The sequence below is a fragment of the Anolis sagrei genome, chromosome 4 (assembly GCF_037176765.1).
Source record: "Anolis sagrei isolate rAnoSag1 chromosome 4, rAnoSag1.mat, whole genome shotgun sequence".
In the NCBI taxonomy this organism is placed as follows: Eukaryota; Metazoa; Chordata; class Lepidosauria; order Squamata; family Dactyloidae; genus Anolis; species Anolis sagrei.
This window is the reverse complement of record NC_090024.1, coordinates 202494037-202607333: the sequence shown is the minus strand read 5'-3', so window position 1 is coordinate 202607333 and position 113297 is coordinate 202494037. Positions and strand designations below refer to the sequence as shown.

Here is a 113297-nt window from a genome sequence, read left to right as displayed (position 1 = left end):
CATATCAAGACAGGCGCACAGAGATACCGAACGACGCCACAGGCACCGGACTAGGGAGTAAACAAGGACCATTGAGCGTAGTAGGCCAGCCTCAGTCGTGCCCCGAGCAGCAAAGGCCTGGAGTGCTTCTACGGGTCATGGCAGCCAAACTATTAATTTACCAATGTAGATCTTAGAAAAGATTCTAAGATCTACAGAAACTCTCAGCAAGCGAGAGTCCAAAAGTGGCAGGCTCAAACGCAGAACCTCAATCCATGGCTGATACCAAATGAGAGACTCCCTCCTGGGCACACAGAAGACTGGGCAACTTGGAAGGCGCTGGCACCACGAGATGCAGAGCCAACCTTAAGAAATGGGGCTACAAAGTGGAATCCGCGGCATGCGAGTGTGGAGAAGAGCAAACTACAGACCACCTGCTGCAATGCAACCTGAGCCCTGCTACATGCACAATGGAGGACCTTCTTGGGGTAACATCAGGGGCACTCCAAAGTGGCCAGCTACTAGTCAAAGGACATTTAATCAGCTACCAAGCTTGCAAACTTTGTGGTTTGTTTGTTTTGTTTAAAAAATGCAACGCAACTGTTTGGTCTGCCCCTGACACGATAGATAAATAAAACCTCCATGGCTTAACCCTCATCCTCCTTGACTTGAAAAGCAGGCAAGCAGAGGCTCAGGCGGCCTTTCCCCTTTCCTGCCCCGTTTCTCCCGGCGCGTTACTCACGTCTTTTCCACCTCAGCATGGCTTGATCCAAAGGGCTTCTCCCAAGCGGACGAAACTTCTCCAAACTCGGTTCTGTCTGGATGTGTCCAGAAAATAGGACTTCCTTCGGCCAAAGCCTAAAGGAATGGCTGCCTTTCACCCGTCGAAGGAGCCCAAGCGATGCCTTCTAGAATCCTTTCCCGCTCCAAACCGCCTGTGAGGTCTCTTCGGTGGTTCTTTTCCAACGGTTTTCGAAATAGCCCGGGTCTTCTTGAGACCCACGGTTGTGTCCCTTTTTGAAACAACAGCCCTGAAACCCCTCGGGCCCTTTCGGTCTGTCCTTTGAGGAGGGAGCATTCGTGCCCCGCTGCATCTTATTGTCATGTAAATATTTTAGCACCTTGGTGGGAAAGGTTTGGCCATTGGCAAGGACCTTTCCAATCAGTGGGGCTAAAGCAGGTATGGGCAAACTTGGGTCGTCCAGGTGTTTTGGATTTCAACTCCCACCATTCCAAACTGCCTCGGGCCCCAGAAGCAGCTGAGGACGGAAAGGAAGGGGCCTGAGGCTGTTGGGAATGGTGGGAGTTGAAGTCTAAAACACCTGGAGGGCCCAAGTTTGCCCATGCCTGGTTTATAGACAGCCAAAAACAAATAATAACATTTCCTTCGTTAACTTCAGAATCACCTTTTGGCATACTTTTTTCCAGGCATATTCTCTTCAAAGGGCTGAGAAACTTCACATTTCTAGTAATTACATGGCGCAAGTCTTCAGTAACTGAAAGTTGTGTTGCTTTGTTGTTGGGCTTCTGATTTAAGGCGACCATAAGGCACATAATACAATTTTAGTCTGAGGATGACTTGGGTTGAGACAGTGTGACTTGCCCAAGGGGTTTTTTCATTTCTGAGTCGGAATTCAAACTCTATAGGATGCATCTACACTGTGGCGCAATAGGTTAAACCCTTGTACCAGCTGGAGTGCTGATCAAAAGGTCGACACTTTGAATCCAGGAAGTGGAGTGAGCTCCCATCTGTCAGCTTCTCATGTGGGGATTTGATAGAAGCCTCCCACAGGATTGTAACACATCTGGGCATCCCCTGGGCAGCGTCCTTGCAGACAGCCAATATTCTCACATCAGAAGCGACTTGCAGTTTTTCATGTCGCTCCTAAAATTCTACACTGTAGAAATAATGTAGTTTGGCACCACTTTAACTGCCATGGCTCAATGCTATGAAATCCTGACAGTTGTAGTTTTACAAAATCTTGAATCTCCTCTGCCAAAAAAATGAGGGTACCTCAGAAAGATACAAAGTGCGTTGGTTTCTCACCAAACTGCGGATTCCACCTTTCCATAACATTGAGCCACAGCAGCTAAGTGATGTCAAACTGCATTAACTTTACAGTGTAGACGCACCACTAGTTTTCAGGTTGATTTTACATTTATTGACTGATTTCTGCCCCACCTTTCTCTGAACATGGGAACAGAGGGGTCCTACAACAGATTCAAACAAGATAAAACCTGGTGATAAAGCAGTTTATACACATAATTAATCATTACAATCTTGTTTGAATAAAAAAGGTCTTTGCCTACAGGCAGAGGAGGAGCAGATACTGGGCCAGTTTGGTGTAGGTTGGTAGTGTCTTCTGCTTTCTATTCTTTTGATTTTTTTTCTTTTGTGTAAAGCTTAGATATATCCCAGGGTTTCAAAGTAAGTTTATATCCACAAAATCTCATGCTAAAATACAAACTAGATAATGTTAAAAGAGCTGCAACGTTTCTCTCTCTCTACCACTATCTCTTTTCAAGTGGCTGAGAGACGAACCTCTCTAACAAGAACATACAACAAAATCCAGAAAACACCAATACCTTTATTTGGCAAATTAAAAAAGCAAAAAAATTGTCAGGCACAGGAACCACACCTCTGGCTGGTATGTGAGGGCTCCTAAATAACAAGAAACTGCCAGGAAGAAGCTTTTGAATGGTTTTGCATCTCCTTGCCAGGCATCATAAAACAGCACACTTGTAGTGTAGAGTTACAGTATTCTTCTCTTCTTAAGCTTTTATGGCCACCGTTTCAGAATAATATTGTAGGTCAAAGGCCCAGGACTTTGACTTAACTATGTATAATTCTGTTGGCTAGAATATAAATTCGGGAATTGTCAAGATCAGTCCGTACTAATGCAAACAATATGCCTTGAGAAGCAGGAGCCTGGCCTAATTCAAAATATAACTATATTATTTTTTTTTCAGGCTCTGAAAAAGAATTACACAAACCATAAAGATTGCAGCACTTGAAACTGGACCATTTTATCTCTAGAAAATCAGACATAGAGGAAAAGGACATTCTTCATCTTTGATTCCACGCATTTTATGGGGGTGGGGGGAATGAGCATCAAAGGGGCTTACAATAGTCAATAAACTCCATTGAGCCCGTGTGACAGATTTCTGGATAAATATGAAAGGGATTGCCCTCTTAAGTGTAAGCAAATCAAAATATTCCCTCCCCAGATCTGGAGAGCAGTTATTCTTAAATAATCAGGAATAGCAAGAAAGAAAGAAAGGAAATGTGGCAACAATTAATCAGCAATAGTTGCTGTTTTGTTTAGTACAATTGATCATTTCTAGAGGCAGTTGTGGTCCTCCAGATTTTTTGTAGACTACGGTTTTCAAAATCACTGGCTTTAACTGGAGTCCAACAATACCTGAAAGACCATAGTTTTCCCGCCCTTGTTGCACATCTTGCTTTTCTTCCATCATGGATTTTCCAGTCTTTCATTGAGGCACTGTCAATAGACAGACCTTAGCTTCAATACGGTGCCTGTATTATATGACACAGACCAGGAAGGAGAACCATAATGTTTGTCTCCCGATCCTATCTGTAGATATTGCTGGACTGCAAGCAGCCCAAGCCAGTAGAGCCAATGGTGAGGAATGCTGGGAGCTATAATCCAACATCTGGAAGCCATATAATTCTTACTCCTGGCCCAGAAATATAAGTGAGACTTATGAATTTTTCCTACTGTGTCAGAAAATAAACCAAATGTTAAATTAAAGTTACAATTAAGCCCAAAATCCATGGTAGTGGATTACCAGCATGTTGGAACTCCATTTTATTCCACCCTACACACTGAGCTGTCTAAAATGCTGGCTTCTTTCTGCTTCCTGGCCCTCTGGGTTAGGTTTTTTTTTTTTGTTTTGTTTTTTTGATGCACATAAATGTAAGATCCCCCTTGCTCCTGTTTCTGTACTGTTATGCTGTTCCACCAGTAGAAATCCAGTCTTCTATCTTTCCTTAAGTTCTATATAGTATTTTGTGTAAGTGCATAGCAGCTGTGCAACACCAAAAATCTGGAGTTGGCTATCAGACAAATTTGTAAAAAGAAGTAACTGCAAATCTGCATCCATCACTCAAAGAAATATGTTTGATGGAGCTTAGAATGAGTTTTATTAATGTCTGGTCTCAGGCTATGGAACTTCCCTCTTTTGCGAGATAGGCTTATGCTGGACCGACACTGTCATAATGCAGTTGAAAATCTTAGAATCATAGAGTTCATCATGTAGCATGTTCATCATGTAGCATGTTCATGCCATGTAGAGTTCATCATGTAGTGGGATAGAAATAGGATTTTTTAAATCTATATTCTGCTATCTCTACTTATTCACTCCTTTCTCTCCCATATCCTTCACCCCCTTTTTGCCATCCCTCTTCCGATTGCCCCTGTTTGCCACCTCTTTTCCCCCTTTCTTTACCTTCCTTTCTCCTTTTCCACCCCTTTCAACTTTACTTTATTTTAACGACTGTATAATATGAAAATTTCAATAAAGAATATTTTTTAAAAAAGAATCATAGAGTTGGAAGAGACCTAATGGGCCATCCAGTCCAACCGCCTGCCAAGAAGCAGGAATATTGCATTCAAAGCACCCCTGACAGATGGTCATCTAGCCTCTGTTAGTGTACACCCATATAATGCAGTTTAACTTAATTGAATTGAGCAGATTCAGGCTCAGTTGGCTTTAAATTAGTTTGCCGTTCTCAGATGAAGTGAAGGATCTTATGGTAGTTCACTCAGCTTGTGCAGATGGAACTGAAAGATCACCATCTTGGTCTTTGCTTCAGACAGCAAAATAGTATGGGCACTGGCCCTGTTAGTCTAGTGTTGACATTAGAGGAAATTATATTGCTGTGCTCTGTTTTCTAATGTCAATGAGCTTTCTATCTGTGTTTTTAATAAAGATGCTAAACGATAGTGTGTTACTTCCCTTAGCAATTGAAAACCACTACGGTGGAAAAAGTGCAGTTCCAGAAAGCAAAACTAACTTGTCTGAGCTATAATGTCGAGTAATGTTTCCTTTGTTAGAACAATGTGATTACTGTGGGATCTGTGTGATTACTAGCAGGGAGAGATGGGCATTCCACCCTCAGTCAGCAAGGACAACAGCAAATTCCTGTGTCTATAGAATTTCCCCTGCTTTGCTGTGTTTTTCCTTTCAGAGCAAAAAAACCCTCTCGGGATGTTTAGCAGAGACACCAAATGTGATTTGTGGCTCCCTTTGCCTTTATGCAACAACAGTAGTTGCTCAATGCCTTTAGAGCTCAGGAATTATAATTGTGCATAGGCTGTTTTGGACACTAGCCAGATCAGTGATGTAGTGGGCCAGCATTTTTAAAAAAATGTTTTATTTAATTTTTACTTTGTGCTACAGATTGGTACCATATTTATGCCATGTTAGTATTGTATTTGAATGATGTCCTCAAAACTCACTGCAGACCAGCAGCCAGTGGCTTACAGACCTCAGACCACCACTTTAGCTACGACTGAGTAATATTGAATGTGTAATCTGCTGGGATGTCTGTTAACCTTCTTACTGAAGTTGTTAATGTGATATCTCAAGTACTAATCCGTCTCAAATGTGTTTCCCAAATAGGCTGCATTCAGATACAGAACTTGGAACCATTACTTTACGGAATTATAGTACTTTATATCAGTAGCTGTAGTTCAAAAAAGTAATGTTCCTGTTCATGCAGTAGAAACCTGGCCTGACAGCTTGGGCAATTCCAATGTGAGCCATTCTGTATCAGGAGTAATTTGTTGCATAGATTTGCCACTATTTTCCCAGCAAGGTTTGTAGACATTTTAACAACTACAAATTAAAGCTGCATGATATTAATAGGGCTGCACCTTAATGCATTTGTTAAATGTATACTTTCCCAAAGAAGCTCAAGAATGTATACATTGTTCCTATATCCTTGCTATTTTATCCTCACAACAAATTAAAAGGGGTGACTGTCTCAAGTACATCCTGTTGTGGAAAATGGGCTGATTTTTAACTGCATCTCCATGGCATGTTTTGAGTTTGAAATCTGGTGAAGAAAATAATGCTGGGATGTATGGTTTGCCACACCAAATTGCATGTTTTGGACCTGTTCAGTGGAGAGCTTAAAGAGATGCAGAACTTACTTAGAAGCAGATCTAAAGCTTATGTAAAACATCACGGTCTGTTTCTACTTGAACTATTTTAAAGGACATGGTTTTAAATGCTGTTTTTCAGACTTTGGTTTTGGAAAATCAAAGAGAAGGAGGCTGCTTTTGCTGACATGCTTCACTATCACATAAGCAAGGTCAGAGCCAGTTGAAGAGAGTTTTCTGTTCTACCATAAGAGATTGGCCTGAAGGGTATGGGGATGTGATGCTTTGCCTCTATTATAACCTGTCATCTTCGGTCTGAAGTGATGCAGGACTGGTGCTCCAAAAACATTGTGTCACCACGCTGCAGCCACAATATGCAAATTTGAATTTTAAAATCAACCTTTACGTCACGTAAATCTCCAAAGAACACCCACTTTCCTTTGAAACAACTGAGAAACTACCTTGTCAGAAACTGAGCATGAAAGGAAAAAATTCATTCCTTTTCTTTTATCAGATGTTTACCCGTAACCATGGACTTTCTGAGCAAAGCCAATAGAGCAGTATCCTGAATCTGATATATTTGCAAGCTCAGGCAGATACAATAAACTCTGTAAGTAGAGACGTCATTGAGAAATAACATGAGGTTTGTGTCTTATCTGATAAAACAAAGAATCATACTGAAACTGTAAAGGTGGGGAAATTTCCATCCAAAAGTCCATCACCTCAATAAATAAACTACTTGTGGTTGTTTTCCTTTTAATGTAATGCTACAAACATCACAGGTATGATAACATGTCTTTGCCATGTACCTCAAGTTTGGAAGAATTTAATGTTAGTTTAGCAAGATTTTGTTGTGAAACTTCAAAAATGTACCCATATTTTTAGTAGCATGTTTCAATGGTAATTCCAAATAAATATGTTTGGAAATGAGAAGCTTTTACAGGCCTAAATCCAATTCTTGTTCCCAATTAGAGTAGATCCATTGAATTAATTAGGATTATTTAAATATTTGATTTACTATTTCTCATTTAGCTTAAACTAGATTTGTTTTAACTGGGACTAGCATGCATTTGCATCTTTGCTTTAAGGTCCATGTTTGAGAATTTATACAGTCCAGACTACAGTGAGGAATGCTACTGCTAGAGATCAGGAATTATTTCATTTAAAAACTATGTAAACTTTGCTTGTCAGTTATTGAATAAACCTGTTTCTCAGTAGTTGAAGAGGATTTTCTGCTTTGTCAGTTTGCTTCATTTGTATACATGGCTCTGAGAGTTTTCACACTCCAAAAGACATCTGACGTACTTTGCAACTGAATATGAGCCCAACCCTGGGATAAAATATGTAGGAAGTTCTGAAAACAGTTGCTCAAATCAGCTTCCTTTGCTGCAAGGTGGGGGAAGCATTGGTCTTCCTGTTACATAATGTTTATATCAGTAGCATGAAAAAATGAAGTTGTTTGACAGCAGAGAAAAGCATCCCTAAAACTTCACAAGCTCTGTATAATGTCAATAAGAGCCCCCATTTAATATTGACAAAGTGAGGAAAGATTGGTAGAACTGTATGTAGATTTATATTTCAGCTTGACAGTCTAGCCAAAGAGAACCAAATACTGTACTGTATGTTTAAATGTACGAGGCAGGGCAGTTAATATTTTTCATTTTGGCATTAACATTTTTTTAATCTAGTATATTTTTATTGTGAAATGTCCCCAAACATGTATTATTCCAGTGTGGACCTCCCATGGAAAATGGAGGGGGAAAGATTTTAGAATACAAAATGGGGATTTTGGAATGTTTTATTTTACAATTCTGAATAAAATATTTTAACACAATGGCTTAATATATTCAGATTTATTTTTATGAACTATATAAGTAGAAGATTTTTATGCAGAACAGTATACAGTAAATAATATTGTAATTCCTAGTCTCTCTATAATATATTTTCCTTCTTTTTATGTGAATTAATAATTTATGTCTGCTTGAGACCATGAAAGACTAGGGGAAACAGAACTGTTTTGTTAATATGATGTCTTCTATATATTTTGCTTGCTTCTAACACAGTTCCATTTGTGGCTCCATTTGTAATAAAAAGTTAAATAAAATTCAATTTGTAATCATTATGTGATGAAACTATACTTTTTCTATACTAAAAGCTGATGATATTATGCTAAGCAATATTGTATGCATACAATACATTTTATATTCTTAAATTAACAAAATGATTTTTAATCTGTAAAGGATACTAATATAACATGTTTCTGCCTTTTTCCAGGGAGAAAGGAGGAGAAAATTTTATTTTTACATTTCTATGTGGCTTAAAAGTTTCTGGAAATTTCTCATTTCTAACCATGACTCAAAAGAAAGAATGGATGACTGTAATAGAACATAACAGAACAAATTACACAGCAGACTTTTTGTGGGCAGAAAGGAAGTGCCATTTGCTCTGACACATGTACAAGAAAGATAGAACTTGCACCATACAGCTTTGTAGGTAAGGAAGACTTTGCTGTGTTGTTCCAAGGATGCAGAGTTAATGTTGTTGTTCATTCGTTCAGTCGTCTCCGACTCTTCGTGACCTCGTGGACCAGCCCACGCCAGAGCTCCCTGTCGGCCGTCACCACCCCCAGCTCCTTCAAGGTCAGTCCAGTCACTTCAAGGATGCCATCCATCCATCTTGCCCTAGGTCGGCCCCTCTTCCTTTTGCCTTCCACTTTCCCCAGCATAATTGTCTTCTCTAGGCTTTCCTGTCTCCTCATGATGTGGCCAAAGTACTTCAACTTTGTCTCTAGTATCCTTCCTTCCAGTGAGCAGCCGGGCTTTATTTCCTGGAGGATGGACTGGTTGGATCTTCTCGCAGTCCAAGGCACTCTCAGCACTTTCCTCCAGCACCACAGCTCAAAAGCATCGATCATCCTTCGCTCAGCCTTCCCTATGGTCCAGCTCTCACATCCGTAGGTTACTACAGGGAATACCATGGCTTGGACTAGGCGGATCTTTGTTGCCAGTCTGATGTCTCTACTCTTTACTATTTTATCGAGACTGGACATTGCTCTCCTCCCAAGAAGTAAGCGTCTTCTGATTTCCTGGCCACAGTCTGCATCTGCAGTAATCTTTGCACCTAGAAATACAAAGTCTGTCACGGCCTCCACATTTTCTCCCTCTATTTTCCAGTTGTCAATCATTCTTGTTGCCATAATCTTGGTTTTTTTGACGTTCAGCTGCAACCCGGCTTTTGCGCTTTCTTCTTTCACCTTGATTAGAAGGCTCCTCAGCTCCTCCTCGCTTTCGGCCATCAGAGTGGTGTCATCTGCATATCTGAGGTTGTTAATGTTTCTTCCAGCAATTTTCACCCCAGCTTTGCATTCATCAAGCCCCGCACATCGCATGATGTGTTCTGCATACAAGTTAAAAAGGTTGGGTGAGAGTATGCAGCCTTGCCGTACGCCTTTCCCAATCTTGAACCAGTCTGTTGTTCCGTGGTCAGTTCTGACTGTTGCTACTTGGTCCTTGTACAGATTCCTCAGGAGAGAGACAAGGTGGCTTGGTATGCCCATACCACCAAGAACTTGCCACAATTTATTATGATCCACACAGTCAAAGAGTTAATAGTGAGACTTTATATCACACTCCAACGTGCATGACCTTTTTTTCTTTCTGATCCTTCTCTTAAAGCCTTTTTAAAGCCAAGTTCTTTATATAAAGCTGCTAAAAGTGTCAGAGCCTAAATGGGAAGGGAATGGAGCTGGGAGACAAAAAGGAATCTCAGTAACATGCCTGAGCTAGCTTTTTCATGACTATTGCCTTGTAATTCACAGGCTTGGCTAGTTTACATTAGCATCTCATGCCCCCTCAAAGAAAGATAGCAGCATTCTTTTACATGTAAAAGACAGAGGAGGGGATCCACTTCAAGCATCCTGATATGGAAGTCTGTAGAAAGGCTAGTGGTATCCAGAGATTCATGAAAGAACCAAAGAAAATAAATATGCCGATCTCTGATGATTTGGGGGCAGATTGCTGTAAGCAGTCTTTTGTTTATTTTCTAAGGAAACATGCAAACACTGACCTTCACACAAACAAGGATTTTGTAAAATCACTCATATCTTAAACATGGGTAATGGCTTTACTGATGCAGCAGATAGGACAACTAAAGAGTGCTGCCTCTTATCTCTTTTTTTTGCTGTTTATTCAAGTACAGATAAAAACAATTGTGATGTTGATGATTATTATTTGTTATCCACTTCTCCTTATGGCTCGAGGCAGAGTACAACATGGTTAAACAGACAGACAAATACAACACCATTAAAATGCATATATCAAACTACACACGACAAAGATCTATTGCAAAAACAATTACAATAAATAGGCTTTCATGTTAAAAGACAATATCAGAAGTATTTATTATTTATTTATTTATTTACTTTGCTTATATACCGCTGTATCTCAAGCCTGAAGGCGACTCACAGCGGTTCACAAACAGTAAAAACAGTAGAAACAGCAGTGGTTCCATACAACATATAACAATTGACTTAACACATTATCCATAAATTACCAATAAGCAATTACAATGCACAATTATTACAAAAAACAACCGTACCCAATCTTCTCATCATCCAAGCGTAGTCCAGGTTCGTCGTCCATTGTTCCATTCCTATGTTCCATTACCAGATTGCACTAAATTACTCAAACGCCTGCACAAACATCCAGGTCTTCACCTTTTTGCGGAATACCATTAGAGATGGTGCTAGTCTAATGTCCGTAGGAAGGGCGTTCCACAGCCGAGGAGCCACCACCGAGAAGGCCCTATCTCTCGTCCCCGCCAGCCGAGCTTGAGAAGCAGGCGGGATCGAGAGCAGGGTCTCCTCGGAAGATCTCAAAGTCCTGGTGGGTTCATAGGCAGAGATGCGGTCAGATAGGTAGCTTGTAAAACAATTTGACAACATGAGTGGACAGAAAGTGTATTAACCCCCTCTAAAATACCTTTCCTCAAAAACCAGTACATATTCAAAAGCCTTCCAGAATAAAAAGGCCTTTGCTTGCCTTGGAAGGCAGTTTCACATGCTGGGAGCATCCTTTAGAAAGCCCTTTCTCATGTCCATATCAGATGCAATTTGTAATGGGTTTTGGCCTCTCTTGCTGGTGATAATCTGCACAATGAGATAAAAATTATTGGGTAATTTTTTAAAACTTTTTTTTATTTTGGTCTTGTTATTTACAGTTTAAAAGTTCTGATTGAACATAGCTGATTGCAGAGACTGGAATGTAAGATGCTGGTGGTGAAAAACAGATTCCTAGGCCCATCAAAGTAGCCTAACTGTGGTGTAAAGACATATTTCCAAGACAATATACGTACCAAACATTCTGTAGATAACAAAGAAATTGAAGACCTGCAAGCACATTTGTGAAAATAAATACCACAATCACAGAACAGCAGCTGCCATAGAAGGAACATATGGAATAGTAGAAAAGTAACCCATAAATTATAGGAGACAGAGAATGAGAGAGAGAGCAAAATAAACACACTGCGGTGGTATTATGTTACTACAAGACTGTCTGGAAGACAACATAAAACCCTAAGGTAATTAAGATGCTCACATTGATCAGTAGCAAAGGTCTCACATAACAGAAAAACCAAGTGGAAGTGAGGGATCATAGAAAGAAGACTTTGGGTGCTCAATTCCTACTGAAAAAATGACGTGGTGCTCAATTCCAGTTTGCAGGTACTACTCATCCAGACTATGTTTTTCTATTGATTTGACATCTTTTGGACAAGATACTGTCACTTTGGGGATCTGCTTTGGCTTTAAAGGTTGTCGACTCCTGAGTCTATTGCCAATATTTGCTGAACACTGTAAGGAAATTTATTGCTGAGTGACTGTCATATATTCAATTAACTGACAATTTGAACATGGGTGGAGAGGCGGGGGGCAAAGATGAGGAGACCAGACTTGCCACTATGAAATAGATGTAGGGACAATAAAACATTACAAATGAATAGAGGGTGGGTGTGGGAACATAGCCTACAGCTATTCTCTATGGAGTTCTAGAAGCCATGGGGCACCCACATGACGAGCTGTGGTATGTGGGGAACAGGGCACTAATGCTGTTCCCAGGCTTCAAAGGTTGTTGTTTTACATGTAAATTTCCTTAAGGTCGGCCCTGGATGGTAGAATATCAACAGGTACCAGGTGCTGTATGCTGCATCTCAGAGGAAGGAGCTAGCAAAACTAGTTGATTACTCCTTGCCTACATAAATTAATGGGGTCACTATAAGTTGACAGGTGACTTGAAAGTACAAATGCACATATGTGGCTCCCAGTCCTTGGAACTGTAAAAGTGATGTATGCTCATATAAGTGTATTATAACTTTATTTTCAGATTTTCCTAGAGTTTCTTAACACTTTGATACACTTACTGGAAATACTAGCTGGCTAGGGGATTGGATTGTATAGTCCTCGTGGTCTCTTCCAACACTATGATTCAAGTCATAGCCAATGTGGTACTACTGACAAATGTTAAGTGGTATGCCAGTTTTACCCAGGGAAACTTGAGGGAAGAGCAGTTTCCCTTTTAAATATGTCACCCTGCTGTTTCTCAAGTTTTCCAGGAGAATCGGTTCATCTTACATTGCCAGAAAAAAGGTGGGTAGTACAGGGAATCTGACCATTTGAGGATCATAAGTACAGCCATTGGAATTACAGCCAATACTTGAGAGGTAATTTCATGTTCTTTGTAAATGTTCCCAATTTATTGCTCTCCAGATAATTTGACTCCAGATAATTTAGCAATAAGCTAAACTGCACCACTTATCACTCAGAACCTTGAGGTACTGTTATTTAATTTCCTACATTGTGAAAAATGACACTTTACAACAGCCCTTGGTTTTTAATCAGTTTTTAGTCCATAACCAAAATGACAAATTGTGGGCTGAAAGTCAGAAGCCTTTTAAAAAGCCACAAATAAACGCATCTAACTATATGCATGTAAACATATTTAGGTAATTCTAAAAACTACATTATGTTAGCCGTCTTCCTTTTTTCTAGTAAGAATGATTTTAACAATGAATTAAAGTATCCAGCACTTGTGTTCTTTAAGAACTCTTGGATAAAGGCCACCAAAGCCTAGTGACTTAGTCATGTATAATTTTTCACTTAAAGAATTGTCATATTGCTTTGAAACATTTTCTCAACAGTTACTGCCCAAGAACAACTCAGATATGGGATCTCTGCAACGTCAGTAGTAAAAAAAAATGTTGTTGTTGCCTCTCAGTAGTTTTCCTGTCTGGTTTGAACCTTCCAATCATGGTACTCCACATTCAATTATCTGGTTCTTATGGGTAAAAAAGAATAAAATAGACATTATCTTGTATTCTTCCTAATCATTATTTTTCCAACTGTCCAATGCTTCCCCTCCATAGACACACATTTCCTTTTCATTTGCAGGAACTCTTTTATGGAGTGTCAAGCAAAGACCATTAGCATCAGACGATGGTTCTCCCACATCAACTTCACTGGACTGGCCACGTTGTCCGAACGCCCGATCACGGTCTCCCATAGCAGCTAATTTATTCTCAGCTCAAGAATGGAAAAAAAATGTCAGTGGACAACAAAAGAGATCTAAAGATGGGTTTAAAGTTAACCTTTAAAAATATGATATAGACACAGAGAACTGGGAAGCCCTGGCCCTCGAGCATTCTAACTGGCCGACACCTGGCTGTTACTAAGAGTGCTATGGATTTTGAAGGGGCACGGATAGAGGGAGAAACATGCATCAAGCAAATCCTTGTCATGGCCACCTTATACCTGAAAATCTATGTCCTCATTGTGAAATACCATGTGGATTTAGAATCACAGTTACTTACGGACCCACCGTCAACTCTTTATTTCTGGAGGGCAATCATACTCTGCCATGAATGAGCATCCATGATATTACAGTTGCCCACTTCACCATTTTCTGTTTGTTTCTTTGGTTTCATGTTCAGTTTAGAACATGTTCAATTCATGTCCCTTCATTTCCTTTTTCTCAAAATGAGCTGAAAACAGAGGGGAGCTAATGTGATAGTTTCCTTGCTATCACAAACATCACAGAGCAACCTGCTGATGCTTTATGGGAAATTTGGCACTGGAATAATGCTAGCAAGAGGTGGGAAATCTCCTCCTAACTCTCCCCAGGCTTTCAGAAATGCCACGCAGTGTAATTAGGCAGGGCCCACCTGGGCTGCAAAGAGAGGCTTTCATTTCAGAGCTGCCATCACCCTGAAAGCAGTGATTACTTTAATGCCATTGGTGATTATATAAGGCAGATCATACACAGGGTGTGGTGCACTGGGAAAGAACCACATGTGCTAGAAAAGCAAGCAGCCACAAGCACTGCCAGACACACGGCTATCTCCCAGCCACTTTTTGCTGATCATCTCATTCAAAAATCACATAGCTGGTTTTGTGAGCAAAGGGGAGAATGGTTTATGCCGACTGTTTTGTCTTGCTCTTCTAGGGACACAGCCTGGAAACTTGTGAGTCTGCCAAATGGATTCTGGCCAAAAGCTATTTTACAGCTTTTGTGGTAACAAACACTGAGAAATGTTCTTTTCAGACCTGTGGAAGAGACTGGGCATGTCACCAGAAGATGGGCCATTCCTGAGAGGAAGCAGATAATTAACACATCGAACTATCTGCCTCAACAGGCCACCCCATAATAGCTATCTCCTGGGAAGTGTTCGATCTGCTAATGAGCAATCATGGCTGTTTTCCATTTGGCTAAAGCCTGTAATAGTAATATTGCAACACAGCATTACAGTAGCTATAACCCAGTTATCTTTAACATAGTGGCGGAACATTGCTGCAACGGAACTCAGTTCAAGTTCCAAATCAACTGAGTACAATTGCTACATTATCTGATCTCCTTCGGCACTTACTTACTTACTTAGGCGATCCTTCGTTGGACGAGTAAGATGGTCTTCCGTTATGGATTTCTCTGTGGGTCCGTATGTGGCTGTGGAGCCCTATTCTTGCTCTGCATCTTCTTCCGCAGTGAGGGCATTGGTTTCCAGGTGGAAGGCGGTCCCGGTCGGGGTAGGCTTGACGCGCCTTCCTCCTGGCACGTTTCTCTCTTTCACCCTCCACTCGTGCCTCCTCAAATTCTGCAGCACTGCTGGTCACAGCTGTCCTCCAGCTGGAGCGCTCAAGGGCCAGGGCTTCCCAGTTCTCAGTGTCTATGCCAGAGTTTTTAAGGTTGGCTTTGAGCCCATCTTTAAATCTCTTTTCCTGGCCACCAACGTTTCGTTTTCCGTTCTTAAGTTCGGAGTAGAGCAACTGCTTTGGGAGACGGTTGTCAGGCATCCGGACAACGTGGCCGGCCCAGCGGAGTTGATGTTGGAGGACCATCGCTTCAATGCTGGTGGTCTTTGCTTCTTCCAGCACACTGACATTTGTCCGCTTGTCCTCCCAGGAGATTTGCAGGATTTTCCGGAGGCAGCGCTGATGGAATCGTTCCAGGAGTTGCATGTGACGTCTGTAGACAGTCCACGTCTCACAGGCATAGAGCAGGGTTGGGAGGACAATAGCTTTATAGACCAGCACCTTGGTCTCCCTACGGATGTCCCAGTCCTCAAACACTCTCTGCTTCATTCTGGAAAATGCTGCACTTGCAGAGCTCAGGCGGTGTTGTATTTCGGCGTCGATGTTGACTTTGGTGGAGAGGTGGCTGCCAAGGTAGCGGAAATGGTCCACATTTTCTAATGTTACACCATTAAGCTGTATTACTGGCATTGGAGAGGGATTGGCTGGTGACTGCTGGAACAGCACCTTGGTTTTCTCAATGTTCAGTGACAGGCCGAGCTTCTCGTATGCTTCTGCGAAGGTGTTTAGAGTGGCTTGTAGATCTTCTTCTGAATGCGCACAGACGACATTGTCATCAGCATACTGGAGTTCTATAACAGATGTTGTTGTAACCTTGGTTTTGGCTTTCAGTCTGCTGAGGTTGAATAGCTTGCCATCTGTCCGATAGATTATTTCCACTCCGGTGGGAAGCTTCCCATCAACAAGGTGAAGTATCATAGCGATGAAGATGGAGAATAGAGTTGGGGCAATAACACATCCCTGTTTGACACCCGATTCCACCTTAAATGGGTCACTTTGGCAGCCACTGCTGTCCAAGACTGTTGCCATCATGTCATCATGGAGGAGCCGCAGGATGTTCACAAATTTGTTAGGGCACCCGATTTTGTGGAGGATGGTCCAGAGAGCACTGCGATTCACTGTGTCGAATGCCTTTGCAAGGTCGATGAATGCCATGTACAAAGGTTGGTTTTGTTCCCTGCATTTTTCTTGGAGCTGTTGTGCAGTGAAGATCATGTCCACGGTTCCTCTGGACATGATCGGAAGCCATTCTGGGATTCTGGGAGGGTGTCTTCTGAGAGGGGCAGAAGGCGGTTTGCAAGGATTCTTGCGAGGATTTTCCCAGCGGAGGTTAGAAGGGAGATACCTCGATAGTTTCCGCAGTCTGTTCTTTCCCCTTTTTTGAAGAGGGTGATGATGGTGGCGTCCTTGAAATCTGCTGGGATTTTCTCGGTCACCCACACTTTTTCTATGAGCTGGTGGAGTTGGTGTGTCAGCTCAGGTCCTCCCTCTTTAAAGATTTCAGCAGAGATCCCATCTGGTCCACTGGCTTTGTTATTCTTCTGTTGGCTGATGGCATTGCTGACTTCTTCCAAACTAGGCAGTGCTGCAAGCTCATCCCTGGTTGGTTGTTGTGGGATTTGTGAGAGGACCTCTTCGGCCACGTTGGAGCTGCGGTTCAGGAGGCTTTGGTAGTGTTCTTTCCAACGTAGTGCAATTGCGTTTTCGTCCTTCAGGAGTTTGGTTCCATCTCCTTCGGCAGGCATAATAATGACCCCCAACATGGAAATTGATAACACTACTTTATGATCCCTGTATCCACAGGGGAAACAGGAAACCATGGATAATAGCAAAACCTATTGAAATGAATGACTTATGCTGCAAGTTTGTTAGATGTGGGCAAGTGAGATACCAGCCTGACAAACCATACTGTCTTGTACTGGCTGGGGATATTGGGAGTTGTAATGCAACACATTTGGATGGCACTGGGTTGAGAAAAGTTTGCCCCAGTCACTATTTTTTGCAAACACAATGAATTTGTATGGTAGTCATTCAACCCTTAATTGCATATATGTTTCAGCAGCCTTAGCAACACAATCAACAGGATAAGGAATATTGAGAGTTGAAGTCCAATAACATCTGAAGGGCCACAACCTCCCATCCCTGCAATGTATTATTATTATTATTATTATTATTATTATTATTATTATTTGAAACACAACAAGATGAGTCCACAGCAGACACTCTGCTGGCTGTTGTATTGGATCACACATCGGACACTTCCCAAGTGTCTAGGACTGTGTGATGTATCGACAAATAATGTGTGCAGCTCCCAGTAAGGTGGCCTTTTGCAGCTGGCAGATGGTAATCTTGTCAGTGCCAGTGTGCCAGAAGAGAAAACTGGCAAAAAAAGGCATTCCATGGACAGTTCCTGGGTAAAATTGAGAGCAAAATTGACAAAGAAAAAACATGGATGTGGCTCACAAATGGAACTTTCAAAAAGGAGACAGAGGGCCTGATCCTGGCATCCCAAGAACAAGCCATTAGAACAAATGCCATCAAAGCCAGAATTTAAACGTTAACAAATCCCAAGTGTAGGCTCTGCAAGGAAGCGGAAATAACGATAGATCACATCCTCAGCTGCTGCAATAAAATCACACAGACAGTCTACAATCAGAGGCATAATACTATTGCTCAGATGATTCATTGTAACTTGTACCACAAATACCATCTGCCTGTGGCAAAGAACTAGTGGGATCACAAACCTAAAAAAGTTACGGAAAATAAACACATCAAACTACTCTGGGACTTCCAAATTCAGACTGACAAGAGTTTTGGAGCACAATATTCCTGACCTCACAATCGTGTTAAAAAAACCAAATGTGCATTGTTGATGTTGCAATCCCAGGTGACAGCAGAATTGAAGAGAAACAACTGGAAAAGCTGACACGATAGAGGATTTAAAGATCGAACTGCAAAGACTCTGGCACAAGCTAGTAAAGGTGGTCCCAGTGGTAATAAGGACACTGAGTGCAGTGCCTAAAGACCTTGGCCTGCACTTAAACACAATCGGCGTTTCCAAAATTAGTCTATCAGCTGCAAAAGTACACCCTACTCGGATCTGTATGCATTATTTGCCGATACATCACACAGTCCTAGACACTTGGAAAGTGTCCGACGTGTGATCCAATATAACAGCCAGCATAGTGATGTTTGCTGTGTATTGATCTTGTTGTTTCAAATAATAATTTTACTCTTACATCCTGCCACCATCTCCCCAAAGGGAATTGTGGCTGCTTACAGATGGTATTAATTGTCTAAAAAATGTATGTATGTTATTCATTTGTGAAAGGAAGGCAGACATTGGCACTCATGGCAACAGCACTTCCCTAGTTGCTAGAATGCAACCTTTCCACCAGTCAAGTGTTCTTGTATTTACCATGTAGAACAGGGAGTTCTACCATGTAGAACTTATGCCCTATCCAGTGTGGTGGTTAAAACTGGATGCCCAAAATGGCTCTCTGTGCAACATTTATTTATTTACAGTATTTATATACCGTTTTTCTCACCCCTGGGGGGACTCAACATGTGGTATTTTGCCACAACTATCAGGGAGTGACCTGAAGTTATTAGAAAATGCCATTTCTATGCCTAAAATTGGGATGAAGGATGCTGAAACACAGTAAAAATGTCACACATGGCATTTAGACATTTTTTTTAGAAGTTTCCTATAAAGGGCTGGCCCCCAAAGGTCCCTTGAGGGCTAATGCGCCCTCCTAGCCTTCTAGTTTCCCATTCCTGATCTAGAATGAAGTTGTCTAGCATGGCTACGTATGTTCATCTCCAGTTTCACAAGTTTAGAAATACTGTATTGCCAAATTCTTTTTCCGATGCTTTAGAGGCCAAATGTTTCCCCACTATACCACCAAAGGTCATTTGTAGACAAGAAATCCAGAAACTGTTTTTCCAGAGCTTGGTCTCGCAGATGTAGCAGCTGATGTTAAATGTTTGTTAACATATTTAATAAAGATTGACAGTCCTTGTATAATGTATTTTCTCTTTTATGACACTGATAAACCTTTATGCTGTGTGGAAGTTTTTCAAGCAGCCAGATATTCCAGATTCTTGACCACTAATTATCAGATTTGAGATTCCGTCTTCCAACATTTGGTTTCCTCTGTCCTTGCAAGTGCAATGAAAAAAGTTTAATTATTGTTTAATAATAACAATAATTAAATGTAAAATTTAAACTATACATTTTAAATTTTATCAGTATTGTTTTACTCACTTTGCTCTGTGTAGTTATGTATATGTGTGTGTGTGTGTATTCCTGTTTAATCTATATATTTTAACTATATTGTTACCTGCAAGTAATAAATAGAATTTATTATTTTTATTAAACAAATAACTTTTTATGTTTTATAAAGAGGTAATAATAAAAGATCCAGGCAAAACAGTCTGCTGTGCAATCAGTAGTGTTTGGTGTAGGAATATGATCCAAAACCCTCTAATTTTAGGACACTGAAACCACATGTGTTTATGACCCCAGATCTTTACATCTCCTCCAACATCTGTGTGGTATTTTTAGTCCTTCAGGATAATTGTATAGATATTGACTACTATTTGTGTATAGTTTTTCAAACCCCTTCTTTAGTGGCTTTTGGGTGACATACTCAAGGGGGAGAGGTCCAGACATGAACCTAGTCGGAGATTTCAATTGGATTGCCATTGCACTTGAACAAATTGTCCATTTCCATAAACATTCTCAATAAACTCTTTGTAAATTGCACCCAGATTCCCTCTCATTTGAAGGCTGTCTTCAGTGCATAGCTTTTCATGGAAAGTTTGAAGCCTTGGAGTCTCATTTATGATTAGGTGTGAAATGAAAGAAATAATCTAACATACTTGGTGTTAAGGAAAACTACCCTAAATAAAGCAGAGCATCCTAAAACCAACAGGATACAAAAGATGAGTATCAGCTCACAGCTAGCAAAGCATGAAGTGCAGTGTGATGTGGCTGTAAAGAATTCAGACCTTAGGAAGCAAACATGCAGAGTCCAATCTTTAAAAATTACAAAAGTTTTATTTACAATAATAAAGAAATAACTACATTTCTTCATGGTAAAAAACTGGGTCTGAGCTTCTCTGACACCCATCTCTTCTAAGGTTTTAAAGAAAGGGGAAAAACACCAATCACTACATCTCTCAGACACATACGCAGAGAGAGATCTCAAAGCACACAGCACATACCAGTTATCTGATGCAAGACACAGAAGTCAGGTTTAAAAGACTTCCAGTAAAAAACTATCCATTCTACACAACCAATCACCATGAGAGCAGAAACAGAGAGAACAAAATAGACACATAGAAGAAGGGAAACCCTCAGACTATTCTAAGCTAACTAAACTGTTCCTCACTGAGAACTTGAGACTTGGGCAGTGTGGGGTTGAATCCCAATACTTCGAACCAAGCAAATGGGATATCAGCTTGCCTAGTTTTAGTTTTCCCTTAGATTTAAAGGTTAACTTTGTTTGTGGTTTTTTATACATTATAACTGTATTCTCAATTTCCTTCTGACACAATAAATAAAATAGATGAAGATGTGATAAATATGATAAAATCTGCATTTCTCTAATTTTAGATGGATGGTGTAGAAAGCAAGGGCCTGTAAGAGGCCTAAGGCACTAATGTATGTGACCGTGTTTTCCAAATGAGCAAAGAATTGCATAAAAATGGGACTAGTTATTATTTTAAATTTCCTTCTCAAGACACTAAAACTCATTAGAGGTAATGACTAAAACTGTCTTTAATTCACAGGCAAAAAAGAGAACACTTCAGTATTTCATAAACTTTGAAAGGGGATAGGATTACTTCTCCAGCATAAGCTTAACATGAACATGGACACTTAATGTTCATAGGAACTTGTAAAAAACTGTGCAAAATTTCTGAAAGGGTCATTGAGGCAAACCACCCAGCTTTTAGTTCTAGCTCTTCTTCTCAACCAAGTTGGTTGCAATTTATTTTCATTACCAATGACTGAGAAAATCTTACAAATTCAACTTGAGAAATGTAACACTAAGATTGTTCTGTTACTATTTGCTCTTGGGATTTGGTTCCTGGGTTTTGGTTTTACCAGAAATTTTTACCTGAGCACAAATTTGCGTTGGTCCACACATGCAGATTCTTTCCCTCTTTTTAAGTAATTTTCAACCTGACAGTCAAAGTCATGGACGGACCATTGCTTTGGCCTGTTGAGTGGACACATATCATATTCTGGGAGAAGGCTTCGTGAAGGCTGGTCACTGAGAGGCTGGAATGCTTCGAACTTTAGTGTGAACTTGCCCTGTATCTCAGCTTGAAGGGGATGTAGTGATGCTGAGGGAACACGGTTTTCTGTGGCCAAACGGCACAATTTGTCACTCCCTAAAGGGAACTGTCTGACTGTGAAACAGGCCTCCTGCTTTGACATTGATAAAGAGAGTGTGTGTGTTGCTTCTGGAGTAGTGTGACATTTTTGAGACTGATGGAACTTGTCTAGCTTTTGTGTGGACGTTACACAAGGAGATTGCATTGGTAAAGTTTCTTGTTGGCTTTGAAGGGTTTTTGGTTCTGCCTCATTTCTTTCTCTCGCCTCCTCACATTCAACACATGCTTCTTTGCAGTAAGGCACACACCCTTTCGTGGGTTCTGAGCAGCTTTGCTGGGGCATTTCTTCACTACAGTCATTTTCAATGGGATTAATACATTCTTCTATGGATTCAAACAAAACTCCTCTAGGCACTCGGTCAGCGGAAGTCTGTTTTTGCACCTTGAAGGGCCTTTCCCACTCCCTGCTACTTTGCATGAATCTTGTTACTGATTCAGGGACTCTGGACTCCAGAATGGAACCATTCCAAGGTGTCAAATATTGCTCGAAATGTATCTGGCATGCCTCGCCGTTTACCACTGGGATTATGGAACAAGGCTTTAGCCAAGCTACAAACTCCAGCAACTCTTGGAAAGAGGAGTGGTCTGAATAGGGTACAACATAGGCATCGGGATGGTTGATTTTCACTTGTCGGCTGGTGGGGAGAATGGCTATGGTTGGGTGACTCTGATTCCAGCTGATCATAGTTGCTTGGCGGATTTCAGAAAAATCCACAGCGTGAATCCTCCCTGCCCCTTCCTCAGAGGTGAACACATCCTCCAGTTCCAGCAGATGCATGAGTTCCAGCCTCTGAGGACTCACTACAACCCAAGTATGGAATTCGTGGGCCAGTTCTACCAAGAGGGATTCCTTTCCCAAAGTGTAGACACCTGGAAGAAAGAAGAGAACTGTCAGCATTTCAAATATAGATAGTCCTTGGGTTGCAAACAAGATACATTCCATAAGTTTGTTAAGTTGAATTTGTATGTAAGTTTGAACAGGTAAACGTTTAAGTGTAATTCCAGCCATTTTTATTTATTTATTTATTTTAGTTTTGGGTACCATAGGGAAGGGCCAACTTCCCTGTGGCCTTTGTTTTGCTATTTGTGCCCCTGTTTAGATTTGACCTCATTTTCTGTCCTTGTGATAATTGGAATTTGAAAAACTTGGCTTGTTGTGGAAACAAGGTTTGGTGATAAAACTTCAGCAAATATACTTCCCCCCCCATGAAAACTCTTACAGAAGTGAATTTCCCTTCCTAGGAGTAGATTTCCTCTCACTTCCTGCTGCCTCACCCCTATTCTTATCTATGAGTTGTATGTAAGTCAGATATTTGTAACTTGGGGCTAGATTTGTACTAGACTGCCTGATTCCATTACATTCAGCCTCTGGAGTGAAATGCCCTCAAACTTTTCAAACAGAGGGCCAGGTCACAGTCCCTCAAACTGTTGGAGGGCCGGATTATAATTTGAAAAAGCATGAATGAATTCCTATGCACACTGCACATATCTTATTTGCAGTGCAAAAACCACTTAAAAACAATACAGTAATTAAAATGAAGAACAATTTTAACATATATAAACTTAGTATTTCAATGGGAAGTGTGGGCCTGCTTTTGGCTGATGAGATAGGACTGTTGTTGTTGTTGTTGTTGTTGTGTGCTTTCAAGTCCTTTCAGACTTAGGTTGACCCTGAGCGGGGACGGGTAAATGACCTTAGAGGGCCACATCCGGCCCTCGGGCCTTAGTTTGAGGACCCCTGCCCTAAACTAATGTTGCCACACTAAACTTGGTGTTTCTTATACACCAAGTTTAGCTGACAACCTCTTACTTCAGAATTCGATCTACCCCTTCCCTTGATGGGTTCTTCCTCAAAAGGTTAATTCATATTGTGAATTCAATATGGATGGGCATATATACACACAGCCTCAGGGTTCCATCTTCTACAATAATCTCTTTAGGTGGGATCTGTTTTCACAGATGTTGGCAAGCATGTGTGATCACAGGAAAAGTTTGTAAACCTCACTTAGAAAAATGTCAGATATCCTGAATTTATTCAATAAATTTCATGTTTATATTCCTTTCCTTAGATTGCCTCTGTGAATTAACACTAAGAACTCGGGCCATTAAGTGTTAAGTGCCACATTAGCCAGTAAAGTGAGGAGATTGCAGTTCAATAACAATATGAGAACAACATGTTTCTCATCTAGGTTGAAAACGCTTATGTAGGTCACCTGTCCCAAAGATTCTCTATCTCAATCAAACAGTTCAAAAATTCTTCCAAATCCAATAATGTTTCTTACCAATCTTAACTAGGTGAGACGGATGGGCCCTAATCAGTTCTTTGATCTGTTCAGTTGCCGTTTCTCTGGATGGTAAGACAGAACTGGGATGGCAGTTGGTATTGTCCAGATACAAAGTGTTGATAAGCTTTTTATTCTTCAGAGCCTCCTCTTGCTGCATGTTTGGAGAGTAGCGGAAATCACCTAGCGAGAAATGCATATTACACCACTTACTAGTTGGAGAGTCATTCAGAAAGAGCAGACACCAACATTTAGGACTGAATTTCCAAGAAGGAATTAAAGTCATGCAGTGAATTTACAAATTGATTTATTGTTGCAACAGGTTTGTGTGGCTTGCTTATGGAAGACAAGTGCTGCTTATTTATAACTCAGTGGGGATTAAATTTTTTATTTTTTCACACCCAAACGAGTACACCAGACAAAGTATCCCTGACCTATATTCAGTTTGTTCAGGTGGTATCTAATTATGGGAAGACTGACTAAAATGGATAAGAACATGAACAAAACATGCTGGGAGTGTGGCAAAGAGGTGGGAACATTTTCCCACATATGGTGGACCTAAAGCAATACACTTGTGGAACTCAATGAAAGAACAACTGCAAAACAATTCTGAAATTACAATTCAACTGAACCCTGGATTACTTCTATTAGGACTATAGAATGAACAAATGAAATCAAGGAACGCAAAAACATTACAATATATCATTTGGGTGAGAATGTTACATGCACAAAACTGAAAAATGCCAACAGCAGAAGAGTGGATTACACAATTTTTAAATATGGCAGGAATTGATGAATTAGCAATGATGTTCCGTGGAAAAAAACATGAACCAACTATAAAAAAGACTGGGAACCATTTCTAAAATTCCTCAAAAAAGTAAAACACTCACAACTATGGCCAGAAGGCTTTGAATAAGACTGAACCAGGGAAAATCTCACCTCAAAAATGACCTAGGAACAACAATTAGACACAAAGTCTAATCTAGAGCTACTATATTTGACAATACTCAATATACTAATGTCTCTTGCCTAGGAAACAGGAAATCATAGAATCATAGAGTTGGAAGAGACCTCGTGGGTCATCCAGTCCAATCCCCAGCCAAGAAGCAAGAAAATCGCATCCAAAGCACCCCCAACAAATGGCCATCCAGCCTCTGTTAAAAGCCTCTGTTTAAAAAATTAACAGAGATTCACAGAATAAGAGTTGGAAAGAGACCAAATGGGCCATCTGGTGTCATCTGCAAACTTGGCAAGAACGCCCTCTAAACCTTCATCCAAGTCATTAATAAACAGTACCAGGCCCAGGACCGAAGCCTGCGGGACCCCACTAATCACTTCTTTCCAAGATGAAGAGGAACCATTGGTGAGCGCTTTTTGGGTTAGATCACTTAACCAATTACAGATCCACCTAACAGTAATATTATTTAGCCCACATTTTAATAGTTTGTTTGTATAGAAGGTCATGGGAGACCTTGTTGAAGGGTTTACTAAAATCAAGATATACTACATCCACAACATTCCCTGCATCTACCAACCGTGTAACTCTATCAAAAAAAGAGAGGTAAGATTAGTCTGGCATGACTTATTTTTGAGACATTCATGTTGACCTTCAGTGATCACAGCATTCCTTTCTAAGTGATTGCAGACTGCCTCCTTAATGCCCTATTTTATAATCTTTCCTGGTATGGGTGTTAGGCTGATTGGACAGTAATTGTTTGAGTCCTCTTTTTTCTCTTCTTGAAGATAGGGACAACATTTGTCGTCCTTCAGTCTGCTGAGACTTCTCCTGTTCTCCAAGAATTTTTGAAGATGGTTCTGAAATGACTTCTGCTAGTTCCTTCAATACCCTTGGATGTAGTTCATCTGGCCTTGGAGACTTTGATTTGTTTAGAGTTGATTACTTCTTTACCTATTTTGGGTTACATATCCCCTATTACCTCGTCCGCCCCATATTGCTCAAGTTGAATGTTTATTTCCTTTTGGGAGAAAACTGGGGAAAATAAGTTGTTGAGTAATTCTGCCTTTTTCCAATCCCGTCAGCATTTCACCATCCACTCAGAGAAAAAGATCAAATTGGAGGGAGAAGAAGCCACTGTACTGCATTATATCTTGACCAAAATATGTAAAATCTGCAATGCAATTACGGTAAAAAGGAAAAAAAAGAGCAAGCTTGGCATTTTTTTTAAAAAAAGTCATCTGTTCTCATTATTTGTTGTGGTGTTCAGAGTAATTCATTACTGCTATTTTTTCAGGTAAATCCTTGTTGTTTTGCTCATTACTTTTTTGTTGTATTTCAAGGTTGCTGTTTGCTTTGTTTTCGTTTTTTTGTTTGTTTATTTTTTTTTTTTACAAAAAAATTGAAAAATTTCCTGCTAAATGCCCTTTGAAACCAACTTTAAAATTTGACTTCTTACACTAGTGGTAATTCATTCCCATTTATTATGCTTTTTGAAATTCAACCTCAATCCAACTCATTGTTGTAACTCCTTACTTCCAAATTCTATTTACAAGGTGCCTTCTATTAAACAGCTAAAGGCTGTAATTAAAAAAGATATTTGTGTGGAGGGACAAACTAAGAAGCAGCAGAATTGGAACACAGAAAGGAATACAAGATGAAATCTAAAATGAGAACTTCCTGTCTCTTATGAACAAGGAAGTCCATACCTGTGTATAAGATGACTCCAAAGTAGCCTTCAAAAAGGAACATGACAGATCCAGGACAGTGATTAGCATCAATCAAGGTCACTGTCATGGTCTCTTTCCCAATCTTATCCAAGGCCAAGACATGGTTCTCTCCCACTTCTAGAGGATGGATCCATTGATCAGCCACCTAGAATTAAAATGAAGGCATGAAACAGTTAATTATAGGCCTTTCTGTGTGAAATGGGAGAAGACAACAGATCTGTGCGTAAGCGTACCTTCAGCTTGAGGCGCAGGATTTGGCCAGTAACAGGAGAACAATAAATAGGCCGGTTCCAGGTGCTGGACAGCCCCACTGTGTGGTCCGTGTGCATATGGGAGAGGAAAAACAAGCGGGCCTGGGCAGCTTTCCTGATACTCCAGAAGTCCACTGCGATGGGCGTTCCAGGAATCAGAGTCCCATTCATCCCTCCAGGTCCTAAAAATAAGGGGGAGAAGTTGGAATGCTCCTTAGTTATTCCTTTTTTCATGGAAAGGTTTGGGACGGGTTGGAATGCTAACAGTGTTCAATAGAAAACAATGAACAGGGCATAAATATGTATATCCAGAATGATTATATATGAATTAAGGATTATAAATGGAACCGAAAGTAGGCTAATAATAGGGTAATATTCTTATTGGTATCCACAGCTAACTATAATATACAGATTTGAAAAAAAATTAAAGTGAGGATGGGGTAGCACTGCTTGCCAAACAATTCTCAATATTTATTCAGGGCAAATCCCAGTGAATTAAATGACAAGTGAATTCAGGACAAGCAGTCCCTAAGTTACAAACATCTGATTTACATCCAACTCATAGTTAGGAACAGGGGTGAGACAACAGGAAATGAAAGAAATCTACCCCTTGGAAGGGAAATTAATTCGTTAGAGTTATCATGGGAAAAAAGTGTCTCCACTGAAGCTTTATCACCAATCAAAAACAAGCCACATTTTTCAAAATCCAATTATCACAGGGACAGATAGTGAGGTGAACTCTTCTCAATGGTCACAGACAGCAAAACAAACCCCATAGGGGTGTTAACCTTTCTCTATGCTAGCCAAAGCTAAATTATATAGATAGTAGACATGGTCAATCTATGGTTCTAAATGGTTCTAAAGTAGTATTTACAAAACTAGGGGGTGCTGGTGCTTTGCTTCTAAGGTGTTGCTAAAGTTCTGGTGGTGAAAGTTACGGAACTCTAACAAAACTTTCAAAATTTCATTATAAATGGCAGTTCCTAATTGGTTCTGCCATAAAAATCACCAATAACGAAAAAATAATGAAATTTTGAATTTTGTTGAGTTCTGAAATTTTCACCACCAGAACTTTAGCAGCACTTTAGAAGCAAAGCACCAGCTTTAGCAACACTTTAGAGGTTTTGCAAGTAATTTAGAACCATGGATTGCCCATGCCTAATAGATAGATATGGAGTTACACTTACAAAATGGACTTTTTCTACTTTACATACTAATTCAACTTAAGAACAAACTTACAAACATATCTTGTTAGTAATCTGGGGGACTGCTTGTATATATTTATTAGGAAGTCAATCTCATAGCAGGGATGGGGAACATTTTTGACATCTGGGACGTGAAGTTCAACACATTTCGCTGGCCAAAGGCTCCTGAAAGCTTTTGCAGCCACTCGACTTGTGATAGATCCAATGCAAACTTGTGCATCCCCAGTGTTGAGTGAAGTTTACTCCCAAGTCAATACAAACAGAATTGCCACTTTCTTACAAGGGAGCAAGTACTATTGAATTCTAATTACATCTTGTATAGACTACTGCAACACGCTCTACATGGGGTTGCCTTTGAAGACTGTTTGGAAGCTTCAAATGGTCCAGCGGACGGCAGCCAGGTTACTAATGGGAGCAGCGCTCAGGGAGCATACAACTCTGCTGTTGCGCCAGCTCCACTGGCTCCTAGATTGCTACCGAGCACAATTCAAAGTGCTGGCTTTAGCCTATAAAGCCTTCAACAGTTCCAGCCCAGCTTAAATGTCCAAACATATCTCTACTTACGAACCATCCAGGAATTTAAAATAATCTGGGGAGGCCCTGCTCTTGATCCCACCTTCCTTGCAGGCACTTTTGGCGGGAACGAGAGACAGGGCCTTCTCAGTGGTGGCCCCTCGGCTGTGGAACTTCCTTCCTAGGGATATTAGATCAGCCCCCTCCCTCCTGACTTTTCAGAAAAGAGTAAAAACCTGGCTCTTTGAGCAAGCTTTTAGAACTGCAGCGTAATCACATAAAAACAATATGATGAAATAACGAACCCATGGCAGTTGAAGCAGTGTAAGACTGCATTAATTCTGCAGTGTAGACGCACCCGGTTTGCATGTGCAGGCAAAGCAACAATGCAGTGTGTAACCCACAGGTCTTACCCGCCATGCATTGCAGGGGGGCAGGTGGAGCCATATGCTGCAAGTAAGCACCCGAACAGCAATATTCTAAAAGCTAAGCAGGGCCAGGCCTGGTTAGTACTTGGAGGGGAAACCGCCAAATGGATACCAAATGCTGTGGGTGGTATTTCAGAGGCAGGAACATGGTTCTGTATGGTCTGTTACAGAAGGAGGTGGCATCAAAGGGTGTTACCATTGCTACCTTCCTCTGAGGCTGAGAGAGGGAAGTATTGCTACCCCTCTATTCTGCTTTGGTTAGACCACACCTGGAATATTGTGTCCAATTCTGGGCACGACAATTCCAGAGAGATATTGACAAGCTGGAATATGTCTAGAGGAGGGCAACTAAAATGATCAAGGGTCTGGAGAACAAGCCCTATGAGGAGCAGCTTAAGGAGCTGGGCATGTTTAGCCTGAGGAAGAGAAGGCTGAGAGGAGATATGATAGCCATGTATAAATATGTGAGAGGAAGTCATAAGGAGGAGGGAGCAAGCTTGTTTTCTGCTTCCTTGGAGACTAGGACGCAATGGAACAATGGCTTCAAACTACAAGAGGAGATTCCATCTGAACACGAGGAAGAACTTCCTGACTGTGAGAGCCGTTCAGCAGTGGAACTCTCTGCCCCGGAGTGTGGTGGAGGCTCCTTCTTTGGAAGCTTTTAAACAGAGGCTGGATGACCATCTGTCAGGGGTGATTTGAATGCAATATTCCTGCTTCTTCTTGGCAGGGGGTTGGACTGGATGGCCCATGAGGTCTCTTCCAACTCTTTGATTCTCTGATTCTATGAGTGTGACCCAATGCTGGGATCTGATCCCTGGAGGCCTTGGAAGAGCCACGTTTCCTGTCTCGACAGCCCTCTCCCTTCCCAAAGGCAGGAGCTTACTGTCAGCGTTGCAGGAAATGTGGGAAGAGGGACGGGAAGGTCTCCGCGGTGCCAAAACGCCTTCCCTTGCCGACTTGGGAGAACCAGGGCTGGATCCTAGAGGCGCCTTCCACCGCTGCAAAGAAAGAAACAACTAGGTTTCCCTTCCCGCCAAACAGGGAACTAGAGCTTTGAAAAACTTCCCGCGCCTAAGCGCCACAGCGCCCCCTAACGACGAGATCCTGCCTTGCTCCCCGAAGGGATTGCGCCTCTCGCGAGTGGAGAGAAGACCGCGAGTACCCGGAGCAACACGCATGCGCCGAATTCTCCACCCGGTTGGGAACAGTCAATACTCTGAATTTGCCCGGTTATTAGTGCGCATGCGTGGCGGACATGCGCACTCTCCCAATATTGCCTCGGCTTCCTTTGCACTACAATTCCCAGAATTCTTCAAGTTGTGGTTCTCAAGTTAGTTCTGCTAAGCTCTGATTTCCTTTCGTTTTGAGTGCGGGGATGTCTTTAGTGTAATTTTCTAAAGAAAAAATAAATAAAGTAGATGTATTTATTATCGGTTAATTTGATATAAAACAGTCCTTTCCGGGCTCATGGCGAGGCCATCTTGCGAGGCCTGAGGGAAGGGCCTGAGCCAGACTAGGCCGCGCCCTCCCTTCACCTCAAGCAGAAGGTAATGGGAAAGAGGAAAGGGGGGGTTTTCAGAGGGGAAAAGTAATTGTTTTCATGTGGAAAAGGTGCGATATAGTTTAGATTTTTTTTAAAAGTGTCTCGAGATTTATTTATTATTATTATTTATCGTTAAAACAGTCTCATCAGCCATATCATCATTCCAGTCACATTCCCTTAAAGTGCTGCTTGCATCTATTGTCCAGAAGCCTAGTCTCAAAAACTAGGAGGGAGGTGGCCAATCTTACCTCAGTTGGGAGTGTGTTCCATAGGCGGGGGGCCACCACCGAGAAGGCCCTGTCTCTCGTCCCCACCAGACGCATTTGTGCTGTTGACAGGAGCGAGAGCAGGGCCTCCCCGGATGATCTTAGGTTTTGGGGTGGGACATAGGGGTGGATGCGTTTGGACAAGTAAGCTGGGCCAGAACCGTATAGAGCTTTATAGGTCAAAACCAGCACTTTGAATTGGGCTCAGAGGTGGACTGGCAGCCAGTGGAGCTGGCACAATGGGGGGTGGTATGCTCCCTGTATGTCACCCCAGTTAGTAGTCTGGCTGCCGATCGTTGAACTAACTGAAGTTTCCGAACTATCTTCAAAAGCAATCCCACATAGAGCGCTATTCGGGATGTAACTAGAGCGTGGACCACCGTGGCCAAGTCAGACTTCCCAAGGAACGGGGAATTGTACATTCAGAAGATTGCCCATTGATCTTACTAATTTATATGCCGCCCTTCTCACCCCGAAGAAGACTCAGAGCGGCTTACAAGTTATATGTACATACAATATATTATATTATTAGCACATCAGAATATTAGTATTATATATATCACTATATTGTAATATTATTAGTAATATTACATGTAATATAAACTATATTATTATTTTGTTGTGTCAGGAGCGACTTGAGAAGCTGCAAGTCGCTTCTGGTGTGAGAGAATTGACTGTCTGCAAGGACGTTGCCCAGGGGATGCCTGGATGTTTTGATGTTTTACCACCCTTGTGGGAGGCTTCTCTCATGTCCCGGCATGGAGACCTGGAGCTGATAGAGGGAGCTCATCTGCGCTCTCCCCGGATTCGAACCTGCTGGCACAGGGGTTTAACCCACTGCGCCACCAGGGCCTCCTTTATAATTATTATATTATACTATTAGTAGTATTGTATTACATTATAATATTATTATTAATATAATACAAGCATACAATATATTATAGTATTCGCACAGCATAATATTAGCATTATTGATTTTGTGTATTTTGAAATTTTGTATGCTAAAATAGTTCATAACAGCCCCATAGAGTGTGCTGCGTTAATATTCCTGGTTTCATTATTAATAATAACTACCTTTGGTACACGGCATTGCCTGATTTTTTTTAAGTCAATTTTTCAATTGTACAGAATGCATAAAGTTTTGTGTGAACTACAACTCCCATCATGCCAGAAACTCCATTAGTACTTAAATTTTGTTATGCTGGACAAGTCTGCTCTAGATGCATCATCGGTGGGGTTTCATGTGCTCTCCGTTTGCAGGGTAAACTACAACTCTCACTATAATGAGTCAGTCCTCTCAAACTCCTCGAGTCGGTTGAGTTAGTCATGGGGGTTCTGTGTGCCAAATTTGGGCCAGGTCCATCATTGGTGGAGGTCACAGTTTCGCTGGTTGTGAATGAACTACAGCTCCCAGAAAGTAAGGCCATCCCCCCCCCCCAAAAAAAACCCCCTCCAGTAATCAAATTTCAGCATATCAGGTATGTGTGCCAAATTTGGTTCACACTACTCTCTGGATGTAGATGAACTACAGCTTCCCCAAATCAAGGTGAATTTTCCCAAAAGACTTCAAGTATTTTTAGCTGGTTATGTGGGTTCTGTGTTCCAAGTTTGGTCCAATTCCATCTTTGGTGGAGCCCAGAGTTCTCATTGATTGCAGGTGAACTATAAATCCCAGTACCTACAACTCTAAAATGTCCAGGCCAATTCCCTTCAAAACCCACCAGTATTCAAATTTGGGCATATCGGGTATGTGTGCCAAGTTTGGTCCAGATGCATTATTGTTCACTCTGGATGTAAGTGAACTGCAAGTCCTATAAATCCCTCCAGTGTGTTTTTTTGGTCCTGGGGGTTCTGTGTGCCAAGTTAGCTGCAGTTCTATCGTTGGTGGAGTTCAGAGTGTTCTTAGATTGCAAGTGAGCTATACATCCCAGTACCTACAATTCCTATAAATCATGGTGAATTCTCCCCAAACCTCTCTTCAGTTGCGGATCAATTCTGTTTGCTTTGTGTCATAGAAAATAATAGGAAAGAGTTAAGGGAGAGGCAATGGACGGGGTCATGCAAATTCCACACCAATGGAGTCAGAAAAACTGGGATGTTTGTGGTGGAAGAAAAACAGAAAATCTAGGATGAAACTGTTCTCACTTGGGTGGTGGGCAGTATGTTGTTTGTGGAGGACATTGGCAGGGCTCTTGCCATCACTATAACATGCAATGTCATTGGAGTCTGGTGTCCATTGGTGTCTCCTGAGTGGTGGGAGCTATAGCTGTTTGTGGAGGCAGGAGGTTGTCTGTGTAAGTGGACAGGACACCCCAGGCACATGCACGCATACATATTTTCATTTTTGTGTATAGATAATAGAACAAGGTTTCCATATTTTCTGGGGCGGGGCAGTAATGCAACTGTGATTTCATGTGGAAAATAAGCTGCTTTCATGTGGAAAATAAGCTCTAAGTTTATGTTTTGTTAATGGCCTGAAAGTGTAAGTGCAAACGATTGCCCATTGACCTTACTGTGTATTTGGAAACTTTGTCTTCAGAAATGGTTTATAACAGCCCCATGTAGCCTGTTCCATTTATACCTCTGGAATTATCATTATTATTTGGTTGGAATTCCAGAACACTCCAAAGCAACCAGATGGTGGCCGGGAGAGTTGCACCTTTACTTTCTGATGGTTCAGTGTACACAAACGTGGTTTTGTGCACAAAATTGTCTGAAATGTATGAAATTATCTTCAGGCTATGTGGATGAAACTTTGAAATTTTGTGTTTAGACATAGGTCCCAAATACTGGTTTTCCCAAATGCTTCTGTACTCAAGTTTTTCAGTAATAATATTTAGAGTGTTGAGCCTGTGGCGTAACCCAAATTTGCTTAGTTCCTTCAGTGTAAGTTTTTCCTCTCTTCCCACAAACTCCTGAAATACAGGATTGGCTTTGTCTGGATGGATAACTAAACAGGGCTCTTAAACTTTTAAGAGGTGTGTCCAGGAGGGAATTTCAGCAGCTGTTGTTTTTTAACCTGGTTGCATGATGAGCAATGCTGAAATTCCTGCTTCTATACAACCATTAAATGTGTAGGAGTCCTTTCCAGTTTTCATCTGGCAGGTTTAAATAGTGGTGGGAAGGGAGCTGTGAAATGAATCCTTTGTATTACTGCAATTTGAGAAAGGATTGGTTTCCCCCCACTTGCAGACTGTTTTTGTTTTGAAAGGAGCCTAAACCCTTCTATAGTTGTTGTAGCCCACTTGTTTCCCCTCCTCACCTCACCTCTGAAGCTTAAGTACAAGTGAAGCAGAAAAAAGCAATTAGCTATTTCAACCTCTCGCTGATCATTACTGCTTTAAAGTAGTACTTCAGAAATTATCTCAGCTTTACTTCTTTGAGTGCTGCCTTGTTTGGTGTGGTACACCTGAGCCCCCGGTTTCGCAGTGGGTTAAACCCCTGTGTTGGCAGGAGTGAAGACTGACAGGTTGCAGGTTCGAATCTGGGGAGAGTGTGGATGAGCTCCAGCTCCTCATGCGGAGACTTGAGAGAAGCCTCCCACAAGGATAGTAACACATCAAAACATCAGGGCATCCCCTGGGCAACATCCTTGCAGACGGCAATTTTCCTACACCAGAAGCGACTTGCAGTTTCTCAAGTCGCACCTGACACGACAAAAAAACCCTGAAATCTCCAATACATATCAATCCTCACTCTGATTACATATATGCACATACTGGTATTTCAGGTGCATGCAGAAACCCTTTTGTGTTCCATTTGCTGACATATTGCACTGTTGTCTTTATGGGTTATGTGCCTTCAAGTTGTCTTGGGCTTATGGTATTTGTTAAACTAAATATGCGTATTGATGTCAGTAAAATCATTGTTGTCATCATCATAATCAATACATTGCTGGGAAAGGGCAGAATTCCCACCTGACACATTAACTCTCTGTGTCTACAACAGAAGATTCTTCAATGTTCAAAATTTCTAGGAGTTCAGATTATCTGCAGGATGCCATACCTTGGATCAGAGGATGCTCTGAAGGAACTGAAGAGAGCACTGTCTAACCCACACGTACAAGCTGATCGGCTCCGCTATAGAAATGTTATTCAGCGTGTGATCAGGTCTGTAGTTTAGTACAATATGCTAAATAGTTGTCTAATAGACTTGGGAAAATGCTGAAGCTTTTCTCTGAGTATGCTGTAATAACTTTGACAAGGGCTTGGTTGCTATTATGTAAATTGTTGTATCAGAGAAAGTGATAACTGTACTATATTCTGTATCTGATTCTTAGCTATTAAATAAACCAGAATGTAAACAATAGTATTTGGTCAAAGAGTCAAGATCTGCTGCTCTGCAGCTCCCCCCTCTCTCTTATACTTTTCTACTTCACTTTCCTTGTTCTCCTCTTAAATAATTTTGTTTGAAATGCTTTAAAAAAAACTTTTATTTGAGTAGTTTATGTTTATGTTGAAGCTGTAGCTTTTCTCTGAGTATTTTATGTGCATTCATACTGATCTTGTTCTCCTTTTCCCAGGATTATGTATGGTTTATGCATGGACAGTGACCATTACTGGGTTTTGTTATGATTTTAAAGTACTATAATATGTAGCCACATATTCACACGCTTTTACCTCTTCTTTTCAGGCATATGACACAAGGTGTAGATGTGTCTGGTGTTTTTATGGAGATGGTTAAAGCTAGTGCCACTGTGGACATTGTTCAGAAGAAGTTAGTTTACTTGTACATGTGCACATATGCTCCACTGAAGCCCGATTTAGCTCTCCTAGCTATCAACACTCTATGCAAAGATTGCTCAGATCCAAACCCTATGGTTAGGGGGCTGGCCCTGCGCAGCATGTGCAGTCTCAGGTAAAGTCACTCTTGGGTTTGGAAGTAATGTGGTGCTGTTTGCCTTGGTCCTCACACAAGATGAACTGTTTTGCATTACTAATTCAAGTATCGGTACAACTTTTATTATTTAATAAATCTCATTAGCTCAACTTGTAATAATTTTTAAACGTGTTTAAATCTTAGCAGTGGTACATGAGTATAAGTAGGTTCTTTACATTAGTTCTGGAATCTGCAGGGCCCATGAAAAGAAGATGCATTATTCTGAGCACAGAAATACCTGGCCTCATATTTGTACTTTTCTGTTTCTCATTTCTTTTTAATTTTGCATAGCTTGAAGGAGAGTTCTAAAGAACTCCTGACTTCGTTTGTTTTATTGGTATCTTAGTCTTGATGATGTTATTGCAAAATAGCATTTTGTTTTGTTGTCCTTTTAAGACTAGCACAAATGTCCTTGGAAGCCAAGGAACTGAGAGAGGTATTTTAGGAGGACTGTTTCTCTTACTAGAATGAAACTAATTTAAAGGGATGTGCGCATAGAATGGGAAGCATGTTTTAAATTTGTTTCAAAGTGGCACCATCCTGAAGGCCTTAAATGTCTAAGTATACTAAAGCAGTAATGTGGAAATGCCATTAAGAGGGATTTAAACTCTTGAGTCTGATAAACTTCCAATGTTTCCAGGATGCCTGGCATACAGGAATATATACAACAGCCAATCCTGAATGGCCTGCGAGACAAAGCCTCCTATGTTAGAAGAGTAGCTGTTCTTGGATGTGCAAAGATGCAGAAACTCCAGGGAGACTGTGAAGTGGGTAAATATGCATGTTTATTTACCTGTCTGTTCAGTCACATCCAACATTTGAATAAATGTGTAGACAGTTCATTTTGATGCTGCAGTGCAGGGATCAGGCATGATGTTTAACATAGTTTCACTGAACATAGTCTCCTCTGAAGCTGTTTAAGGGAGGAGGCTATGTTCATAGACATTTTCGTGAGTGAAATTATCCTCTGCTCACTTGGATACTTTCTGCAGTCATTTGGCAACTGTCCTTCTGAGAAAACTGTTGTATTATTGGATGGATTGAATTCTTTTGATTGTAGTTGTTATGTGTGCAGCACAGCATGATAATTTTTATATGGCTCTTAATTAATGTTTACATGGCTCTTAAATTTGTGCTTTAATGTATATGTTGATTTTATATTATTGTTGATGTGGCATCGAATTGTTGCCTTTGTGAGGTTGCTCTGAGTCCTCTTCGGGGTTAAAAAGGGCGGGATAAAAATACTATAAATTAATAAATAACTGCCTGGAAGATCAGCACACCTAGAGTCAGGTTTTCTGATTTCGATTGTTTTCACAGATGGTGCACTTGTGAATGAATTGTATAGTTTGCTTCGTGACCAGGATCCTATTGTGGTGGTGAATTGTCTGCGGGCCCTTGAGGAGATTTTGGCACATGAAGGAGGAGTTGTTATCAACAAGCCCATTGCCCACCATCTTCTTAATAGGTATGGGCTTCCACAAACACTTCTGTAAATTGGAGGAATCATTTTGTTTAGTTTGTGAATTTGCAGAAACCTGCTTCTCAGGGAAAGTATACTTTGTGTCTTCACAGTTGCAGTATACTTGTAATGGCTTTAAAATGCCAACTGTCTGATTTAGAAGTGGTCTGTAGTATCTAATGAAGCGAATTTCACATATTTCAATAGAATAATTTTAAAGGAGAGTTCAAAAAAGGTGGTTCTAATGAAAAGCTATTGCACATTGAGTAGACCCTCTCTGAAATTCCAAAATATTCCAGAATTATCCACATAGATGGTTGAGGTAGTGACAGTTTAGCTTTCTGGTCATTGAATGGACACAGACTTTGTGTCATGCACAAAGCGATTAAAAGTATTGTGCATAAAATTGCAGGGGTCATCAATTTGTATACACATTTGTTTAAATAAAGGAGATGGTTGGCATGCAGATGGCAGTGGCCCTGGGTAACACTTGATTGCTAGTCTGGTTTTAAAGGGATGTTGTAGGTATCAACTGATCAATCAAAACCACTCTTTAAACATTGGATTTTAGCCAGCTTATGGGTGAACAGTGCACTGATCATATGCTGGTGATATAACCATGTAATTCTGTTTATTCCTTCTGAGAACATTTCTAAGGAAAGGTGTTATCAATTGCTTACTTTGCGAAGCCATTTCCACTCCACAAAGATCCCTTCAGTGTCTGATGTGCCAGAGGTTGGAGTGAAGACCTCTAGTGTTCTGTTAGTTCCTTGTTCTCTTATACAGACACTGAGTGCATGTACAATTATCTTTTTGACAGTTCCATTTTAGTATTTGTTTTCTGAAGACATTCATTAGAAGCCATATCTTGATACCTGGGGAGTTAAATTTTCGTGAATGATTTCATTTCTGTTCAAATATATTTATAGGTAATATTTACATATGGATTTCTGATCTACATCTGTGAGAGAAAGGCAAGCTATAAATTCACAATGTTGGTTTTGCTTTTTCTGACAGGATGCCTGATCTAGACCAATGGGGTCAGAGTGAGGTACTGACCTTTCTGCTGCGCTACAAACCCCGTAGTGACGAAGAGCTCTTTGACATCCTTAACTTATTGGATAGTTATCTGAAGAGTAGCAGCTGCAGTGTGGTCATGGCTGCCACTAAACTCTTCCTTGTGCTGGCTAGAGACTTTCCTCATGTGCAGACAGATGTCCTTGTGAGAGTGAAGGGTCCACTCCTGGCTGCTTGTACCTCTGAAAGTAGAGAACTCTGCTTTGCTGCTCTGTGTCATGTGCGCCAGATCTTAGACAGCCTTCCTGGCCACTTCAGCAGCCATTACAAGAAGTTCTTCTGCTCTTATTCAGAACCATATTACATCAAGTGCCAGAAAATGGAGGTGCTGTGCAAACTGGTGAATGATGAGAATGTACAGCAGGTGCTGGAGGAACTGAGGGACTACTGTACTGACATCTCAGCAGAACTTGCACAGGGAGCAATCTTTGCCATAGGTAGGAGAGATAGCATGATCATAGGTTAATGAATACAATTCTCTATCTGCCAATTTCTTAGGGACTGAAAAAAGAGTAAGAAATTCATAATAGGTATAATCTTTTCTTTGGCTGAGGTTGTGTTTCACAACTTTGCTCATACTATAAGACTGAATGGGCCAGTGTTTGAATAATATTTAGAATTGGGTTGGCATGAATTCTGCCATCTTTGGTACTGGCAATACCTGACTTCTCAGTGGTGTCTAAGTTGACAGTTTTACCCTGGGGTAAGTATATTTCAGGTTGCAGTCACCTATTTTATGTTTGATTTGAGCAGGAATTTAGGGTTATTAGACCTCTTTTCAAGATGTATCTAGATGAAATTTTGCCCATCATTAATGCACACACCATTAATGACTGAAGAAGCCAGTATAGTGTAGTAGTTTCAGTGTTGGGCTAGGACTCTGAAGACCAGAGTTCAAAACACTGGAAACTTGCTGCATCTTGGCCAAGTCATACTCACTCAGCCTAAAAGAAAGTACTAGGAAACATCAAAATATTGTGAAGGAAGTCCTGTGATAGAGTTGTCTCAAACTGGAAATGACTTGAAAACACACAATAGCAGTGACCTATATTTGAACTTCAGGTGCCTGTCACAGATATATTGAACTTTCTTATAATTCAAATTGATTGCATAGCTTCTACTTTTAAGGTATGCAGTAGAAAGTTTGTTGTGAATTACCGTTTTCTACATTACATTTTTGCTGGAGTTGTTCTTTTCATTTTTTCTACTTTTCTCATTGTAACCAGACTGCTTAATTTATACAAGTCTGAGATCTGTTATTCAATAATTGTTGTTTTTACTTCAAATATGTAGCAGTCAATCTGTTCACTGCAAAACAGACACCAAAATAATTAGCTAGTGCAGGGGCAGAACCCACTCTATTATCTGATCATTTTGTTTGATCTCTGTTTAAAGCTCATACAGGTCTTCATATGGTTGTATTTCTGTCTCCAGAGATGCCATTAATTGTTGGTTGTTCAGTATGCGCCATTAGTGAGTTACGGCACTGCTAAGTGCCTTTGGGAATTATATCCCCCCCCCCTTTTTTTGTTTTGTAGGTATCGAGATGGTTGTTGTGAGCCTTCAAGTCATTTCCAACATACAGTGACCCTAATGTGAACCTATCATAGAATTTCTTCCTCAAAATCATATTCTTAGCAACAACTAATACGGTAGTATTCAAAGGACACATGCTGTCCTAGTTGAGTGCTCTCATTTTTATTTTTACTGTTGTTTTCTCATATCTTGGACGGTTTAGGCTTGAAAAAAAAAGAAAGAAAGAATCTTTATTGAGGAAAGAAGTCCGTTCTTCATTATTCATCTCCACTCCTTTGAGTGCTGACAGTACTAGAGAAAGTTTTTTTTTGTCTCTTTATTAAAGTTTTACATTGTGTTTTCAGGAAAGATCGCAAGGACCTATACAGAGCAATGTGTAAAAATCCTAACAGAGCTTCTTGAGTTGAAACAAGAGCATATAACTTCAGGTAACGATTACATTCTTTCTGATTGGATTTTGTTCTGTGTCTTAACTATTGGATGATCTTTACAATACAGTTTTGCCAGTGCTATTGCAGGTTTCGCCCTTTAATCTTTTCTTGCTTGTGTCTTTTATATCAGATAAACTAGATTTCTGACTGCACTGGCATACTTATGTACTCTGAAGGTTTTTGAAGTATCTGGATTGCTTCAAGCATTCATTTGCATGATTGAGCTCATTATTTTAGATGACATGGAAAAGCATGTATTTTTCTAGCTGCTCCTTCAAATCTCTGAAATCTCTTAAATCTTAAATTATTTTCTCAAATAATAACTTGTGGTCTGGCACAAAAATAGCAAGCCACTATCACTAACTCTTTGAAGTTTTAAAGCCTCTTTTTAAAAAGTGGAGTTTGGACCATTTTTTTAAAAAAAATGTTTTTATCAATTATGCAATGCCTTGAGGACCCTGATGGGTTGCAAGTGATAAATGCATTTAATAAATTGAATTGATACAATAATATTTTTCTGAGAAAGTAAGGAAAAAATTGAATTGGTGTCTTGACTGCAATGATGCGTTGGTTGGGGACTAAAAGCCATGGTGTTTTTGCAGACAAGAAATGATTCCAGCTGATCAATAGAAGTGCTGGTCAGGTCTGGCTGTGTAACCTTTTCTAAGCAGGTTTGCTCCCTATAAAAGGTTTGAGATCTGCAGTCTAGGTCGGCTTGTGGCTTCATGTCTGGTACTATATTGTCAGGTAGTTGTGCATTTGCATGGCTTCAACTGATGCACCATTTGCATTCCTTTCAGGTCAAAGCAAGTGTAGACACTGCTCCATATACATTTATGTTGTCACATCCAGATTAGATTCTTACAATATTCTTGAGGCTGGCCTTGCAGTGTATTTTTAAACTGCAGGTAGTGCTAAGATTCTGAACCAGAATAATTTCTGTTGCCCGATTTTATATCCATATTGAGATAATATTGTTTACGTTGCATTTGCTTCTGATTACTTTCCATGCTGCAATCAACATGCTATTTCTTATCTATAAAGTCCTAGAGTACTTAGGGCAAGGTTATTTGAAAGACTTCCTCTTCCTCAATAAACCTTGCAGTCATTTGCAGTCTCCATTAGAAGTGCATGTTTTGCATTCTGGGAACAAGGAAGTGGTAGAGACAGAAGACAGCACTGCAATTGTCTTGTCTTCCTTCTCAATCAGGATAGATGGGCCCCTTAGAATCATAGAATCATAAGAGTCGGAAAAGACCATAAGTGGCCATCCGGTCCAATCCCATTCTGCATTGCAGGGATGCACAGTCAAGGCACTCCCAACAGATGGCCATCTAGCCTCTTCTTAAAAGCCTTCAGAGAAAGAGACTCCACATCTGAGGGAGCATATTGTTATCGAACTCGGCTCTTAGTATATTTTAATATTACTGACTGTTTCACTCTGGATTTTATTGCTCTCTATTTTGAATTTCCTTTATAGCTGTGGTGCAGGTATTCCGTGACTTGGTGTGGTTGTGTCCACAGTGTACAGAGAGCGTCTCTCAGGCTTTGCCTGGCTGTGAAGAGAATATTCAGGATAGTGAGGTAAGCAGAAATTGTGGATGACTCAATTGAGGCTATATTAAACTCTTATCAAACAGCAAGTTGAGAAATGCAACTTTGATATAAAGTAAATAAAACTCCTATATTTTTCCAGCAAAAAATCCATGATCTTATATGGTGCAGTTTGTACATGTATATGATAGAATTCTATTTTATCTATTACAGTTTTATCAGAGACTGAATGGGAAAGAACTGCACGATTTTTCTTTCCGTTAAGTCTGGTATGGCAGTTTTCAGCTGTACAGTCTATATGGGTTGACATTGAAAAGGTAGTAGGATAGAGAGAAATATCTCTAAAAAGATCAAATAGGGAGATATGGTGCTTCAAAAAGCTTAGGCCTAACTCATATATGACTTTGTAGGTTCTCGCCAGCATTTTCAACTGGGCCCAGAAACAGACTGGCAGCCAGCACAGTTGCTGCCCCGAGGGCATTCATTGTGTGTTCTCTGTAGCCAGTCCCCATTAAGAATCTGATTGGAAGTCTTTGGGCAATTTAGGTTTCTAAGTCCTTATTAAAGGCAGCCCAATGTAGAACGTATTACATGAATCCAAACAGGGTATGACTAAAACATCTATTACTGTGGCCAGATCAAACTTCTGCAGGAATAAGCATTGTTGGCACACTAGCTTTAATTGTGCAAAATCCACCCCTGGCCACTTCTGAAACTCAGGACTAAATCCAGAAATACCATCAAATCTGCATCTTCAAGGCTGGAGCCCTGTTCCAAGATCTGTCTTTCAGTTGGCTTCTGTCAATCTGGATTTGGTTCAGTTTTTTTTTTTATCCACCATTCTATTATGGATGCAGGTTCTGGCTTAGCACAGCTTTCTTGGTGTTAGGTAGAAAAGACTGATAGAACTGGGCATCATCAACATCCTGGTGACACCCACCCCCAAAGTCTTCACAATCCCTTGTGGCAGTTTCATGTGTATATTAAGTAGCATAGGGACAGAATCCAACCTGAGGGACTCCACAGGCCAGTGGTCAAAGAAGTCTAACAGGAAACCCCCTTCCTCACCCTCTGAGAGCATCCCTCCAGGAAACAGCAGAGTCCTGTAAAACACTTCCCCAAGCCTTGTCCAAGCAAGACACTCTAGAAGGATACCATGGCCAGTGGTATAAAAAAAAAAACATTGACAAGTTCAGCAGAAACAACAGGGACAGCACAACATAATGGAAACGTATTTCTTATATGTCCCCCACTGGAAAACGTAAGACCAGTTCTGTTCCATAGACCTCCAGAACTGCAAGGCCAAGCTGTCTGCATCTATTTCTGCAGGAACATTTCTGCCCCCAAACTATATCAGCAGTAATTCCTTTTATTTCCAACTTCAATACAGAACTCCTGACGTTTTACAAAGAACAACTACTTATCATTTCAAAACAACTACAACATTTTTTTTGAAATAATAGTAATCATCATCATCTTTATTTATATCCCACCACCATCTCCGAAAGAGACTTGGGGCGGCTTACAAAGGCACTCCAGGGTACAGCATATAACATAAAATGGTACATAACTATAAAACAGTAATACATAAAATTATAATAACAACCACTACCAACACACATAAAATAAAATTACTCAATTTTAAAAGGATGTCACACTGAGGACGGGACTTGTTTTCTGCTGGGTTAGGAAGTCAGGAAGAAAGTATATATACATCTCGAAATAAATCAAGAACAGATTAGAATCCTACAGGCAGAAGGACAGAAAACAAATACTTGGGGAAGCAGCAAGATACAATCCTCACTGATGTTTGATGACCATTTGTCCCCACTTTTTCTAACTGGCATGAAAGAAATCAAAAGATCATTTTTTTTAAAGGAAGCACCAGCAGTAGCTGCTGTTGCAATAATATACCTGCTTTTTTAGTTGAGAAAAGACAAAGTCCAGAACAAGTTCAATATTAAACAAAAGACTCAGAGCTCAATGCCAGCACAATTTGCATTTACATCAAGATTAAGCCAGCTTCTCATGTTAGGCACCCCTCAGTGGCAAATGAAGGCCTGTTCATTTGCTGAGTCATTTTCCTCAATTACATTTCTCAAGGTTCATAATGTCAGTTGCTCTTGACTTAAATTTAAAATGATCTTATTTTTTGTCCACTTGTTTTCTTGGACCTAGTTTTGCTGTAGCAAAGATCTTTTGAGGTACTGAAAGTGAGAAGCAGCATTAAAATGTGTGTATTTATTTATTTACTCAATTTATACCCCACCTTTCTCTACCCCAAAGGGGGCTCAAAACAGCTTACATAGAGGCAATAATTCAATGCCTTAAAACTTATACAATTAAAAAAATTAAATTAATTAAAATTAAAAACATATTAATCATTTAAAACATTACATTCCACAATTAAAAATCATGTGACATCCACACCAAAAATACAAAAAAAAAAAAAATCTCAGCCAGAGAGCTCTATTACATCATCAGATTTTAAATCCCAGGATTCTATAGGACGCAGCCATGACAATGAATATGATACTCAAATTAATTTATTATTTATTTAAAGCATTTATATTCCGTCTTTCTCACTCAGAAGGGGACAGGGGAAACATAATTGCAGCAAACGTTCAATGCTGGAATAAAAACAAACTATAAATATACACAAACATTAAAATCACTTGTAACCACTTTAAAATTAAATTGTTAAAAACCATCTCAAACCAGCCATATCGGATTATTGCCTTATGTTATCAACAGACAGAGAAAGAGATTAGTGTCATCTTCTGTTCGTATCTGTTTGATATTTCTGTACTTCTATTTCAATTTATTAATGAAGAAGGAAGGTTTTATGTTGATGCAGCTGGATCTCTCTTTGGTGTCACACTCTTTTCTTCACTTAGGCATCATCATATATATAAAAGACCATTTTATATGTGTAACTCTGGTAATTTTCTTCTGGCCTGCTATATCTTCTCAGGAACATGTGTACCCCTTTGCTTTTTAATTCACTATATCATGTTAATATTGGTTGTGTGATTGGTATATTTTACATAGACTAACAAAAATGTTAATAAAAATGTTACCAGCCTTCTCATTAAAAAAAAAAAAACCTATTTTTTACACTAATTGGGATCAGAACTGGGTAGATGATGAGGCCCTGTGAGCTCACTTCACAGTATGTTCTAATCTACACATATTCAGCTGATTTTTTTCAACATGTTGGTTTAGTTGCATGATCTTTGTCCCAGCAATTCTAAATATTAAATCAAGTAATGTTGTTTTGATTCTGAGGTGTTTGGTTTCATTTCACAGGGCAAGCAAGCATTAATCTGGCTTCTGGGAGTGCATGGGGAGAGAATTCCCAATGTCCCTTATATCTTGGAAGATTTTGTTGACAATGTAAAATCAGAGACATTCTCAGTAGTGAAGGTGGAGTTGCTGACAGCATTGGTACGCCTCTTCATAGCACGTCCTGCTGAATGTCAAGACACGTTGGGCCGATTGCTTTATTACTGCATAGGTAAGGATATTCCTTCTAAGAGAGGTTCTATATCATGACAAAGACAATTGTGATATTTCTGTTGGGGGACTGGCCATAGTAATTATAGGTTACTAGGAATTGTGTGACAGAATTGCTCCAGTTTTAAAAATCCATAGATGGCAAAGCCAGAATGGAATTTAAACACTTGCTACAAATTTACCAAAGATAGAAATAAGAGCAGCACAAGGTGTACCCTGCCTGATAGCATAGTATATCCAAATTTTGAATTGAATGAATATTTTGCTCTTTGTTGTAAGCAAAACTATTCTTTTTCATCCAAGAAGAGGAAAGAGACATGACAGTTCGGGACCGTGCTTTGTTCTACTATCGTCTTTTGCAAGCCGGCATGGAGGAGACAAAAAGAGTTCTGTGCAGCCCAACATCCGATCACTCTCTACGACTTCTGGAAGAACAGGCCGAAAGCTCTGTGAACCTGTGGGCCTCTGACTTCAACACTTTGGTGCCCATCTATGGCAAAGAACATTGGACAACTATGACAGCCAACCAGGTTTTGACTGATCTTCATCATGCTGACTCGCCTTGTGAAGACGCTTCCACGGCGAGCAAAGGTAAAAAAAACTTTAATTGGTGGTTCAGTCTCTTATCTCCGCTTTCTGAGCTCGCTTTGCCCTTAATTAAAAAAACCAATACTTCCAATGAGAAATGGTTCTTTAAGCATCTAATTCAGCTAGATGATTTTCAGTTATGCTTATTCAGTCTAGAACAGTTTTTCAAACTGTGTGTCACGACACAGAATTCAAAACGATCTTGACAGATTAGAGAGATGGGCCAAAACTAACAAAATGAAGTTCAACAGTGACAAATGCAAGATACTCCACTTTGGCAGAAAAAATGAAATGCAAAGATACAGAATGGGTGACGCCTGGCTCGAGAGCAGTACGTGTGAAAAAGATCTTGGAGTCCTCGTGGACAACAAGTTAAACATGAGCCAACAATGTAATGTGGCAGCAAAAAAGGCCAATGGGATTTTGGCCTGCATCAATAGGAGCATAGTGTCTAGATCTAAGGAAGTAATGCTACCCCTCTATTCTGCTTTGGTTAGACCACATCTGGAATATTGTGTCCAATTCTGGGCACCACAATTCAAGAGAGATATTGACAAGCTGGAATGTGTCCAGAGGAGGGCGACTAAAATGATCAAGGGTCTGGAGAACAAGCCCTATGAGGAGCGGCTTAGGGAACTGGGCATGTTTAGCCTGAAGAAGAGAAGGCTGAGAGGAGATATGATAGCCATGTATAAATATGTGAGAGGAAGCCACAGGGAGGAGGGAGCAAGCTTGTTTTCTGCTTCCTTGGAGACTAGGACGCGGAACAATGGCTTCAAACTACAAGAGAGGAGATTCCATCTGAACATTAGGAAGAACTTCCTGACTGTGAGAGCCGTTCAGCAGTGGAACTCTCTGCCCCGGAGTGTGGTGGAGGCTCCTTCTTTGGAAGCTTTTAAGCAGAGGCTGGATGGCCATTTGTCAGGGGTGATTTGAATGCAATATTTCTGCTTCTTGGCAGGGGGTTGGACTGGATGGCCCAAGAGGTCTCTTCCAACTCTTTGATTCTATGATTCTATGTTGGCTGCAATGTATAGGTATGTCGTGTAAACGTAATGAGAAGTGACAAAAATCTTGGTAATGTATGTTATTGTCTCACAAAGCATGTGTTTTTTAAAATATAAATGAAAGGTTTTCATAACATGGTGGCGCAGCGGGTTAAACCACTGAGCTGCTGAACTTGCTGACTGAAGGATTGGTGGTTTGAATCGGGGAGCAGGGTGAGCTTCCGCTGTTAGACCCAGCGTCTGCCAACTTAGCAGTTCGAAAACATGCAAATGTGAGTTGATCAATAGGTGCCACTTCTACGGGAAGGTAGCAGCACCCCATGCAGTCATGACCTTGAAGATGTCTACAGACAATGCCAGCTCTTCGGCTTAGAAATAGAGATGAGCACCACCCCTCAGAGTTGGACATGACTAGACTTAATGTCAGGGGAAACATGTTGTGTCCCCATATATTGCATTATTACAATTTATGTATGTATACTATCCACATGTCTTACAACCTCTAGTTTGCTAGTAAAACTCAATTACTGTGTTGCAATATGATGTATGTTTAAAACGTGTATCAGCAGCATGAAAGGTTTGAAAAGCTCTGCTCTACGTGCTTGGAAATGTTACCTTTGTTGCTGAGGTGCTTTTTATTTTCTTTTGGGGAAGATTTGGTTCTCTAAATCTGAGAAGAACTCAGGGGACTCACCACCCTGAGCATATCTTATTCCACCAGTGTGCTTTCTTTGTGTTAATGATACCCCATTTCTACTAATTTTCCCCTTTCTCATTTTTTGAGAGGCTCTGGCAATCAAGGGCAAATGAGCTAGTGCTTCTCAGTTTTTGTCCTTGATTCTTTATGACATTGTAGCTTGAATTATAGCTTTTTTCATTGGTATGAAGCATGCAGTGGTTCATGTTTTGTTTCTTCTTCTTTTGCAGCACCCCCAGTGACAGAAGATAAGGATGAAGCTCCTTCTAATAACACCAGTTCAAGCGATTTTACTCTAATGCCCAGCGTGTGTCTGACTGCTGAGCAATTTGAGAGGACTTGGATAAATCTGGATGTGGGCTGCCAGCAATCTCTTCCCTGGCAGGAAATGGTGTCACCAGACGCTATACAGGCTGCATTGCAGGTTGTTCATATCCAGACCATTGCAATGAGCAAAGCTGGTTCTCAGCTGTGGAAAGCCTATCTGGCAGCCCAGGATGACACTGGCTGCCTTTTCCTGACTGAATTGCTGCTTGAGACTGGAGGGCTTGAGATACAAATGTTGGTGAAGCAGAGTGATAACAAGCCTGAAGTGCTGCGGGCCTTTGTCTCAGTCTTGAAGACTGTGCTTGGGACAGTAGCAGGACTGACATGAACTTTTTTAAACCCCTGTTATTAACTATAGTGGGAGGATCCAGTACTTTTTTTTGTATGATTAACTTTACTGTATTCTTCAGGCTAAAGTTTTACGAATTGCCAGTAAAGCCTTTGCACAATCCTTTGTTCCAAGAATGATAGGAATCAGTGATGTCAGTGATCAATACCTAGGTTTACTGGTTTGGGGGGAAAACTCTCCAGGCACTAATTCTCTCTAGGATCTTTAGGGCTCAATGTTTTAATAATGGACAAGTAACTGCAAAATGGAAAAGAAGTTGCTAAAGCAAAAACAATTTATTTATTAAGAAGACAGAAAAGATAGAGTTAGAAACCTAACAACCTTACCCCTGACCAGTCTAAAGATGCTGTGAGTAAAGGGGCTTCAGACTAACACACACATGAATTCTCTCTCCCTCTGATTTAAAGAAAAGTCCAAATACGGCAGAGAAACAGGTTCTGGTGCTCTTGCTTCTGTGGAAAATCTTGTGGAATATCTCTCTGGAATCGTCTGGAATCAGTTGGGCCTTTTCTCTGAGGTCTCTGCCTTTATAAAGATTTATATATAAATCTCTTCCCTCTGCCTATATTTTACCTGTTCCTAATTTGTGGACTATCACTTGGAGTGAAAGAAACACCTTTAGGCGGGGCAAAACATTGTCTTAATGAAGAAAAGGGCCTGTGTTCAAAGAGCAGATACATGCATGATCTCTGTCACCTTGTGGTAATGTCTCCTAATGTCTCTTAGATGCCCCTCTGGTGAAAGTAATGGAGTTGCCACATGGAAAAAAGTATAGACAACTATAGTTGTATCATTCTGGGCCAATTTTGCAAGATACCTCATTTATTAACAGTAAAAAAAAAAAAAAGAATTTAGTACTGCTTGCTCTCTTGAATGCAACTAGACCAGGCATGAGCTAACTTCGGCTCTCCAGGTGTTTTGGACTTCAACTCCCACAATTCCTAATAGACGCTAAGCTGTTAGGAATTGTGGGTGCTGAAATCCAAAACACCTGGATGGCCGAAGTTTGCCCATGCCTGAACTAGACCCTTTCCTTCCTTGCCTGCAGGAGGGAAGGGATTTCATAGGAAAATTCCAGTTTGTACTTTTAAAATGAGACTTGTCTTCTTCCAAGATGGCCAAGGATCTTGTTGTTCAGAATATGGTATCTTTCTGCCAGAAATCCTACGTGTCATATTTATCAAGCATAGTTCATAGTTGAAAACTGCTGATACTTTAGTTCAGGGGTGAGCAACCTTGTGTCTGTCAAGGACTGCATTCCGTCATGCTTAATCTATTGAAAAATGTATGTTGGCACTGGGTGCAAGCTATGGTAAAAATGAGTGGGTCACATTTTTTCTCCATAACTTTTTCTACTTTCCTTGCCAGTGGAGTGGACAGCAAAAGGCAAATTACTTTTGTTGTCAGAGCTCTGCACTTCCGATTCCTTGCTGAAAGCCAGAGCATTGGTTGCTTTCTGTGGTGGCTGGAAGGGATCCCAGGAGTTGTAATCCAAAAAATAACACTGTTCAATAAGAGTTACCTAAGAAATTGATCTTTAATATTAATCACCACTTCAAAAGTAAATAGAAAAGAAAAAAAACATGTTATATGTTGCTAAGTAAAACAAGAGCAACAACAGTAGCAGCAATGGTGATAAAAATAAAAGTGAAACTTCATTCAGAGGGTTGTGTTTTACCAGAAATCAGGAGTTGTGTAAGAAATGTTGGGCCATTAAAAGAAATGCTGTATGAGATAGTGGCTCTATCTTCAGAAGAGGCTATCAGTCCAAAAGATGAAAGTCGAATTCATCTCTCAGTTATTCATAGCTTATTAGAAAATGCTGCTAGACTTGATTCTAACATATTAGCCTGTTGTATATACATGGAAAGGATTCATCACATTGTTTGCATTTTCCTGAGATGTTTTTCACACATGGAATTTCAGGCTAAAAACAGGGTGAATTTAGCATTTTGGTGGGATCTGCTTGCACTGTGTTTGTCTTTGTACAAGGGTGGGTTTTTTTGTCTGTCTTTTTATTACTAGCTTTGGTTATTTGCAGCAAAGCAATTGTTCTTATCCGTTGGAGGATTATTCTGTTCTAGAGGGAAAAAAGATTCAGTGCATTTTTGGAAAAAGCTTTCAACTGCACTCACTTTCACATTTGAGCCACGTCAAACTAGTTTGCATACTTTCATTTACATCTATACTATTATTCTTTACCAGTACACAATGCTGGTTATGAAGCCTAATGTTGATCTCTATCAGCACTTAGTCCCTTTCAACCTCATATCAGAAATACATAGAAAATGCATCTTAAACTAGAAAACAACTTTGTTAAGTGACAGCCATTGAAATGTAGTGGTCTGAACATTGGATTATGGCTCTGGAAACCAGGGTTTGAATCCCTATTTGGCCATAGAAACCCACTATGTGAACTTGGGCAAGTCACACACTCTTGGAAACTACTTGAATGAATACACCAAAGAGCAAAGTATCTGTATAGCGGTACAAAGTACTCAAGGCTCCTGCAGGGAGAAAGGGACTGCACCAATGACGTGCAAAAAATATCCTAGCAATATTACTCAATATTGATAGTCTGGTGGGTGTGGCAGCAGTACGTTGATAGATACTGTGGGTGTGGCAGCAGTACAAATACGGGAAAACTTCCTCTTGTAAGCTGACATAACGTGGAGAATATACAGCTTTAGTTCCAGCCATATGTTCTGTCTCAGAAAGAAAAAACTTGAGACATCCTGAGTAAGCCTTCTTGCCCAGAGGTAGAATAATTTGGAAAAGTAGTCTAGCAACTTATATTTAAACTACAGGAAAGCTAACATGGAGTTAACTTTTGAAGAACAAACAAAGCAGATTGTGGAAGAATTACTTCGTGAGTCTGACTCTTCTGGAGCAACTTTTCGTAGCCTAAAAGCCACGCCTTCCAAAGATGATACAGGTAAGAGAATTTGTTTGGCAAAGTAGAGAAGTTATCAATTTAAAAGTGTGCAAAGAGAGGAGTTTTGAAATGGGTGGATGTAAAAGAAACCCTGGCATAGCTGTATTAGCCTGGTTCAATATGGAAAGGGATGGTGTATCACCTTTTGAGAAAAGCTAGCAGCATAAATTTTCATAGACTCATAGACATGAGATGCATTTTTATCAATTATACTATTTCATGTTAATTACATTAAAATTCAGATAAAGCAAGAATAGCTTTTGAAACAAGACCTGAATTATTATAATCATGAACACCTGACTTTGGTGGCTCTTTTGAGGTTAGCAGGTAAAGACACTCTATTATCCAATCAAAAAACTATAACCTGAGTTTTGTTTGTTCGAATGCATGGACGTATCTATCTTTTTCTATAAGACAGCAATCATTTTCTAACCCAGGAGGACCAGAAACTGGAAGTTGCTTCACTGGACATTGATATAAGATCATTATGAAAACTACATATGAAAGCTGCATATGAAAACCAGTTAATTCAAATAGTGGGCAACTGTTCCCTGTATTTGATCAGTCAAAGGTTGGAAAATCCCTTGCTAAATAGCTATCAAGCTCTGGGGGATAGTCTTGAACGGCATATGGATATTGGATTTCCATTCTGAGGTCTCAAAGATGCCATTGTAAAATACTGAAACGTGATTAAATAATGCCATCTTGAATACTTTGTGTTTCGCTTTCCCTTTGATATTTGTATTACAATAACAATGAATTTTGGGGGGGAAACATATCAGTTTTTTTATTTTACAAAAATAAATCCCCCCCCAAAAAAATATTTGTTGTTACTGTGATACAAATATCATGTTACATACAAAAGAGCATCATTTTAATATATTATTGGTAGCTCAGATTCCAGAATGGGGTGGCCCATACATTGTCTACTTTTCTTATAGGAGGAGGGAGTGTTAATATTTTAAACATTTTTCAGTATCCTAGGTACCTTGACAATTAACAAAATTCTGCCCAATAATTGAGGAAGCAAGATGTAGTCTTGCAGCAACTTGCAAGAGTACATCCTGATTCCTCAACACACATTTTTTTCTTATACCGTGTATATAGATATTGCTATAAATAGATAAAATACAGATGTGTCAGACCCTGCCAACTATACTACTCCTGCTCAGTGTACTTTATAGTCCCAACTTTTTAGTGGTATATTCCCGAAGACAGGGGCATCATATACATATAAATAGCAACATAAATGTGTTAGTCTGAAGTGGAATTTACCAGTTTTACTGAATTGAATGTACATAAACCTTGACTGGCCAAATGCTCATTCATGCAATGGGTCTACTCTAGCTGTTGTGCCTAAGAATTGGATGTAGGTCTTTAGAACTTGCATTTGAATGGAATGAATCAGGTAAAGACAAACTGTATCTGTTTTGTTTAAATCTCAGATAGCTCTGCAAGCTCTTTTGATCCAAAAGCTATTGCCAGCACACTACGAGAACTTGGAGATACATTTAATGTGGAAGTGGAGAGCCAAGCAGAAGCAATTCTTGAACAGAGCAACATGGTAATGAACTCTTCCGTGCTCTCCAGTCAAAATGTTCCTTAGCTCTCTTACAGTAAACTTCTTTGTGTTAAGAAAAACTGATCTATGCGCAGCAAAGGTGAAACAAAGCCAGATAGGTATTCTTTGTACTTGGCTAATGATTACGGCAACAAAGCGCAAGGAAGGAGATGTAGAAGCCTGGTACACACTTCGGAATCACCAGATGTTGAGGGAAAGTTGAATGGCATGGAAAATAAGCAATGATAGCGTAACTCCCTCTTCCCAGCCATGCAGATGGAGAAAGTACTAAAGGTGTTGCCCCTCTCCTAGAAGGACCTGGAAATTCAAGGCTTGGCTGCTTCCTGCCTGGAGGAATCATGACAGTGAATAAAGAGAAACACTCAAAACACTTAAAAAAAAAAAAAAGCAGGGGAGTTCCAGACAAGAATCAATCAAGGCCAGCTAACACCTATCAGCAAAAGATTCCCCCAGGCAGGAAGCAGCCAAGCCTTGAAGCTACAAGGCTTCATTCTTCACATTCACACTTGTCTCAAGTAGACATGAGTTCTTTCTCCCACCCTGAACATTCCACAAATATATAAACCCCACTTGCCTAGTTTCCAACAGACCTCACAACCTCAGAGGATGCCTGCCATAGATGTGGGTGAAACATCAGGACATAATGCTTCTGGAACAGGGCCATACAGCCCAGAAAACTCAGCAGCCCAGTGATTCCAGCCATGAAAGCCTTCAACAACACAAGGCAGTGTCCTTGTAGTATCAACAGCTAAGCACTGATCACTCTGCTGTCCCCCTTCCCAGACAAGAAAGGTGGCAGAAAAACACCAAAAGAAAGTATTTTGTTTTCCCCCAGGAAAGAGGACAAGCCACCTCAACTTAGTCCTGAACCATGCGACTCTTTCTCAATCATTTCAGAAAGAAATGCCCTTTTACACCAGCTAGTAAGAACAAACATATTAGTGTTAGAATATGTGTATGCGTATAAGCCCTAAAGTTGCCTGTTACCCAATGAATTTCTTAAGCATTTTCTTACATTTTAAATTGATGTTTTTATATTTATGGACAATTTGTATTTGTAATTGTTTAATCTTGTGTTTATGTGTGTTTTAATCTATGTTTTCTAAATGGTTTTATGTGTTTTAGTTACTTTGTTGTATTTTCATCTGTTTTGATGAAAATACAACAAAGAGGCAGATAAATAATAATGATGGTAGTGGTGATGATTATGATGCAAGGAATACTGAGAGATGATATTAGAATACAGGCAGCCCCCCCCCCCTAAGTTGCAAACATTCAACTTACAAATTGCTCATAGTTTTGTTTTGTTTCTTCGTGTCAGGAGCGACTTGAGAAACTGCAAGTCGCTTCTGGTATGAGAGAATTGGCTGTCTGCAGAGGCGTTGCCCAGGAGAAACCCAGATGTGTTACCATCCTGTGGGAGGCTTCTCTCATGTCCCCACATGGGAAGCTGAAGTTTATAAAAGGCAGCTCACCCCATCTCACGGATTCAACCCGCCAAACTTCAGGTCAACAGTTCAGCCGGCACAAGGGTTGAACCCATTGTGCCACTGCAGCTCCTGGCTTATAGTTAAGAATGAGGATAAGACAACAGGAAGTGAGAAAAATTTACCTCTCAGAAGGCAAATCCACTCGTGAAAGAGTTATCATGGGGAAAAGGTGTCTCCACTGAAGCTTTATCACTAATCCTTGTTTCCACAACAACCCAGATTTTTCAAATTCAATTATCACAGGGACAGAAAGTGAGTTGAAATATTCTGAACAGGGGCATAGACAGCAAAACAAACACCTACCCTGTGCTATACAAGGGGTATATGTGTGTGTAATATGGCTGGAGTCACACTTAAAAATGTACCAGTTCCAAGTTACATATAAATTAAACTTAAGAACAAACCTATAAAACCTATCTTGTTCATAACTTGGGGACTGCCTGTATATAACCCTGAATCTGATCTTCATATTTATTATGTATTATTTATTTATTTACAACTGTTATATTCCGCCCTTCTCACCCCGCAGGGGACTCAGGGTGGATTACAGTGTACGCATATATGGCAAACATTCAATGCCAATTTTAACATACAACATATACAGACATACACAGAGGCTATTTAACTTTTTCTGGCCACCAGGGGAGCTGTCGCTTTCATCGTCCATCTGTGACACTGATGAAGTACTTCCGCATTCCCCCATGCTTTCGGCTGGAGTGCTTTGCTGGAGTCTTTTTTATGGCCTCATAAATTAGTTAATTTAGCCTCCCCACACTTTAAGGTGGTACCTAATTTTCCTACTTGACAGATGCAACTGTCTTTCAGGTTGCAAAGTTCGACAACAGGCTACAGAATTGGTTGGAAACCCACTCCAACCCGGGCTGGCTTCGAACTCATGACCCTTTGGTCAGAGTGATCTTAATGCAGCTGACACTCAGCCAGCTGCGCCACAATCCCAGTGCATAATCATACATGAGGTGCATAATGGTGAGTTGTTCAGCTCTCCTTTGCAAAGTATCATAGATAAATTAAGAGTAAGGTACTTGTTCCAAGTTTTGCATCAAAGCATTCTGTTGGCTAAAAACACTTCCAGAGAGAGGCCCCCTCATGCTAGAAATGAAATATTACAGCTGGTGCTGCGAGTCATCAGGAATTAGTCTGGGACAAAAGAAACATTGTTTGACATCAGTTTCTTGCTCCAACAACAATTTCAATTTTTCAATCGTTCAGTCGCTTCCAACTCTTCATGACCTCATGGGCCAGCCCACGTCAGAGGTCCCTATTGGCCATGGCCACCCCCAGATCCTTCAAGATCAAGCCAGTCACTTCAAGGATACTGTCCATCCATCTTGCTCTTGGCCAGCCCCTCTTCCTTTTTCCTTCCATTTCCCTCAGCATCATTGTCTTCTTCAAGCTTTCCTGTCTTCTCATGATGTGGCCAAAGTACTTCATCTTTGCCTCTAATATCCTTCCCTCCATTGAGTAGCCAGGCATTATTTCCTGGTGGATGGACTGGTTTGATTTTCTTGAGGTCCAAGGCACTCTCAGATTTTTCCTCCAACATCATAGTTCAAAAGCATCTATCTTCCTTTGCTCAGCCTTCCTTTCAATTACTGGTAGTTTACAGTAAGCAAAGCTATCAGATACAACTGATACAATTTTGTTGCAATTTAAGGTCTGTATTGTATCATAAGCTTTTCTTGGATTATTATTCACTTTATTAAATGTTTATTAGCTGTATTCAGTTTATAGATCTTGAGGGAGGTTGCCTAGGATGAATCTGGTCTATGGAGTTCATTCATTGTTAGGAGCCATGGCTAGGGACAATAATGTTGGTTCCCAACATGGCCAAAAGGATTTATGATCCCACTGTTAATAAGGAAATTTTAGTTAAGATTGTGTGTGTGTTGCACAATTAGACCCTTTTTTTGTAATAAACTGTGTGCTTTTTTTTAATCTTCTACTTTGCATTTACAGCTGGAGAAATTCAAGGAAATTGCAGACTCACTCAGTCGGAAAGCTGCGTTGGAATATGGGAGAGCTTTTCTAGCTGTGTCTGTTAAGTTGTTCCTGCGCCTTGCACAGAGTGGTGAAGTCGAACCACACTTACTCACACAAGCGATCAACGATAACCATGCAGTGAGGGACTACATTGAAAAACAAGGTGGCTGGGTAGGTTAACTAAAGTTCACTGTGTGGCTAGCACTTGGACAGAGCGTGTTCAAAGGTCAGCATAGAAACATACTATACTCCCCATTATATAAAATGGGATTAATCAATGAATTGAAGCAATTAGCTTGAAATGCAAGTCTTAGCACCATGAATTAACAGAGCCAAAGTTGAGGAATGATGGGAAATGCAATCCAACAATATCTGGATGGCCACAGCTTGTCAACTTATGATCTACACCAGGCATGAGCAAACTTCGGCTGTCTAGGTGTTTTGGATTTCAACTCCTACAATTCCTGGCCTCAGGCCCCTTCCTTTCCCCCCTCAGCCGCTTAAGCAGTTCAATACACAGCGGCTGAGGGGGAAAAGGAAGGGGCCTGAGGCCAGGAATTGTGGGAGTTGAAGTCCAAGGAATTGTGGGAGTTGAAGTCCAAAACACCTAGACAGCCAAAGTTTGCTCATGCCTGATCTATACTGTATAATTTGTTCTATTTAGAAATATCTCTGATTATGATAGAAATGTCCTCAAGGCAGTTCTTTACTAGATTAAACCAAGCACAGTCCCAGGGCAATTGGTAATAGAACTGAATGTATTTTTCTAGGAAAGCAACCTCCTTGCAACTGATTTTCCTTTGATCAGGGATGATCTTTGCCTTGTCTTGATGTTTTTCCTGGGAGGCAGCAAAAGAAGTTTTCCAATGGCCCTTGGTTCTCTGATTCATGGTGCTTCCATAATCTCAACGCATTTCATATCAGTTCAGATGTTTAGTACATGGTTTTGAGAAAAATAACTTATTTCTCTTTGTTCCCTCTTGTTAATTTGTTTTATCAAGTGACTTCCTTTCTTTATTTTTAGGAAAAGTTTTGAAAGAAAGAAGGACAAAATGACCACTGATTTCTCGAATGCAAAAGGACTTGTTTTACTTGGCTGCTTTAATAAAATTAGTGCTGGAGTAAGGATGTTATCCCCCAATTTCTAGACACATTAATGTGTTCTGTTGATTTGTTGCAAAACATGATGTTTTGGTGCTTAATTTGTAAAACCATAATGTAATTTGACATTTAATAGGCTTTTCCTTAATCCCTCCTTATTATCCAACATTTTTGCTTATCCAACGTTTTTTGCAGGCCCGTTTATGTTGGCTAAGTGAGTCTCTACTGTATATCACAAAGCCCATAACACGATGCAGGAAGACTTAGTCCCTGCGTTTGTCATGACTTATTAGAAAAGTGTCACTTAAGGGTCAGGAAATTGGGGGGGGGGGGGGAGAAGACAGCCAGAGATTGTCTTATGAGCTTGGGAATCACTATGAAACAGGAGAAAAGGGGGAAAACACAAGGGATGGGATCTGCCAAATTGGCCCGTATTGAATCACTTCAGTTACGTGGTGTAAAGGGTATTTCTGTGGGCAGACCCCTACCAAGCCCTGACATTTCTGTCCCAAAATCCTGCTTTATGAGCCTGGCAAAGTATTTTTAAAATTAATTTAATAATTCAAAATACTGACATTTCAAAATATATTTCTTTTTCCTGTCTGCACTGCTAGCTTTTTAAGTTTCGGAGATTACTGAGATTTGGGGGGGGGGGGGGAAACAATCTCCCCAAAGTGTATCCCTAAAGTGGTTAAGTTAAGATCAATGCCTCGGGTCTACTCCAGAGTAGAGAAATTTGAGGGGAAAGCCAAGTATCCACAAAAAAAATTCCCAAGGTTTTTTTAAATGGAGTGGGTGGGTATGGCACTCCCTTATGTGATATATCTGAAAGTGGATAATTTTGAGAGAAAAGGCAAGAAAGAACACACGTGACTTTTAGAACTGTAAGCCCCTCAAGTTTCAGAATGTTTCACTCATCCACTGATTTTGGGGGACTTTTAAAAAGTTTTGACAAAGCTTTAAGAAAAACCTACAATAGGTGTTGGCCCTGCAGCAGCAGAACCCTGGCAACTTGGGATTTTAGAAAATAAAGCACAGCACTTTACAGAATTGAATTATACTTCTAAAACCAATATAAAGGGAAGCAAGAATATTAGACTAGAATTAAAGTAGACTAGAAATTAAAGAAAGCACTTTGTAGAAAGAAATCCAAAGAGAAAACATGGAACACCCCCCCCCCATGAATCCTAAATGGGAAACCCGCCCACACGCAAAGAAAAAGGATCCTGAAAGGAGCCTAAGCGATCCTAAAAAAATCCTTAGCTGCTAGGCAATCTTGAATGCTTTTACATATATGGCACATGTAAAAGCATTCAAGAATGGACAAATTCATCTCCTAGCTCCTGTGCTACCAAGGCTGTAACCAAGGCTGTAGCCAAGGCGGGGGGGGGGGGGGGGGGCTAGGGGTTCAACTCCCTCCCCCCCCCAAATGTTTCAGGTTAAAAAAACCTGGTTTACTCATGAATTTTAACTAGTTAACGAAATCCCCCTGCTAAGTCTATGAGAAGCAAAAATTAAATGAACCCCTCCAGAACTGCAAGCACTATCACTAGCAAATTTTGACAATTTGTTCAGTCATTACTTGCAGCAAGAGTTGATATAGTGGAAGCAACCAAGTTGGCCCACCCATAACTGACAGGCAAAGCCTAAAGCATGGAAGGGATTTGAAGCCCCCCCACCCCAAATGAATACCAAACAATTGATTTAATTAAGTCTATATAAAATATAGAATGAACCATACTATTTGAATTATTTTGTGTTATGAAACTACTCTTCATGATTCGCTAATTTTTTTTCAACCCCCTCCAAATTTTTTGGCTATGGCCCTGTGCGCTACCCTCGATCTCCCTCCCAGTTTTCTGCCAGCTCACTTGTACAATGGAGGCAGGGACAACGTGACTCCTGCATTTAAAGGAAATGTCAGCAGTGTCTCCTCCCTTCTCCTCTGATAGGTGGAGGAGAGCATGTGACATACCAAATTAAGCTGTGCTGCGCAGGAGAGTTTGTTTGCGCTGGAAAAGAAGCTGACTCACTCCGACTTATATCGAGTAACCAGCTTCTTACAAAAACTCCGTTAATTACTGTTTTAATTTGTTTCTGTTGGAGGGAGCACACTGCCCTGGCTTCATAAAGCAGATCATAAGTATGGATTTATTGAAACACAGCCCAGGTCCAAATTTTTGCACAGCCCTATTGTTTTTGGTAGACTGTCCTTGTTAATGTAATGTAAATGTGAAATACACAGTTTTAGGAGTTTGGTCTTCCTTCAGTTTTCTTGACTCTTTCCCATAGAATACTGATCTCTGTAGAATCAAGCTGCTGCAACTGAGTAGTGCAGATAACCCTTGCCCTGTTTTCAAAAGAGATGTTCCAACTTATATCACAGTGTTTGGTTCAGTCTACCTGAACAGAGCCCCTTCTTTTTTTGTTTATCACAACATCATGTCCTATTAGTGGGACTGCCAGAATGAAAATGGAAGACGGTTCCTTTACTTTTAATGGTTATGTAGAAGAGGAAAAGTTAGCATGTGTTGCTTATTGCCTGAACTTTCCTCGACTACACAATTATTAAAGAAACTGGCCTCTCTCAGGTTTTCTATTAAAGAATTGGGCAGTGATTCCCAACCTGTGGTTCGTGGACCACCAGTGGCCCGCAAGAACTAAAATATGGTAAGTGGCCTCACCATTACTACACTGTTGCAAAGAGAGCAACTGGTCTCCTGAAACCGTTTTATAGTGCCAAGGCTTATTAAATATGGTTTTCTGTGGGTGAGCAGATGATGATGATTGGATGGCATATGTTCGATATCAGAAACTAGAGCTGATGTGGTCTATCGAATGCGATTTGTAAATTTATTTATTTATTATTTATTTCACAGTTTTGTATACCGAGCTTCTCAACCTCGTTGAGGGACTCAGCCCGGTTTACAGCCATAAAAACATATACATTCATTAAAATATCATATATCACAAATTACAAAACAACTTTAAAAACACTAAATATAAAACTACAGTGGTCAGTCGTCCTAATAAGATGGATCTATATCCACTTCCATCCAGAGTCCTATGGTGTTGTCTCATTCCTCGAAGGCCTGACTCCACAGCCACGTCTTCACCCATTTCCTAAATGTTAGGATGGATGGGGCGGTTCTGGCCTCCAGAGGGAGAGAGTTCCAGAGTCGTGGGGCCACCACCGAGAAGGCCCTGTCCCTCGTCCCCACCAGCCGCGCTTGCGAGGCTGGTGGGACCGAGAGCAGGGCCTCTCCAGATGATCTTAATAATCTTGATGGTTCGTAGGGGAGAATACGTTCGGAGAGGTAAACAGGGCCGGAGTCGTTTAGGGCTTTATAGGTCAACACCAGCACTTTGAATTGTGCTTGGAAGCTAATTGGCAGCCAGTGGAGCTGGCGTAACAGCGGAGTGGTGTGCTCCCTGTATCCAGCCCCCGTTAGTAATCTGGCTGGATGTAACCAAAGCGTGTACTACCGTGGCCAAGTCAGCCCTCCCAAGGTACAGACGCAGCTGGCGCACAAGTTTTAATTGTGCGAAAGCTCCCCTGACCACCTCTGAGACCTGGGGTTCCAGGCTCAGCGATGAATCCAGGAGAACTCCCAGACTGCATACCTGAGCTTTTAGGGGGAGTGTGACCCCGTCCAGCACAGGCTGTAACCCCGTACCCTGTTCGGTCTTACGACTGACCAGGTGTACCTCTGTCTTGTCTGGATTTAGTTTCAATCTGTTGTCCCTCATCCAGTCCGAGACAGCGGCCAAGCACCGGTTCATGACCTGAACAGCTTCCTTAGTGGTAGGTGGAAAAGAGTGATAGAGTTGGACATCATCTGCGTACAGATGACATCGCACCCCAAAACTCCAGATGATCTCTCCCAGCGGCTTCATGTAAATGTTAAACAACATAGGGGACAGTATTGAGCCCTGCAGGACTCCACAGTGCAATGGCCGAGGAGTCGAGCAGGAGTCCCCTAGTGACACCTTCTGGGAGCGACCCTCGAGAAAGGACTGGAGCCACTGCAAGGCAGTACCCCCGAGACCCATTCCCGCGAGGCGTCCCAGAAGGATACCGTGGTCGACAGTATTGAAGGCCGAAGAGAGGTCCAGCAGAACCAGCAGGGACACACTCCCCCTGTCCAGTTCCCGGCGCAGATCATCAACTAAGGCGACCAAGGCTGTCTCAGTACCATGTCCCGGCCTAAAGCCCGACTGTGCCGGATCTAGTTAGTCCGTGTCCACCAGGAATTCCCGGAGTTGCGAGGCCACCACACGTTCCAAGACTTTGCCCAAGTAGGGGAGATTGGAAACTGGCCGAAAGTTGACGAATTGAGTGGGGTCTAGTGATGGTTTTTTCAACAGCAGTTTAATTACAGCTTGTTTTAGGCTGGCTGGAGTCTTGCCTTCCCGAAGGGAGGCATTAACCACCACCTTTATCCACTCTGCCAAACCCCCTCTGGCTTCTTTTACCAGCCAGGAAGGGCAGGGGTCTAGGATGCATGTGGTAGGTCTCACCTCTCCCAGAACCCTGATGACCTCATCGAGTTGAACAGATTGAAACGAATCCAACAAAACTGGACAAGCAGATGCTTGAGTTACATCCTCAGAGACTGCAGTTAATGTGGTGTCAAAGCCCGCGCAGATCAAAGCGACTTTGTCCGCAAAGTACTAAGCAAATGCTTCACAGCGCGCTGCTGAGTCGTCAGGGGACCCACTCGAGGTGGGATTCAACAACCCTCTGACTACTCGAAACAGTTCTGCCGGACGGTTCCTTGCGGACGCAATATTGGCCGAATAGAAAGCATTTTGCGTGGCCTCTATTGCCGCACCATACGCCCTTAGATAAAGGCGTAGACGTGTTCGGTTTGGCTCGCTGGGCTCTTTCCTCCACACGCTCTCTAGCCATCTCTTTGTTCGCTTTAGCTCCACCAGCTCCTCATTGAACCAAGGGGCAGGTTTCGCTCGGCGACTTAAGAGAGGGCGCTCCGGAGCAATCGTGTCTATTGCCCTAGTCAGCTCCCTATTCCAGTGAGCAACCAGGGCATCGACAGAATCACCATCCAAGGCAGCAGAAACATCCCCAAGAGCCATCAGGAATCCTTCTGGATCCATAAGCCTCCTGGGGCGGACCATCTTAATGGGTCCACCACCCCTGCGGAGGTTAGATGTTGTAATGAATCTAAACCTGATCAGATGGTGGTCGGTCCATGGCAAAGGAGAGATTGACAACTCCTCCACACCGCCACCTTCTTCCCAGCCCTGACAGAAGACCAGGTCAAGTGTGTGTCCAGCACAGTGGGTAGGGCCAGATACTAGTTGGGACAGCCCCATAGTTGCCATGGTGGCCATGAAGTCCTGAGCCGCTCCTGAAAGAGTGGACTCCGCATGTACATTGAAGTCCCACAGCACAACAAGCCGCTGGGACTCCAGAACCCCAAATAACCAAACAGAATCTAAAGTTGACCAAAAATTGATTCATAACCCTTTTGGTACTAATGTTGGAGAGTGGTCCCTGGTCAAAGTGGTCTCTGGTCAAAAAAGGTTGGGAACCACTGCTCTAGGGGACACTTGGCTACAACACCAGAGCCAACTGCTTTCAGTCCATAATTGTAAACTTAGTTTGAAACACTACGCCCATCTTGCATTCTGGTGTATTTTCTGAGATAAAGGTGACTAGCAAAGGAAGCAACAAAATTAGTCTCGCAAAGAAAGAAAGAAAGAGGATTTGGTAATTAAAGAAAATGGCAAATTCCCTCCAATTGACATGTATTTTGACTGAAAATGCAAGCAACTTCTAAATATGCTGATTTTGTCCTGTTTCTCCAACCACCTGAAGATGGCCTATCTAATCTGCGCTCAAAACAATATCTTCACAGCAACTCTACAATGTAAGTTATCTTATAAACTCTAGAAATTTTGGTCAGAAAATCAACCCAAATTTCTGGGTCAAGTATTGTACCTTAACTCATAAAAAAGGAACCAGTCCCAGCTCTAAAGAGAACGGTGAAAGAAACACTGCCCTTCACTTCTGGCCTTTTTTAATGTCTGGGTTGGGAAATGGCAGTGGTGGCCAATGGGAGCCAACCCCTTGAGACTGCATTAGTGCTTTCACTTCTCTATATAAATGACCCTTAACTTCTTCATGGATCATATCAAAATCCATTATTTTGGCCGCAAAATGTATCCTCAACTTATTCATGAGGTAGGCTTATACATGTGTATATATGGTAGGCTGAGAGATCATGTGTGGCAATTTGAAGATGGATCTGCCTAATGTTAGCCCACCATGACAACCAATGCAATACAACATGAGCCCTTTCATTGCAATTGTTATATTAAAAATATATGTAGCTACCAAGTAGAGTTTTGTACAACACAGAGGTCCTACTGGTCAATCGTAAGATCGAACAAGGCATAGGGTTACAGCCTGTGTTAGATGGGATTACACTCCCCCTAAAGACGCAGGTTCGCAGCTTGGGCTCATCGCTGAGCCTGGAACCCCAGGTCTCAGCGGTGGCTGGGAGAGCTTTTGCACAATTAAAACTTGTGCGCCAGCTGTGCCCGTACCTTGGGAAGTCTGATCTGGCCACAGTGGTCCACGCTCTTGTTACATCCCGAATAGATTACTGCAACGCACTCTACATGGGGTTACCTTTGAAGACTGTTCGGAAACTTCAATTAGTCCAATGGGCGGCAGCTAGATTACTCACCGGAGCATCATACAGGGAGCATACCACCCCCTTGTTATGTCAGCTCCACTGGCTGTCGATCCAGTTCCGAGCACAATTCAAAGTGCTGTTTTTGACCTACAAAACCCTATACGGAAGCTTCAGCTGGTTCAGCGCGCGGCAGCCATGTTACTAACTGGAGCGGGTGGCAGGGATCACACAACGCCCTTGTTGTCCCAGCTCCACTGGCTGCCGATTTGCTACCGGACCCAATTCAAGGTGCTGGTTTTGGCCTACAAAGCCCTAAACGGTTCCGGCCCAAAATACCTTTCCGACCGCATCTTGGCCTACGAGCCCACGAGGACCTTGAGATCGTCTGGGGAGGCCCTTCTCTCGATCCCGCCTGCCTCACAGGCACGGCTGGCGGGGACGAGGGAGAGGGCCTTCTCGGTGGTGGCCCCCCGGCTGTGGAACACTCTCCCTGCACACATCAGACAAGCGCCTTCCCTCATGTCCTTTCGAAAAAGCCTTAAGACATGGCTGTTCGAGAGGGCATTTAATTAAGTGCTAAACAATACGGTAATGAGAACTGGAATGGAACAAGGAATATGAGACTGGCTATGATTCCACTAAGAGACGAAGCGGATTTTTAGTGTAGTCTGTAATTGTTGTATAGTTTATATGTTGTTGAAAACTGGCTTTTTTGTAATTGTCTTTTATGTGTACTGTACACCGCCATGAGTCGCCCTTATGGGCTGAGAATGGCGGTTAATAAGTGCATCAAATAAATAAATAAATAAATATACGGCTCTGGCCCAGCGTACCTGTCCGAACGGATCTCCTCCTATGTCCCACCTCGGAGTTTAAGATCCTCTGGGGAGGCCCTGCTCTCGGCCCCACCTTTATCACAAGTGAGACTGGTGGGGACGAGGGACAGGGCCTTCTCGGTGATGGCCCCTCGCCTGTGGAATTCACTCCCTGGGGAAATTAGGTCATCAACATCCCTTCTCTCTTTCAGAAGGAAGTTAAAAACCTGGCCCAGCGTACCTGTCCGAACGGATCTCCTCCTATGTCCCACCTCGGAGTTTAAGATCCTCTGGGGAGGCCCTGCTCTCGGCCCCACCTTTATCACAAGTGAGACTGGTGGGGACGAGGGACAGGGCCTTCTCGGTGATGGCCCCTCGCCTGTGGAATTCACTCCCTGGGGAAATTAGGTCATCAACATCCCTTCTCTCTTTCAGAAGGAAGTTAAAAACCTGGCCTAGCGTACCTGTCCGAACGGATCTCCTCCTATGTCCCACCTCGGAGTTTAAGATCCTCTGGGGAGGCCCTGCTCTCGGCCCCACCTTTATCACAAGTGAGACTGGTGGGGACGAGGGACAGGGCCTTCTCGGGACCAGGCCTTTGGGTAAGCTGGCAGATGGATAAAAGACAATAACAACCAGAGTAGGAAAGGACTATGACAATGCTGGATGGATTATGGATTTATGAATTGGTGAACGTTGACCACAAGATGATTTTATTGCTGCTATTGTATTAATTTGATTGTTTTAACTAGCTATAATTGTTGTTATACTGTATTTTGTATATTGTATTTTGTGAACTGTTAATAAATAGATGTTTCATAGCCCTTCCAGACAGACCTTATATCCCAGGATCTGATCCCAGGTTTTCTGTTTTAAACTGGATTATATGAGTCCGAACTGCCAGATAATCTGGGATAAGCAGAAAACCTGGGATCAGATCCTGGGATATAGGGCCTGTCTGGAAGGACCCTCATGTGAGCAACAGGGATTGTGACAGTTAAAGAATTAATTTTGAAAATGTAGAATGTATGACTTTGGAGCATGAATCAACAGTATACCAAAATAACTTTAGTGATATTTTGTCCAGAGTCTGATTCAAACATGTTGATAATTGTGTTACCTGGAACGAAAAAACCAGTTTACATTCTGGTTTTTCAGTGGCTGAACTAAAAAATGTTTGATAAAGAATCGGGGTTTGTTGTAGCTGCTTTTTAGAGCTGATGAGAATGTGTAGGAATGAGTGGTATGCTTGGACCATTGCTAATAAAACAAAGTGATGTCATGTTGATAAGCATTGCCTTGTGTCAGACCTTAAGCTCTGATGAAAACAAACCTGGAGGAATAAGTTTTGCCTTATTTGGATTCTATTTTGACAATCAGCTTTATTTTACAACATTTGCTAATCACTGACATATGCTAGCCAAGAAACAGCTGGGGGCAGTGCTCCACTTTGGCAGGGAAAGTCTAGATCTCTCACAGGATGTTTTGTGAACCAAGCAGGGGGGAGAATGAGAATTGAGTAGGGTTTTTTTTTTGCTAATTTTCCAACTGCCCTAATTGAATAAAGATTTCCAGAGGTTGTATGGATACTCACAACAGAGTCAGTGAAATAGCAAGCATTCCAGGAACTGGCTGGTCTCTTATTCATTGACCTCTGCGTAACTTTAGCATTCGAACATAAATATCTGATCGTGATGTGGCTCTCAAAAGTTCATCCCAGGCCGTGTGAAGGGGTGGTAATGTCTGAATATTTCAGAGTTTTCTGGCAAAGTTTAAGGCTAAGGCGTGACTAATGCATTTTAGGAGCAAAGCCACCTCTCTTGTGGGAACCCAATGAATGGAGAGGTTTCCTGTACTAAAAATGAGAAAACGAGTGATCTACACAAAAATTTCAAACTAGGGAAGAGGACATCACTGGTAACATACAACTCATGAACCGGTTGCCGTTGATTCCTCCTTTTTGGTCATCAAGTGGAAATTGCTTCAGAGAGGCTTTCTTCTTGGTGAGGTTTTCTTGGAGAAGACGAAGCAGTGAGTTCTCCAGGATCAATAGACACTCTTCGTCCTTCATTCATGTAAAAAGGAGGCACTAGGGCCCTGCGTGGAATGACTTTTCGAAGTTCCCCTCTGTGGGTGCCGCTATATACATACTGATTTCCTTTAGGTCTTGTGATGAACTGAGTAAACCACAAACTTCAACAGAAACCTTCCACACTGATAGTTGTTTCCACTGCTGCATGCATTTGTCATGTCCATCTTCATCAGTTCAGCTTCACCTGGTTTTACAGCATGGATCAAAAAGAAATTCTCACACAAAACCTGGAAAGGGCCAAAAGTAGAATGCTCCACAAAGCGGAATTCAGAAATGAATTTTTGGTAAGTAATGGACAACGATTTGTTTGGGTTTGATTTCATTTAGGTGAGGAAACGTGTGTCTATTGTAGTAAAATGTACTTAATTATTGCAAAACGCTTTCAAGTATGTAATAACTTAACTTCCAGCAATATTGCAGAGGGCCGGTGGTAAGTCTTTCAATTACTTGGATCTTAAGTGACCTGTTTTCCAAAAATTACACTTCCTGCTTCTTTGTTCGTGACCATATCAATTTAAGTCTAGCACTATTTGGCGTACAAAATGTTTTGTCTTATTACTCATGATTGGAGCCCCGGTGGCACAGTGAGTTAAATTGCTGAGCTGCTGAACTTGTTGAATTAAAGGTTGCAGGTTCAAATCCGGAGAACAGCATGAGCTTCTGCTGTTAGCCTCAGCTTCTGCAAACCTAGCAGTTCGAAAACATGCAAATGTGAGTAGATGAATAGGTACCGCTTTGGTTGGAAGGTAACGGTGCTACATGCAGTCACGCCAGCCACATGACCTTGGAGGTGTCTACGGACAACGCCGACTCATCAGATTAGAAATGGAGATGAGCACCAACCCCCAGAGTCGGATATGACTGGACTTAATGTCAGGGGAAAACCTTTACCTTACTTAACCTTTACTCATAACTGGGAGTGGGGAGGATGTGGACTGCATATATTGTAGAGTCTTGCTTATCCAACCTTCGATCATCATTATGTATTATCCAACGCAGTCTGCCTCCCGACCATGTTTTGGTGCTAAATTCATAACTACAGTAATTACTACGTAACATTATCGTGTATTGGACTGCTTTTTCTTTCAATATTTTATAAAACATGATGTTTTGGTGCTTAATTTGTAAAATCATATTGTAATTTGATGTTTAATAGGCTTTTCCTTAATTCCTCCTTATTATCCAACATTTTTGCTTATGCAACATTCTGCTGGCCCATTTACGTTGGATAAGCAAGACTCTATTGTAACAGGATAATAAAGTTGGAAGAGATCACAAAGGCCATCCAGTCCAACCCCATTTGGCCATGCAGGAATACCCAATCAAAGCACTTCTGACAGATGGCTATGCTGCTACTGCTTTTAAAAATCTGGAAAAGGAGGGTCCATCATCCCTGAGGCAGCTCTTACCATCAGGATGTTCTTCCTAATATTTTTAGGTGGCATCTCTCTCTGCAATTTGAACCAATTGCTCTGTGTGCTAGTCTATAAAGTAGCAAACCCCCACCCACCCACCCAAAAATACCCCACTCTGCTCCATCTTCAGACCCATTTCTTTTGTGATAATTCCCTTAGCCAGCACCAGCCCACAAGCCAAAATCTGGACGGCCATGTCATTTTAGCTGGCCCTCTCTATTAGACATCATGACTAGAACTGATGGGAGTTGTGCTACTGTAACATCTTGAAGTCTTTTAGTAGAGTTTGGATTTAGATAGCAAAGTGTGTGGATATGATGTCTGATTTTAATCTTTCATTAACTTTGGAGCCAGAAGTGCTCTTGAGTGCAATTCCCATTATCCGGAGTCTGCATGGTAGATAATCAAAGCTGATGGGAGTTGTTGTTCAATAACATCTGAGGAGCCAGACTAGGTAAAAACTAAAGACATTTTTTAAAAACTAGGTAAAAATTGCAGTTGGCTCTCTATATCTATGAATCCTCTCTCCGTGGATTCAACAGACTTTTGAAGGCAACCAAAAGGCTGATTTGACCCTAGATGAAAATGAATATGATACCCCTGGACTAGAGGGCCTGGGGGTAAACTGCAGAAAGTGAAATTGAAATTCCCTCCTCTTCCCTCCATAAAAAAAGGAATGTCTTCTTGACATAGTCCGTTATCCGCATTTCTTTCCTTTGTGCCTTTAGGACTGATTCACTCCATTGCTCAGAACACAGGGGGAAGGCGGGTAGAAGTGGAGTGGCCTTCTTCCTCTTCCTCTTCTTCCTCCTTATATAGTTGGCTAGGACAAGTAAAGAGATAGCTTCAGCAAGGAGAATGAGGATCAAGATGGAGAAAGGCAGGGTACAAATCCAATGAATAATAAGTGACAAACACCTAGAATTATGATTTTCTAAACAGTCAACTGGAGATTTAAGTTACTACAATGCTAGAAATTTTGATTCTGAAGGAAAAATAACATTTGGGGGTAATACCCTTATTTCGCCTCTCCCCCTTCAATTCTGCACTCCCAGATATTTATGGAGGAAAATTAAAATTCTTGCTAGACACTTCATGCACTATTTGCCTTTCATGTCACGTAGTGAGGAAATAACCAAACACCTAGGCTGTTTGTTTTCTTGAAGAATTAGCAGCAGATCTCATAAATTAGGATTTCAAAAGAAGGAGGAGGACCTTGAGGGCTCAAAGGTGAAAATAGCAGTGACACCTTTGAATAGAGTGATCATAGAAGAGTTTTGAAAAACACAACAAGGAAGATAAGAGAAAGGCACAGAGACTGGCATGACAATGACTGTGGGAGACAACCTTCATCTAAATAGGAACTTTTCAATGACCCTTGAAAAAACAATGGTTTCAACACTAGAGCTTCAAAGTCTTCAGATTTGTCAGACCTTTATCAGAAGGTCTTCAATGAAGAAATGGTTAATGGCATGTTTGTTTCCATGACATCAACAATTATTGCTTGCTACAATATGCAGCTATGTTGGAGTGTTTTGCACTGTCAGTTTTTAAATTAAAAATAAATATAAACACAGGTAATCATAAGCTCCTGATCTGGCAAGGAAAAATGTGATTAAACTTGTCATCCCACTTTTCAGTTGCTTTCAAAATGTCCTAGTATCTCTCTTTCTCCCTCCCAGGTCTGGTAGAATTCCGGAGAACCGTTCATAAACAATGCTAGTATTAATATAAATTCCTTCTCCGCATTTAAAAAATATATTTCAAGGGGTATAGAGCCAACCTACCATGTGCAAAGATACAAACACTCTGAAAGGCCAGGGTTAAAATTCCTGCTTAGCCATTGATATACCCAATGGATCAATTTTGGCAAGTGACACTCTTTCAGCCTTAGATGAATGGAATAGCAAATCTTCTCTGAAGAAATCTTGCTTAGGAAATGCTATGATAAAGTCATCTTATATTAGAACCAACTTCTAGTAGCATCAACAACAGCAGGTAGGCAAAATTCACTTACTGGGTGCATGCAATCTTCCTGGTCATTTTTGTGACCTCCAGAGCACTGTATGTATAGATATATGTTTTCCTCCAAATTGTCCTTTAGGGGCTGTTGAGGATACTTCCACCATGGTTCGAGGCCCCCTGGAGCCTCCAGGCTAAAGATATGTACAAAATAATTTTTAAAACTCTTCATAACCACAAATACTAGAGAATGCAGTGGGCATTTCCACCATATTTTGGAAATACCCTAGATGCTTTTAGTCCCATTAAATGACTTTTTGGATGCAGAACATGAACAAGAAATGATTTCTGCTCACTTCCTGTTCTTAGAGTAGGATTTTCTTGGCGATAAAATGACTAAGGAAGTCCCAAAATATGATGAAAATACCCCTTTGTCACCTAGAAAGTGTTTGGGGCAAAAGTATTTTCAATGTTTTCAGTGGTGATGGCACAAGAGAGTTGTGTAGTCCTCCAGGATTTCCTGGTGGGCAAGCGTGCTGCTCCCAGCTTTCTACAGTTGCCCACCATGTCTCAAAAGGTAATGTGGCCAAACCCTTCTGATCTCCCTATAAGTCAAACATTGGTACCATTTTATTTGTAGTGTGCACATCTATGAGATTGTGGTGAGATGAAAAAAATTGAAGGTCTGTCATACTGTGGGCAATTGTAGTCTATTCTTCTATATTCAAGCCACTGTTTCTTTGCTACAGACAACAAATCTTGCAATGAGAGTCACTTGAAAGAAATTTAGGCTAATCTCTCAGGAATGTTTGGCTTTAAAGGCTTCTGTCTCACTTAAGGACTTGGGCCAGATGACCTCCAGGACTTTTCCAGCTTTCTGATTCAACAGTTCTCATAGGACTGAGCATTCACTGTCTTGTAAAGAGCTTCTGACTCATCTGTCATTTTCCCCCTTCACAGTTCCTTATTCGGCTTTTTGAGGAGCAGTGTAATTTTTTTCTTGAGTCTGAAGTTATTGTAGTAGGAAGAATATGAGGCATAAGCCTTCTGACAAAACCATTCTGTAATTCAATATATTTATCCGTGAAAAATTATCTATAAAATATTTGGGGTAGAGAGGAACAGAAACAGAAATTTAGAATGATAGAATCATAGAGTTGAAAGAGTCCACACAGGCTATCCAGTCCAATCCCCTGCAATGCAGGAAAAGCACAATCAAAGCACCCCCGAAAGATGGCTATCCAGACTCTGAGCCCTTCCACACAGCCCTATATCCCAGAATATCAAGGCAGAAAATCCCACATTATCTGAGTGTGGATTCAAATAACCCAGTTCAAAGCAGACATTGTGGGATTTTCTGCCTTGATATTCTGGGATATAGGGCTGTGTGGAAGGGTCCTCTGTTTAAAAGCCTCCAAAGAAGGAGGCTTCAGTACACTCTGAAGCAGAAAGGTCTACTTTTGAATAGCTCTCATGGCCAGGAAGTTCTTCCTAATGTTCAGGTGCAATTTCCTTTCCTGTAATTTGAATCCATTGCTCAGAGTACTAGGGCATCATTCCATTTGGGAGTGGGAGAAGTGGGGGGTCTTTGTGTGGCATTTCATGGGGTTCCATCTTGAAAGAAGACGTGAATTTCCTCACCTCCATCATACAAGACCACCTCCCTGTCTAGCTCAACTAAAACAGTGATAATTGGCAGCCTGCTTAATTTCCCATCACACAGCCTGCCAATTGTCACCCTCTCAATACACTCCATTCAATGGGGTCTTCTTCTCTTCTCTTTGAATCCCTCCTCTTGAATTGTCCAGCAGATTTTTTAACATACTTTCCCATGATCTTCCCCTCTTTGAAACCCTTCACTTTTAACTGCTACCCATTTTCAGGAGTTTCTACACACATGCAATATAGTGTCCATTTTGGCCAGCTCTGGAATCCTTCCATTTCTATATATGCTTTTTAAATATTGAGTTGAATGTTTTTAACTGTATTTTTATGAATGTACTAGCCATCCCATGCCATGCATTGCTGTGGCCCAGTCTGTATATTTGCATTTTTGTGCGTGTGCATATATGTATTTATATGTGTGTGTATATTTGTGTATCTGTGTATATATGTGTGTTTTTGTGTGTGTGTGTATATATATATATATATATATAGAGAGAGAGAGAGAGAGAGAGAGAGAGAGAAAGGTGTGTGTGTAGATGTGTATATATGTGTGTATATATATGTGTGTTTGTGTATATGTATATTGTGTATACGTGTATGCTTATCTATATGCATATTTGTGTTTTTGTGTGTTTATATGTGAGCATGCATGTGTGCATGTGTATATTTGTGTGTGCATGTGTATATGTATATATGTGTGTGTATGTAGATGTATGTGTGTGTATTTGAGTGTGCTTGGATATATATATATATATATATATATATATATACGTATGTGTATGTATGTGTGCATGTGTGTGTGTGTGTGTGTGTGTATGATGATGAACACTCGTTGGCCTGATAGGTGTATTGTGTCAAAATTACGTGTCAATTCATCCAATGGTTTCTGAGTTATGTTAATCCCCCCAAAAAACCCCATTACATTTTTATTTATATAGATGGCACTAAAATTGGTATTTCAGTGAGTTGCCTTGATTTGCCGCAAGGCTGAGAAAGGCGGGCTACAAATGCTGTAAATAAATAAAGAAATAAATACATTCTGTGATAACTGAGTCCTATGCTACGGACACCCAAATGCAATCACTGGAAGCCATCCTGCATTGTTTAATTGGTTCTGTGGGGGTCTGTCTTTGAACCATCTTTGAAGTGTATAGAAACAGAGGGGGGAACTATCTGATGAAGTCCCTAGTCACCAGGGCAGCAGAAAACAAGCCTATCCCCTCTTATTTATTTATTTATTTATTTATTTACCATATTCATATACTGCCTTTCTCAACCCGAGGGCAACTTAGGTCTTCCTTATGACATCATTTCAAATATTTGAACACTCTACTTTATCCCAAGTTCTAAAACAGAACTGGGAGCTGTGAAAGGCTGAGTAGCCAATGCAACAAAGCTCTAGGATTGTATAGCCCCAGTGACAATTCTTTATGGATGTGAGAAGAAACAAATGAAAATCAAGAGAGCACCACCTACAAAAAAAAATCAGCAAATTGGCCAAGTATCCCCACAATTGCTGATCTCTCTCCCACCCAACCATTCTCTTGTCATACCTTCTCATCAATCCTGCTCCCTTTGCACACACCACCTCCTTCCTCCTCCAACATGTATCCGCTCCCTCCCCCATCCCCTTCCAGCTGATTCTTGACAATGTTGAAGGAGAATCTTCAACCAATCTTACCAGACCTGTTGAATGGATGATGAGGAGGAGGAAGCCTCCTTTCCCCTATTCACCTGGAGCCCAGATTGACAAGCATGCATCCCCCTACTCTGGCTGAGTGAGCAAGGAAACTGTAAATATTGTGTCCTAATAAGCAGGTATTTAATTCTTCTGACAAACACACATATGGCAAGCAGGAGCTATGAGCTTTCAGAGGGAAAAGAAAAGCTGGTTGTCTTTTATATGATGAGGGATCCATATACAAGCCAGTCACTGGGGAGCTCATGGTCAGAATGACAGAGGAAGAAAAGAAAGGCTGTATCTGCAGGAGTTTCAAAAGGAAAAGAAAAATCCGATGCTGTTGTTGTCTGACCTAAAATAATTCAATAGAGTAAGCATGTTATCATTATAGGAAACACCCTTTTGGACTGATGGGCATCTGCATATCAGTGCCAATCTGAGTTTGGTTTAAATGGCGTGATGTGATACTAATCAGGTCAAACCAAGGCAGGATACTGTGTGCTGGATCTGTGAATTCAGACTTAATTGTAATACATTTCACCTTGGTGTGTCTATATTTTTAAGAAAATGGATTAGGGAAAAAGAAAATATTGTCTGTTTCCATATGTGCCACTACAAAAGATCTGGAGTACATATGTTAAACAAAAGGGTTTACATCATTTTAGTTGCTCATAGCTTTTATTTGAAAGTCTATACTTCACTATGGTTACAAATATTATCCTGAAGCCAGAACCAGAAAAGATACTTGGTATCTAAGCAAAGTCACAGTTGCAACAATATAATTATTTACAGCTTTTTCCTGCTGAGTATGGTGAAGTAGTCCAGAGCATTTGACTGTTTAGACCTGTAAGATTACTAAAGCCATTCCAATCCAAGAGCAACTTTCAGAGATATTGAGTAGAATCCTTTGGATGACTTTTGTCTTTGTAAGTGGATATATATATATATACAGGAATTGGAATGAAGCAATTTCAAAGTATAGGCAGTCCCCAAGTTACAAACATCCAATTTACAAATCTGATACAAAGGAAGACTGAAACTAAGAAAAGTCAAACATGCATTTTAGACTTTAGGATGGTGGACTTCAGGAAATTTAAGGAAATACTGGGCGCAATTCAATGAACAGGAATACCAAAAGAGAAGGGAGTTAATGATGGATGGGAGTTTCTTAAAAGCAAAATACTAAAGGCATAATCGCAAACAGTGCCAGCAAAGAATAAAAAATAAGAGAAGTTTAAAGCAACTAGAATGGATGTCTAAAGAAATGGAAAATGAGGGAAATCACCAAAGAGGAATTCAAATGAATAACCAATGTATGTAGGAAAAGGTTGTAAGGCTAAGACACAAAATGAACTCAGGCTTGTCAGAGAGATTAAAAACAGTAAAAAAGGTAGTGAAATGCTAACAGGAGATAGAGAAAACTGTAGAGCTGCTCAACACCTTCTTTTCCTCAGCCTTCTCCCAAAAGGAAATAAATATTCAACCTGAGCAATATGGGGAATACGTGGTAATAGGGGATATGCAACCCAAAATAGGTAAAGAAGTAGACAAGGAATACCTAGCTGCTCTAAATGAATTCAAGTATCCAGAGTCAGATGAACTACATCCAAGAGTATTGAAGGAATCAGCAGAATTAATTTCAGAACCACTGGCAATAAACTTTGAGAATTCTTGGAGAATAGGAAAAGCTCCAGCAAACTGGAGGAGAGCAAGTCCTTATCTTCAAGAAGGGAAAAAGGGGACCCAAACAATTACCGTACAGTCAGCTTGATCACATGCTTTAGAATCTAATGTGAACACACAGAAAGGAACTTGTGAAGTGAGATTCAAGTAACTGCTTTATGTCAGTACCTCTTATACAGCAGTTTCTGGAGGCTGAACAATACATTATTTTGGAAATGTATAATTTTATCCTCTGCCTGGAGGAATAGCAGAAAGGCTGTGGCCTCACTAGAGGGAAGCATGGTGTGTGAACCCCATCAGGTGATGCCATCAGATGTGGTGACACCCAAAGTGAGGTGATTAATCTGTATTGTGGTAAACGACCTTGAGTTTTAGTATTTGGAAAAAGATGAAATATGAAAAGGAAGAGGGTGGGAGTTAGGAGAAAAAGAGGGAGGGGGATTACATTAATTTTCCTCCCTTTGTAATTTGTGGATAATCTCTAAATTTTATAACACAATACAAGTGTATCATGTAAATACTGCATAATATCTTGTCATGGAATGTTGACTTCCTTAGTCTTATCAGAAATGTTGGTAGGTAATATGATAGAAAGCTGATGGGGTCTGAGACAAAACATACCATAACTGGATTCCACAAACTGAAGGGAACTACAGTACCATGGCATAGGCCCTAGTATCTGCCTTCCCGTAACAGTTGTTTGGATTGTGTGTGGGACCTGTAGCAAATTTGTGACAACTTTAACATTCTGAACAGTATGGATGAACTCTTTGGATATTCTAGCCCTTTCCAACTTGCAAATTCACAGTAGGACTCTGGTTATGACTATTGTGATTGCAGAGCATTCAGAAGCATCAATATTGATTTGGGGGGAAAAATATTTGGCAAAACGACTGTGGCACTCAGTTACTGTTGAACAACATCCTTTTGTTTTGTCAGTAGATTAAGGATTTTCATATTTTCCAGAGACGTCTGAGCTGAATGTGATTCCACTACATCACAATAGTTCAAGGGCTGCAGAAGTTCCTTGTCAATGGGTAATTTTCTCTGGAGCCACATCAAAAGAGCAAGTGCCCAAGCCACATGTGATTTGTTTTCAGCACACAAAATTTCCTCTCCTCTGAATCCTTCCATTACAAAGTAATGATAGTGCTCTAGTTGTTGCTGTCTCAAGAAAGGCCAGTCAGGAAATAATGAGCTATGCAGTCCTGTGGTATACTATTGACATATTCTTTATAATTCTTCTTTCTGATTCAACCACAGAAACTGAAAAAGCAATCGGCAACCTACAAGGCAGACAAAATCTACCCGACAGTTACATCTGAGAGCCCAGAAAATGTCAGCAAGAATCGATATAAGGACATCTTGCCATGTAAGCCAATAATTAAATAATTCATCACCATAGTATTCTGTCATTTCATAGAACATATGAACATGGAGATATGCACTGGGAATATAGGCCCTTAATATAATAAATTGAATTTTAAGACAAGACAATTGTTGAAAGGAAATTTTCTTATCTTCCTTTTACACTACCTACTGATTTACAACAAATCCTCTTCTGATGACCATGTGGCCATCCTGAACAATATGGCATGCACTGTCGGAGATTCCTGTGTGAGTCCTGTGAGGTGTGGTGTGTGTTTGTGTGTGAGAGAGAGATTGATTGATTTTCCTCACTTCCATAAACGTTTTGCAGAGTGCTTGGACAGGAAGAAAGGATAAGAAATATTAACTTGGTGAATTACCTTATGTTAAAGTATTTTAGGATTCAAGCCACAAATGTATGAGCCAATAATCTATATAAATAAAAACGCAATGTTAGTTTGTGGGATTAACATAACTCAAAAACCACTGGACGAATTGACACCAAATTTGGATGCAATACACATATCAGGCCAATGAGTGGCCATCACTCATAAAAACACTAAAAAACACAATGGAAGGGACTTCAAAAGCCAAAAAAGCAAAAAGATGTTACAGTGCATGCACAAAAATGAGTCCGTCTGGCAAATAAAACACACAATAGCATATCCACACACTCTTCTGGACTACAGCTCCCAGCATCCCCTACACCAGGCCCTTTCGGAGAGGAGGATGATCTAAATGCACTGCTTCCAAGCTGCAAGCTTTCTTCTCCTTGGATTTCTTTGAGAGCATCCAAATCCTTGCATATTTCCAAATTCCTATTCCTGCACTGCAACTCCCAGCAATCAATTAGACAGATAAGGTAGATAAATTAGAAAGAGATTGATTGATTGATTGATTGATCAGGAGGACTGCTGGGAGTTGCAGTCCAAGAAAAGGTAGAGAAGAAAGGGGAGAAAGGGGAAATAAACGGGGGAAGGGAATAGGAAGGGAAGGAAGGAGAGAAGGAAAAAGGGAAGGAAAGAGAGAAAGAAGGAGCGAAAGAGAGAAGGAAGGTTGGCCACAGCAACAAGTGACAAGTACAGCCAGTAATAAATAATAATACATCTTTATTTCTATCCCTCCCCATCTCGCCAAAAGGACTCGGGGCGGCTCACAGCCAAATGCGCACGCACACATTAGGTTGCAAATTAATGAAATATGTGGGCCTTTCATAATTTGCTTTAAATGCTGATACAGTTGATGCATGTTTTATGAACATCTTAGAAGGTCTCCATATGTCCTTCTAAAATATATGTGTTGTATGTATTATGTTCTAGTTCTTTGCATTCAAGTTGACTTGTTGGGATTCTTTCATCAAACTTCTTGGCAGGGTTTATTTGGGGAAGTTATGCTTTTCTCATAGGCAGATGGAGTGTGACTTGCCCAAGGGCACCCAGTGAATTTCCCTGGTTTAATTTCCATGGTTTCACACCACACAGTCATAGTGTACGATTCCACTAACTTTTATGATAAATGTCCTATGTAAACCTGAGCAGTTTCAGGAGGAACATTCAGACTATTCAACTCACCAAACCACAAACCCAAGGACTCCACAGGACAGTTAATATGACAGTTAAAGTGGAATCACACTGTTATAATTGTGTAGGTGTAAAAGGGATCAGACTTGTGAGATTTTGCCAGCCCTTTTAGCCTAAAAACTATATTAATATGAAACTTTTCCTACAATGTGTGAATTGTGGTGCCTTCCAATTGTTGGTGAACTGCATTTCCCAGAAGCCCTAACCAGCATTGCCTACATTCAGGCATGCTGGGGATTGCAATTCAACATCATCAGGAGTGCAGCTCAATTCCAACCAAATCTAAAAACTAAGTTTACAATAAAATATGATTTCAAGGGCTTGAATGCAAAGTCTTCTTCCTTCCTATGATTTGGAGGACTATTCAAAACAGGGTATAGAGGACCGTAATGACAAGAAAGAATGGGACTATAATCCAGTCCATGCCTTCTCTTTGTACAAAAGGATCTAGACTTGAGCTTATAAAAATCCATTAGTTAACAAGATTTAATTTTAGATAAAAATAGGGGAAGGAGTGGAAAGTGTGCTTTGTTTAGAGTAGAGTAGAATACAGAAGGAAGTGAAAGATTTCGGGAACATGTAATTGAGAAGGAAATATACAAATGACACATATGCCAGGAATAGCTTGTTGTTCCAATGTGTTGATATAGCATAGAAAAGCCAGAAACATGAATGTTCGGGGATATTCTGTGACGTTAAAGTCTTCAGAGAGGAAGAGTAGAGATGAAAACCCTTCCACTTCATTACTTGGACAACAGAATGTAAAAATAAGAACAACAATGTTACTGATTGTTGTTCTTATTTTTACATTCTGTTCCATATACCAAAGTTTGCTAATTGTATATGCAAATGTGAAATGTATATGTGCATACAAGTGCTTGGAAGGCCTATTAAGTTGGGCTTGCCTTGTATAATAGCGCCTAAGAGTAACCTCAGACAACATCATAAAACTTCATTTGCTTTATCTGGGGCAGCTGGTATTTATTCCTTTTTCTCTTTTGTTTCTTTCAGATGATCACAGCAGAGTGAGGCTCTCCCTTATCACATCAGATAAAGATTCTCATTATATCAATGCCAATTTTATCAAGGTAAGACATGATGGATCTTGTGTTCTCTTGGCTGTAGCACATAATTCTCATCAAAGTTTTGCTCAGTGAAAAATAAGAGGCATAATCTACAAGCTACTTAGAATATAGTGTGACCAAGTGCTTCTCTGAACAAAGAGATCCATGGTGAGATGGGTTAATAAAGAGACCATAAAATCAAAGAGTTGTAGAGTTGGAATGCACTAACCCTTGAAGATATAGATCCATCTTCATAGATGACCTCCCAAGCACTATTCAAAATCTCCAACAAAAGGGAGCTCATCGTCTTCCTCTTTAAAAATGTGTTTTTGAGAAAACGGTGTTTTTGAGAAAACCCATGCCTTTCTAGGTTTTGTGGATTTGATTATTTGTGAATTTGTTCTCTATGAATCATGAGTAAATGCAAAATACTCCAGATTGGAGTGTACATGAATGCTATCTAAAGTGCTATACAAACCAGCATTTCTGTGTCTTTTTCCTTTTTAGGGTGTATATGAGCCAAGGACATACATCGCTACCCAGGGTCCTCTTTCCACAACTGTAGTGGACTTCTGGAGGATGATTTGGGAGTATAAAGTCTTGGTAGGATACAAATAATTTCTGCCTACTGTGTATTCTTTCAGTCTTATGTTAAAATAATTGCCACTTGCTGAATAACGCTCATATTGATCCAATAAGCTCCCCAGGGCAGTAGATTGTTCCTTTTCGCTTCAGGGATTTCTTGTAGCTTTATAAGATTGTAGCTTGGTGTAAGTTTCAGAAAATACAAATGCTTTAGACCAGGGGTTTTCAATGTCTGGCCATCCAGATGAGTGAGACTTAAGATCCAGAATACCCAGAGTATCATGGTTCTGGGACATGAAGACTAAAGGACCTCAAAGACAAAAGGTCAAGAACATCAGCTTTAGAAATTCAGAGTTGATGTCACAAATATATCATGAATGGTGCCATGCCTTTTCTTTATTTGCTACCATTTTTATTGATAGAAAGGAAAAACCATAATCTAACTATAATAAAGTGAACAAACACATCATAAAGTATATATATCTCCTACTAATCTACTTTCTTACTAGTACAAAAAATCTACACATGGTAACACACAAAAAGACCTATATAAACACACAAAAATAAAACACACAAATGCATAGGTATACATATTTAACATAGATGCTAAAACAAGATTAAAAAACAGAAAGACTAGTCTATAGACTTTTCACTTTCTGTCTGCTGGTTTTCTGATTCTAACTAGTCCACTCTCAGTTTAATAACATACCCAAGTCATACATTTCACAAGTAATGAAATCTATATTCTGTCATTTCTGATGGAAAGTGGGAAATGCCCCTGTAATAGATAGGAGGCCAAGGAATCCAGACCAGAGAACCTGAGTCTTATGTCATAAATGGGTAAACCTCAGACCAGCTAAATAATGCCTCTACTGCTCTCCAGTTTATCCACTCTGCTTGAGTCAGTGGAGGTCAAATCTGCATTCAGCCTCCTAAGATTCTGGGAGCCAAGAAGTTATGCAAAACCTTCTAATTAGCATATGGACAATTAGAGCCATATGGAGATGATGATGATTATTTCTTTATATTCCACCCTATCTTCCCAAGGGGACTCAGGGAGGATTCCATATACAGACACAGGCAAACATCCAATGCCTTGAAACAATGAAGCACAAGTACACATACAAAGGCTTCCCCTTTTATTTCTGGCTCCAGCTTTCATCTCCATCTCTGGGGATATCAGGTAATATCTAGGATTAAATACTCAACACTAAATTAGGGGATGGTTTTTAAAGGAGAAAGGAAGTGTTTATGTACATCCAGAATGTACTGTACAATTAAAATATGATATAAGAGGATCAAAATAAAAGTGTATCTAGGCTAAATACAGATACCAAATGATCTCACTATAAGAGAATCAAGGGCATTGAAACAAGATGAAAAACTGATAAAATAAATAAGGGACAGAATTAGTTTTAAAGATTCATTGCAGCACAAATGGCTTGATTCCCATTACCCATGGTAGCCAGTTAAAGAGCCTAAAATCCAGAACTTATTCATACATCCCAACTGTCTTGATTTAGCCGAAACAGTCTCAAGTAATTCTCTGTTGTCCTACTTTTTCAATACTTTTTAAAATGTCCCTGTTTTTTTTTCTCATCCTGCTACTTTCCCTCCTTTGTCCTTGGCTTACTTCAATTACCTGCAAACACAAATCAAAGGGCAACAGTAGCTTGCTTGCCTTCCGTTAACTCAGAAGGGGAAGATGGAAAGGAGGGGGTGAAACCTTGGTTTTCCCTGTAGATTTAGGGCAAAAGCAAACTGTTGCAGCTGATCCTAGCTGATGTTTACTCATTACTAACTTGAGTATTCTCTGATGTTCCCTGGCCGCCATGTGTTTCCGTTTTCACCTATGAAATGTACAGTTAGAGGGAATGCCTTGCATCACCTGGCCTGCATATGTGCTTGCACAGGACTTTTGAGGAAGAATATTTCCAACTAGTGAATGCTTTTGGCCTTAACCAAGCCAAACAAGACCTTGCAGATACTTGTAATCAATAAGGCTGACAACCAGGAACTCACTGAAAATCAGATTTTCTCAAAGATCCAATAAAACAGCAATAAGCCAAAGAGACAACTGCACTGCACAGTGTGGAATTTGAGGATTTTGGTGAAAGATAGGAGAAATCATGTCATCTTAGAATGGGGAAATGTTCACACCTATCAGTGTGGCTGACCATAGTTCACACCTATTGTGGTCTGATAATCTCTGCTGCTGTTGTTTCCAGGCTGCTGTCTTGCATTCATGAATATTTTTACAAAAAATGTTCCTGATGATATTTATATTCTACAGCTCTTCTCCTTTGATACATTATGAAAGGTTCTTGGCACTGGAAACAGTAAAAGATCAATCACAGTAGCACTAACAAATCCCGAATGATGTCCAGCCCTTTGGATTTAAACATAAATAAAAAAAATAGACTACAATTTTCAATTGTTTTAAAAACACTTAATCCACGCATATCAATAAAATGTTCCAGCACACAAAGGAAAATCAAGCAAATGTTTCTACTTATTGTTTCTTTCCCAGGATCTCAGATAGACAGCTACATAGGGAAGATATTTTTGTAAATACATATAAATCTAAACATATACATGACAAGTTTTCCCCCAAATGATTATTGCTGCCAATAAGTTTTTTAAAGGAGTAACACCATTAGAAAATTCATATTTTTGCTTGTGACACTTAAAACATTCTTTTCTATCTCTCCAGGTTATAGTTATGGCTTGTATGGAATTTGAAATGGGAAAAGTAAGTATTGTGTCAAAGGTGGCATAACTTATGCATCATGGCAAAATTTAGGTCTTTTCAAGCACTGGCCAGAATTCTGTATAGTTCTGCATAATATATTTAATACAAGTATTAAACACATTTTGTTTTGATAGTCATGGGGGCCTTTTCTTAATTTTAAAAATAAATAATTGGAGTATGATTCAAATCTAGCCTCCTCCATTATACTTTTGTAAAAGTGTGTGTGTGTGTGTGTGTGTGTGTGTGTATATATATATATATATATATATATATAGCTTTAACCTCTTCTTTTAAGTCTTTTACAAAAGCCTTTCTAGCTTCTGGTCCTCATTATATATTATGTTTTCTCCATTGTTTAGTAAAGCCTGATTCAAAGGGAAGAGACAGAGGGAGTTCCATTCATACATCATATCTAAGGTCTAGAACAGGCATGAGCAAGCTTAAGCGGCTGAGGAGGAAAAGAAAAGGGCCTGAGACTGTTAGGAATGGTGGGAGTTGAAGTCCAAAACACCTGGAGGGCCAAAGTTTGCCCATACTTGAACCACCAACCATTTTTAGGGTTTAGGTTCATTTGCAAGTAAAATTCGTGGTCTGAGGTGAATACTATAAAGTTATGTCTGAGAGCAGCTACACAATTCCCTTAGGTGTCAGTTGTGTGTATGAAGCTTTCGCTGGGTGGAAATTCTTGTTGTACTGGGGAAGGTGTGAGAGTTGACAGGGCAGGAAGACAGATAACCACAGCCTCCTTCTCTTTTTCTCCAACAGAAAAAATGTGAACGATACTGGGTGGACGTAGATGAGTCTCCGCTCCAGTTGGGCCCCTTTACTCTTTTTTGTGTGGGTATATTTCCTCCCTTGCTCCTTTAAATTCATAGTCTGCATTCTGCTTTATGGAAATAATTGCTGTCCAAATGTCATACTGGTTTGCTTTTTTTCTATAGGAGGCTGAAGAAAAGAGAAGTGACTACATGATTCGTATTCTGAAAGCCAAACTGAATGGCAGTGTAAGTGTGGGACAGCCTAAGCAGATGGGAACATACAGTGGGCTTGCTAGGGGTGCTCCACATCAAAAGGGTAAATCATCAACATGGTAAAAGTAGATCTTGTTGCTGTCATTGGCCAATGCATTTCTGTGAATTACTTTGTTGTTCCTGTCCAGCAGTTTCTAAAACTAGTGCGAGACTGGAATAGAATAGGGAGCTGTATATTATAATTCCAAGAGCTTGCAAGCTAGCAGGAACTGTAACAGTTCAATTTATACCAATGTCTTCACATTAAAGTTACAATCTTGTACCAGATACAGTGGTGAATCTCCTTTGGGTTGCAGTCTGAACATCAAAGAAGCTATACAATTTGCTGAACACTATTCCCCAAATTCAACATCTTGGATGGTTCTTTCAAAGTATGGACTAACCTCCAGAGTATAATTGATATTGGGACAAGTAGTCTAGTCCATTTGGTATTAATAACTGGCATTAACCAGAATTTATTTATGTGTCTTTTTTATTAATCATTTTTTCTGTCCAATGTGGAATTGAAACCAGAATCCACATGCCTGAGCCCATCTGAATTCCGTGGGATTCATCTTTTGTGTAAAGGTGCTCTTATTCAGTGTAAACATGAATAAGACTGAGGCTTAGAAAACAGAGACTTCCATAATTAAATATCTGTGCTGAATCATATGATCTAGGTAGAGTTTGATTCTTTACAGATGTGCAGAGTGCTCGATACATCTTAACATTCTCCCCACAAAAGGCTACACATTGATATGCACTCACAGTAATTAGTTAAACACCCACTACATTCTCCACTCTTATATAATTCAAACCATGTTTATTAAAGCAATTAGTGTTGCAAATAGAGTCAGAGCTCAAAGCATGAGGATGGAGAAAATGGCTAGAATTGTTTGTTGTTATGTATCAACACATCCGCCTGAATGTTTGTATTCTCCTTTGGAACATGGCTGAACTGGGCTTTGAAATTTTCCCCTGCAACACAGAAACGAATTACTAATCTTCTCTTTTTGTGCCTTTTGTAGGAAATCAGGACTGTCTATCATTTTCATTATAAACATTGGCCAGATCATGATGTCCCTTCCTCAATTGATCCAATTCTTCAGCTCATAGAGGAGATGCGGTACTACCAAGGACATGCTGATGCACCTATTTGTGTGCACTGCAGGTGAGGCTGATGGCAATGGAGATCATCTTTTAAAAAAAAATTACAACAACACAGATATGCCCTTTTACAGCTGAACAGCAAATGCAAACAAGCCTAGAGTGATCCTTTGGGTGCTAAAGCCTACTGTGATAATATAAGCCCTTATCTCTGCATTTTTAAAAATGTAACCTCTCCTCTCTACTGATTCCATACGTTGATTAGTTTCCATGCTTCTTTGTTACACTCTGTTCTCAGGCTCCTGTTACCTACTTGCTCCATCATGCACACATGGGAACTCATACAGTAGTTTAATTCTGCAGTCTATAAATTCAGAAACCTTTAAAAATGAAATATACTAGTAGTTTATTTTGTAAATATGATACATATATTTCTGTATAGCAATAATACTGATATGGCTTGGTTAACAAAATATATGTGTTCATTACTTCCCTCTTTGGGAGAAAGACAACATATAAAATAGAGAAACAGACAGACATGATAACAAATGTGGATATAAACAAATGTTTTTAATGTTTATGTATTGAATGTATGTCCTGGCATTGAATGTTTGCCATTTGTATGTTATGCTCTTCCATGAGTCCCCTTTGGGGTGAGTAGGGCAGAATATGAATGTTTTAAATAAATAAATAAATAAATAAAATTAAGAAAGTATACCACAGAGAAGACTATTAGTTCAGCATGTTTCAGCAAACTCTTTACTCAAAAGAGCATATGTATGTAAAGTGAAACCAACAAGATGAAACAAGTCTTGCCTAAGTAGACAGAAACATTTTGAACCTGATGAGGACCACTTGGAGGATGGTTCTAAAATGTACTTCAGGGATCATTTCTTCTTCATCAACCTTCCTTTTCCTTACAACTGCAATTTTGCTAGCCAAACTTATAGGATTGTGGGGTTTTCCTTTAAAATATTGGGGATTGCTGATCAGTTAAGCATATCTGTTTTCCCCCTTTCTCTCTGTTTTGCTATTCACATGTTCACAATAAGGGATTCTGGAGGCAGTTGCTCTTTAACTTTCCTGTTGTAGGCAGGCACACCCTGCTGCAGCACAAAATGTATTAATTTGGTTATTGTAGATAAACTGCTCCAACACAACACAAATAAAATCTGCATTTCTCCAGCTGTCTTTCATCATCCTGCCAGTGCTGATATTGCTTTAAAAATTGGAGTTAGAAAGAGGACAAGAAAGGAAAGTTTAGGCATGAGTAAAAAGACTTTTTAAAGAAAGAAACTACGTTATCAGAAGTCTTAAAAAACACACAAAAAGCACAGTTCATACTCATTTTTAAAATTCTGTTTTACCATGATGTGCAAATTGGGCCATTATTATGGTACCAAGGAGAGAACACAGTGTTTTCCATGTCTGGGGCCATTTACAACTTTATGGGTGGAAATAAATGTTTTACATTGTGCCCAGAAGACTATAGAAATTTAATGCAAGTTCTCAGTCAACAGTATTCTAACCCCTGGAGGTAGACTTTTACTTTCTGTGCTAATTCTAAGCTCAGTGGGCATTTATTATGTACAATTGCAAGGTCTGGAGTGTAATTGGGGTGTTTGTTTTCTTCCAAAGCATCAAACAGTGTCGCTATTGAAAGCTTGTCATGAGAATCTAATAAGCCAGTGATTAAACACGAATAACAAATCCAAAGGCAAAACTGTGTCCTCATTTCCCTCAGATGCCATCTTTGGCAGACGTACGTGATATCTTACAAAATGATGTGTCTGTCAGTGCAAATCAGATAATCTTGGAAGTCATGGGATGAACTGCATATCTGAGATACAGCTCTATAAGGGGAGGACTTCGGTTGATTTGATTGCTGAAACTGTATCCTATTTAAGTCTCTCAGAGACCTGATTTCTTATAGAAGCCATACAGAATTAGACATGTGATGTAGAGATTCTCCATTATTGTCAATAAACAATTTCCTAATGTTTCAATCACTAGCACTGTATATTTTTACAAACAAAGCACTGGAGAAGGGAAAACAAACAAACAAAAAATAATATTGAACGGATTGTTAGGTTTTATATGTATGTGAGGCATTACATTTTGCCATAAATATGTTGGAAAAAGCTTTGAGTCCACCTTCCCCAGGGTGAGAAAAGCGGTATACAAATTATGTAAGTAAGTAAGTAAATGGGAATAGGAACTATTATTTCCCCTCTCTTAGTAATTTATCAAATATATTTTCTTCAGTGCGGGCTGTGGGCGAACTGGAGTAATCTGTGCCATTGACTACACACGGACTTTGGTAAAAGATGGGGTGAGTGTTTTATTTCCCTAAAACTTCAATGGAATACCTCGTTCTTTTGCCTGTGTGTCAGGCCAATTACTGCAAAGAATTAGCTGCCCAGTTTTTGTCCACATTATGGGAAATGTGTTGCACTGAATGCTATTGGATTTGATTAATATGCTCTCTCTCACTACAACTCTATGGTCAGCTTCTGCCAGAGCATTAGCAAGCGGATTTGTGGATTTAACTTTTGTGAATATAGTTTCTGTAGGAATGTCATAAATCCTCCGGTAAAACTCTGTGGTCAACTTCTGGCAGAAGCCCCTAACCCCAGCGGATATGGAGGGCTGACTTCCAAAGTAAAGGGAATTACTGGTGATGTTCTTATTTAGCATCATTTATATCTTGCTTTTCTCCCAAAAAAATGGGAATCGAGGGAGTTTCTCTACAGCAGTGATTCCCAACCTTTGGTTCTCCAGGTGTTTTGGACTTCATCTTCCACAATTCCTAACAGCTGAGAGTTGAAGTCCAAAACACCTGAAGGACCAAAGATTGGGAACCTCTGCGAGCCTACAAGATTAAGGTAATTATGAAATTCAGTGCCATGATTTGGACTTGCTGTTTCCCATCACTTAGAGTCTTTGTTTTTTCTTCTTCTTTTCATCCTAAGATTCTCCCAATAAACTTCAGCATTTTCAATATGATTCAGGACATGCGTACACAGAGGCCCTTATTAGTGCAGACCCAGGTATGTTGAAAAGATTTTGGTTGTTCAATTAATAGTGATAATAACTCAAATCTTGAGAAGCTTGTTTGTTTGTGCTGTACAGCCACTGCAGTTTTGTGATGAAGGAAAATCTTGAATGGTGCAATAAGTAGAAAGTTGTCTTTATCATGATGAGATGCTTTCTGGGGAGACATCAAAGGAATGGGTTCCCTGAGAAAGGAGACATGCAAGGTACACAAAAGTGCTTTGTGGATATCTCATGTATCTTGAGGTACACAAGTGCTCATATCATTGCCAAAAAGAACAAACAAACAAACCCCTTATTGGTAAAATATCAATAATCAAATTATCTGTTCTCAAAATGAACTTCCTGAGTTACTCGAAATGTTTTCAGATCTTCTCATGTAAACTTTTACCGGTAATTTAGTTCCTGTTGAGGGAACAGAGCATTGCAGAAGCTTCCGTTTTACTTCTGCATTGCCTAAACCCAGCAATCAAATTTACATCTCCAACCAACTTGAGGAAGTATAACCAGTATAACCTTAGCTTACATCCAAGAAATGATCAATACGATTTTTTGACTGTGTTAAACAGCCCAGACCTATGTAACAGAGAAACAAAATTAGCAAAACAGGCATATCTTCATGTGATTCTTTGATGTGATTTTTCAGGAGCAATATAAGTTGGTCTATGACGCTGTGATTGAGCTCTTTCAAAGGCAAATTGACACATGCCCCGATCATTCTGATGCGGTTGCTGTTGAGGTAAGTGTTAATGCTGGGCCTTAACCACAAACACACAGAGCTTGCCCCCATGACAGTTTTTCCACCAGAGGTAACACAGGAAGTGCTTTAAAGGTCTTTGCTGGGCTGTGTGCTTAAACAAAGATATGAATCAAGCCACAGAAGCAGCAACTCATTCTTTTTTGCATGCAGATTTTCCCAAGTCCTCTACCTGCTTTTGGACTAATATGTTACTCAGGTTAAATCTAGGTTAAAACAAAAGTTTTTAGTCCTATTTTGATGTGAGGGTCTCCAAGTAAGTTCAGGATTGCACACGACAACAACAATAACACATTTTTATGTATTATTCACCTCTCCTTATGACTCGAGGCAGAGCACAATATAGCTAAAACTAATTAATACTAAAAGACATTCCATAAAAACACATATTAAAACAACTATATAAATAAAAATGTAATGTTCATTTGTGATATTAACAGAACTCAAAAACCACTGGGGGAATTGATACCAAACTTGGACAGCATACACCTAACAACCCAATGTATGTCCTTCACTCAAAATTTTTTGATTTTGTCATTTGGGAGTTGTAGTTGCTGGGATTTATAGTTCACCTACAATCAAAGAGCATTCTGAACCCCACCAACAATGGAATTGTACCAAACGTGGTATAACAGGACTCCCATGACCAACAGAAAACACTAGAAGGGTTTGGTGAGCATTGACCTTGAGTTTGGGAGTTGTAGTTCACCTACATCCAGAGCGCACTTTGGGCTCAAACAATGATGGATCTGGACCAAACTTGCTATGAATATTCCATATGCCCAAATGTGAACACAGATGGCATTTGGGGAAAATAGACCTTGAAATTTGGAAGTTGTAGTTACTGGGATTTATAGGTCACCTACAATCAAAGAGTGTCCTGAACCCCACAAACGACAGAATTGGGGCAAACCTTCCACACAGAACCCCCATGACCAACAGAAAATACTTAAGGCCATCCAGTCCAACTCCCTTCACCAGGGCAAGAAAATCTAATCAAAGCCCTCCTGACAAAGAGCCATCCAGCCATAGATATAGATAGATATATATGATTGACACACAGAGAGATATAGTATCATAGATTTGAAAGAAGGACAGTGATATGTTGCATATTCCAGAGTAGGCAAACCAGACACTCTCCACATCAACACTGACAAAGAAACAAGAAGAAATATCATTTACCTACAAGCATAAAGAAATTACATAGATTAGAAACCATTACTTTCTTTTCCAGCTCACGAGACTGGGCCACAGCAATGTGTGGCAGGGGACAGCTAGTCTTTCTATAAAATACATGTATTAGAATATATGGAATAAAATTAAAACATAATAAATATAGAATGGGAATTTAAAATTCAAAGTTAAATCTGACTGTTTAGGCTTCCGGAAGAGATAGGTCTTCAATTGTGTTTTAAATTCCAACAACTCATCATTCCACAGTCTTGGAGTGACCGATGAAAAGATCCTCTACATAACTTGATTTCAGCTTGGCAGTATCATCATATTCATGATCACCAATCTGGGAATCAAAGCAGCTTACAAAGGTTAAAACTTGCATAAATTTAAACTTTGTATTATACAAAAAAATTAAAATACAATTAACAAGAGAATTAAAGAAGTTAAAAACATGGCTATTAAAATGAACACAAGAATACATTCTGAAAAGTGCCTTTTTTCCTTGGCATTCAGCTATTAAAAGTCTGCTGAAACAAAGAAAATCTTCACCTTTCCACAGAAGGATAGCCAAGAGGAAACCAGAACTCTAGGGAAGGAGTAGTCACTGAGAAGGTCCTCTCCTGTTGTTCCTACTAGAGGTACATTTGTACCTCCAACTCATTTCACTGGGACACAGAGGGGAAAGTAATAACAGATTGTGGTCAAAATGGACAAAAGTGACTAATGGGAAGAACACACAACTCAGGAGAGACTAAAATGAGTTTTTAATGCCATCTCTAAAGTTCTCCCATAGACTAATTAAGATATGATCATGTGAAACATCTTGTAATGGCAAAATTTGACTTCCATTATTAATCAATTTCCATAAAACAATTAAGGTTAATGTATTCTCTGAGGCTTTCATGACCGGAATCACTGGGTTGTAACAACCTCTGAGGATGCCTGCCATAGATGCAGACAAAACATCAGGAGAGAATGCTTCTGGAACATGGCCATACAGCCTGAAAAACTTACAACAACACAATTAAGGTTAAATTCTGATTTTGAACTTTGGACTTGATCCCTCTGATCAACAACGGACCACCTACTCTTCCTCTTTTAGCTTGTTATTTTGTTTGCAGAAGCCTCTCGCCTTAAGTGGGGCAATTCATTTGCTTTCTCATATATTACATGCACCACTGTGGCCTGACAGGAATGCAGCCAGGTTTACACACAAAGCTATTCAATCAGGATGTGGTTTAGCAGATCTTGGCTATTTATTTTTACAGCTCTTTAGAGCTGCTAAAAGGGGGGCTTTGAATAAACATTGCACCACAAATGAAGTTTGAGGATGAGAAAGTTGTCTTTATCATGATGGGATGCTTTCTGGGGAGACATCAAAGGAATGGGTTCCCTACCTTGGGCTGTATGGCCATGTTCCAGTAGCATTTTCTCCTGGCAATTTGCCTTCATCTGTGGCTGGCATCTTCAGAACCTCTGAAGATGCAGGCCACAGATACAGCTGAAACGTTAGGAGAAAATGCTTCTGGAACAAGGCCATACAGCCCGAAAAACTCACAGCAATTCAGTGATTCTGGCCATTAAAGCCTTTGACAACATATCCCTACCTTGTTTAGCTCAACCAAGCAATAATATGAAATCCCTGGCAGAATGCTGATTTGTGAGATTTGTAGAATTTACTTACATAGACATTTGATGCACACTTGCCTCAACCTCCACGAGTGGAAGGAGACTATTTGAACATCAATCCCACCAGGAGAAAGCTGTTTTGTGGACCTATGATCCCCTTTTACTTGAAGTCAGGGAAAAGTGTGGGCCAAAAATTGTGGAGATCTGATGAACATAAGAATATTTGCTGGAAGAAGCTATACATCTCCTTACATAAAACTTGTATCTTATTTTCTAGTCTGTCACCACCTTTTATAGTCAGTGCTATTTTTGTAGGACGTTGATAAAGATACAAATTACTGTATTGTCAAAGGCTTTCCAATGACTTTTTACTATTGTTACCAGCTCATGGATTTTTAATAAGTGTTCACCAGGGCATGTATATATGAATGTGTATTTGCTGCAGGACAGTGTATCTGAAAGCCATTGGTCAGCATCTACTTCTGAGGAGAGATTCTAATTTGTTATTCTTCAAACACCTGTAACATTCCATATGTGGTTGACACTATCCATTTCAGGAAACCATTCCTTTTAAAGAAGGAACTTATTCATAGTCTTAATCATAGCTAGAAAGGGCAAAGAATCAATCAGACATTAACACCTGTCAAGCTATAACTAACTATAATTTTCTTCTGGAAGAAAATAGGACAAAAACAATATAATACAAACCAGATTCCTCAGCATGTAGATCCGGCTCTGCACAAGGTAACTGGATCTGGAAGATACCATTTTAATTTATTTCGGTTTTCTCAGAATGACATTAGGTTCGGTGTCCTGGGGCACTGGAAATTTCCAAGCTCCTCTGGTGCACTGTTCCTTTCACTGCCAAGTAAGCTCAGAGGTATCAGTTAAGAGGAGGAACCCCAGATGACATTGAAGGGAGTGGGAGATTTGGGAAGATATGAGTGTATCATACAAGAACAGTATGATCCTATCAGGGCCGTAGCCAGAATTTTTTTGGGGGGAGGGTTGAAAATTTCGGGTGGGGGGGAGAGTTTTGAAATTTTCGGGGGGGGGGGGTGTGAAAATTTCAGGGGGGGGGAGTTGAAACCTGCTTCTTAGCTCACGCTGAAGCAAAGAGCACAGCAGGGGCAGAGCAGCCTTCAATAGCCTGCAACTCTGCCCCTGTCAACCACCTCCACCAAGTCTGGCCTCCTTATTGAGAGCATTCAACACCCCCCCCCCCACTTGGTTGCTTTGCTACATCGGCTATTGTTGCAAGTAATGACAGTGTGAATAAATTGTCAATATTTGCTTGAGATAGTGCTTGCAGATCTGGAGAGACTCTTAATTTTTTGCGTCTCATAGACTTAGCATGGGGATTTGGTTAACCAGTTAAAATTCATGAGTAAACCAGGTTTATTTTTTTTAACCTGAAATTTTTGGGGGGGGGGGGTTGAACCCCTAAAAAAAACCCCTCGCTACAGGCTTGGATCCTATGTATATAATGTTCACTGTGTGCAAGAGAACAATCAAATTATATCTATACAAATTGTAGACAATTGTCCATTGTACCTACTCTCTGGAAGCTGCCACAGAGACCTTATGTGGCTATAACTCCAATAGCTTTTTGCCATGTAGATTGCCCTAATACATGGATAAGAATTATATGAATCACCAAATGTTGTTTCATGTCCAGCCTAGCCAATAATGAGAAATATAGGGAGTTGCAGGCCAACGACATCCACAATGCTGCATGATTCCCACTTCTGTCTTAAAAACATGCATAACACACGAAAAAATTAAGCAGCTTTCATTCTGACAACAGAAACATTCTGAGTTGTCATCCGGAAAGCAAAACATATTACAATGAGTTGCTGTTAGTTTTCTGGGCTGTACGGCCATGTTCCAGAAACATTCTCTCCTGTTGTTTTGCCCACATATGTGGCAGGCACCCTCAGAGGTTGTGAGGTATATTAGAAACTAGGCAAGGGAGATTTATATATCTGTGGAATATAATCAAGGTAATTAATTGCAACATTCACACTTGCCTTCAACAGACAAGAGTTGTTTCTCTCACCCTGGACCCTCCACAGATACCAAAACCACCCTTGCCTAGTTTCAAATATACCTCACAACCTCTGAGGATGTCTGCCACAGATATGGGCGAAGCATCAGGAGAGAATGCTTCTGGAACATGGCCACACAGCCTGGAAAACTCACAGCACCCCAGTGATTCCAACCACGAAAGCCTTCAACAACACATATTACAATGAGTTATATGACAAAGAAAAGGATTTTCACATTAATTATAAGAAATACACTGAGTGAACGATCTATGAATTATCAGGAAAGACTGCATCACAACCTTTCTTTGCTCCCAGGCTTATGGAGAGCCAAAGATCTGGCCTTACCAAATAACGACCGGACTATGGATATGCCTTTTAATTTTGTCTTTATTGATATTGTGAAATGTGTTTTATTGGTCTGTTATTGTGATTGTTTTTATGATTGAATGTTTTATACTATTTACTTAAATTGCCTAATTTGTTGTTTATTTTTCTGGCATTGAATGTTTCCCTTTTATGTTGTTAGCCAGCCTCAGTCTCCATGAGGAGATGGAGTGGGATATAAGTAAAGTTTAATTGACTGATTTCTTTCAGTGGCCTCTATTTGCCACTAGACGGGAAATGTGCAAGACGTTTTACATAACAAATAAAGGCAGCTGAAATATTATTCACATCTTATCAGGAATGGTTTGAGAAATCCTTGAGCATGCAAGTGAATCTCTGATGCATTGCAAAGACTGACACAAGATTCATTCTTGTAGTTTTGGTTTAGCATATTTTCCCCATTATGATTGTTAATAACCTTCCTATTTCTGGACATAAAATTTGAATGCAGTCTTTTCAGATCTGAGATCCATCTTTAGTCTAAACATGCACCTGTGGAGTTACTTGTTATTTTAAATATAACATCTGTTTAGTAGTAACACTGTTGCAGCAACCCTTCTTACTTTGTCGTGTAAGTGTTCCAACTCATAGGTTTAAATCCAGTGTTCTAGTCACGCAGGTCTGTAATACCATACCTTTTTACTTTTGGCAGACTGAAACCAACCAAACAACAGTGAAAGAACTCCATGCTCCATTTATGGAAACTTCTTTTCTGAAACAGCTGAGCAGGTAAGAATAGGAATAATTATAAATCTTAGCACATAAAGTTAACTCTTGTGTGACCACAATGCCATAGAGAGCTGGAATTAAGTCTCATTGAACTTATAGAATCATAGAATCAAAGAGTTGGAAGAGACCTCATGGGCCATCCAGTCCAACCCCCCACCAAGAAGCAGGAATATTGCATTCAAATCACCCCTGACAAATGGCCATCCAGCCTCTGCTTAAAAGCTTCCAAAGAAGGAGCCTCCACCACACTCCGGGGCAGAGAGTTCCACTGCTGAACGGCTCTCACAGTCAGGAAGTTCTTCCTAATGTTCAGACGGAATCTCCTCTCTTGTAGTTTGAAGCCATTGTTTCGCGTCCTAGTCTCCAAGGAAGCAGAAAACAAGCTTGCTCCCTCCTCCCTGTGGCTTCCTCTCACATATTTATACATGGCTATCATATCTCCTCTCAGCCTTCTCTTCTTCAGGCTAAACATGCCCAGTTCACAGAATATATTTCTCAATACATTGTAAATCTCAGTTATCTCAATGGGGAAGTTAACATGCACTTATCCCTCCTATTGGAATGCATGAGATATAGCAATACCCAACTGGGGCTAGTAAAAGTCCATCCATCTGAACCTGTCAGATGTATCCCTCTCTATGAACTGTCATGGAGGTTAAGATCATCTGGGAGGCCCTGCTCTCAATCCTGCCTCGATCACGGTTGGTGGGGATGACAGGGCCTTCTCTGTGGTGGCTCCTCGACTCTGGAACTCTCACCCCAGCGAGATTATATCAGCGCCCTCCCTCCTGGCCTTTAGAAAGAAAACAAAGACGTGGTTGTAGGATCAAGCCTTTGACTAATAAATAATGCAGTACAAGGAACAATTAAGGAACATGTGCATTCCAATTCGGAATGGCGATGTTATCTGATTTCATAGGATTTTAATGTTTATACTAGGATGATTTTATGCTTTGTCTGAATGTTTAAATTCTATGTATGTCTTATGCTTAATGGTTTTAATTGAATTTAAGCTCATAGTTATATATTGTAATTTGTTACTATGATTTCTTGTGTAATGTATGTTGACATTGAATATTTGCCATTAGTATGTTGTAAACCACCTTGAGTCCCCTCAAGGGTGAGAAAGGCAGTATATAAATACAATAAATAATAAAAATAACAACAACAATAATAATCTGTCTTTTTAAGCTGTATTGAGGGCAAATGAGATATGGATACAAAGCCATTTATATTCGTCTCTTTTTCATGTGATCCTCCACTCCTGCTTAACTTTTCCCTAGCATAGAAATTCATAGGGAATAATGTCTGACAGTGGACGTTCCTCAAAACTTATAGAAGTGAAACTTGGATCTCTAACTTTGCTTATTGAGAAGTGACTATCTTTTCAACTTGTTTGACAAGAGCTCTGTGCCAAACAATTACATGCTTCTATATGTATAAGAAATTACCCTAGAAAAAAAAGTGAAAATCATTCATTTTATATATCATTTATGAATATTAATTACATCTGTCATATAATAAAGAAGCAGCTCTTCTGGGGGACAGCTGCTGAAAATAATTATGTGTAATTGAATTGCTTTGGTCACATGTCATGTAGAAGCATTTCCTTCAGCTTCCTTTAAGCAGCTTTTTCAATGGATTGTTAAGGAGATAAATGTCGATTTTAAATGTTTTCTACAATGTGGAAATATTTGTGCCCCAAGACTTGGTATAACTCAATAAAGAAACAAGTATGGGTCTTTTTTTCTATATGAGGAAAGCAATTTGGAAATTACACAATATTCTACAGCTTTACATACATGAGGAAGAACCCTCTTGTACAAGATTTGCTCTGAAAATCATGTTATCTTTCTTGCAGTTCACTGCAAGGGGAAGAGAAGAAACCTCAGTGTCCTGATAACAATGTATGGGACTTGGACAAACAAGGCCATTCTGGAGATGATGCTTGTCCAGTTAGACAAGCACTTTTTATGAGATCCCTGAATTTCATCACAAGCAAAAACATGGCCCCCACAACAGAATTGCACTCTTGGTCAACAAAACAGCCATTACTTAAACATCGCAGTGTGGACTTTGACAATCTAGGTTGGGGAGAAATGCTTCTCCCTTTGAAATCTGAAGGTGAAACTATGATAAACTTAGATACGAAGGTGCCTCTCACACGGACCAAATCAACCCCTTTTGAGTTAGCATCGCAAAAAACATCCCAAATGATGACAAGAAACAACCTTGATTCCTCTCCGGACCTTGACTTAAGCCCTTCAAATAAACTACCCAGCAACACGCAGCATTGTATATTCAAGAAAGTGCGCCATCAGCGATGTACCTGCTCATCAGAAGATCCTTACTTTTCCTCTCTTTCATCAGAGGAGCCCAGTTCCCCTGCACTTCTTGACTCTGCTGTGGGTCCACCTGAAATGGTTTCCTCAGTTTCCCAGGCTGTGGACTTTGCAGCCCAGTCCTTGGATGGCACAGACCCAAGCCGTCAATTGTCCAGTTCCCAGACACAACATCTTCAGCTTTTGGACACAGTGGAATCCACTTGCCAGAGTAAGGCCATGAGAAGGTGGAGTAACAAACGGATATTCCTTGTGGGGTCAACTTTGACAAGAGAGGATCTTGTGATGCCAAACGGTTGTGTGGCCGATGTAAAATATGCTTAAAGCCACCATTCCCTCTATGGTTCACCTACAGTTTGTATGATATCATAAAGAAATGTTAACAGGCATTGCTTAAGACCAATTTTTCCAATCTGGTTTTCCCACCCATATGTTTTGGACTACAACTCTCATCATGGTAGGCCATGGCTGCCGGAGTACTGGTGAGAGTTGTCATTCATAATATCTGGAGAGACTTAGATTTGGGAAGGCTGAATAAGGAATTTAAAGTCCTTTTTAAAAACCCATGGACTCTTGCAATTGCTTTGTCTTATCAAATTAAATGACAAATCGGACTTGTAATAGCTAGTACATGGATGAAAAAATTAAGTGGAAAACTAGCAGCTTTTTCATATGGAAAATGTGAACTATCTGTGAGCCTCTTCATTTCATTATTTTTTGTCAAGGGTGAGCAAAGTGTGGCCCTGAGGTGCACCCAGCTCCCATGCCTGTTTTTGAAGCCTTTGTCACTCCAAACACACTTTTTCTGGGCAAAAAAGGGTAAATTCCCTCTCCTACATGTTTGTTATGAATACCCCCCCCACCCCCCGGGCATGGTTTGATATTAAGAGGCCACTTTATTTCAAAATCAGAACTGGGTTTATAGACATGCTTAGTGTTGTAGTTAGTTTAACATTTTTGGAAGTCCACATAGCCCTCAGAGGGTCTCATGGTAGACTATTGACCACAAATGTCTGTCCCCAAAGTTGTCCACCCAAATTGATTGATTAATTCCATGACTTCCTCCCAAAATGGAACTCAAGACATAACTTGAAAAAAGATACAGTCAAGGCAATTGATAAAACAGAAGCTTTAAAAAGCCTAACCATTAATTTAGAAGTCAAAAAAGACAGTTGTAACATAATATTGTTCAAAGCATAGCAAGCTCCAATTAAAAGACCTTTTGCAAGTTAATCGTCAAAGATAGGAGTAAACCAAAAAGTCTTCCCCGATGTCAGAAAAAAGAGCAACAGAAAATATTATTAGCATAAGACAGGGTTTTGCAATGTTGACAAGTTTCCTGACAAAAGTAAATGAGCTTTCTGATCAGTGTATGTACAGCAACCGATGGAAACTAGGACCACTTTACACAATCTAGCAAGTGTAGACACTGAAGTGAGGCTGCGCCAGAGTAAATTTGGAGTATGCCATATCAAAGCATTACCTTCATATTTTGCAATTTCAAACTTAACCAAACTATTAAATGAAATACATTTGTCTTGAAAAATTTTCAACTGGGGATAAGCAATGCAAATGAGTTATTCACCTTCCTTGAAAGGTGAACTTTGGAGGCACAGTATTTGTGCATGTCTCAAAGAAGCCACCAACCCCTGTGCCATCTTGTGGTTACTTTTAAGAACAATTATTAAAAAAATATCCTATTAGATATTATTATACATCTGCAAGGTGAGACTTCGTAACATGTATTGGAAACAAGTTGTGCTCCCCTTTTCAGACATTCAGGTTTTCAGAAATATGAACAAATCTTATGGGAAACAACTGTGCCGATTGTTGTTGTGTGCCTTCAAGTTGTTTCTGACTTTCTGTCTTTTGGATTACTAGGTTCCCCCCATCTGGACGAAGACATTCCTCCTCCATTGCCCCAAAGAACCCCTGAATCCTTTATTGTACCTGGAGAAGATGGTGAGCCCAAACAGCTAAGCAAAGGCAGTTGTACGGATGTTAGAGCAGGCATGGGCAAACTTTGGCCATCTAGGTGTTTGGACTTCAATTCCCACAATTCCTGACCTCAGGGGCCTAAGGCTGTTAGGAATTGTAGGAGTTGGTCCAAAACACCTGGAGAGTAGGCTGTGGAAAATGTTGCCATTTTTCAATGCTTTAAAATATCCACTGTCCAAAAGGTTTAATATATAAAAAACAGTCAATTTTGATTTCTTTGTTTGCAGATATTCCTTTGTTGGCAACTTCAAACCACCAATCGCCATCCAAAAAAGAGAAAACTGGAATATCTAAAGAGTGGAGCAGCTTGTCTCAGCTGAAATTTCTTGATGATTCTGTGAGATTGAGGCCAAGTAAGGTAACTCATTAGGCATTTTATATAACTCTGTCAGCAATATTGCTATATAAATCCCCTGACTTCTGCAAAAGTGAAGGCTACTGTTTAGACTAACTGGATTGCTGCACATATTGTGCTGATACTCCAGCAGCTGAGGGATAGAGCAATACTTCTGAAATTACAGGCTGCATTAAATTTGATTAAGTGAAAGAGAGTCTAAAAATATCCAGAAAACTCCAATAATGATTGCAACAGATGCTGATTCCAGTGCCTTTTCCTCAAATGCAGTGGGAGATAACTAGGAAGTATCCAGGAAAAATGGAGGACTGAATATTTGTCGGCATTAAAGGCTTTAAGCATTTACAAACTGATAAAAACAAACAAACATTGTTTCTGCACATATTGTTCCTGTTCAGGTTTTTAATCAGTCCCATATTGCTTTCCTCGGCGTCCTATGCCCACTCAGTCCTCATGGGGTTTTTTTTTATATTCAAAATCTTTTTGAACTTTGGCATTCCTCTGCTGATGTGTGTACATGGTTATGTACCTTCAAATCACTTGTTGACTTATGTAGACCCCAGAGATTTCCTAGAATTTTCTTAGCCAAGGAGCAGCGTTCACTTGCTATTACAGTGTTTCTCAACCTAATGCTGCAATCCCTTAATTCTGTTCCTCATGTTGTATTGACCCCTCCAACCATAAAATTATTTTTGTTACTACTTCATAACTGTAATTTTGCTACTGTTATGAATCGTAATGTAAATATCTGATATGCAGGATGCATTTTCATTCATTGGACCAAATTTGGCACAAATACTCGATATGCCCAAATTTGGATACTGGTGGGGTTTGGGAGAAATTGTTGGGATTTATAGTTCACCTACAATCAAAGAGCATTCTGAACTCACCAACGATGGAATTGAACCAAACTTGGCAGACAGCATTCTCATGACCAACAGAGAATACTGGAAGGGCCTGGTGGGCATTGACCATGAGTTTTGGAGTTGTAGTTCACCTACATCCAGAGAACACTGTGGACTCAAACAATGATGGAGCTGGACCAAACTTGGCACAAATACTCAATATGCCCAAATGTGAACACTGGTAGAGTTGGGGAAAATAGACATTGACATTTGGGAGTTGTAGGTGCTGGGATTTATAGTTCACCTACAATCAAAGAGCATTCTGAATCCTACAAATGATAGAATTGGGCCAAACTTCCCACACAGAACCCCCATGACCAACAGAAAATACTGTGTTTTCTGATGGTCTTTGGCGACCCCTTTGATACCCCCTCATGATCCCTCCAGGGATCCCAACCCCCAGGTTGAGAAATACTGTGCTATTGCCTTCTTCTGAAATATAACCTACAGCACCTGGTAGTCCTTGCTGCTCCCCACATACAGTTACTCACCAGACCTGATCCTGTTTAGCTTCCAAGACATAATGTAATGCCTTCAGTATTCTTAGACCTTTTCTTGCAGTTTTTTATTTTGTTTTGTGCTTTCAAGTCTCTTCTAATATATGGGGCCCTAAGGTGAACCTATCATGGGTTTTTCTTGACAAGATTTGACTAGATAGTGGGTTTGCCTCTGTTTTCCTCCGAGACTGGAAGAGTACGATTTCTCCAAGGCCACCCAGTGGGTTTTCATGGCCAAGCGGGGATTTGAAATTGATCTCCAGAATTACAGTCCAAAGCTCAAACCACTATTCTACACTGGTGCTCTCCCCTAATGATACCTCCCTGTTCCATGTGTATGAGTAATGCCATGCTGTCTACATAAAGATCAACACTTGGATGATGAGAATGGATTCTGGAATAGGAGAGCTGGGGAGCCTCAAATCCTCCCAACTCTCTAAAAGTTAGATTAGGCAGGTTGATCAGTAAAATTGGATCAAGACTCCTCTTCAATTGGACTCCCTCAAGAATTACTTCTCAAAAGTAAACTTTTTTTAAAAGCCAAGTAAGGCAGATTTTTCAAAACTGAAAATACAGAAAAAAATGTAGACTAAAAGTATATAACTTTTAGGAGAAATATGACCAGCCTCTTGCTCACACTACGATCTAAGCGTTCTTTCCATAACAGATTATTGAGGATAATTCTGTTGAGAGAAAAGAGATGATTTAGGGTGAATTTTGAATTCACCCTAAATTTTGAACTGGGGTCATTTTGAATAATGACACTCTAGAAGACTGTATCTCCTGGGTTAGGTCGTCCTTTAATCTAAATCACCTTTGAAACAATAATGTTGCTGTCAATGTATGGATATATATGAAATGCGTAGCTATCTTCTGTTGCAATGATTGTGCCTCGTATAAGTTCATGTGCATCCATTAGAAATGAAATATAATTGAATTAAGGCTAGAAGGATAAAAATATTCTCTTTTTGTTCATTTTCAGAGTGTGAAACTTCAGAGACCCAGATCAGGTATGCAATCTCCATTCACTTAATCTCTATAACTATTATACCTGCTGGCTTAGTAAGGAAACTTATGGTCAAACCAGACACCAAGGTGAGTGTGTCATTCCTCCGATTAACCCATCTTCTCTACTGAGATTTTCTCAAAGATACATGTTTCATCATTCAGAATTGCAAATTAAGGCTCTTTGTCTCCCAGTGACCAAATAACAAAGCATTGTAAATGCAAGACATGTGGGTAGAGAAAATTATGTGCATGGCAAGGAGGACATCAACACATGCTAAACATATAATCTATTTTCAAGGATAAACTTGCCTTCCCTTCCAGAACAGGACTTCCTCAGAAAAGCATGCATCCGCTATCAGACTTGCAAATTAAACACTTCTGGTAGCCAATTACAATACAAAACATGCGAAGATATATAAATAAGGAAAATTATATATTTTGACAATGTGTGATTTTGACCACATGGGGGAGTACGTGTACAAAAAAACCTTGATCATCATATTGTTCAGTTTGACCCTGAATTCAGGTTGTTCTTTTAAGTCCTATTTCATAACAATTCTTTTTCAGTAGAAAAAATATTCTGTAGTGCATACTATATTTTTGTGTCTCATTCTCCTGTTTATTTCTTCCTCCTTTTACACAATTGCTGTAAAATATACAGAAACAATATTTAGATGCATCTTTTCAGAGGTCATCCATATATATTTGAGAAATTAGAGTGCATTTGTATTCTCCTTGGAAGGACCATTGATTAATACTTATGTCAGACTAGAAGACATTTGAGATGATACAATGCTGATCCATCATCCCACAAATTTATTACAGACATACAGCATTTTTGAAAGTGTGCTGATGGAAATGTGTTGCTAAGTTTAAATCATATATTGTTTCAGAGATTCCTCGAGATCAATCTTCATCGCCTCCTCCTCCACCACTTCCTGAAAGGACGCCTGAGTCATTTCTCCTTGCAGATGATGAACGTAAGTACACTTGTTTCTGCTGTTTCGTAACAAACACGGAGCATTTGGCCTTCGATCTGACCTTGTTTTGGCCATATAATGAGAAATGACACATCTAGACAGTTTCAGCTGGTTATTCAAGGCAAAAGAAAGGCCTTGGCAGAAGTATTCTTGGAAGAAGACCCTCTTGACTTTGAGAATGGTTTGGATGCAATCCAGGATTTTAGAACAGACACAGCCAAAGACAGCTTACGCCTGATGATACCCAACAGCTGGGAAGAGAAGGAGGTCTTCTAGTAAGGGTTCTAGAAGGTCACTTCATTGATCAAAAAGCAACATCTTGATTGAAAAGGAAAAAATTAAAATATCTAAATCACCCCCCCCCCCCAAAAAAAAAGTGGAGGAGAACCATGGCAACAAAAAGGTCAGGAGAAATTATTCCTTTCATATACAAAGCACACTTCTTCTCGAATGTTTTGCCAATTATTCTTTGTAATGTTTCCTTGTAATATAGGTTGGGCCCACAGAGTGGATATCACTTTTGTGGCCTCTGAAACCCAGACATAGCTTTGCCCCCAAGCTACACAGAAAGCCCCCCAGACATGTGAAAATACACAAATATGCTCCCAGTTCTAGAAGCACTACAGAGGGACTGAAGAGGAAAATTGAGGCATTGGGGCTTGGTGGAGGCGGTATAGTCCAGGAAAGTTTGGAGGAAGTGGCCCCTGACCCTCACACAGTTGCCCAGCTTGGTTGTAATGCATTTTTAAACTTAGTGCTGCATTGTTGTCATGTGTCTTCAAGTCATTTCTGACTTTTTGTGGCCCTAAGACAAACCCATCACAAGTTTTTTCTTGGCAGTATGTATTCAGAAGAGGTTTACAGTTGCCTTCTGCTAAGGCTGAGAGAGTGTAACTCACCCAAGCTCACTGAGTGAGGATGCAAATTCTGGGCTTCCAGTGTTGTAGTCCAACACTCAAACCAAAATGCCACACTGGCTCTTAGTGCTAAATACATACAACAAAAATGTTGCCAGAGAATGTTTACAGAACTTCAACACAAAAAAGTGTCCCATGCTATTTATTTTAAAGTCCAGTATTATTATATACTGACTTATCTCACAGCAGTGTATCAAAGGTACATGTGCCATATGTCCAAAATGGGAGGAAGACATTTTATTCCCGATTTTTGCGGTCTTACTGAACTAGAAATACAAGTAGAATGTGATATGACAGAGTCCCTGTTACCCATGATGGGGAAACTCATTTCTTCTGTCCTTTTTTTCTTAGGTATTTTTCACAAGCTTTGAACTTAAAAAATCTGTTCAATCAAAGTAGAAGCATACATCTTGGTTTATTTGATTTCTGCAGACAAGAACAAATTTTGGCGACATTCTCCTGGCTCTATGAGAATATATGAGGGTTTCTGTACACACTTCAAACACCATTTGAGTTTCAAGCACTGTTTATGCTTTGGAAATTATTCTTTTGATGAATGTATTTTATTTCCATAGCTGAGCCACCTGTTATGAACAATGTCACAAGGCTTGGAGATTCTGGAATTAAGCTGACAGAGAAGTCATCAAAGGAAGCAAAGGGCTTCAGGAGGAGTAAGGTAAAAAACATGGAGAATCTAGGTCGTGTGAGAAGAGATAACTACAGCTGGGTCTACACTGCAACGTAATGCCATTTGGAACTAGTAACAAATTTCCAATTTACAAACCGTTCATAGTTAAGAACAGGAATGACACAACAGAAAGTGAGATGTATCTACCCTTAGGAAGGGAAATTCACTCTTGAAAGAGTTATGTGGAAAAGGTGTCTCCATTTAAGCTTTATCTCCAATCCTTGTTTCCACAACAAGTCATTTTTTTTCAAAATCCAATTATCACAGGGACAGAAAGTGATGTGAAATCTTCTGAACAAGGGCACAGAGAGCAAAATAAACACTACAGGGGTGTCAACCCTTCCCTATGCTATCCAGAACTAAAACGGATATATACTTTGGCAGGAATTACACTTTTAAAAAGTGCTGGTTCCAACTTACATACAAATTCAACTTGAGAACAAACCTACAAAAGCTATCTTGTTTGTAACTTGGGGACTGCCTGTAATGCAATTCAACTGCATTGTACTGCCGTATATGGGTCTATGCTGACCATATAATGCCATTCCAAATGGCATTATATGGCAGTGTAGATGTACCCCATATGCCTTTTCAATAATTACTGTATATATTTAACTGTGCAACTTTTCAATGAATGAAGGAACAGAATTTTTCCTTTCTCACAGCAATCCATTTCTGAAGTACATGAAATTCAGGCCCATCTGCACTGTCATATAAAATCCAGATTATCTGCTTTAAGCTGGATTATATGAGTCTACACTGCCATATAATCCAAAGCAGATAATCTGGATTTTATATGGCAGTGTAGATGGGGCTTCAGATTTTTTTTTCCAAATTAGCTCTTTTCTGGTGGAAAAACTGCATTGTCCTTGGATTTGAGCTATACAGTATTTTGCAATGGGAAAAAATACATTTCCTCAACTCCAGCATTTTTTTCTAATTATGAATGCTGTATGAAATGAAATTGTATATATCAAAAGGTACACATATAGCATCATGTGTCCTTTTTCACATGGGACATTCCTTTGTTTGAAAGCATTTTTATTTGGAGCTGTAAATCTGGTTTAAGGCCTTGAAGTTGTCCACCAGCAATTAGTACATGGCTAGCAGGCTAACAGGAACATAACTACCTGGTCATAAGCTTCTCCAGGAACTGAGTTTCTATTTAAATTATAGTAAGGGTTTCTTATGATGTGACCTTCCCCTTACTAAATCCTGGAAAACTTATAATCTCCTCCAGAGAGCATGACCGCAGACCATATTGGGATCTCAACTCCTGAATTTTTCAAAAATAGTGGGGTTTGGGGAGCCAGAGTCCAAAACTGTACCAAAGATGAAAGAGTCATCCAGCTGTATTCCAACTTTCCAAAGCTTGGTTTCAGATATTGGAAAACTGACAATTACCAATTTTTCGCCAAAATAAATAGATGGATGGATAGATAAAATGGCAGTTTCCCTTCACCTTTAGGTGTCTAATACATTTCTTGCATCCAGTTGAGCATATGTACTTTTAAATTATTAGTTTTCACTTTTACACACTAACAACCACCACAAGACTCACTACCTTCCTGCTTTCATCCATACTGGGAAGAAAAAAAATTGTAGTAATATTAATGCAAAACAGACTAAGTGAAGTGCCAATAGAGAGAGAATTTCTCTTATTTTCCAGAAAAGGTCCTACTATGTAATGGAAGCAACACTGGGAACATGTTGTTGAAGGCTTAAATGGCTGGAATCACTGGGTTGCTGTGTGTTTTGCTATGGAATAATGGCCATACAGCTCGGAAAACTCACAGCAACCCAACACTGGGAGCATTTCTCATTGTGAGCACTAGAGGGGGAACTAACCAAGAGAAACAATTATGGCATAACAAACTGTGGCTTCAATGACTCTAACACTACACAATCAAAAGAATCTTTCTTGGCTACCCAATATGTACAAAATACATCATGCAAGCCTTTAAAACTTTGCTTGCTTCTTCATCAGGCAAACCATACAGGAGAAGAAAAGTGACAATGTTAAGAGTTCTACATTTCAGCTTAGGCGTTAATTCTGTTGTTAGTTAAGATGGTCTGGAAGGATCTTAGTGCAGACAGTGACCATCACTTCCTTGGTAATATGGAGACTAGGGATAAAGGGCAATAAATAAATGACAAATAATGCAATTTTAGCTCCATTAGTAACAGTAAAATAACTTCTCTTGCAAACTATCTTTTGCAAACCTAACTGCTCCTTTCTTAGACAGAGAACAGTGGATTTCTCAAAATGTTACTATACTATTATACTCAGAAAAGTATAATGGATTTAGTTGTATTTTGCCACATGGCCAACATGGCTACCACTGGATATGTTTCACGTAACTGAAATCAGATGTGTAATCAACTGGGACCTGCTTCTTTTAGGAGAGATGGGACCATAAATATGAATTCACTTGCTAGTTTTGGCTGTAATTAGGAACTGGCTTTATTTAACTTTGGAATGTCAGGGCTCTGTGAAAGGGAAAGGGTGTCTTCTTCTTCATGTGGGCACCTTTTCACATTATTTTGTAAGGATCTAAACCTATCTAAGATAGGTTCTCTTCTTGTCTCTGCCTGCTTGGTGCTTTCTTTGAGAAATGTGTGTAATGCTGTGGTTAACTCATGGTTTCTATGAAATGAAATGGTGTCTGCCTCAAAAGCAAATCAGAACTACTGGATAAGCAGTGTCTCTCCCATCACTGTTTATGGTTTAGAGAAGGAGCCAGCACATTGGCTGTTTCTGATAAAAGGGAGAGGGTCACCAAGATAACAGAAGCAAACCTGTGCCACAAAGCTTGGAACAATTAAAAATTTGGACTGCAGATCACAGGATCTCCAAAGTGGCATGTGCAATGGGAGAGCTACCAAGTTCAGGACCACCCACCAAAAGTCCTCCAGCAATATAAATGTTTGGAGCAGTTCAGATCCCATCTTATCAAAGACAGAAACAAATGCAATATATACTTTCAAAGAATGGGTGTGCTTAAGGAAGACTGATACAAAGGTGACCCAAAACATCATCTTCCAGGTTAGTTGACCATTTGACCTGGGAAGACATTCTTCTACAATTCTGAATATGTCAGCCAACCAAATTGTAAGCACAGTCTTCACTAAACCATCTCAAGGAAATTTTAATGAGCTTTTATTGATGTGTTTAATTAATTAACCAATTAATTAAATTTATATTATAAATTTCTTCCCATATGAGACTCAATGTGGCTTACAATAATTAAAATTTTAAAATACAGTTAAAGCAAAGCAACTTTTAAAAACAATTGCATAAATCTGTTTTGTGCCATCTGTCCTTAATTCTAACGATGTCTCAGAGGTGATATTCCATGCCAAGAGTATGAAGTGAACCTTATATGAACTCAAAGTCATTGATGTATGATAACATAAATTTTAAAAAATTCTTCACTGATGCATCCTTGCTTTTTAATACTTAATTGAGAGTGTAATTGATTCAAATCCCCACTGCATAGCTGTATCAGTAAATATTACTGTGTCAATCGAAACGTTATTGTGTCTCCACCAGCTACGAGAATCACTGAAAGCCAAATAATTATTTGCCAGGGCAGTGAGATTTGTGTGGTCACCATGTGGTTTATGATGATCAGGCATGGAGAATGAGCACTCCATCATTCAGAAGCCTTTGGAAGTGTCAAAAATGTGACAAGAGTGATGTGCAAGTCATGACATATGGCTCCAGACAAGCATCAAGAGTGTGTCCAAGGGCAGGTTGAACTGATTCAAGCAATGCAAAGGGGACTTGATTTCTTTCTTTCAAGCACTGGCCAACTGGTCTTTCTTTCAAGCTCTGGTCAGTTTTTGTGGTTAAAAAATTCTGCCTCCCATTGAAAACTGGGGCCTAGGCTAATTATGAAACTATGGTGACTTCCTCAAAGACGAATCCTATCTGGCCTCCACACATAGTTCTATGAGTATCTCCTTTGACAAAATGGCTTCAGGCTAGCTTGCCAGGGCTTTTAATGCCCTTTTATAATACAACGTAGTTTTAGATTAAAAACAACAGTCCCCGTTTTTGGATTGTGGTATTCATAGATATGTTCATTGTTTTGCTGATAACTAGTTTTCAGTTATCAATATATCATTTCTTAATAATTAAGAGTTTGAAATCACCAATAGTTAATCTTGTTTCTCTCTCTCTCTCTCTCTTTTGCAGAGCCTGAAAATTTTTAAAAATGTGAAAAATAGTAAGTCTTGGTCAGAATATTGACAGTATATGTGCTAAATTTTGTGTCATGTGTGTAGTTTGCATTTGCTAGATGCCAAGGAACCATTTGTTGTTATTTGGCTCCAAGGTGACTTTGATTTATGGCCACTCTATCAGAGGGTTTTCTTGGCAAGATCTATTCAAAGAAGGTTTGCCTTTGCCTTCCTCTGAGAAACTTTGATTTGCCCAAGGTTACCCAGTGGGTTTCCATTTCTGAGCACAGACATGAATCCTGGTCTTCCAGAGTCTTTGTCCAATATTCAGACCACTATGTGACGCTGGCCTTAATCCTTAATAATTCAAGGTGAGCACACTCATTGATTCACTGTATGAATAAAAACCTCTCATATTCTCAGGTGTTTTCCACTGTCTCTAATTGTAGAAATGAAAATTTAAATTAAAGAGCTATGTACATAATTGCACAGGGAGAAAACATATTGTAAATATGAAATTTGTTCTGGATTCCCATTCTATTTTATGTATGGTATATAGAAATGAGCAAGTGTTTTACAACAGCTGGACTATATGTAATGATCATCTTGGGGAACACAGTCTTTATGCTTAGTGGCTCACCCTACAGTCATAATGTTAGTAATGTCCATAATGTGAATTGGAGCCGTTCCTCTCTCCGTTTCTGTCTGATAACCGGGCCATTTAATCATGACCTAGTTAAGCACCTTCAGAACAAAACTCGGTAACTTTTAAAATACTGATTTTAAGTAATTGCTCCCTGCATTTGCTTATTGCCTTCAAAGTTTTTAGTAAGTCAAAATATGTCTCAAAGATGCCTGTTCTTTCTGCATTTTGCTTTGTTATAAAGAAAGATGAGTCTCATCAATGTGGGCATGGAAGTGCCTTCAAGTCACCAATCATGCTTCTTAGCAAGATTTTTCAAACTTCAGAGTAACTATGTTCAATAGCATTCATTGGATGTTTTTCTGGCTGTATATAAGCATTTTATCCACGCTCTGGTCCCTGCAACTGGGATTACATTTTAAATGACCTAACCCTTTTGGCATGAATGATCTCATAAATCTCTCATCTAATAAACAATCTCCACCCCCACTTTTTCCAGAAGAGATCCATGTGACTGATGTTTGCTGTTGGATGATGTAAACCAGGGGTCCTCAAACTATGGCCCAGGGGCCGAATACGGCCCTCCAAGGTCATTTACCCGGCCCTCGCTCAGGGTCAACCTAGGTCTGAAATGACTTAAAAGCACACAACAACAACACCACCACCAACAATCCTAGCTCATCAGCCAGAAGCAGGCCCACACTTCCCAATGAAATACTAATAAGTTTATATTTGTTAAAATTGTTCTTCATTTTAATTATTGTATTGTTTTAAGTGTTATTAGCACTACAAATAAGATATGCGCAGTGTGCATAGGAATTCATTCATGTTTTTTTCAAATTATAATCTGGCCCTCCAACACTTTGAGGGACTGTGACCTGGTCCTCTGTTTAAAAAGTTTGAGGACCCCTGATGTAAACTATCAGATAGCTGGCTCAACAATTCTCACGTAGTTACAATATCTAAACAGGACACCTGCTAGTAACAGAAATGCATTGGATTCATAAAGAATGGTATCAGTCTATATTTTGGATCTTTCCCCTTTTCTCCTGTGCCCAGTTTAAGCAAAACAGCCTCTTCCTCATGGGAAGAATCACGTTTCAAGAAACCTTTAATTTGATTTAGATTGCTCAGTCACCAGCCGTTAATGTCACTCCTTTCATTTTTAGCTATTTGTGGTCCATCTTCCCTAGGCAAAGCGCCAGAGCCTGATCAATCACGTCATGCCAGCTCTGTTCTGAGTTTTGGTATGTATTATTTTCAATTTATCTGTTTAGTTAACTATGAAAATACAACATCCTTAAAATATGTATGCTTTGATTCCACCCCATTGAATGTTGTAGATAACCAAACTGCTAGACAAGCTTCTGAAGAAATTGGAAGAACTAGTTTTAAGGGACTTTTCAGATACTTTCAAATACTCTGGATACCTCCTATTGGGCTCTTTTCAGTGCTGTCCGTGGGAGTTCTCATTATATAATCTAAGATGCGATATATACATTGTCAGGTATAGCAATGATGCTTGTTACATTTATTAGAGATGATTGGTTGGGGAAGAATAACACAGGCACAACAAAAGAAGAAACACTGCTGCAAACAGTAGATAAGAAAAAATTAAATGATTTGAACATAAAAGAGCTATGGATTTTGGGTGAGAAAAAATGCTCCAGATCTTAAATGTGGAGCAATTTATCTTCTTTTCCAGAAAGCCATTGCCAGAATTCAGCGATTCTAGGAATATGGTATATACATTAACCCCAGACGAGGGGGGCTCAAGACCCCCCAAATTAGGCTGAAAAGACTGAGCTCCCTGTGCAATTATTTGGCAATACTCCTATGGAGTTGAACCTTCCTTGGAGTTAGCAATCAAAAGTGTACTAAAATCAGAAATATAATGAAATATATAAAGAGCCATTGTAGTTGATCCCTTATAAGAATAACAAAGGCTGCCTGCAAACTGTACTATCTGCACTCATTTGGAAATGCACAACACAGAACACATAGAGTGCACTTCTAAGTAATATTCTGTTTGCAAAAAGTCTTCATATTCAAGGATGTTTGAATGATAATGGATAGCAAAAGTAATTTGCCCTTTCCTGGGATGTAGATAAAATTATTAACAACCTGCTTGACAATGTTGAGCTGCCCAACACTAAAAATAGTTCTGGAGTCCATAAGTATATGTATGTTTGTGCCTCATAGTCAGTTGGCATTCATTAAATTACACAGCTTGCCTCCTTATATAATTTTTATGTGCAAACTTTAATATGCTGTTTCATATTCAGCTTATGTGAGAATTATATGCTAATTTCACATCAAACTGAAAGACCAGTGCATAAAAATAAGTCTTGGTTTTGTATTCCAGGCTTTGCAAACCGTTTTTCAAAACCCAAAGGGCCAAGAAACCCTCCACCCAGCTGGAACATTTAGAAGACCTTCACCTGATACAATTTGTCCTTAGCCCCGCAGACTTGCTTTGCTGTTCTGACTTTTGGTGTAACAGGATCATTATTCTGAAGAAACAGGTTTTTATTGTGATGCCATGAGAGAGGATAATATGTTTCCTCTATATGGTGAATACAATGTAATTTGATCTATCCAATGGATCTGGACTACAACTAAAGTAAATGGGAACACAAAACTGTGCTTGTTTCTTCCTTCCAGAGAAGAACCACTTCTAAGAAGGTTTCTGCAGGCTGTGTGTAGAAGTGTGAGCTATGCAAGAATAGCACTCTATTTCAGCAGAACAGCTCTGTTATTTATTAGTTAAATGTGTTTCTGATATATAAATGTGGTTTTCAAGACCTAACATTTATGTTTATTTGCTTTTGAAATATATCAGAAGCTGTCATGGAAATCATTTTATTCTATACAAATAAAAGGGGCTGTTGCACCCCAGCCAGAATTCACCTTGTACTCAACACCAGCCAAGAATCCAAAAAATAGTAGTAAAACAGTTTATTGAGAAAAATACATATAAAATGGAAAAGTCACCATAAGAAATAAGAAAGGCAAAATCCAATAGGTAAGGGGGGAAATAGTCAACCAAAACAAACTGGCAATAGAAAAAAAAACATTCCAAAGGTAAGAATCCAAACAGTCCAAATCTGATACATAAAACAAGGTAAAAGGAAACCAGAATCATCCATGAACATGAATAAAAAAAGCAAGACTATAGAAACTTCTTAAAACATGAGTCCAAACTCCCAAACTCTTAGACTCAAAACATGAACGGGAAACAAGATTCTCACTGCTTTACAGCTTTTCCTGATCTGAATTGTCAATGAAACAACTCTCTGATTTGAGATCAACAAAACATGAAGTCATGCCTGTGTTCTTGGCTGCCTTGCCTGTGAAATTTCTCACACTGTTTTTCATGAAGTCTCTGTGACTTTCTTAATTTGCTTGCTTCTTCTCTAAGATGAAGCCTGAGATTTCTGCTGACAGCAGGTTGTTTTCCGGCAAACTTTCTCACCCATCCAACTCCTTATCCTTATCTGGAATTGCTATGAGACAAGTAGGTCAAAGATGTTTGCTAGCCAGTGCATCTTCCTGTCTGCTGGACTTAGAGGCAGATTCACTTTCAAGCCCATTCTCGCAGACAGGATCTAAACTCCCCTCATTTCCCTAATTGAAAGACCATCCACTCTCCCAGGCCCTGGAATAACAATCCACTCATAGAATCATAGAATTGGAAGAGACCTCATGGGCCATCCAGTCCAACCCCCTGCCTAGAAGCAGGAATATTGCATTCAAAGCACCCCTGTCAGATGGCCATCCAGCCTCTGTTTAAATGCTTCCAAAGAAGGAGCCTCCACCACACTTTCGGGGCTGAGTGTTCCACTCATCATCATCAGCAGGCTGAACCAAAACAGGGGCATTATTTGCACGAATGTAGTGGAAATCAGGCAGTGACATATGGACATGGAAGCATTTTTGCTATACTGGTACTCTGTGATTTCCAAGTATGTAACTGAAATAAGAGCACAGCATGTAGAGGTACCTGGCCCTAAAGATCAACAAATAGGAAACATTCCTAACACAATGACTCATTTTCCTATAAAATAGCAATTGTGGTTTCTCAACTCCCTATATTTGGTTTTGAGCCATGTTTTGTTTTTAGTGACTAATTCTCAACCACAGCATCTGAGATCTGTTTTCCAAATCTTCAATTTTGGAAGTCCAAAACATTTACCCTCAATG

At 40.0% G+C, this 113297-nt stretch overlaps 4 protein-coding genes across 10 annotated transcripts; 3 read left to right on the top strand and 1 right to left on the bottom strand.

Annotated features, from left to right (window-relative positions):
• Positions 1–20285: 20285 nt before the first annotated feature.
• DCLRE1B (DNA cross-link repair 1B) lies at positions 20286–30115 on the bottom strand. The gene is made up of 5 exons (XM_060772596.2): positions 29899–30115; positions 26849–27048; positions 26595–26760; positions 23931–24113; positions 20286–22518 (listed from the first exon to the last, which is right to left on the bottom strand). The coding sequence occupies exons 2-5, from the start codon at positions 27035–27037 to the stop codon at positions 21365–21367; spliced, it is 1692 nt and encodes a 563-aa protein (XP_060628579.2). The 5' UTR covers positions 27038–27048; positions 29899–30115; the 3' UTR covers positions 20286–21364.
• Positions 30116–30252: 137 nt separating this feature from the next.
• On the top strand, positions 30253–48798 carry AP4B1 (adaptor related protein complex 4 subunit beta 1). 4 transcript variants are annotated; one of them, XM_067468096.1, is made up of 11 exons: positions 30253–30345; positions 34773–34933; positions 35457–35681; positions 36343–36473; positions 37023–37170; positions 38182–38678; positions 40122–40205; positions 41689–41792; positions 45072–45279; positions 45585–45869; positions 47801–48798. In XM_067468096.1, the coding sequence occupies exons 1-11, from the start codon at positions 30271–30273 to the stop codon at positions 48223–48225; spliced, it is 2343 nt and encodes a 780-aa protein (XP_067324197.1). In that variant the 5' UTR covers positions 30253–30270; the 3' UTR covers positions 48226–48798. The 4 variants fall into 4 exon arrangements, with proteins under 4 accessions (XP_067324197.1, XP_060628576.2, XP_067324198.1 ...); XM_060772593.2 differs by having other exon boundaries at positions 30254–30345; positions 45582–45869; XM_067468097.1 differs by lacking the exon at positions 30253–30345 and adding an exon at positions 30352–30562 and having other exon boundaries at positions 34801–34933; positions 45582–45869.
• Positions 48799–48885: 87 nt separating this feature from the next.
• On the top strand, positions 48886–57410 carry BCL2L15 (BCL2 like 15). Its single transcript, XM_067467107.1, has 4 exons — positions 48886–51181; positions 52627–52745; positions 56231–56425; positions 57279–57410. Exons 1-4 carry the CDS (start codon positions 51064–51066, stop codon positions 57288–57290), a joined length of 444 nt encoding a protein of 147 aa, XP_067323208.1. The 5' UTR covers positions 48886–51063; the 3' UTR covers positions 57291–57410.
• A 9442-nt stretch (positions 57411–66852) lies between these two features.
• Positions 66853–111999, top strand: PTPN22 (protein tyrosine phosphatase non-receptor type 22). Of its 4 annotated transcripts, none has more exons than XM_060772598.2 (21): positions 66853–67211; positions 76597–76705; positions 79293–79369; positions 79853–79948; positions 82644–82682; positions 83448–83519; positions 83624–83686; positions 84721–84863; positions 87065–87131; positions 87772–87849; positions 88500–88592; positions 94500–94576; positions 96438–97129; positions 98800–98880; positions 99144–99274; positions 101656–101683; positions 102575–102661; positions 104154–104254; positions 108468–108498; positions 110264–110341; positions 111460–111999. In XM_060772598.2, the coding sequence occupies exons 1-21, from the start codon at positions 67125–67127 to the stop codon at positions 111522–111524; spliced, it is 2295 nt and encodes a 764-aa protein (XP_060628581.2). In that variant the 5' UTR covers positions 66853–67124; the 3' UTR covers positions 111525–111999. The 4 variants fall into 4 exon arrangements, with proteins under 4 accessions (XP_060628581.2, XP_067324195.1, XP_067324194.1 ...); XM_067468094.1 differs by having other exon boundaries at positions 102569–102661; positions 110288–110341; XM_067468093.1 differs by having other exon boundaries at positions 102569–102661.
• Positions 112000–113297: the final 1298 nt, after the last annotated feature.

Bases quoted from the DNA above. Each gene is read 5' to 3' on its own strand.
- DCLRE1B (XM_060772596.2), bottom strand. From the start codon at position 27,037: ATGAATGGGACTCTGATTCCTGGAACGCCCATCGCAGTGGACTTCTGG. The intron at 24,114-26,594 runs GTATGGACTTCC...ATTTCTCGCTAG, and splicing joins TGGAGTCATCTTATACACAG to GTGATTTCCGCTACTCTCCA. The intron at 22,519-23,930 runs GTAAGAAACATT...TCTTTCTTCCAG, and splicing joins GTCTCACCTAGTTAAGATTG to GTGTCTACACTTTGGGAAAG.
- AP4B1 (XM_060772593.2), top strand. From the start codon at position 30,271: ATGCGCACTCTCCCAATATTGCCTCGGCTTCCTTTGCACTACAATTCC. The intron at 41,793-45,071 runs GTAAGCAGAAAT...TTCATTTCACAG, and splicing joins AGAATATTCAGGATAGTGAG to GGCAAGCAAGCATTAATCTG. The intron at 45,280-45,581 runs GTAAGGATATTC...TTTTCATCCAAG, and splicing joins ATTGCTTTATTACTGCATAG to AAGAGGAAAGAGACATGACA.
- BCL2L15 (XM_067467107.1), top strand. From the start codon at position 51,064: ATGGAGTTAACTTTTGAAGAACAAACAAAGCAGATTGTGGAAGAATTA. The intron at 51,182-52,626 runs GTAAGAGAATTT...TTTAAATCTCAG, and splicing joins GCCTTCCAAAGATGATACAG to ATAGCTCTGCAAGCTCTTTT. The intron at 52,746-56,230 runs GTAATGAACTCT...TTGCATTTACAG, and splicing joins TTCTTGAACAGAGCAACATG to CTGGAGAAATTCAAGGAAAT.
- PTPN22 (XM_067468093.1), top strand. From the start codon at position 67,125: ATGGATCAAAAAGAAATTCTCACACAAAACCTGGAAAGGGCCAAAAGT. The intron at 87,850-88,499 runs GTATGTTGAAAA...GTGATTTTTCAG, and splicing joins CCTTATTAGTGCAGACCCAG to GAGCAATATAAGTTGGTCTA. The intron at 98,881-99,143 runs GTGAGCCCAAAC...CTTTGTTTGCAG, and splicing joins TATTGTACCTGGAGAAGATG to ATATTCCTTTGTTGGCAACT.